Here is a 101764-nt window from a genome sequence, read left to right as displayed (position 1 = left end):
CTGTCATTGATATGTGCTTTGGTTCAGTCTTTGATATGTCCTTTGGTTCAGTCTGTGATATGTGCTTTGGTTCAGTCTTTGATAAGTCCTTTGGTTCTGTCATTGATATGTCCTTTGGTTCAGTCTTTGATATGTCCTTTGCTTCAGTCTTTGATATGTCCTTTGGTTCTGTCATTGATATGTCCTTTGGTTCAGTCTTTGATATGTCCTTTGGTTCAGTCTTTGATAAGTCCTTTGGTTCAGTCTTTGATATGTCCTTTGGTTCAGTCTTTGATATGTGCTTTGGTTCAGTCTTTGATATGTCCTTTGGTTCAGTCTTTGATATGTGCTTTGGTTCAGTCTTTGATATGTGCTTTGGTTCAGTCTTTGATATGTGCTTTGGTTCAGTCTTTGATATGTCCTTTGGTTCAGTCTTTGATATGTCCTTTGGTTCAGTCTTTGATATGTGCTTTGGTTCAGTCTTTGATATGTGCTTTGGTTCTGTCATTGATATGTCCTTTGGTTCAGTCTTTGATATGTCCTTTGGTTCAGTCTGTGATATGTCCTTTGGTTCAGTCTTTGATATGTCCTTTGGTTCAGTCTTTGATATGTCCTTTGCTTCAGTCTTTGATAAGTCCTTTGGTTCAGTCTTTGATATGTCCTTTGGTTCAGTCTTTGATATGTCCTTTGGTTCAGTCTTTGATATGTGCTTTGGTTCAGTCTTTGATATGTGCTTTGGTTCTGTCATTGATATGTCCTTTGGTTCAGTCTTTGATAAGTCCTTTGGTTCTGTCATTGATATGTCCTTTGGTTCAGTCTTTGATATGTGCTTTGGTTCAGTCTTTGATAAGTCCTTTGGTTCTGTCATTGATATGTCCTTTGGTTCAGTCTTTGATATGTCCTTTGCTTCAGTCTTTGATATGTGCTTTGGTTCAGTCTTTGATATGTCCTTTGGTTCAGTCTTTGATATGTCCTTTGGTTCAGTCTGTGATATGTCTTTTGGTTCAGTCTTTGATATGTCCTTTGGTTCAGTCTTTGATATGTCCTTTGGTTCAGTCTATGATAAGTCCTTTGGTTCAGTCTTTGATATGTCCTTTGGTTCAGTCTTTGATATGTCCTTTGGTTCAGTCATTGATATGTCCTTTGGTTCAGTCATTGATATGTCCTTTGGTTCTGTCATTGATATGTCCTTTGGTTCAGTCTTTGATATGTCTTTTGGTTCAGTCTTTGATATGTCCTTTGGTTCAGTCTTTGATATGTCCTTTGGTTCAGTCATTGATATGTCCTTTGGTTCAGTCATTGATATGTCCTTTGGTTCAGTCTTTGATATGTCCTTTGGTTCAGTCTTTGATATGTCCTTTGGTTCAGTGACTACTTGAAAAAAGATGCTTCTTCCTATCAACTTTACCTCAACCTCATCTCATGGATCAGGGAACCATGTTGAGTTTTCTTGGTGAATATCTAAGATAATATAAGCTGTAGGTCTACTATACGGTTTAGTGGGTTATTTATGCAGGGTGTAAATTTTGACTCATTTCACGTATAGAACAAAATTGCCAAAATAAACTCTGCCAATTTAAAAGGTTCGTAAAGAGGTATTGATAAAAGTTTTAAATTTGCCAAAATATTTCGTCTATATTATTAAATGGAAATCGTGAAATTTTACAACTGCGAAAATAACCCACTATACTGTATTTGGTGCATGTAATAATGGTAAGGTGTACATGGCTATAAATTGGCAGGTGTTATTTGAACCTCTTTTTTATCATTAGACAATGTAAGTTTTTGTGGATTGGTTTATTTCTCAGATAATATAAACAATAAGTTAATCATATTTGGAATAAAGAACAATTGTTGGGTGTATATGCATGTCTGTCTGGCAGGGTTCATATGAATTCAACCTTGTTTTCATTCTTCAATGGTCAATGATAAGCTTTTATAATTTTGTCAGTTTATTGGATACTACAAGGTGCACATATCTATCTGGTGGGGTTCATATGACCTCATGTTCATGGTTCATTGGTCAAATTAAAGATTTTGTGGTTTGATCTGTTTCTCTGGTATTATTAGTGATAGGACCACTATATTTGGTGTATGGAATTATTGAAGGTGTACTAATGTCTATCTAACATGAATCATCAGACCTAAACCTCATTTTCATAGAGCATTGATATTGTTAATTGAACGTGATACTGGCAGTTAAACCTTCATATTACAGACTTGATATGAAATCAAGGATAAGTAAACAGGCCTGACATTTCAACATTGGCACTCCTGTTGTGTATTAAGTGTATATTATCAACTGCTCCTCATTGCTAAGAATTATGATATATACAAAGCCACCCTGTCAGTAATTTGTAATATTGTCACAGCCACCCTGTCAGTAATTTTGGAGAGACATGAGGCTTTACAATGTTGACACAGCCACCCATCAGTCATCTTGGTGAGACACATGGCCTTATATATACACAGCCACCCTGTCAGTAGTTTGTAATACATGTACTAGTATTTACACAGCCACCCTGTCAGTAATTTGTGATACTAGTATTTACACAGCCACCCTGTCAGTAATTTGTAATATTTACACAGCCACCCTGTCAGTAATTTGTATTATTTACACAGCCACCCTGTCAGTAATTTGTATTATTTACACAGCCACCCTGTCAGTAATTTGTAATACTAGTATTTACACAGCCACCCTGTCAGTAATTTGTAATACTAGTATTTACACAGCCACCCTGTCAGTAATTTGTAATATTTACACAGCCACCCTGTTGTTAATCTTGGTGAGACATCTGGCTTTATTATATTTACCAGTTATTCTCTATTTAAGATGAATTGTTTCTCATCTAAAGTATTCTTCAAATGCATGGTTTTATGACACAATGGATTGAAGTATATCCTTGTAATTCTAATGCTAGGCTTTGAGCATTCCTGGTGAAATTTTGCTTTTAATAATTTTATACTCTCAATACTACCATATTACTACAGCGTTTAGAATAACTTCAGGTTAAAAATTTTGAGCTCGATGACCCTACAAACTTAAGTCTGGTGTTACAGAATTTTCTGTGAAGTGTTACAATTTGTTTTTCTGGTGTTACAGAATATTCTGTGAAGTGTTACAATTTGTTTTTCTAGTGTTACAGAAAATTCTATGGAGTGTTTCAATTTGTTTTTCTGGTATTACAGAAAATTCTGTGAAGTGTTTCAATTTGTTTTTCTGGTGTAACAAAAATTCTGTGGTCCGTTTCAATTTGTTTTTCAGCTGTTACAAAATAAAATCAGGAGTGTTTCAATTTGTTTTTCCAGTGTTATACATGTTCTTAGAAGTGTTTCAATTTGTTTTTCTTGTGTTGAGAATAATTTTGTAGAGAGTTTCATTTTGAGATGATTATGCATGTTTATCTTGACCACTCAGCCTACATTTTTATTTAGGGGCCAGTTGAGAACTACCTCTGGGTGCGGGATTTTCTCGCTGTGTTAATACCCATTGGTGGCCTTCGGCTGTTGTCTGCTCTTTAGTTGGGTTATTGTCTCTAAGACATATTCCCCATTTCCATTCTCATTTATTCCATTCACATATTTGGTATTTCATCATTTTTAAGTCTGCATCTCGTTTAAGGTATGACAAAGTTTTGGACGATGGAGGTAGCATACATACATGCAGGTTCAAATATAGTAGCAAGACAATTGATTTAAAATTAAAAAAAATATGTAAATGATATTTACTTCAAATTTATCAAAACTAAAGTACATTTTAGTTAACTGATCAGGGTTTTTGGTGTTCCATATTTGGTCCTTTCGATGGTTAATAAAAACTAAAGTACATTTTAGTTAACTGATCAGGGTTTTTGGTGTTCCATATTTGGTCCTTTCCATGGTTAACCGGTTTATATGTTAATCAGTTATCCGTTGTCAACACCAATATTTATTAGCCACCCTGTCTTTAATCTTGCTGAGCTCAACTTGTGTCCTTTTGATATTAACTAACTATGGACAAAAAGTGGTGAAACATCAACATTTATTTCAAAAATAACATAAATTAATTATCACAAAAAATAAAATAACAATTCTATTACAAGAATGTTTAAAATTTAAAATTGTAAAATATACTGGTATTGAATAAAACATTAAGGTAAATAATTCTGTTATCCTTGTATATACAGAATAACATGAATAAGTGTTAAACAAGAGTTAAAAAAAAGAAGCTTTAACTTAGAGCAGAGACAATTAACAATGGCCAGATTGTCAATATTCTCTTAAATTCTGTAAACTCAGAGAATTAGTGCAAACATTTATCAGCGACAGATCCAGAAATTTTCATAAGAGGGGGCCTACTGACTGCCTAAAACTCTAAGGCTAAGAGGGGCCCGCTCCAGTCATGCTTCATTGATTCTCTACATAATCAACAAAATTTTCCCTAAAAGAGGAGGGGGGGCAGGCCCTCTGAAAAACCCTCTATATAGGCCTGTGTATCATTGAGATTTTGTTTGACATGACAAACTAAAAGTAGAGATTAAATATAATGTCAGGAAATGTATCAGATATCAGAATGGGAGTTCTTATTTTTGCAATACTGTGGATTCATTTATTTTCGTGGGTACCAATTTTCCTGGTTTGAGGGAAACTTGCATATTCGTGGGTATTTAATTTCGTGGTTTCCACAAAGAATGCATATATTCCTTTAGAAAATTTGCAATTCGTTGAATATTTAAATTCATGGTTTCCCGGTACCCACGAAATCCACGAAAATTGGTATCCAACGAATAATAATGAATTCACAGTACAGTCCCATTCACATAATTTTTACTAATAATTTCTGAATTGAACATAATAAATCATCTATTGACATATAGAATCCCTTACCCATTATGTATCAAACTAAAGTCATGAAAGTTAAGCGGAATATTTTCCAAAAAATAATAAATATTGTTAATTCAAAACAAAACAATTAAAAATATTGAAAATACAAAATTACAACTGTTAAAATTATAGTTTTTTGAGATATTATCAATGTAATAAGACATAAAAATGTATTTATAGATATTCAGATTTTAATTTGTTCCAATGAATGAAAGCAATTAGCATGTGAGGTGTTAGTCAGTGAGAACTTATCCAAATGACAAAAGACACTACATGTACAAGAGATAAAGGGGAATAATAAAAAAATACTACATAAAGGATGTTTGCTTCTCAGTTATTCACAAGCTTTTAATGATATAAATTGATAGTAACTAATAAATACAAAAAGAACAAGATTTTTAAAAGACTTATATATAATGATGGTACAAAAATAACGGAACTTAAATATCAGAAAAAACAAGCGTTTTATATATGTTATTCAAATTATTGTAAGGTGGAATATGATTAAAGACTGTAATTAATTGGTAGAACATTGTATTAAATAACAAGATTTTTAGAAGACTTAAATATAATGATAGTACACTGTACATTGTACAAAAATAACAGAACTTCATTATCAGAAAAAAGTTTTTTGTTCTGTGTCCTTATTTTTGAGATATTAGCCATTGAACAAATTTGGCGGTAAATTATTTTTTCTTGTAGATTTGATGGTCTGACAGCCATGAAATAACCATGATGTAGCCTTTAATTTACATAATCTTTTAATAATATTTCATACTAATCTTTTAATAATATTCCATACAAATCTTTTAATAATATTCCATACAAATCTTTGAGATTATAATATCAATCAAAACTATATATACCTTGTTTTAGAATTATGATTAAATGTTCCATTTAAAGGAAAGCGAAAATGTCAACTTTAACGATTCATAATCATGATAGATCTACATTAAAACAATTCATAATCATGATAGATCTACATTAAAACAATTCATAATCATGATAGATCTACATTAAAACAATTCATAATCATGATAGATCTACATTAAAACAATTCATAATCATGATAGATCTACATTAAATCAATATTTATAGAAAAATCAGTCTGAGTATTATACAAAGTGTCGGCCATTATTGGTCTATTCATTAACAACAGTAAAGAATAATTAAAATATACATATAGCACATAAAACTTCATTTGCTAAAAAATCGGTGGTGAAGAGTGAATGGCAGTCAAGCATGATATATGATCCTGTAATACTGAAAATTGAGAAATTATTATTTTTAGAAATGGACAAAAATGCAAGATTCATTACTGCAATTAGAGGAAATTCTGCATACATATTTTTGTATAAGATGTAACAATGTTAGTTCTTTTTATTGCCATACTCAACCAGTTCCTTAATTCCCATTAATAAAAACCTCGCAAATATACTGTAAATTCAGAAATTAATGTGAGGTTTTTATTATTGCGAATAATACGACTGAGTTGTAAACGCAATAATTAAAACTCGCATTTTGTAATATTTTAACTGAATTAAGCATGACTTTTCTCAAAATCGTAAAAATTAGAATCGCATTCAAGTGTAAAATGAGAAAATCGCAATAATAAATGCACGCAATAATTTCTGAATTTACAGTACCTGAATTTACAGTACATTGTATATTACTTAAGGAATGACTGTAATATTTTTTCTGTGTAGCGGGTTATTTAACAGTGTGCACCACATTTTTTATTTTATTTCGAATAGACAGAAAAAATATTACAGTCATTTCTTATAATTTAATTCTAAATTCCATTTTAAACCGTAGAAACCCATGAAAAACGTTGATGAAGTCACGGTCACATGACTAAATTATGTCTATGGGCTCATAACAAAATAACGTCAGCCAATCAGAAGACGTGTTACATCTCAAATCAAATTATATATATATAATACATGTATTGTATATTAGGAATAATGATATAGTATTTGAAGAGTAGCCTACTGGGGATTTGACTACTAGAAAAAGCACATAACAGGTGATTTTATATAAAACAAATAGTGGCGTCGTTCATAAGAGTATACGTTTCTCTATTCTATTGATACATTACAATGTTTAACAATTATAAAGGTGATCACAAGGGATTCTAGATTTACATTTCTGTCTGTCTGTTATGTGTTGATTAAGTGCCAGTCTTTGTAAGAATCAGGCAATTTAGGTAAAAATTAAAACATTATTAGAAAAAACCCACTGAGCTAATCATGCTATTTAATACTAATCATCATCTTGAGTTAAAAAGTATTAGTCTTTCGTTTGTGTTTGTCTGGTAATATCAAATAACTTGGTTGGAAAATTGGTTAGAATGATAGCAAATTACAGAGTTATCTCCCCTTATTCGTTAATTTCTAGTGCATTTCAACCAAATTGTATCTTCTATTACCAAAACAGAAAATGGAAATGAATGTTATTTTTGTGCATAACTACATATTATGAACTGAAATCAATGTCAAATAGGATGGGTTTTTTTGGTCATGTTTTCACCACTGCCTGATTCTTAGGCAGACTGGCACTTAAAACTATGTGACAGGTTTGTCATATTTATATATCTTGACTCTTGTGTACGGGAAGATAAAAACTTCGTGACAGTCAAATGGTTCTATCTGACTGTTCTTTGTCGGAGGGTTTTATGATTACAATTTGGTGACAGGTTTGTTGACCCGGATTGATTCTAACTTTACATTGTTATCTGTCTGTTGTTCCTCTGAGGATTTTCTTCCTTTAAATAGATCAGTCAGTGTAAACACCTGCAACATAAATAATAAATGTATATGTGAGCTCGCAGGTCAACATCTCCATAAACAAAAAATTAATACATCTATTACCGACATTTTGGGATATTACCATGATTATAGGTTTTAATACAAGATTTAATATAAATATCCATGTATTGTGACTTGAAACAACTTATTTTTTGCCGATTTTTAAAGAAATTTTAGGTACGGTAACAAAGGTTATAAAGAGATGGGTTTCATTTTGATAGCGATATTTAGACCGATGGCTATTAGAAGGAATATTTTAGAGTAACGGTCGTCAATCTTCGGAATTGTTTGTGCCTTACTCTGAAATAGAATTTTGTATTATCAGGCTTAAATTAAAATATTGTTTGTTTGCCCTTTACCGACCGACCCTATCAATTCGTTCCGCCTGAAAATCTTTTATTTGTATTTACCAGCAAGATTTTATTTTATTTTATTTTTTCGTTCCTACCAAAAATCTTATATTTGTATTTCCCGCTCAAAACTTTTTTTACCAGAATCCTCGGGTTTTATCTTTACGTATAAGGTCCAGTCCGTTTGGTATCACCTGAGCGTTTGACATGAACACTTGCATTTGAAGTTTCAAAGCATTTGTTTGAAATCGATGTTGAACGCTTTCTGAAATCATGATATGAAGTACGTTACTCTGTACCTTTAAACTTAAAGAGCAGGGTTCATTTACAAAAATGTTCGTTTGATACAAAAGTATTTACGTGTGTACAAACTAATTTGTAAACGGACGTTGTATTCTATGTAGGGATGGCCTTTTGTGATCCGCATATCAGAATGATTATGTTAACGATGCCGCTAAATTATTTATATCTGACATGAACCAAAAGTGACAAAACCCTGTAAAGTGGAGAATATCTGGCAGTAAAATCGCCAAGTTTTCCATACAGATCATTTATAAATGTGATGCAAAATACGTGACAATTGAGTTTTAAGTCTTATAGCATTTTTATAGGAAAAAAAGGCACACACGAAATTTGTAACACTCTAGGGACTTTTTCTACTAGTAATATATGTCTGCCCGGACATTATCTTACCAGTACAAAGTTATCTCTTATATATTTTTTTTTCAAAACTAATAGTCCCAGCGGAAAACTTATTTGCAAAAACAAACGGACAAAAAAATGACATTATGCAGATTTTGTATCTGTAAAATAAAATATTTTACCTACCTGCCTACACATGACAAATAATATACCGAGCCAAGTTATTTTTTTGGGGAAAAAAATAAAATATTTTACCTACCTACCTACCCTGTTTCAAAACATAGGGTCGGAAAAGGGCAAACAAACGATATTTTAATTTAGGCCTCACAGGTTTTATTTAAGGTCTTGAACTGGTCAATGATATTGAAAAATGTGTTTTTGGACATTGCTCTGGTTAGACCCAAAATTAAACGGGTATAGATTAATGCGATGGTTTTGTTTTTACTGGATTGATTTTGTTCCCTAGTACTTGGAATTACCAGGTCAAGGTGGGTATACTTATTTTATCTCCAAGGTGGGACCTCACATTCTGGATTGATTGAATAATTTTTAGTTAAAGCCGACTAGTGTACAACTCTTATTAATTTATTAAAAGAACACCTCTAAAATTCCAATATCATATTATTTTATTCAATTAGATAGCACTAAGGCCAAACCCTTCATTGAATTGGTTAACTTTTTATGGGTATTTTTTACTGCCTTGTTTTTTGCTAAATGGGGAAGTTCGAAAATGTATTGAAATTCTAAATAATTTAAATTTTCACATGTAGATATTTATGAATTTATAATGTCTTTGCATATAAGTTATGAAACTGTTTTATGAGTCTTGGTTATCTGTTCTATGAGCAAATACATTGCTTGGCAAAATCATCTTCTCTGGTCATTTTCATGTTTCTTACACCTGTCATTTATCAAAACTTAAAATACAATACAGTTATCTCCTAAATGACACCTATCATGTTTCTTGCTAGTAAATCAATATTACACCCTAAAATGACTTGTACTCACAGTTATAAGTGATACAATGACACCAATAATGTTTCCTGCTAGCACGTCACTCCAATGATGTTTATAATCGTATATCCTGGACAGTCCTGTGTAAAAAGCTAGACAAAACACGATCAACTGAAGTAATGGCCTTAGAAGTAATAGATTCTTCCAGGTTAATCTGGCTTGGTAATAAAACTGAAAGTAAATTAAAAAAAACAGATATTATAAATAAGGCCTTGAAGTCATTAAACTTTCGAGTCAGTTTTTTGTACTCATACCCCAATATCAACCAATCAAATTGCTGGATTTTATATTTCAATCATGATTTTTGTGCTCCGAGCACTGAGCAAAGTTTTATGGCTTAACCCCAAGAACAGTTCATCCTAGTGCTCTAAGGTAAATAAAACAAAAACCACTGATCCTTAGGTTAAGAATTAGAAAAGAGGTAAACATATTAATTTATTAAACAAAACTGTCACATCAATATGATTTTACATAAATGAAAGTAAAAGAAGCATTGTCATTGCTATTTTTTATCTTCAGGCCTTGAACATGTAGAAAAAGCTCAAAACTTGTATACAATGTACTAATCAGCTGACATGTACAAAAGGAATTGTATTGATCATGTGACCTCTACTCCAAGAGAATGTATAAATCATGTGACCTCTACTCCAAGAGAATGTATAAATCATGTGACCTCTACTCCAAGAGAATGTATATATCATGTGACCTCTTCTGCAAGAGAATGTATAAATCATGTGACCTCTACTCCAAGAGAATGTATAAATCATGTGTCCTCTACTCCAAGAGAATGTATAAATCATGTGACCTCTACTCAAAGAGAATGTATAAATCAAGCGACAAATTATTGGTACAATTAATTTTACCGTTCTATTTTTATGCAACAAAAATAAAATACTTGTTCATTTTTAAAAATGATTAAAACTCATTTGCTGACATAATTAATTTAATCTTAGGTCATTCAGAAACAAATATTATGGAATACTTACCACAAGAAATAACATAGAATACATGGAGAAAGATGCATGTCCTGACGGGAATGACACCCTGAAATATAAACATGTATATATAAAGTTGAAGAATTACAGGCTCTAGCCATTGATATTTTTATGTGCTTTTTTTTATATAATTTTGGTTAATTTACAAGTTGTGGAGTTGAGTGTGGAATGATGGGACTAGTAAGCATTGTTATTAAGGAGCACTCTTCAGGTACAAGATTTTCTTGCTGCCTTAAAGACCCAAAGATTGTTTTCTCTGGGCTGTTTTCTGAAATTGTTGAATAAAGAATAAACATTATAAAAGGAACACATCAAATCATAAAATGGCCCTGCAGTAAATTTTCTGTAAGTAATTTATCCTTAACCTACCTTGCATGTTTGATGAGTGCCATGTCTCCCGTGCAGACATCAGCTGTTATATAACCGTCTGTGCAATTAAACTTGGTAACATCTGGTTGACAAACTGCTAGGAAATGTGGCCGAAGTCTTCCAACCGAGTACTTAGCTATATCTGTCACTAACTGCACTACAGCTGCTCCATACAGAAATGGTAACAGAATATTGAATACTATACAGAAGTAAGTCTGTGCAATGTTCTGTCCTGGTTTCTTGTTTGTTCGGCTATTTTTACTGTTTCTTAATAATGCAGCTTCAATTAGAATGAACTGAAATAAAAAGATAATGTTCATGTACATTATCAACATGATTAAGACACTAATGTTTTAACTGTGATATTGAATCAAGATGTAAACTTTTTAATATTTATAAATTGTGAGTTCACATCAGTTTCCTGAAAAACATTGACTTACATTGTGTTAAAAAAGTATTTGAAAAACTTTTAAATTAGTATTTTCAGTCTATTTGTCATACTGTAACCAATTTTATCCTGGTCTTGGTCCAAATCGGGAAAGTTGAGGTACAAAGTGTAATGTGAAAGCAAAATTATTTTTTATTTTAAAAAGATTTATTGACAAGATTAAATAGTGAAATTTAACATATTATTTACCTCGTTGGTAGTGAATTATAAGACGTGTTAGTCCAAAGACAAAGAAACTACTGTAGAATAAATCAAATTTGGTACTCATAGTTTACATTGCTTTATGGATGTACTTACCGATAAAATATTAAGTGTGAAGTCAACTTCATACAGGACAGGGGAAGGAATTGTACTATCATGGTGTGGGTACTTAATACATGTACTTAACGATACAATGTTAAATGAGAAGCCAACGTCATACAGGACAGGGGAAGGAATTGTACTGTCATGGTGTGGGTACTTTATACATGTTCTTACCGATATAATGTTAAATGAGAAGCCAACACCATACAGGACAGGAGAGGGAATCGTACTGTCATGATGTGGGTACTTTATACTATCATCATCACAGAAGAAGCCTCGCTTGAATGGTTCCCATAATCTGTTTATCAATAATATGATCAACCCAACTGAAAAAAAAATAAAGATTCTCAACATTAATTCTATAATAGTTCTAAATGTTTTAAATAAGGACAAATTAAATGCTACAAGCAAGACAAGCATGACAAGAGAGACAAGCATGACAAATGACATTTCATACTCATAAGTACTAACACTGTGCATAAGCTGTTGAGTATTGACCCCCCCCCCCAAAAAAAAAAATGTTTTACCCCCCACTCAACCTATTTATTTAAAAGAAATTTAATTCTAAATTTTTCGGGGAAAAAAAGAGGGTAAGACATGTTATCATGGTTATTGTAAATTAGAAATAAATACATGAAATTAACGGCAATGAAAAATATGTACCCACAAAAACCCACTCTTCAATTATTTCTTAATGAATTTTATTGGCTACAGGATAGATCTATTCATAATTTTCTAAGACAGAATTCACATTTATACTGGCCAAAAAAGAGTATGACCTTATTGTACCTCAAAAGTTTTTAAGAGATTTTATATATATTTTTATATCATTATATAATTTTGGTGTAAACAAGTTTTAGCCTCCCCTTTTTTGTATCTAGACCATTTAACCCATAAAATAAAATACAATTGTGGAATTTAGAATTCCCTTGTTACATGTACCCCACTATTCATTTTATTAGAATAAATAGACCACACGATTTTCTTGGATTAATAAATGTATTTTCAGTAAAAATAATTAACAATAATCATATTCAAATATTGTTTGCGATGCCTGATGACAAGGGGTCTCATTGGGGGGTTCCGATCCCAGATCCCGCTTACAGTTTTGTCAGATTCCCGTATCCCGCTTACACTATATACGTAAGCAATTCTCATTTTTTGTCATTTCCCAGGTCCCGCTAGACCTCACTTCCCGTTTTCACGACACAATTATTTGACTTTCACGTGTCACGCTTACAAAAAATTGGCAATCACGCGTCACGCTTGTTGTCACTTAATAGAAAAACTGCTTCAAATATTTTAGAATATACATCATATGTACATTAATACAGACTATGCGAATGAATTTTATTTTTACAGGACATTCGGTCTGGTAAACATCCTAGCTTTACCAGACCGAATGAAATTTTACCAGACCAATTTTTTTTTACATCTAATTGTATATTATCCGACAAAAAACAACAAACATATGTATGACTTTGTTGTGCCCTACTCCTCCCCGAAATGCAAAAATTAAAACAAAATGATGTAACAAGAGGGGATATTGTTATGAAAGTTGTGCACAATTGCTTGAATGCATTTCAGTGAAGAGTAATGTCCCATTTTATTGGATTTTGACAATGTTTGTGAACTAAACATAATTTAGAGTTTCTGTATAAAATATTATTTCCTGTTTCTTCTTTCTTTTTCATATATCTTTTGGTTTTCAATTCTTGTGGTTATATTTCATAGCTAAATTTTGTGATCTGCTTGGATTTTTATTCATTTATTGTATTTAAATCGGCAAACCCGGAATTATCCTTATCCGTTCCCAGAATCTGATCCGGTTTTATTTACATTTCCGGTTGTGCCAATGATGGCATCCATTGTTGTTTTTGACAGTCAGATATGTTTTTACCCGGATTTACACATTACTGGTTGTCGATGTTCGGCATAAAGCTAGCGGTTGAACAAAACAAACATCGCTGTGGTGAATAATAAAGATGAAAATGAATTTGAGATCGTTTGGCAATTTTGCTAGAATGTTCCATAAAAAAAAACACCGGACATTCGGACCGGAATTCAACAAAATTTTACCAGACCGATCCATTATTCACCGGATTTGTCCGACGGTCCGACGTATTTCGCATAGTCTGTAATATTGTCACTTAATAGAAAAACTGCTTCAAATATTTTAGAATATACATCATATGTACATTAATATTGTCACTTGAAAAAAAGAGCTACCACCCTTATATTTTTGCCAATCAATGCATTCGAATGGGGACATACTGTTAGAACCCCTCTTTCTCCTGTTTCCTATTTCTAGATCTGCCCCTGAATTTACTTATTAACATGATTAAACTCTGTATGCTATTTATAGTAACAGTAGTCAAGTAAACGGAAGAAACACTAGTTTTACAGGAAATAATTTAACATTTAATACATTTGCAGATGTGCAAGTTTAGTTAGATATTTTTTAGTTTGAACAAAATCTTTTATGATGGCTGCCTCCAACATGTCAAATTGCATTATCCATGCAAGATAATGAACGTTATACATAACAGTCTATTATTTGAACTTAGAATTATTTTTAATTATGGAATTTGCATAATTTCTTGTGCTTGAAAGTTTTAATAAATTCCATGCTATTTTGGTATTATAATGTTCTCTGCTGCGTAAAACACTTTCTATTAAGAAGAAGATAGCACATTTTCAATAGAATGCACTGTGCCGCGCACAACACTATCTATACAAAATACATTGTATGGAAAGTGTTATGCACCACTCAAAACATTGTAATATTGAATAAACATGGAATATATCAAAAATTTCAAGCACAAGAAATTATGCAAATTCCATAATTAAAAATAATTCGAAGTTCAAATAATAGCCTGTTACATGTATTAATTCATAAAATAAAAATCTTAAAAGTTGTTAAATCTATTTTTTTAATCCAAATATTTGAACAACAAATAACAATATGCAGTTTTTATTAAACAAAGTTTTACCTTTTAAAAAGTTGTTTAATTAATTTATTAAATTCTTACTTGTAATCCAGAAAATGCAAGAAAGCTATTTTTAGAATTTAAACACCTTTACAAAATTTCAAACACATAATACATGTCCATCATGAAAATCGTAAACAAATACATATCATATTTTGCCAGATGCACATTTATCATTATCTTTATTTATCGCTATTTTGTGCATTTTTCTATTGATCTTTTTTTGTGATAATTTTCATATCATGCTTCTCACTTGAGATGGAAAAATTATAGCTAGAAACTAAGGAGGCCAAGTGACGTTGCTAATGAAATTGACATTGAAATTGACAACGTCGTCATAGGTAAAATAGCGATAAACAGATTATCATTGGTCATCTCAACTCGACTGCTTTTCTCACTTTTGCTGTACCAGCTCAAGTGAGGAAATCAATCTTGTTGAGATGATCAACGATAATCTATAAATATATCATCTATATAGCCGATACACCCAGTACAGTACAACACGGTACAATACATACATGTATCAATTCTTATGGGGTTATTTTATCCAAAATTTCGAAAATTTGTTACTGTATCATTATTTTTAAAGGCATATATAAAACAATTCATAATGGGAATACTAACTGTTATACAACATTATAAAATAATATTATGCATTTATGTGTAAAAATTTCTCTTAATCATGTTAATCATGTTAATCATTGATCATGTTGATTGTAAAACTTATTTTAAGAGAAAATTTCAACTTACGAGAAAATGCAATACAGCTATTTACAACTCCTTTAAAAAAATCAACACACATAATTCTTTTCACTGTTCTGGGAAGAAGAGGGACAAGTTCTATATTAAAATACATCCTGCTGATTTTACCAGATTTGGAGCATTTACAATATCGTACAAGATTCACTGACCTCACAGGAAGTTCCGATGTAATAAAGGGCTTAATCGTAAACAGGATATTTTTAATTTCCTTTGACATACAAAACAAGTGGTGTTGTTATTAAAAATACAAATATTGGATTAATAATTATTTGTGAAAGAACGATCACTTGAATAGATACATACCACAAACTTAAAAGCTTTCCTGTATCATTTCCTTATTCAGAATTAGGCTCATTTGACAGTCATACAAAGTAGGTGGGACATAATAATAATACTTAAACCTGTACCACATATTAATCAACCTTCTAAATAATTAAGTACCAACGTGTTGTCTTTTTTTTATTCCACTTATATATCCAGCTCTGCTGCAGTCATAATTATTTTTTACCGCTCAGCATTAATAAAAACTAAATTTTAATTTTTTTGTTGTTTTTTATTTAAGGAATGACTGTAATTTTGTTTCTGTCTATTCGAAATAACATAAAAAATTTGGTGCACACTGAATAACGCTCATATTTATTTGGAATAGACAGGAAAAAAATATTACAGTCATTTCTTTTAATTTAATTCTAAATTCCATTTTAAATCGTAGAAAACCTTGAAAAAATGTTGATGAGGTCACGGTTACATGACTAAATTATGTCTATGGTCTGATAACAAAATAACGTCAGCCAATCAGAAGATGCATTACATCCAAAATTAAATTATTTAAAGCTTCAATATTAAGAATCCAAAATTTGAGCACTAAAAAAAAAATCATTAATTAAAGATAATTACTGGATTACTTTTTACAGTCAAGGGTCTATTACTTAAATAAGTTATCAAAGAAATATAACATGCATGTGTTATTACAGACACTTTCATGAGTTGTCTACTCTTTTTTCCTTAATCTGTAATAAAATATGTTTTTATCAGTTAAGTTTATCATAAATATTTTATCTTTAATGACCACTTGGAATAAATTCTTAAAACTTTGCGCAGTAGCTTAATATACTACCTTGATAACTTATTTTTCTAATTCCATTAATACAATTTTGATCAACCATGGTAAATCAATGAGACAAGGCTTTAAGGGCAAACTAAGCTGTAATAACAAGGCTTATAATTAGTTATCACAAGCATGAAACTTACGATATGAGAGTAAATGAGACACTTGGAATGTTGCGCAGTGACTGATGACTGTGGTAAAGCTTGATTAAATTTGGCCAATACTTTGAATTCAGAAATTATTGCGAGGTTTTTATTATTGCGAAAAATGCGACAGAGTTGTAAATGCAATTATTTAAACTCGCATTTTGAAATATTTTATATGAAATTAACAGGATTTTGATGAAAATCTTAAAAATCAAAATCGCATTTAAGTCTAAAACATGTAAAATGACAAAATCGCAATAATAAATGCACGCAATAATTTCTGAAACTACAGTTATCATTATGATCATGACACAATGCATGATTATATTAGTTTCAGAGAAGATTTTAAAAAGTAAACAGATGACATCCAGACACAAACTGTAATACTATTTCTACTGGGATGAATATTTTTACAATATTTGTTCCTAACAGAATAAAGGGATCCAACAGATACAGATATTATGACATAGTTTATAACCATAGGCGGATCCAGGGGGGGCCCAGGTCCCCCTTTCGTGGGAAAAATTTGGTTGATTATATAGGGAATCATTGAAGCATGACTGGAGCGGCCCCCCCCTTAAGAAAAGTTCTGGATCCCCCAATGATAACAAAGTTTCCAGAGAAACTTCTGTTATGTGGAATAAATATACGTTGACAGGCCTACATGTATGAACTATGTATTTGAACTTTACATAATAAATTTTAGATCAAATAAAAAATATGAATATCTCCAATAAAAAGAATCAAAGTGCTTGTAAGCACTGAATGGTAAAGATTGCTTCGATTTATCAGTGAGAAGTCGAATTAGATATTGCATTGGTTGTAGTTGATTTATCAGCATTGACTCTAGAAAAAGGAAGATAACACCAATTTTTTTTAAGGATGACTTTATCAATGACATCATTAATATTTTTAGAACAGATATTAGATTCCAGTTGCACCTTGCAAAAGTTATGTAATTTTAGTTTTGTGCCTTGAATATCTGAGCATATAATATATTATATTGTTAAATTTCTGGAAATGTTCATGGATAGAATGTTATGATCAATGCACTATATTTTGTGTATCAAAAAAGTAGTGATAAATAAACCTTGAAAGATTTAGATATCAAGTCAGTCCCATAAGGTTTTGATTGCATTTCATGCAATCTTTACCTAAAAATTGGGACTTACAGACTTTTTTATTCTCCATACAAAAAATATTCTAATTCAGTCAGGGGTACAACTTATTCAAGTAATTGTTATTTACTTGAAGTTCTAAGTAAAAATAAATATACACATTTATGTAAATTTGTGAATTTTATTTACTTGTATAGGTAAAAATAAATTGGCTTAGTTATGTCCCTTAGACATTCAGAATTTTTTTTTCTTTGCTTGAATTCTTAAGATTTATTTGCTGTAATAGAATTTTAAATTGTGTAACCTTCGCAGATGTCTTTACTAATCATTTAAGTGTAATTTCATGGACAATGAAAATCCCATTTGGCTGTTATCTTCTTAACACTGCTCATTTACAAGCCCCAAAGGAGCAATTATATACAAGATCTAAAAAAAATGCTCAATTAGTTTCTTTGTTGAATTATTGAGATGAAACATTGAACTTTAATAAAAATAATTGAGCAAACCTGGGAAAAATCATTAAAGGCATGATTTTACATTCCAAAACTTTGAGGATTTTTGTGGGATTGTAAGAAAAATTTACTTATACAAGTAATTTTTTTAGAAAATTAAGGGGAGATTATTCAAACATATTTATTTACTTATATATGTATATTTATTTTTACTTCTTCAAGTAAATAAAATTAACTTGTACAACATTGTACAAGTAGTACCCCTGACTGTAATTAGTACATGTGACTATTGATGGTCAATTTTGGTAAATCTAGAATTTAACAAAATGTATTTTAATTTTTACATGTAACCATCAATGATCAATTGGTAAATCAAAAATTTTTAAAAATGTGTTCTAATTATTACATGTGACTATCAATGGTCAATATTGGTAAATCCAGAATTTAACACTTTAAACATGCTTAAGACATTTGTAAGATACATTTTGTAACTAATAGTATAACAATGTCATGAATGTAAAATACCATTAAAGCCTCAAAATAACAATGTGACATGTCATTAAAGCCTCAAAGTAACAATGTGACATGTCATTAAAGCCTCAAAGTAACAATGTGACATGTCATTAAAGCCTCAAAGTAACAATGTGACATGTCATTAAAGCCTCAAAGTAACAATGTGACATATCATTAAAGCCTCAAAGTAACAATGTGAAATACCATTAAAGCCTTAAAGTAACAATGTGACATGTCATTAAAGCCTCAAAGTAACAATGTGAAATACCATTAAAGCCTCAAAGTAACAATGTGACATGTCATTAAAGCCTCAAAGTAACAATGTGACATGTCATTAAAGCCTCAAAGTAACAATGTGACATGTCATTAAAGCCTCAAAGTAACAATGTGAAATACCATTAAAGCCTCAAAGTAATGATGTACAGTCATGGGCACCACTTGTACAAGTTAATTTTATTTATTTCAAGAAGTATAATTAGTATCCTAAAAATCTACTAATGTGTGTATATTTTTTTTTACTTCTACAAGTAAATAAAAATTACTTGAATAAGTATTACCCCTGACTGATGGGGTACACTAAAGACCTGAAAGTGGACCTGAAAAGACCTGAAAATATACGACTAAAATTGCAATAACTTTTTTATCATTGGATGGAATTTCTTCAAATTGGAATTTTATTAATTGTAAATATCCCTATTTCATTAAAATTAAAATGTTTTAAATTAAAAACAAGTTTTTGATGCCAAAAGTTGGACTTGAACAGAGAAATGAAAAGACCTGAAGGGACCTGAAAATCTATGGTCGGACTAATTCTAACTTCAATAACTTTTTTAACATTCAGTGGATATCTTTCAACTTTTGATTTTGTGAAACAAAAATTTCAATATGATGATAAAAATTAAAATAAATATATGAAAAATATTGTTGGGGTGTGAAAACTTGAATAATTTTAGTCGTATATTTTCAGGTCTTTTCAGGTCCACTTTCAGGTCTTTAGCGTAACCCTCAACTGATGTATGTAACGATTATATAAAGGAGAAGGTTCACGAAGGGTTAAAATTAGCCCTGATTTTTTTATGTTTTTTAAATCAGGCCAAAAAGTTACAAATTTCACATAGAATAACTTGGGATAATACTGTTAAGACAAAAAAAAAAAATTCTGGCACTTTCCTTTACAATTTATGGAGTTTTGACCCCTTAAATAAACATAATTTGTATTAAAAGGTCAATTTTGGTACTTTTTGGACACAATTTTAATTGTTTATGGCAAAAATTAACATTGGCCGCCATCTACGATCCAAAAAGTTTTTATATTGATGAAATCAATATCAAAATTGGAATCTTTTGGTTACAACACATTTTGAATCGTAGGTTGCGGCCAATGTGTTTCTAAAGCTTTTAGGTCTGAAAAATGTATAAAATCATCATATTTGGACAAAATGTCGAAAATGGACTTACTTTGGAGAATATTATATACTCTTAAAAAAAGAACTGATATATTTAACATTCAGACTTTTGAAATAGACCCATTTACGAACCAAAGTGAGACCTTTGTGATGCTTTATGATAAAGTTGATATTTTAGGCCATAGACGTATTTACAAAATGTACACTTGTATGCAAATTTGTCCGCCATTACATAAAATCACACAGGTTCCCGTAAACTTTGACATCATAATTTAAATTATTTGACGTCATAATTTAAAAGTGATTGTTGCTTGACGTCAAAAGGTGATTCGGAGTAGATCTAAGGTCATTCGGAGGCAAGATTCAGCTAAATACCAAAAGTGTAAATACGTTTATTTTGTGCCATCAGTGAACCTTGTCCTTTTTTTTTACATATGATAATCCTTGTAAATAGCACTATTTCAATTAATTTTAATTATGTATTGGAAAGGGAGTGGTCAATTGTATTATTAAATTAGTACACAATATATCTATAAACTTCATAATTTTGTGTGTAAACACCAGGTAAGGAGTGGTCAGCAGGTCAGTGTCAATGAAAACATGAGTTCCTCTTAACTGGTCTTTTATTTAATAAACACCTCTTATGAAATCGTAAAGATAAGGCTAAAATTGTTATACCTAATGCAATAACAGAGCTATTGATGATAGAATAGACAGTGTCTATTTTGGAACAAGACAACAACGATTCTGTTTTCATTTTACCGGAAGTTGGAATAAATTTCAAGGGTATTTTCGCCACACAAAATATTTCTGTCACTTATTCACACAGGACAAGTTTGCATTCTATAAATTATAATCAGCATTATTTTACATAATTTTGCTTCAGTTTAGTAAATAACTGGCAAAGGAATGTCATTGAAATTTTACAAAGTCCATAAAATTTGAGGTATATTATCTGCAATTTAGGACGACGGGGTATGGGGCGAATTTGTCATCACAACCCATAAACACGAGGAAAACTAAACACGAGAATGAATGTACTTCGTTCACTCACAAGAGTAAGCTATGTTCATGAGTAATTTTATGGCTTTACTACTTTATATGTATACAAAGATTGTCATTTTTCATTAGCTTTCTTCACAGAAGTTGAATCATGAGACCTACAAAACTTTTAAGAATTTGAAGTAAAGCCAAACTAAGGTCACCCCTACATGATATTCATCAGGTTCATGTAGTTATAACATGTATGATTTATGCCTGTTTTAGTTCCCTACCGACATGACCGACCAGTCGAAGCATACTAGGTTTGCACTCCGTCCGTCTGTCTGTCCATCTGTCAGTCCGGCAAATTAGTTTTCCACACTCATGTCATGACACTTTTTATTTGGTATATAGTTGAATCACATGTGACAAGTTAGAGATCTTCTTATTGTCTCCGTATGAGCCTCGTTTTATAAGTAGTTATGGGATATAAAGGAGGAAATGTGGAGCCTGTATCGGTACAGATTAATGTGAGGATTTGCCTACCCAATTCCCCAGCCAGGCTGTGACCGGTCTTAGGGAGCTACCATTTGATTTTTATGGGGGGGCTAGGATGAAAAATTTTGTCCTGCCTTTTTTTTTTAGTTGTAATCTCTGTCCTGCCTTTTTATTTTTCACTCTATTCGGTCCTGCCTTTTTTTTATTAGTTTATCCCGACTTTTTTTACCTAAATTGTCATCCTGCCTTTTTTTTTGCAAAGTGTCTCATCCAGGGGTTTCATTATCTTTCATGTTGACTGGTACTTTCCACATTTCTAGGTGGTACTTTTCAATTTATTCCATGAATATCTTATATATAAATTTCTACATTTAGGCGGTACTTGTCAATAGCATAAAAGGGTAAAAGTACCGGGTACCGCCTCCTAATGAATGGCCTGCTCATCCTGCCTTTTTTTTTTACTCAAAACTCCTGTCCTGCCTATTTTTTTCAAATTTCATCCTAGCCCCCCCATAAAAATCAAATGGTAGCTCCCTTATTACCCAATCTTATTAAAATTTAATCTCTGCATACAGGGACCAAGCAAAAAAAAATGAGTGAGTGTGGAGATTTGATTTTTAATCTAGGTTGCTTATTACCAGAAAATGAACTTAGTCCAGTCAAACTAAGATTTAACCTCTAACTAATTGCAACAGAAAATGTTTTAGCTCTAATATAGCATTATGCTCTTTATATACATAGAAAAAAGTCCCATAAAATCTAACTTGAGGAAAACTCAAAATCAGCAATTTTAATTTCCTATGGAAATTAACATTTGGAAGGGGAGGTAACTCTTGCAAAAATTAGTCTTTTTTAGTCAGTTTTTGGTTGTTTTTCTTGAAATTTATGTAAAGTATGATACTTTGATGGGGTTATAAGTTTGAATTTGACTAAATTATATAATCTTCTGCTCATGAAATGTAGAAAACCGAAGTGTTATGGGTAGTTTTATTTTTTTCATGCATTTTTCATTAAAAAAAATTGCAAATGTGAAGCTTTGTAACCATTTTGAAAAAATAATGTGAAAATTGGGTATTGTTTATATCTGTATATTATATTTTTTCAGCAACTTACTTATCTAAAGAAATTTTAAACCACAAAAAGAAGAATACATGCTTAATTATTTTTATAAAATTTGAGATTCTTTACTTTGACATGTTGAAAAATTCAATAAATGGTCAACTAATGAATTACGAAATCTAGATTATAGCTTGATAAAATATATGAAAACACCTTTAGAGTGTTTGTTATACACTAAAGACCGCTAAAAAATCAAGAATCAGTACATTCTGATGAATAGAAGAGGTAAAGTTATAAATTTGTATCTATTTTTATTGATATATCTGCCTTTTTTGCAAGAGTTATCTCCCTTTTCAATGCAAATCTCCATAGGAATTTTAAATGGTGATTTTTTTAGTCTTCCTCAAGTTAGATTTTATGGGACTTTTTTCTGTGTATATTTGGGGTATGCTAAAGATTAAAACTTCTGTTGAAATTACTTTCGGGTTAGGGTAAAATTTATGCTAGATTGACTGGACTAACTGTATCAAAACATAATACAATGCAATAAAATAAAACATACTAGTTAACTCACACACAAACCTGATTCGCTCAGTCCTCAAAGTATAAAAACATGCTAAACTACATGTATAATCATGATAATACATAAAATCAAACAAGGTCACCCTGGATGTCCCACAAATGCCTTGGCAAAATACATCCATGATGAAAATGCATCAAACAAAATAATTTAGAAAACTAATTTGGATGATGTTAATTAAGGAATGACTGTAATATTTTTTCTGTCTATGAAGAAATAACATAAAAAATTTGGTGCACACTGAATAACGCGCGTAGCAGGTTATTTAACAGTGTGCACCACATTTTTTATGTTATTTCGAATAGACAGAAAAAATATTACAGTCATTTCTTATAATTTAATTTTAAATTCCGTTTTAAACCGCAGAAAACCATGAAAAAACGTTGATGACATCACGGTCACATGACTAAATTATGTCTATGGGCTGATAACAAAATAATGTCAGCCAATCAGAAGACGCATTACATCCAAAATTAAATTATTCACAGGTATTCTCTCTGCAAAAATTTCATGTCCATTCCCATCCACATCCACATCAAGTTCAATTTTTTTCCAGTTTGTTGATTTTGTGCAGAGTAATGGTACTCAGACTTAGAAAATTCAATCTAACACAATATGTCAAATAATCAGTTTTCCCACACACTTTTTTTTTGTTATTCTTGAAATATTGATTTGATAATTGGTAAGGCCATAGTTATTATATTTTTAGTTTTACGAAATTTTCTTACAAAATCAATGGGTAGGAGGACGAAAAAAAAAAAAAAAAAATTCAAGATTTTCTTTTTTTTTTTTTTATTTCGTTTTACGGACACCTATAAAGAAAAGAATGGGTAGGAGGAAGAAAAAAAACCTTCCAAAAACAAACTGCAGAACTTCACAAATGATGACATGCGCTTGTGCTGTGACCATGGATTGATTTAATACTCTTTAATATGTCGGTATCTGATTTAATAATTCAAACAAATTTAATTCAAGTATAAATACTTTTTAAAATTTTTTTTACAATACAACAGACATGGCAGTGACAGTTCAACATGTTCAATGTTCATTTTTTGGACTTTTTAACTTTTTGGCATTCCTGGCCGCCGGTTTCATTCCTCTACCAATGCATCCTTCACATATGGGCAGCACAGTACTGAAGTCTTCCTTCAGCTGAACTATTTTGAATTGTTTGCAATGTCGTCACAGTCCCAGCAAAAAAAGAAAACATCTTTGAAAACCTGTGTGTAGATACCTATTTAAAATAAAAGATGAAAAAAATCTCAGAAATTGCTTCATTCATGCCAGTGATTCAATCATATTATATACCACTTTTCTGCCTTGCACATTTTTAATATATTTATATATATACATATATAAATAGGAATTTTGTTTTAAACTGAAAAATACAATTTAGATTCCAATCATGTTTGTGTATGAGGGTTTTGATTCCCTCCTCTGGCAGACAATTCAAATGATATCCTGGGCAAAGTTGGACAGACTATCCTATTAAGTAACTTAATATTCAGTCAGAGTAGACTGTTTGCTATTGGCTACTAATATGTTTTTTTCACATATAAGAAAAAATTTCAGATAGAAACTACTACAAAATCACAGCTATAAATATTGTTTTCATGCATTTCACCAAGGCAACACACAAATATTGCATACTTTCATATTTAAGAATTGCTTTTCATTTTGATGAAATTCCAATTTAAAACTACATACCTGCATAATAAGTCACGTCCATCAGTTTTCACAGGACAAGGATTCCCTGACGATGACTTTGTCTTGATACACATTTGGCCAATAGATGTATCAGACTCCTCTTCTACAAATTTGTTCTTACCGCAAGATCGAAATCAAAAACAACTATACAGAACCATGAACTCGAACCACCGCGCCATGGTAGCCAAAAACATTCAAGTCCTTTCTAACATCGATCGCTAAGCGTAAATTCCTATTCTTTCAAGCGCTGTAAAGAGTCGGATCGAAAAGTACAACTAAAAACCAAATTATTTTTTTTTAAAAGCAAAGCATCGCGGCGGGCGGAAAAAAAATTAAAAAAAATTTGTTGTTTTCCAATTTTATTTTTTTTCCAATTCGGCAAAAGTCAGGGTCGGCGGATTCGTAAAACTAGAAATAAAATAACTATGGCCTAAATTGTTTTATCATGACAATTTTCAGTTCAAGTTCGAAATTTTGTTCCGATCTGATGATTTTGTGCAGAGTTGTGGTCTTCAAGGTCTTTGGACTTTTAGAAAATTTGATCACAATGACAATCAGAAAAAAATTACATGAATTACTGAATCTGTAAGATTAAACCTTGAATTTTACAGGAATAATACTCCCACTGCAGGGGAAAATCTGTTTAGAAAATATCGTTCACCTTATTTGAAAGAAACAAAAGGTTATTTTTTTTTTCAATTTTACTAAAAATAATCCATATGTACAAAAAATGATGTATATCCTGTATATCATGTATATGTTTAAAATTTGGTAAAACTACAAAATCACAAATTGTGATAAAATTTCAAATTTTCTACTTAAACATGTCATGCATGTCAAATAAGTAATTCCCCTGTCTGAATGATATAAGAGATGTCTGAATTTGACAATTGCCATGCAGTCTAATAGATACTTTGTATTACATGTGTTACCTTCTGTTGAAAGATCTATAAAAAGAATTGTCCTTGCTAGTTGAAGTGCAGATTGAGTCCCAAAAAAGACAGCAAAAAAAATGTAATTATATTATATGTATAATTACCATCATTACAGCCAATTTTTATTTAAATGATCTTAAATATGGAACTCATACTCCTAATTCTTCAGAGTGTCCCCCATCCTTACATTAAATTTAGGATCCACTGTAGTCCAAGCCTATTTTTTGATAATCTGAACTGTATTTACAATTTGTCAAATGTAGTGGCCATTTATAAGATATTTTAATAATCATTTTTCAGATTACACGGCCATGTGCCCAGTTGGCAAGAACAATGTCTGATGAGAGTCCTAGATCAATGGAAAGATGTGAGTTTTTGTTTACAATGAAGTTCATAGGAATTAGTTTGATCAGATTGGTCGTTGTTATATAATCAATGCTGTCTTACTCTCATGACTCTATTGTAATGTGCTGCCAGACAGGAACTGATTGCTCTAGACTGTACAATGTACATTGGAAAAACTAAGACAAGCAATATATATGGATGAGATATTTATAGATTATCATTGGTTATCTCAACGAGATTGATTTTGTCACTTGAGCCGTCCAGATGACCAATGATAATCTGTTTATTGCTATTTTACAAATGTACCTATGACAACATTGTTAATTTCATTGTTATGGTACATGTGTCCTTAGTTTCTAGCCATAATTTTTCATATCGCTTGACTCTGCTGAGAAAGGAAATTATCGGTCAGTCAGATCAACATATGATCAAAGGAAATTCCGTAAAATAGTGATAAATATGGATATAAAATTAAAAGGGAAAAACTTAATAGACAATATACATGTATGTAGGAATAACTTAATAGACAATATACATGTATGAGATGTCAACAGTTACATAGAAATAACTTAATAGACAATATATATACATGTATGAGACGTATGTTTTTTAAGGTATAAACATGATAAATGAAGTAACTCTGATGGGACGAGTAATAAAGTTAACATCCTTATGGTCCCAGAGTTAATACATTGTTTTACATGTTTTTTCAGGTATAAATGAAGTAACTTTGATGGGACGAGTAGGTCGGGATGCTGAATTGAGAGGCAGAGAGGATATGAACCAAGTTGCTGTATTTTCTCTTGCTACAAATTACAGAATTAAAAAAAGAGACACTGGTAACAAATTACGACTATTGATTAAAATCTGAGTTTGATTTTTCTTTTTGTTTACTTTTGATAAAACTAGGAAAACTTAGTATGTTTGTATTTTTTCAGAGTTATTCATAATTGAATTTTAAGGGTATAACCATTTAACTTCAGGGGGGGGGGGGGGGTATGGTGTTTTTTTCTGCGTCATAAATTTCTTTGTGCAGTTTTCCAACGCTTTCATTCAAATTAATTTTTATTACATTTAACACTATAAGGTATGGGGAAAATCTGCATTTAGAATAAATTTTCTATCATCTGCTTGACCAGAATATTTTTTTCGCTCAAAGTTGGAATCAGAATATTTTTCATGTTTTTTAGGAAATTTTTGTTGGAAACATCTGTTATTAATTTTGGGATGGTGGGTTTTCGTCCGCCAAAAAGTGTCCGTTCATTAATATGAAAACACTTGTAGAATTTTTTTTTCAAATTTAGATATGTTGTTTCCTGTGACTAAATGAAGGTCAAGTTCAATTTTCCCGATTTTAGCTTTCTCATTGTTGAGTTGTACAAAGGTAGCCCTTTTCAGTAGGCAATAGTGGTACTTATTATGTGATTGAGTTATTTCCAATTGAACAGAAATGGTTAATTATGTATATAAAGTTTGATTACACTAAGTGATTTAAAATTAATTTTCATCTGTTATCAAATTACAAAGCATATATGGTAAATATCAATCAGTTTTCACAGAATTATAATTGGAGTGACAGATCTATTTTCTGCGTCCTATGTGTTGATGATTATAAGATCTGTAGGACTGTTTAAATATAGACATTTTGAAGATAATTACAGATAAATTTTATAGACATTTCCCCCACACACACTTTTTTTATAAATTGTTTTAACATGCTTAATGAACAAGAACAAAATAAGTCAGCAAGAATAAAATTGTCAATTGACCACTACAGGAATTAATGTCCTCAAAAGTAAATTTTTCATAATTTTTTTTGTTTTCATTGACAACAGCACATGCCCCCTTAGTTTTTAACGCTGAATTTTGATATCACTCTACTGTGCTGAGAAAGGAAAGTAAGATCAAAGGAAATTTTGTTTAAAAAGCGATAATAGTTAATACTATTAACTCAGAATTTATATTCCCTTCCAGGAGAAATTACACAAGATACAGACTGGCACAATATTGTTGTGTTCAACCCATACACACGGGACTTTGTAGCCAGTAAAATAAAAAAAGGGTAAGAGTACTGATAATATTTTATTATACATATAACAGGCAGGAGCCTCAGCGGCAGGGTAGTCTAAGTAGTTACTACTGTAATTACTAGCCACTTGATTTTTAATTGATTAGGATCAACATTTTCCTATCAAAATTCAGGGGTTTTCTCTGGGCACTCTGCCTTCCTCCACAAATAAAAACTGGCCACCACCTAAATAGCCCAGAAGTGGTGTTTAAAAGTGGCTTTAAAACACAGAAAAACAATCAATGACTCTCAATATTACTGAAAATATTGTACACCAAAACCTACTTGGAAAGAATATAACTGAAGACCAACACAAACAACAAATGGTGCAGCTAGCTGAAGTGGTAGATGCATAAAAATTAATGAATTTAAACCACTTGAGCACAAATCCTGATGAATCGGGCATATTTTGGTAAAAAATAGTTAGGCTGAAATTAATGTGATGAGTACTGTGAACAATGGTGAATAGGATCCATCATGTATTTATTTACTCTTCCAGAAAATACTATGTCCCCCCCTTAATAAAAATGCCTTAGGGAACACATTTTTGTTTTAAGGTGGTACCCAACACTTTCACTAAAATTAATTTGGCTCGTTTAATTTTCATTAAATTTTGACAAAGTATTTACTTTGACCCTTTTTACAAAAATATAAAAAAATAAAATAATTTGTACCAAGCGTTTTATCAGAAAAATTACACTGGTTATATAGCAGTTTGACAAACACTAATTTTGATCATTGAGAAGCTTTATATTGCCTTCACAACGCAACTTTGTTAAAACGTTTAGCTGATATTACAGAGTTATCTCCCTGTAGTGTTAGGTACCACCTTAATTTTATGTGGGTGGTTGTAATTGAAATACTAAATTACAAAGGGAGTGTTGTTCTAATTTATTTTTATGCCCCATTTATAGGCATTATGTTTTCTGGTCTGTGCATCCATTTGTCCCTCCATCCATCTGTCCATCTGTCCTGTTTCAGGTTAAAGTCAAAGTTCAGTTTAAAGTTTTTGGCCAAGGTAGTTTTCAGGGTTGGCAAAAACCCGGGTTTTATGAGTATTGCCCAGCCCAGTGGGAAATACTGGGAAAACCCGGGTTTTACTGGGTTTTAGTGGGTAATACTGGGCAATACTGGGTAATATAAAATATTTGTCTGAATTTTAAAGAGGATTCAGTGATAAACACAAATGCAATACATTTAATAAGATATTTATACCCTATTTTGTTTGTTTAGCATTTGTCTAGATTGGCAAACTGTAAAAAGAAAGCAAATAAATATTTTGTTTTTCAAATGAATATAGCTCCTATTAAGAATTAACAATTACATATATTAAAGAAACATCACATTTAAATAATGTATATGTACTGTCACTAATTAATAAGTAATTATTCAGATTAGAACACAGATTTGTTTATGTAACAATAATCAGTCCTTTCAATTTTATAAGTGTTAATGGCATGACCCTGTAGGGTAGCAATATGAATGTATAACAATTAAAATTAACAATTCACTTAAACACTGCAATAAAATGCATTTTTCAAAGTTTGGATTATTGAAACAATACTTGGTAATTAAAAGGTATCTTTAAATTTGCAAATTTTGTTTTGTACAATGTATTCTGCCTACATATAAAATTAATAGAAAAGAGAATGAAATTGAATTTTCTAGAAATGACTGTCAATGGTTATCTGTATAAAAAGTATATATTTAGCTGTTATACTATGAAACTATAACAAGTCTTTCCTATTTTGTGTTAAAATAAGCTTAAAAAATCATATTGCCCAGTAATGCCCACTATTACTCATTTCTGGGAGTATTGCCCAGCCCGGGAAAACCCGGGTGGGTAATACTTTGCCAACCCTGGTAGTTTTTGATGAAGTTGAAGTCCGATCGACTTGAAACTTAGTACACATGTTCCATATGATATGATCTTTTTAATTTTAATGCCAAATTAGAGATTTTACCCCATTTTCACGGTCCACTGAACATAGAAAATGATAATGTGGATGGGGCATCTGTGTACTATGGACACAATCTTGTTATTCTGTGAGTGGTCAAAATGGTGGTGGGAGGTTTAAAAAAAAAAGTGCCATCTTTAGTGGGGGACATAGTATTTTATGGAACAGCCCTCTTACGACCTTAGACCTTGTTAATATCACCAGGAAAATGAGATACTGTGATTGTGAAGTCATCCATATTCTTGGGATATCAATTTTCTTGGACTTATTGGGAACATCATGTATTAGCAAACAAAGAATTTAAATGCTCAATGTGCAATGAAGTACTAATTATCCATAGGCTAAAATGAAAACTTTGGAGGAACCACAAAACAAAACCATCCTCATACTGTGGCTTCATTATTATTTGTGGGATACCAATTTTCGTTGATTTCGTAGGCCATAGAAGAACCACGAAAATAAATGTTCAGCGAATTACAAATTTTCTATAGGCTTGTATGCAGACTTAAGCAAAACCACGAATTTAAGTATCCACGAACATGTAAGTTTTCCTAAATCCACGAAAATTGGTACCCACAAAAATAAATGAATCCACAGTAAACAATGGAAAAACAACTGATTTTACCACACTAATTACACGTTTTTACAAATTATGTCTCTTCAGTGATCCTGGGGTCAAATGTTTGTTGTAATCAAAATCAAAATCCTATTAATTCACATACCCGTAGCCAGGGGGGTTCGTCCCTTGAAATAAATAATGACTGTCAACGTTCTGTTCGAATTGTGACTGTTAAAGTCAATGTTCTGTTCGAATTGTGACTGTTAAAGTCAACGTTCTGTTCGAATTGTGACTGTTAAAGTCAACGTTCTGTTCGAATTGTGACTGTTAAAGTCAACGTTCTGTTCGAATTGTGACTGTTAAAGTCAACGTTCTGTTGAATTGTGACTGTTAAAGTCAACGTTCTGTTGAATTGTGACTGTTAAAGTCAACGTTCTGTTTGAATTGTGACTGTTAAAGTCAACGTTCTGTTCGAATTGTGACTGTTAAAGTCAACGTTCTGTTCGAATTGTGACTGTTAAAGTCAACGTTCTGTTCGAATTGTGACTGTTAAAGTCAACGTTCTGTTCGAATTGTGACTGTTAAAGTCAACGTTCTGTTCGAATTGTGACTGTTAAAGTCAACGTTCTGTTGAATTGTGACTGTTAAAGTCAACGTTCTGTTCGAATTGTGACTGTTAAAGTCAACGTTCTGTTTGAATTGTGACTGTTAAAGTCAACGTTCTGTTCGAATTGTGACTGTTAAAGTCGAGTTTTTGAGGCCAAAAAAAAACCCTTTTGGAAATTCCTGGCTACGGGCCTGATTCATACATCTATGGTCGGGTTGTTGTCTCTTTGACACATTCCCTATTTCCATTCTCAATTTTATCATGTACATGTACAAACACTGTATATGCATTAGAGCTCACACATAAACAAGTCGATTTTTGTTTTTGATTAAAAGAATTCAAAACATGTATTTATCATAAAAATGTGTTTTCAATTTTAGACTTATCTAAATCAGAAAACGACAGACTTGTTAAGTCTATTTATGTTAATGAAAAAACTTAATTTTACTTGGTTGCCAAAGTACACCACCTATGACAGCAAAAACCTGTCTGAGAGTTCACAAGGACTTGAGCTATCTATATTTAATTATCTAATTAAAAATCCTTACTAAACACAGATGTTTTACCTCATTAAGTGTGGCTCCAGGTGGATGCATTGTAAGGTTAATTAACATTATCTCCGATTTTTTAGACTCATTCATATTTTTCTTTAGAAGACAAAGCATTGTCTTTCAATGTTGTCATTATTTGATTTAGATGCACATGATGCATGACCTATTTATAAATATGCGTGGGTCTTGAAGTTAACCAATTTTGATAACTTATCGACTTGTAGGAGTCGATATTTGCAATTTTTTTATTCTGTTCAATTATTTCTTGCTTAACAATATATGACTTATTAAAGTCATATTTTGTCTTGCATTAAAGGGAGACAAATCCTAAAACTTACAAATTTAGACCTCTATGAGTCAAAGCAGATTCAGACTTATTTATGTCTGAGCTCTGACTGATATATAAACCACCAAACAAGTAGAATGTTTTTACAACATTACTAAGAGTCAGCACTATTCACCACAGCCATGCTAGCTGTTCAATTAATTAACAATTTAACAACCAGCCAAATGAATAAGACTATCACAGATATTGAGCATTAAATGTATTAGGTAGTCAGAAGGCACTTTTTATTCTAACACTGCTCTCTCCCTTTGATTATTTTCTGTAAATGTTCATACTTTCCTTTTTAAAATAATCAAATTTAATATAAGTGCCTTCTTACCCCAATTAATCGACCCTTAAACAGACCTTATCAACAACAAAGAAGATCTTTAAGAAGATGTGGTATGAGTGCCAATGAGACAATTCTCTATCAAAGTCACAATTTATAAAAGTAAACCATCAAAGTACTGTCTTCAATGTTACACATTTCCAGTTTGGTTTGCATAGCCATTTAGGAAAATTTTGAAACTTAACAGGTATTACAATGCAAGTTGTGTTAAAATATTACAGAAGTATTTTTTTCGTGTTTGAGTCCTGTTAATGAGATGTGTTTTTTTTTTATATTTTAGAGATCTGCTTTTGATACAAGGACAGTTTGAGTTTTGTTATTGAGATTTTTTTTATATTTTAGAGATCGGCTTTTGGTACAAGGACAGCTGTCAAATAAAAAATATGAAGATCCCACGACTAATGAAAGAAAAATAATTAGTAGAGTAATAGCAAGTATGTATACATCACCTGAATGTGGCCATGTCTAGAAATTGTTAAATCTCACTTTTGTAAGAGCAAAAGTTTAGATTAGAATTATTTTTTTACAGAAATAATTCTGGTTATTCCATTAAAATTGGGTTTCTTAATCGCAAATTTGCACTAATTTTAGATTTAAAATGCTTGATCGATTATAAAATTGTAACTGGAGTAAAGTTTGATAATCTAATAAATGCTATACCTGACTTTCTAACTAACTAATCCTTCCCTGCATGCTCCCCTTAAATCCACTACATGAATACAACTTACAAGACGATTACAACAGATAAGTACACATCACATGAAATAGAGCCTTTATCTGTTCCTAGGGACTTAAATTGATGTTTGGTTACTATTTAAACTTTGTAACTCAATAATGTGGATTATATGTGGATTAAATGCTGACAAAACACATCTATGTATCCACTCTTGTATGTATTTTTATGCCCCACCTACGATAGTAGAGTGGCATTATGTTTTCTGGTCTGTGCCTCCCTTCGTCCGTCCGTCCGTCTGTGCCTCCGTTCGTCTGTCCGGTTAAAGTTTTTGGTCAAGGTAGTTTTTGATGAAGCTGAAGTCCAATCAACTTGAAACTTAATACACATGTTCCCCATGATATGATCTTTCTGATTTTAATGTCAAATTATAGTTTTGACCCCAATTTCATGTTCCACTGAACATAGAAAATGATAGTGCAAAGTTCAGGTTAAAGTTTTTGGTCAAGGTAGTTTTTGATGAAGTTAAAGTTACATCAACTTGAAACTTAGTACACATGTTCCCTATGATATGATCTTTCTAATTTTAATTCCAAATTAAAGTTTTGACCCCAATTTCACGGTCCACTGAACATAGAAAATGATAGTGGGAGTGGGGCATCCGTGTACTATGGACACATTCTTGTTATGTAAGGTTTCTGTTGTTTTTTTCCCAAAAAATATGAATCTGTAATACCATTTGAAACATCATACACTACAGTTTTGGTGGATTCTGTCACTACCGCAGGCTTTCCATGGGCTGTCCAGAGCTCTATAATACACTACAGTTTTGGTGGATTCTGTCACTACCGCAGGCTTTCCATGGGCTGTCCAGAGTTCTATACTCTTATCTAACCTTTGATTAAATATAAAAAAAAGATGAAGACAATTTTCAAAGTAGGGTATTTTGCCTGTATTGATGGATCGTTAATCGATTGTATAAATGTACATGATCAGCAACCATGTTCTCCCCAGGAGCTTTTAGCATAATGGTATTGTGATGCTATAGTTTTGGAATATGATGCTATCTGAATTGGTTTTCCTATAGATTATGTTATGAATGTGATGTTATAAGTTTTAGAAACAAGATTTTATTTCAATGTCCCTTGTTTACCAAGATGCTAACTGGAATATGAGTTTGATCTGAGTGTTTTGTCACATGCATGGTCTTTTTTATTCTTTAGGAAATGTTATAAATCTGACACAGAAATGGAGAAATGAAGAACAATCTCATCAGGGAGAGGAAGAGGAGTATGAAAATCAAGATCAAAGTTCATAGACATTATAATTTGTATTTTTGTTATTGTTTGTTAATGTATTTTTATTTCCATCATTTTGTATCTTATCATTTTACATTGTCATGTGATTGAGTGTTATCATTTAGTTTTCTCTTGACCAAACTTGCCTGGGATCCTGGTCCAATCTCTTCTTTATATCATGTGACCAATTTTTAGTAATATTCAAAACATAAATTTACAGCTCTTCCATATTAACATACATGGTACTTTAAATAAAGAAGGCCCTTTTTGGAACACCGTCTAAAGATGTAATTTAGAATATCACCTTCATTTTCACTGTACTTGACTACCACCAAAAGTTGAGCTTTCATAGAACATGTAGTCCCATGAATGTTTTAATGGAACAGCCCTCCTACTCAAAACAATGGTGCACATGTCAATTATGAAATTATAATTATTTCTTCCAAAGTCATTGACAGGAAATACAAATTTAAGGTTAAAATTGAAATTTGGCATAGATGACAAAAAAGGGAGATAATTGAAATGTGTTTCTCTGATTTACTATTTATTCAGAAAATTGTCAAACTTGGAATAAAATGTAAAAGTTTTGTTGTTAAACTGTCAGTTAATGTGTTGTCACATCACAAGGGATTATACAATATTCTCAATTTCTAGTTTCAAGATTTACCTAGAGTTATATCCCTTTGCATATGTAACTTATTAATTCACAACTTTTTTTTACTATACAGTTGTAGTTGACGTGATTTTTAGGTTTTTTTATGTGATAATGGTAAAATCTTTAACCTAATAATAGAAATTGTTTTTTTTTATGTGAGATAGTTATTCGCAATGATTATATTAATTTAGTCACATCTTAAGAAAAATAAGGGGATGTGTTTATTTATTTCGTAACTAAGCCTTCTGTTCACAAACTGAATAAATTTTTTGTTGTGACTTTTGATAGTGTGATGGTACACATATATTACTGTACATTCAGAAATATTATCTACATTCATTATTTCAATTTTTAAAAAATGCACAAAATTGCAAGATAATTTACTACACTGTAAGATGTAAGGAAAATTTGCACACCCATATATGAGTCAGATATCTAAATGTTAGTTTTTATTATTGCTATACTCTTCCATTCACATAACAGGCATTAAAAAAACTGGCAATAATTTCTGAATTTACAGTACATTTAATGTTGTTTTTATTAACTTGTTACATAAAAAAAATGTACACATGTTTATGATATACTAGTGTTTATGTTGATGGCTGTTCCATTAAAGCATTTGTCAGGTTCTTGTATATAACATTTTTAGGGTAGGTGATTTGTATCAAAGCTTTTCTTTTGAACAGAAGACAAATCCTGATTTTACATCTATTGATGTCTTATACATGCTTGAAATATTTGCCACTGAACAATTAGCAACCCGCCATCAATAAGTCAATTAAATCTGTTGATGGAACAAGGTTGGGAAATAGATATGAAATAAACTACTCAAATGTTGAAAAAAGACATACACACCTATTGACACTTGTCTGAATATTCATTTTTTGTTGACAGGAATAATAAAAAAGTTTACAGCAAAATGGTGGTTGCCTGCCAATTTTTTAGAATTTCTTCTCTTGAAGAGAACTTCTTGGGTTTATTTTTTTTTTAGTAAATTGGTAGTTGCCTGCCTTTCTTTGAGAATTTTTCTTCCTAAAGAATCCTTCCTGATTTCCCTTTTTGATTTAATGGAACAGCTTTTAAAGTGTATTTTGAAAGAGTTGTGAGAGAATATGGTTGATCTGAATGAAAAATAAAAAGTTGAAGAAAATATCCAGCATTTTTAAAAATCTGCCTATTTGTAGAAACTAACTTTTACACGATTCTTAATGTTCAACCAGATGCTATGTCTTTAAAGGTAAAAGTGTTGCATGCCATCTACAGATAACATTACAGAAATGGAAGAGTCCATTTTGTTGTGTGGGGAAACCTCAAAAATTATAAAATATCAGATACATAACTTCATTATAAAATATTGTCCTGTAGAAGAATCTATGTAAGTTTGGTTGATTTCTGTAAAGCTGATTCCAAGGAGAATTTGATAGAAAAATGCAAGACAAGTTGACAGTAGTGTTGCCTGAACTGTCATGTGATACAAGGTGACAGAAGTGTTGCCCAAACTGTCATGTGACACAAGGCGACAGAAGTGTTGCTCAAACTGTCATGTGACACAAGGTGACAGGAGTGTTGCCAAAACTGTCATGTGACATTAGGCGACAGGAGTGTTGCCCAAACTGTCATGTGACACTAGACGACAGGGGTGTTCCTCAAATTGTCATGTGACACAAGGTGACCGGAGTGTTGCCTAAACCTTCATGTGACACAAGCGACAGGAGTATTGCTCAAACTGTCATGTGACACAAGGGGACAGGAGTGTTGCCCAAACTGTCATGTGACACAAGGTGACAGGAGTGTTGCCCAAACTGTCATGTGACACTAGGTGACAGGAGTGTTGTCTAAAATATCATGTGATACAAAAGGTTGCCAATGAGAATAACTATCACACCAAAGGACAAGGATGTATAAAACATCCTCAGGTTAAATTACATCCTTCAACAATGAACAAACGCCATATACCTACTGTAAGCTAAGCTATAAAGACACGGGATAACCAAGATATTTATACACTTACATTATAGTAAATTTCACCTTTGCATCTGCTTAATAGTTTATTTTGCAACAAGTATTTTTAACAGTTTTCTCTGGAGGCAACTGAACAAAAGAAGTTGATGAATTAGGAGATGTTCTTTTGGCACCGCCTTTACTTATTTAATACCCCTATAAATTCAATAACACTTTCTGTTATCTTGATGATAATATAGTTACTTTTGAGCTGAGTCTGGGGTATCACTTTGTCTTGTTTTTATATGACCGCAAAAATTGAAAAATTTTTGGTCGTATATTGGTATCACGTTGGCATTAGCGTTGTTGTCATCGTCGTCCGAATACTTTTGGTTTTCACACTATAACTTTAGTTTAAGTAAATAGAAATGTATGAAATTTAAACACAAGGTTTATGACCACAAAAGGAAGGTTGGGATTGATTTTGGAAGTTTTGGTTCCAACTGTTTAGGAATTAGGGCCAAAAAACGGCCCAAATAAGCATTATTCTTGGTTTTCGCACAATAACTTTAGTATAAGTAAATAGAAATCATTGAAATTTAAACACAAGGTTTATCAACACAAAAGGAAGGTTGAGATTGATTTTGGGAGTTGAGGTCCCAATAGTTTAGGAATTAGGGCCCAAAAAGGGGCCCAAATAAGCATTTTTCTTGGTTTTCGCACCATAACTTTAGTATTAGTGAATAGAAATCTATGAAATTTAAACACAAGGTTTATGGCCATAAAAGGAAGGTTGGGATTGATTTTGGGAGTTTTGGTCCCATCAGTTTAGAAATAAGGGCCCAAAGGGTCCAAAATTGAATAATTGGGGTTCTTTGATATGCCGAATCTAACTGTATGTAGATTCTTAATTTTTGATCCGGTTTTCAAATTGGTCTACATTAAGATCCAAAGGGTCCAAAATTAAAACACAGTTTGATGTTAACAAAATTGAATTCTTGGGCTTCTTTGATATGCTGAATCTAAACAGGTATTTAGATTTTTGATTATGGGCCCGGTTTTAAAGTTGGTCCAAATCAGGATCCAAAATAATTATATTAAGTATTGTGCAATAGCAAGAAATTATCAATTGCACAGTATTCAGCAATAGCAAGAAATCTTCAATTGCACAGTATTGTGCAATAGCAAGAAATCTTCAATTGCACAAAGTATTTTCAATTGCACAGTATACGTATTGCACAATAGCAAGAAATATCTAATTGCACAATATTGCGCAATAGCAAGAAATTTTCAATTGGAGTTTCTTTGTCCAGAATAGTAGTTGAATCAACTTAAATCATTGTTTTACACAATATACAATGTATATTCACTTTTACTACCAACTGATAAATTAAAACAATCTTTTCCATTCAGTGATAACAAGCACTTTTTTTACATTTTAATATTTTATGATGTATTTAAATGAGTAGTTATTGTTGCAAACTCCATTAGATATTTGAATTGAGATCAGTTTTGGAATAAGGGAAAGGGGGATGTGAAAAAAATTGGAGGGGGGATCAATTTTTCTTATTTCAGATTTTATAAATAAAAAGAAAATTTCTTCAAACATTTTTTTGAGAGGATTAATATTCAACAGCATAGTGAATTGCTCAAAGGCAAAAAAAAATTTTTAAGTTCATTAGACCACATTCATTCTATGTCAGAAACCTATGCTGTGTCAACTATTTAATCACAACCACAATTTAGAGCTGAATCCAGCTTGAATGTTGTGTCCATACTTGCCCCAACCGTTCAGGGTTCAACCTCTGCGGTCGTATAAAGCTGCACCCTGCGGAGCATCTGGTTATAACTTGTTGCATGCATTGGCTTTGATGTTTGAACTAGCTGTCAGTGACTGTGAGTAGTCATCAGCAATAGTCAACTCTAAGATCTGTACATAATGTCCTTTTTGTTGTACGGTTTGAAGGATGGATATATAGCCTGCCACTCCTTCATCTGGATTTGTTGTACGGTTTGAAGGATGGATATATAGCCTGCCACTCCTTCATATGGATTTGTTGTACAGTTTGAAGGATGTATATATAGCCTGCCACTCCTTCATATGGATTTGTTGTACGCTTTGAAGGATGGATATATAGCCTGCCACTCCTTCATATGGATTTGTTGTACGCTTTGAAGGATGGATATATAGCCTGCCACTCCTTCATATGAATTTGTTGTACCCTTTGAAGGATGGATATATAGCCTGCCACTCCTTCATATGGATTTGTTGTGCGCTTTGAAGGATGGATATATAGCCTGCCACTCCTTCATATGGATTTGTTGTACGCTTTGAAGGATGGATATATAGCCTGCCACTCCTTCATATGGATTTGTTGTACGGTTTGAAGGATGGATATATAGCCTGCCACTCCTTCATATGGATTTGTTGTACGGTTTGAAGGATGGATATATAGCCTGCCACTCCTTCATATGGATTTGTTGTACGGTTTGAAGGATGGATATATAGCCTGCCACTCCTTCATATGGATTTGTTGTACGGTTTGAAGGATGGATATATAGCCTGCCATTCCTTCATATGGATTTGTTTGACTCTTTGTATCAAGCTGCTGAGATTGGCCTTTTTCAGCTGATTTTGATAGTTTGTTCTTATTCTATGCTGAGGCACCAATATGCCAGGTTATGGGAGGGTGGAGCAAGCACAAACATGTTTAACCCGTCACATTTTGTGTGTGTCTGTTCCATGTCAGGAGCCTGTTGTTCATTGGTTGTTGGTTCAAATCTGTCATATTTTGTTTTTTCGTAAAGGGAGTTGATATAAATTACGTCCTCAGTTTTCTAAATTGTTTTTTTTTCATATTTTTTATATAGGGACCCTTCATAGCTGACTATACCTTATGGGTTTATCTCATTGTTGAAGGTCATAATGTTGCCTATAATTGCTTACATCCTCTTCAATTGAGCTTGGGTGGATAGTTGTCTCAATGTCAATAATACCACATCTCCTTAATTTTATATTGGTAGTGATGTTTTTATGATTTTTTTTCCTACATGATCTGGTAGTCATTTGTTGGAGCTTGGCTAAAAACAAGATGGCTGACAGCCACCCTGACTCATCTAACTGTAAACAATCTATATGTTCTAAAATAAATTCATCATTTCTAAATTATATCTCTTTATTTTTTTCAACAATACATTAATTATAAATAAGTTCATTTCTGAAAACAAATACAAATCAATTTGACATTAAAATTATAAAATAAAAGTTTAGAAAAATAGTAAGTTAATCAAATGGTTTCTGATTTTTTTTTAGCCTTTTTCCCTTTAAAGTTTTCATCTTTTAAAATGACCTGATTCTGAGTCACTCCCCCTCTTTTCTACTTTAAAAGATTCCTGATTTTCACCTTTGACTGCATACAATTGCAACTGAAAAATCTCTACATTTTATTTTTTAGCAAATTTCTGGATTGATATGTTTAGCTCTGATATAAAATTGGTAAATAAATTCTTAGCTTTTCAGGCATACATATATTTTAAAGCAAGTGTGCACCCCCTTGTTTTATAGGATTTTTTCCTTATGTAGTTCTTTTCATTGCTCCTATGCCAAAATGAAATAATTTTACATCATTTGATAAATTTCCTTTGTTTAAAACATTTTAACCAATCACAATGTTTTGGTGTATGCTTTTGAAAATATACCCAGAATGCATCAAATTCTCAAATTGGTAAATATGGTACATGTATGGTATAAAGCCAACATGATGCAGTTAAACAAATAATCCTTAATAAACAACAATATTAACAAATAAGGCATCTATGACAATTAACATTTATTATTATTATTATTTGTCTTTATAGAAATAAAAATACATGTTGTGTAGAAATACAAAAAAAAATAAGTTTTTGCACTTTAATTATAAAAGAAGGTTAAAATAATGAGATGTAAAATTCTCTTATGCTAAAATTATTTCAAAACATTGTAAATACTAAATAAAGCTGACATATATAAATAAAAAATAAACAAATAACAGATAATATATACTAACAATACAGATCTATTGTGTACACTATGTACTTTCTCTAAACCAATTGAACTTTGGTAAACAAGCTCATGTGACAATACAGATCTATTGTGTACACTATGTACTTTCTCTAAACCAATTGAACTTAGGCCAAATAAAAAAGTATGTGTGGTTCCAGTTACATCTGAAAAAAAGTCAGGGTAGGTAGGTAGGGATTTTTTTTTATTTTATGTTTTTTTTTTACATTAAGTCTATGGAAGCATCATTCTGACTTTAACAGTGCTTAATGAAAAATGACAATAAAATCTTTAGGGTAGGCTATTTTTAAGCCGAAAAAGTAGGGACGGTAGGGTTACTAGAACCACACATATATTTTTATTTGGCCTTTGGTAAACAAGCTCATGTGACAATGTATAAATGATAAAACACAAGTCTGTCGCCTCTTTTAAAAATAAAGATATGAAAGTTTGATTTGGCAAATATCAAAAAATATAAATAACAATATTATCTAAGAGATGCTGCTGCCCTAAAACTTCGGTAAAATGAAAGTTTGTTTTTCAATTTCGAGGCTTAATCTTGGAAAAGAGAGACAACTCTTCAATCAGAAATATGTTTTCTAATAGTTGATTCATTATTTCCAAATATGTTGGTGAGTCTCCCAAAGATACTTTAACGGTTGAAACCAATGGTTTTGGCAATACAAAACAATCAAAATTCAGAGTTTTGGTATACAAGGTTTAATTAACACGATTAACTCATTAATTTTGTTTTTTGGTTGTTTTTTTGGGGATTATTTTCTATTTTTCATATAAGGGCACCCAATTATTCTCTAGTTCTTTTATTTTTTTTTAAATAATGGGGGGGGGGGGGGGATTTTCTCTATTCTGTAAAGCACGACCACACCCTTTGTTTATCCTGAATCTCCTTTTCATTAAAATCAGATTTTAACAGCTCTTGAACAAAAATGTATTATACAAATAATTACTCTTAAAAATTCTAAATGAAAGTGACCAATCAATTGGCCTTCAACGCTGTGTTATTTGCTATCATATATAACTGTGTACCTTCAAATTTCACTTAATTTTTTTTGTTTATTATTTTACAAATTTTACAAATATGAGAATGAATGATAAAAAAAAATACATTGCACAGAAATATAAGTAATCACAAGGCTTCCAATGATTTACATTTGACCGATGGAAAAAAATCATTTTGCTTTCAATGAATTAAATTTGACCAATGAAAAAAAAATGTATTTTAATCTGTGGCAGTTTACACAAATAAATCAAACAAAATAGACATCGAAAGTTAAACAGATGTGTCTATTGACTATTGCACACTATAATTCTTTGTTAATAGGTTTCCATGACAGTATTCTATACAATGAACAAGTCTCTGATGATGCTATGATGTCTTAGACAATTAATTACATAATGTTACATGCTGGATTGATATTTGTACAGTACTATGAATTCATTATTACTTGTTCGATACCAATTTTCGTGGGTTTTGTGGATACCGGTGAACCACGAATTTAAATATTCAACTAATATTAAATTTTATATAGGCTCCGGTGCAGAATTTGGCAAAAGCATGAAATCAAATATCATCGAAAACTTAAGATTCCTCAGTCCGCCAAAATAACTGAATCCACAGTATCACACACGGTAAGCCTTCCGTAGAAGGTATCACTTCCAGATCCAGCCAATTTAAAAAAGGGGGGTTCCCAACCCAGGACAAAGGGGAGGTTCCAACTATATGTCCCCATTCAAATGCATTGATCGGCCAAAGAAAAGGTGATTCCAACCCCTAGAACCCCCCCCCCCCCCCCCCCTGGATTCGCCAATGTCCTTTTGTGTCAAATTAGTCCTTATATCAAATGTTTTTCTTACTTTCTATAATTAACATATTAAACATTTATAAGCTTCATTTTAGAATGAAACACTACACCTTTGGTTTTTAACATTATGAATTATGAATGGTAATAAATTCAGTCAAATGGTGAAAATACACAAAGTTGTAACTTCTTCACTTTTACATTTTGAAAAGTATAGAGAAAAGAAATTTCCGAAAAAGAAAGTAAAAAACACAAGAAGTGCTTTGGTGCCAATCTGTACAATGGCACCAACAGATTCATATGCTCTTAAATGTCTTGAATAGTTCATTGAACCAAATTAACTGGGAGATATGCCAAGACTTCACGAATCTTACTTATGACTTTAAATTTGCCTAAAATTGGTGCTACCTCATCAATATATGTAAATAAGGCATGAAATTAAACCAAACAACCCCTGATATTTGCCATTATTGCTATCATACACTTCAAAACATATTTCTTATGACTGAATATTATCAATCCAATAAAAAATCCCGGGGGGGTTATGATCCCGGATCCCGCTTACTGTTTTGTCAGATTCCCGTATCCCGCTTACACTATATACGTAAGCAATTCTCATTTTTTTGTCATTTCCTGGGTCCCGCAAGACCTCATTTCCCGTTTTCACGACACAATAATTTGACTTTCACAATTCACGCTTACGAAAAATCGGCAATCCCGCGTCACACTTAGACCCCAATGAGACCCACTTAAGTCTTATATGAAAAAAATAAATGGGTGATATGGAGCAAAATATTTTACATTGTATTGTATGGAAAAACACCAATGAGTCCGAACATTTGACACTAATTCCAAAACCTCACCTAAGTACATCCTTAAGTCAATAATGATGCCATACAACTTTTCATCTTTTATAAATTTGCAGGTCTAAATAAGACCAAAATTACCTCCTTATATGTTAAGTAAATGATGATGAATTATTAGACAACAGAAAAATATAAAGCAAGAAAATGCCTTTAACAGCACAATAAAAATAAAGCACTAATACAATAATTGTAGATTAACATATCAAATAAAACCATTGAAAAGTTGGAAATTACTCTACAGCAATATCTTAAAGAGTACACAGGCCATTAAGTTTCTTTCATAATAAAAATTGAACTTACAAGACAGTTTATAATGCTATGAAATGAATTTTGAGTAGAACATAAATGGGCTTCCCACAATGCATAGCAGTGGACAGGAGGAAATGACAAAATACATGTCTGCTGTAGTATATTTGCAACCAAACAAAAATCAATGAGCATAAATCTGAATGTTATTAATTAAAGTAAAAGTAGTTTGACAAAAAGTAGTTCTCTTCATTGATTATTTAAAATAACAAACAAATTTTCAAAAATAAAACTTTTATTGAAAGAGCAATATAATTGAACCATTTTGAGTCAAATTTACTTGTTCATGATTTTGCATTAAAAATTCAAGATTAATCTGCTCCATAGAATACTAATTTAAAATCCCCCCCCCCCCCCCAAACCAATGGTTAATTCCTGTAGCAATTTACTTCTGAATGGTGGTGGTTCACTACAAGACTTTTAAAGTAAAGGTAGATGACTTTATTATCACTAAATGTGTAGCATTGTTGACGAAATCAATAATATACACTTATCTTGATAATAAGCATTGATAAACATGATACATGTAAATGCTTCAAATAATTTATTACAATCTGAATCATGACAGATCCTATGTCCAATCTTACAAGGATTTTAAAACGTTTTGTTCTACTTTCTGTTTTAAAGAACATTCAGGATGCCCTGGTTTTGTCAGATTAAAACACACCTTATACAATATGAAGGCTGAAATTCCATTGGCTGATGATTTAAAATCCCCAGAACAGAGATTGTTGTGAGGTCCTTGTGAGCTTAGACACAGGATTGTATTCTAACCAGAATGATTTTTTCCTGTACAATGTAATAAGATAAATTCATACATACATTATAAATATACAACAAGTACTTATTATAGATCAATTCCTGGAATAAACTTCTCAATTTTCTGTATCACAGATAGTGTCCAGCTATTAATAGGCTACCATAGTCTGCTACTGTGACCAGCAGCGGCTATCAATAGGCTACCATAGTCAGCTACTGTGACCAGCAGCGGCTATTAATAGGCTACCATAGTCTGCTACTGTGACCAGCAGCGGCTATTAATAGGCTACCATAGTCTGCTACTGTGACCAGCAGCGGCTATTAATAGGCTACCATAGTCTGCTACTGTGACCAGCAGCGGCTATTAATAGGCTACCATAGTCTGCTACTGTGTCCAGCTATCAATAGGCTACCATAGTCTGCTACTGTACTGTGTTAAGCTATTAATAGGCTACCATAGTCTGCTAATGTGTCCAGTTTCCCTGCATGACCAGTAATCTGAAAGTGTCCAGTCACAACAGACTAAGACAAGCTTGGTACAAAAATAGTTTCGCTATCGCTAGCCGTGTTTTGTTAATATGGCACATACATGTATAATGACTGGATATAGTTAACCCCCCTGCTGCCAGTTGTTCTGTAACATTTGTCTCATCTCTGTCAGCTGTTGTCTTCACTTATTTTTAGAGGTCGAAGGTCACTATCCTCAAGATTCAAAAAGTCTGTAACAGCTGATGCATCAGTTATTTCATCCTAAAATTTAAAGATCATCCTTGAATTAAAAAGATCAGTTGCAAAGTCCATCTTTAAATTTAAAAGGTCAATTGTAAAGTTCATCTTTGAATTTAGAAGATTAAGTTTAAAATTCATCCTTAAATTTAAAAGGTCAGTTGCAAAGTTCATCTTAAAATTCAAAAGGTAAATTTTAAAGTTCACCCTAAAATTTAAAAGGTCAATTGCAAAGTTTATCTTTAAATGTAAAAGATTAATTTTAAAATTCAGCCTAAAATTTAAAAAAGTCAATTGCAAAGTTCATTTTTAAATTTAAAAGGTTTTTTCAAAGATCATCCTATAATTCAAAAGGTCAATTTTAAAGTTCAACCTTAAATTTAAACATGTTAGAGGGTCAATTTCAATTCATCCTTATATTTAATACTCTTCTAAATACTGTAAAATTGATTCTTAATATGGGATGGTTATTTTGGATTTCAGGGTACATATATTTTATATAAAAGTGTCAAACATATTACAGGAACACATCCTGCTGAGGCTGTTTATATTGACCGTGTTAAATATTTTACAGAAACAAATTCTACAAACACATTTGTGTAAACGAGTTGTACTATCTATGTTAAGGTGGTACCTAACACTACAGGGAGATAACTCTGTAAAGTCAGCTAAACGTTTTAATTCTGTTGTGTTGTAAAAGGAATATTAAGCTTCTCAATGATCAAAATTAGTGTTTGTCAAACTGCTATGTAACCAGTGTAATTTTTCTGACAAAATGTTGCCTGGTTCAAAGTTTTTGAAATTTTTATATTTTTGTTATGCCTAAAGGGTCAAAGTAAATACTTTAACAACATTTTTATGAAAATTAAACAAGCCAAATTAATTTTAGTTACATTGTTGGGTACCACCTTAAGTAATCATTTGACTGACATGCATTCAATTCTATATTTAAATGTAAACAGGAAGCTGTGAGCTAATGGAATGCCCACTTTCAGTAATTGGTATTAATAACAGAGCTAATGCTTCGCCCACTTTCAGTATTAGGTAACCAAGAAGCTGTGAGCTAATGATACGCCCACTTTCAGTATTTGGTAAACATGAAGATGAAAAGCCATTAATTTGAAAAAGCGTTTTTACATGAAGTTCTGACTAAAATAAAATGAAATACAATAGGACAGATGAACAAACAGTAGTAAGACAGTACATGTATACTCTCCTCAATCTTAGCAGGGGTAAAAAAAATCCACAGCTTCAAGCGTTGTTAAATTAATCGAAAGTGAGACATAAAAATTTAAATGTGAGAAGGGGAAGAAAAAATGAACATCAACAGTTAACTTTACAAATTGTTATTTGGATGGAGAGTTGTCTCGTTGGCACCACATCTTCCTATATCTATCAAGACTTACAGATTGTTCTGATTTGAAGTCATATCCTTCATCATTTGGTTCTAGTTTTGTTGTAAAGAATCGACCTCCATCTCCTCGACATCTCTGCATTGCATGTTTATGTCTCGACTCGTGTAAATATTTCTGTAAAACACAACATTAAAGCAAAATAGAGCAAAACATGTAGAAAAGAGAATAATTGGTAAAATATGTATAGAGAGAAAAATGACATAAAAAAATAAAATGCAAAAATGAACAACTTCCATCCAGACCATCAATTACAATTGGGAATGTTTTGAATTGTTGATTTTTCAAAGCTTACTGTAGAAAGTTGTTTATAGTACGAACATGTTTACGCCAGTGTTCTGTCATTCATTTCTATATAAGAAAGGGGAGACAATTCATAAAACTAACTTATTAATTATAATTAATTATAACATGTCTCTACTTCGGTATTTTGTCAGCAACCTCTCATCTCTAATAGCCTGTCTACTTGTCAGTGTCCTGTGGTATTTTTATATTAGGAAGGGGAGACAATTCACTAACATAATTCCCAGTCTCTCCTTTGGTATTTTACCTGGAGCCTCTAGTTTAGCTCTAGTCTGTCTACATGTCATTGTCCTGTGATACTTTTATATTAGGAAGGGGAGACAATTCACTAACATAATTAATTCCCAGTCTCTCCTTTGGTATTTTGCCTTGAGCCTCTAGTTTAGCCCTAGCCTGTCTACTTGTCAGTGTCCAATGATATTTTTATATAAGGAAGTGGAGACAATTAATTAACATAATTAATACCCAGTCTCTCCTTTGGTTTTCTGTCTTGAGCCTCTGGTTTATGCCTAGCCTGTCTACTTGTCAGTGTCCTGTGATATTTGTATATAAGAAAGGGGAGACAACTCATTATCATAACTAATTACCCGTCTCTCCTTTGGTATTTTGCCTTGAGCCTCTAGTTTAGCCCTAGCCTGTCTACTTGTCAGTGTCCAATGATATTTTTATATAAGGAAGTGGAGACAATTAATTAACATAATTAATACCCAGTCTCTCCTTTGGTTTTCTGTCTTGAGCCTCTGGTTTATGCCTAGCCTGTCTACTTGTCAGTGTCCTGTGATATTTGTATATAAGAAAAGGGGAGACAACTCATTATCATAACTAATTACCCGTCTCTCCTTTGGTATTTTGCCTTGAGCTTCCAGTTTAGCCCTAGCCTGTCTACATGTCAGAATCCTAGGATATTTTTATATAAGAAAGGGGAGACAAATCACTCCGTAACTAATTACCCGTCTCTCCTTTGGTATTTTGCCTTGAGCTTCTAGTTTAGCCCTAGCCTGTCTACGTTTCAGTATCCGGTGATATTGCTTAGCATTGACATAAAGAGGTTCCTCTTCATTGTTGTCACTTATTGGCATTCTCTGTAGATTGGCTCCATTTAAAACCTGCAATTAAATCCAACATTCAAAGCAGGGGGTTTAAACGAATGAAACTTCAATTTACTCATAGATAAAGTTTAACCAAATTTGTCAGATTAAGATGGGTGTGCCTTTATATGAGTGTTTTTCTGTATTTTTACCACAAATATTGGTTTACTTATGGTATTTTTCTGTATTTTTAACAAGGAGATTGGTCTCTAATGGTATTTTCTGTAGTTTTAACACAGAGATTTTTCTCTCATGGTATTTTTCTGTAGTTTTAACACGGAGATTGGTCTCTCATGGTATTTTTCTGTAACTTTAACATGGAGATTGGTCTCTCATGGTATTTTTCTGTACTTTTAACATTGAGATTGTTCTCTCATGGTATTTTTCTGTAGTTTTAACACGGAGATTGGTCTCTCATAGTATTTTTCTGTAACTTTAACACGGAGATTGGTCTCTCATGGTAGGTCTCTCATGGTATTTTTCTGTAACTTTAACACCGTCACGGAGATTGGTCTCTCATGGTATTTTTCTGTACTTTTAACACATAGATTGGTCTCTCATGGTATTTTTCTGTAGTTTTAACACAGAGATTTTTCTCTCATGGTATTTTTCTGTAGTTTTAACACAGAGATTGGTCTCTCATGGTATTTTTCTGTAACTTTAACATGGAGATTGGTCTCTCATGGTATTTTTCTGTACTTTTAACATTGAGATTGTTCTCTCATGGTATTTTTCTGTAGTTTTAACACAGAGATTGGTCTCTCATAGTATTTTTCTGTAACTTTAACACGGAGATTGGTCTCTCATGGTAGGTCTCTCATGGTATTTTTCTGTAACTTTAACACCGTCACGGAGATTGGTCTCTCATGGTATTTTTCTGTACTTTTAACACATAGATTGGTCTCTCATGGTATTTTTCTGTATTTTTAACACGGAGATTGGTCTCTCATGGTATTTTTCTGTAACTTTAACACGGAGATTGGTCTCTCATGGTATTTTTGTATTTTTCTGTATTTTTAACAAGGAGATTGGTCTCTCATGGTATTTTTCTGTAGTTTTAACACGGAGATTGGTCTCTCATGGTATTTTTCTGTAGTTTTAACACAGAGATTGGTCTCTAATGGTATTTTTCTGTATTTTTAACAAGGACATGAAGGAGATTGTTATGCTATTAGTAAATATAGTATAGTTTTATGATTATGAACCATATCCAGTTTTTTGCTTAAGCTTTGTCAGCAACAGAATAAAATTGAGAATGGAAATGGGGAATGTGCCAAAGAGACAGCAACCCAACCATAGAAAAAAACAACAGCAGAAGGTCACCAACAGGTTTTCAATGTAGCGAGAAATTCCCGCACCCGGAGGCGTCCTTCAACTGGCCCCTAAACAAATATATACTAGTTCAGTGATAATGAACGCCATACTAATTTCCAAATTGTACACAAGAAACTAAAATTAAAATAATACAAGACTAACAAAGGCCAGAGGCTCCTGACTTGGGACAGGCGCAAAAATGCGGCGGACTTTAACATGTTTGTGAGATCTCAACCCTCCCCCTATACCTCTAGCCAATGTAGAAAAGTAAACGCATAACAATACGCACATTAAAATTCAGTTCAAGAGAAGTCCGAGTCTGATGTCAAGATGTAACCAAAGAAAATAAACAAAATGACAATAATACATAAATAACAACAGACTACTAGCAGTTAACTGACATGCCAGCTCCAGACTTCAATTAAACTAACTGAAAGATTATGATTTCATCATATGAACATCAGGCACAATCCTTCCCGTTAGGGGTTTAGTATCATACCATCATAACATATATGAGAAGAACATAACCCGTGTCATGCCAACAACTGGTTTTTGAATAAATGTGTTTAGTTCCGATGCAAAGACCCTATAAGTGAATCAATATTAACGCCAAAATATGCAATCTTTAATGACCTGAAGTCAATTGAATGAATTAAATATTTAATAAAAAATAAACTATTTCTTCTGAACAAGCACTTTTTCTTACATATTAAATTCATTACCATAATTTGTTGTCCACCATTAGAAGACATCTGAATACCTGCTGGCAACTGTCCAAGTTGTATGACCTGAGCTGTTCCCATGGTGTTAGATGTTCCAGTAGGCTGTGTCAGAGATGGTGAAATAAGGTTACCTCCCTGTGTTAACATCCCACTTTGAATTACCTGACCTGACTGAAATACAGATGGCGCCACACCTGTCTGTACAAGCTGTGGCATGGTTCCATTCTGTATAATCTGTGGCATGGTTGACGAGGATGAACTGACTGGAATTACTTGCCCATTTGCCTGAAGGATCTGTGGCATGGTCGAAGAAGATGAGCAGACAGGCATAACTTGCCCGTTTGCCTGAAGAATCTGTGGCATGGTCGAAGAAGATGAGCTGACAGGCATAACTTGCCCATTTGCCTGTAGAATCTGTGGCATGGTCGAAGAAGATGAGCTGGCAGGAATAACTTGCCCATTTGCCTGAAGAATCTGAGGAGTGACAGGTGATGAACTGGCAGACATAACTTGTCCATTGGCTTGTATGATTGGTATCTGTGATAGGTTTACTTGTGACTGTCCTGGTGTTTGATTAACTATTTGTGGATAAGTAATCTGGTTTCCTGAGGACAGAAACTGTGATAGAGTTGACTGTAATGTTTGTTGCTGGTTAAACTGTGAGGTTGTCAGCGGTGAGCCATTATTTTGGTTGATTTCATTGGCTGATTCTTCTGTGGTTACTGGTGTAGCATCTGTAATGTTAGATTATTAAATAGTATTGTTATAAGTGGAGTGGCAACAAGTCTGGCACTAACACTGATGTGGAGTGGCAACAAGTCTGGCACTAATATTTAAGTGGAGTGTCATCAAGTTTGGCACTAACATTTAAATGGAGTGGCATCAAGTCTGGCACTAACATTTAAGTGGAGTGGCATCAAGTCTGGCACTAACATTGATGTGGAACAGGTTTTATCAGACTTTTCAGGGTCTTTTCAGAAAGGTATATTGGGGAAGCAAGAGCAATCTCTCTATTGAACCTTCGATTCACTTTATAGATGTGAAATTTTGTTCAGGGATCAAAGCCTCATTAACATGAAGAACAGCTATAAAAGAAGTTCCATTGCTTTTAATTTCAACATTTTTTTGTATTATTGAGGGTTATTTTGATTCATTTAAAATTCAATCTTAAAGATACTGAGCAAATCAAGAGTGAGGTTTAACAGAATCCCTTGTTATTACTAACCTTGTTCGTCTTGTGACGTGTCCTCCTGTTTTATTTGTAAATCTGGTTGCTGATATATCACAGCTTGTCCATCTTGGTTCTGTACTACTTGGCTTTGACCTTGAAACTGGCTCAAGAACTGGCCTTGGTTAAAGTTGGAGAATGGGACATACTGACCAGATGTCTGATTTTGACCTTGTAAGAAAATCTACAAACATAAAAAAAAACATGTTATCTCAATATTTCTACCGAAATCTATTTTTTAGTTTTCATTTCTTGTTTGAAATATAAACTTACCCAACACATTTGTATCATAATATACATTTCATTGCTATAAAATACAATGTTCAAAAGAATTAATTCTTTATTCAAATAAATTGTGTATGTAAAGATTCACATTATAATAGAGTTATACCTCTTGGTACTGATTTTGTTTCTAAAATTGATTCAAATCTAACTTTGGTTTTATCAGCTATTGAAGGGAACAATAGAAAATCTTCTTAGGATAATGGTTACAAATTAACTTTGAATTTGTTTGAATTCACCAAATAACCTAAATTCATAGGAGTAGATCATTGCTGCATGTTGATTCTATTATTGTCATTTCCAACTACCTACAAGGGACAGACAACTCTTGCCAATTCAAATTAAATCTAAGTTTTGTAAAAATATAGATCATTGCTTTAACAGTTTCTTTTATTCAAATCTTATGAAAGAATGAAAGAAACACAGTGGCATGCCTACATCAAAATTATTCATATGTTTCCCCCACTATTACCAAATCTTGCTGTCGAAATGACACATTTAACTTAGAGCTGAAGTGTAATTTGGTCTAAACCTCTCTAGACTTCCTCAGTCTGCGTCAAAAACTTTTTCATTTACTAGTCTGGACCCTCAATATTAAGAATTGTCCCTTATAGACTATATAAAATTTGAAAATTTTCACTAGTCCAAATCAATATTTATTAGTCTGGGGCATCGGACTAGTGGCTAACAGTGCAGACTGCCTTCCTGGACCTCTAGACTTGTTGAACCTCTCCAAACTCCCTGATGCTCTCTAGACTTCATGTCTATCATGTATATTTCATAATTACCTGTTGAGGTATTTGTGTAGGTTGACCTTGAATCTGAATTGGTTGACCTTGAATCAGCTGACCATTAGGCAACATCTGTAAGAATTGTTGACCTTGAAAAAGGCCATTTTGTCCCAACTGAATCACCTGAATAAATATATGTAAATACATGTATCATGCAAATATCATTAAAATCAATTATCAAGAGGTATAAGACAAAGAATTACAAGATGAAAAGTTCTAATTTTAAAATACATTTTTTCCTCGACCTCCATTTCCATCATCTCTTTAACAATACCACAACATGCAATAGGACCCTCCATTTAGGCATTCACAGTCAAGTCAGTCCAGTAGTAAAATTAGTCTGCCAGACCTTTTTCCTATATGTTGTAGGTAATCAAGTCTGTGACCATAAGTTTACTAGGAATGCAAGTCCCTTGATAAATTTCCCTAGGATAATAAGCCTATCTATACATGCTATAGCTAGTAAAATATGTCTGAAAATGTTTATATATGATTAGGCATACATGTATTCTCATCTTTTTATATGAAACTAGAGGCCAAGGGAAACCATGATACCAGAATTACTACGAATGACAATAAATAACATGTAAAATCTACCTGAGGTTGTCCTTGCTGAAGCTGACCTTGAACTTGAATTTGTCCTTGATGAATAGGAAACTGTCCTTGCTGTATTTGGAATTGACCTTGCTGGATGGGAATTTGACCTTGTTGGAATGGTAAATTACCCTGCTGCATTGGAATTTGATTTTGCTGTAGTGACATTTGACCTTGAAGTAATTGAAGAGGCATTCCTTGCATCACAACTGGTTGTTGAACTTGTGTATCTGTTGCCATAGTAACTTGAGGGAGCTGCTGATACTGTTCTATGTTTGTCATGGTTGATGGTTTAAATGATTAATGGCACCATTTTATCAAAACTTGGTCCAAAGTAACTTCATTGCTGGACTGGGCCCACATTATGAACTCTACCTAAAAAATGAAAAATAGTCATGCATATTTAATAACAGAACATGCACAAACAAGAATGTGTCCATAGTACACAGATGCCCTACTTGCACTATCATTTTCTATGTTTTGAGGACTGTGAAATTGGGGTAAAAACTCTATTTTGGCATTAAAATTAGAAGGATCATACATAGTCAACATGTGTACTAAGTTTCAAGTTAATTGGATGGACTTCAACTTCATTTAAACTATACCTTGACCAAAAACTTTAACCTGAAGCGGGACAGACGGACATACTGTCGTCAAAATGAACAGACGCACAGACCAGAAAACATAATGCCCCTCTACTATCATAGGTGGTGCATAAAAAAATGGATCGAAGAATCAAATGGACAAGGTTCTTTTCTCAACATTCAAACACAATTACAAATTAATGTTACTTGTCATGATAACACTATCATGACTATATATATAATTATATAGATTCCACCACTGCATCGAGTGTGAAATCTTGCTGGGTTGATACATGTATCTTTAGCATTTGATTTTACAAAAATTAAATGAGTAACATCTTCTGGAAACTTTACTGAGAATGTATGTATAATATTAAAAATTTGGAAACTTTCTCCAAAATTGCAATTCCTAACTTAGCATGAATGTCAAACAAAGGGGAGTAACTCCGATTTATATCAACAACAACCAGGAAAAATATCAAGAGGTATGATTGCCAATGAGACAACTATCCCCAATAAATCAAAGGATGCATGATTAAGCAGCTGTAGGTCACCGTAACAGCTTTCAATAATGAGATTTTCCAAACAAATAAAGTTCAAATATAAAATTTAAATATATTGAAACTGCACTTAAAAAAATGATAAAAAAAATATTTTATAAAATTAGAAATCTTTTAAATTTTTAGAAAGAAATTATCTGAAATTTTAAAAAGTCTCATTACAAATTGTTAATGGAAACCAAAGCAACACTTTTTTTTCATCTACAGAATCAAAAAGATTTGACCCTAAGGGTAAACGAGACCAAGCAGTTTATGTGCCTTCCTAATTTAGTGAATAAATAAAAAAACCATTCTATTCTATGTAGTTGAAAGTAAAGAAAATGTGAAAAATTTTAAGAAATTTACTCAGTTAAGAAAACAAGTTACATTATTTTATTTTAATTAATAATGTACAGTAATGCATTAATTGGCTTTATGAAAATAAAGATATATTCAATAAAAGTAGACAACTGACTGTTTGAAATGTTTTACTTCCTACTTTAAAATTTGGGATTGTACAAAAATGGAAAATGTTGATGCTCACTTAATTAGATAAATAAATCAGAAATAAATTCTCATTTTCCCTTTTGAAGATAAATTATTGAGAAATTGTGAAAAATATACATGAATGTAAAAATAAAAAATAAACATGTTTAGATTTATTAAAAAGTGAAAAATGGAGGTTATTGATTTGTATTCAGTCCTCTTTTAAAAAGTGTATTATCATCTTGATTACATTGTATCTTATTTTTTAATTTGAAAAAAAAAGGTCATGAATATGAAAATTGTCCTTGTGAAAAAAATAAAGGAGAAAAACTTAATTCTTAATTAAAAAGATAGTGACAAATTCTAAGTAAATGTCTTGGAAGAAGTTTTTGACTGAATCCAAATCTTGTGACCTAATTGAATATGTACATGTAATTATTTACATGAATGAACATTTTCATACTGGTAAATTAAAATTATCATGACAATTATAAACCTACATACATGTAACCGAAACCATTATTACACAAAATATTTAAATTTTATTAAGGCAATATTTTATCTGAAAAAGCGATTTAAATTATTAATACAGTAACACATAAAAAATTAGGCCATAGAAAATCTGGGCAAATTATGTTAAATTTCATGAATGTAAATTTCATGAAAATGGTTATTAGTTTATAGCTCTCCTATAGTTTATAAAATTTCCTTTTTCAATTATTTTTTCTCTAAAATAGAAATGGCCTTTAAATCTAAGGTGTAAATTTATGAATATTTTTTTTGGAACAAAGCCCATTGTGAAAAGCTGTTAGTGTTAAGGGGATTAGTACTTAATACGATTTACTACAAACAGGTACTAATACACAAAGTCCTATTAGGTTTTATCGTAAGTAGGACTTACTCAAGACCAATTGGTACGCTTTATTTTGATGATTGGCTACAAAAATCAACTTACTATATATGCAACGAATCATGTCTCTAATCCTGGCTAGTGTTAGGACGCCATTGGTTCCGTTAGCAATTCTAGATCATCAACAATTTTTACCATATTTTTTATTCAAAAATGGGTTTCTGTTTCGATACTGGAGACAAAAAATTCTTTATTTCCCTTATTGTCAATTAATTTACTACTTTTATTTCAAATGGGATAATTTCAGGTTTATTTATCAATCAAAATTATCAGATTAAATTATTTTACGGTGGGAGTTTCACCGCTTGATCAGAACAGCTTCACTGGTGTGTGATTGGTCTTTGTAGCCTATCAGGTAATGCTAAGTCACGTGACGTGTGTCAATTTCGCCGAGTTATCAACAACAGAAATGGCTACAGGTGAACCGAGAGCGGTGGGCAGGGCTTTAAATAGCCAACGACTGTTTTCCTGGGTGAGAATGGTTTTCATTCATCAATTCATTCTGCAAATTGTGCATGAATTCTAGAGTTGAGTTGTCGACTGCAAAAAGGGAAATGACATTGTACATTACGAAGAGAAAAGTAAAAAACGAGCACCTGTTCATGAATATAAAAGGGTAAACATTTGCACACAATGTGTATTTCAATGGAAATCCCCGTTACGTCAGAAATCATAAACAGTGACAATAAACCACGTGGTGTGTAACGGTGAATAAAATCATTTTAATAGATAAACAATATCCTCATGTAAACAAACAAATTTAGACCTTTTATTTCAACTAAGACTACTGTTACACACAGGGACTCGGTTAGCAGATTAAAATTTTGTAAATCAATGTTTTTAATTTATTTTTTATTATTTCCTGTCTATTTGCATTACTATATTAACGTATTTAACGTTGCCATCACTATTTCTTTGTTTTCTGGCAATGTGCAGTTTACTATCCATATCCATATACTGAAAAAACCTAAAGGGATCTAAGTCGCCATCTTGAATTGCCTTCCCTACTTTAGATAAAAAATAATTAAAAATATTAATAAATTAATATATACCTTACAACAGCCCTCATTTTCTTCCGAACTTATTCTTCTATCACATGCATATTTTGATTTGTGGATTAACAGAACCCTTACGCAGTTTCAGTTGCATTCGTGTCAGAATATTCAAATTTCCCGGCGAAAGCAACGTATCATTCGGAAACTTCCGGGTTGATGCGTTTACTACAACGATAAGTCCTTATAAACAGACGAGTGCTGTCCCCTAACTTCATACCTACGCCACACCAAGATATCCTTCATATAAATTAAATATCAAACAAAAATGTCTTTGAACAGTTAGTGCATGTATTGTTTCAATATCAGATTATCCTCCTATCCTTCCGCCCATTGAAAATATCAAATGATTGTCCCAAACTATCGGGTTGTATTTCTGAGATCTTCTGACATCGTCCTGATATTTTTCAAATCATGGATTTATGCAGTACAACACTTATATAATCAGAGGAGTATGTATGTATATGGAAAAGGGGCCTACTGATTGAACTTCATACATGCATGTATGATAAGTTAATATACTTTTTCAAAGTATTACTCCAAGTTGACCTACCAACCGGCCCTCCCCCTTTTTTTATATCCGGTACTGTTAGTAAACCTTATAAATCCCATTGAACGTGTCAATATTTTAAGTAACTTCTTCATTTTATTGATGTGTCTACGAAAAAGTCAATGATTTATGTTACCCCGTTTGAAGAAAGGTTCTATTCGTTAACATGCATATATATTGGTTAATAATTTTGCGCTCGATATGTAATAATAAATCAGGGGACAGCACTCGTCTGTTTATAAGGATTTATCGTTGTAGTAAACGCATCAACCTGGAAGTTTCCGAATGATACGTTGCTTTCGCCGGGAAATTTGAATATTCTGACACGAATGCAACTGAAACTGCGTAAGGGTTCTGTTAATCCACAAATCAAAATATGCATGTGATAGAAGAATAATTTCGGAAGAAAATGAGGGCTGTTGTAAGGTATATATTAATTTATTAATATTTTTAATTATTTTTTATCTAAAGTAGGGAAGGCAATTCAAGATGGCGACTTAGATCCCTTTAGGTTTTTTCAGTATATGGATATGGATAGTAAACTGCACATTGCCAGAAAACAAAGAAATAGTGATGGCATCGTTAAATACGTTAATATAGTAATGCAAATAGACAGGAAATAATAAAAAATAAATTAAAAACATTGATTTACAAAATTTTAATCTGCTAACCGAGTCCCTGTGCTGTTACATAGTAGTCGCAGCTTTTAATAAAAGTTAAAAATGAATCAGATGTTATTAAAAAAAAAAGGGGGGGGGATTCAAAATGATCTTCGAAATTTACATTTTTTTTTATTGGATTGAACGTTCAGACTTCTAATATCCTTAATTTGTTTTGTTTTTTATCTGATCATGCTGATGCTTTCCAGGTTTTGAGAGACTGGAAAAATCCCCCCCTCCTTTTTTCCCACTTTTTGTTATGAGTTATAAGACATGACACTTTACAAGGAAGTACAAATGCAACACCTTTACAAATAAAGTACATTGTACTGAAGAACTTTTAAAACAGAAAATTAATTGCAGTGGCGGATCCAGGGGGAGGGTTCTCGGGGTTGGAACCCCCCTTTTTTGGACTATCAATGCATTTTAATTAGGACATATAGTCGAAAACCCCCTCTTTTAATGGCTGGATCCGCCCCTGAATTGATCCTGTTTTCAATTTTTTAGTATTGAAATAGTGTCATCCAGCCAAAATGGTGAGTGCAAGACTATGTATGTGCTTTAAATAGAAAACCTGGAGGCTAACACATTATTAAGTTGATTTGAAAATCTCACTAGAGCTAATATTTATATAGCTAATTTACTAAGGCATGAACCATTTGACTTTTGGGCGGGGGCTGGGTTTTTATAATTAGCCAGATTTTTTTTTTCATGCCAACCAAACAAGAATATATTTTTTTTTTAAATTACCTCATACATGTCATACTTACTATACCCCCCCCCCCCGAAAGTCAAATGGTCCATGCCTTAATAAAATTAGAATCTTGAAAATCACACAACTCTGGCGTCAAAACACAATATTTTATTAAGGAAAGAAGTCCACTGTCATTAATGCCAAACTTTGGACACAAAAAGTTGGATTGAATGATATATAATATTTATATGTTCTTAATTTTTTTTTTTTATATACATGTAGGTAAAAGAACAACCATTTAACTTCAAGGAAAGGGAGGGGGACATGGGGGAGGGGTTATGTTGTTTGTAGAAAAAAAAATTCTGATCCCCAATTTGATGGGAAAAAAATATTCTTGTCAAGCAGATTACAAAAAAAAAAATATAGATTTTCCCCATACCTTATACATGTTATACATGTAGTGTTAAATAAAAAAAAATGATTGATATAGTGTTGATAAGGCCACAATTAAAAATATTTTGGTTTGCCCAAACCCTACCCAAAGGTTGAGACAATGGGTAGGTAGGTAGGCATTTTCTTTTTTTTTTTAAAAAAGAAATTGAAGTATCGGATGTTTATTAGTCTTCGTATTTATCTGAATAAAAAAAACTTCTTCAAATCAGGACAATAAAAGAATTTGAGTAGGCAGCTTTTTTCTGGGTAGGTAGGGTTTGGGCAAACAAACCTATTATTTTTTATGGCCTAAATTAAAAAAAAAAAAAAATTTGGTGGTTTGTGCAATTTTTGTTGTTGTTGACTCAGACAAAAAACATAACCCCCCTCCTGGAAGTTGAATGGCTGTTCCCTAAACAAAAAATGTATTAATCTACACAGGGAGCTAATAGCTATGGACAGCTTGGATTAGGCCATTGTACAGACAAATCAATACCAGAGGAAATAAATCTTTCTGAAGATTTTGGTAATGTTTCATCTGTGAGTGGGGGAGGTGGACATACCCTTGTTCTGACAGGTAATTACTCAAAGAATGCAAAGTAAATATAAACCGTCTTTTGCATCTCCTTTCACTTTAGATTTAAAAACAGACAATGTTAATGTCTTGTGAAATCATGCCCTCCAGATGCCTATTGCTAATGCATGTAATTTCATAAGGATTTAGTATTTTTAATCTGTCCATGAGGGTGTTGATTGGGGTTTACAGAAAAGAAAATAATGGGCAATAAATATCATGAATATGAATATTAGAGAAAATTAGACCAAACAAATAAATCAAGAGAATAATGAGGTGCTAAAATAAAGAGGATAATGGACAAAAAGTATAAAGCAGAGGCAGTGTTAGGTGGGAGGGGACCAAGGCCCAGCTTTTGTTGGAAAAATTTGGTTGATTATACATATATAGGGAATCACTGAAGCATGATTTGAGCGGGGTTCCCACTTACATGTCTTAGACAGTCAGTGGGCCCTCACTTATGAAAATTTCTGGATTCACCACTGAAAACCGAAAAGAGAAAAATGGCCTAATACAGAATTTAAAGACCCTCATCCTGATGACCCTTGTCCACTTTTGGAGTACACATGTCATTTCTTTTCTGATACCACAGAAATCAGAGGCGGATTAAGGGGGGGGGGGCAGGGGGCTTATATAGGGAATCACTGAAGCGTGACTGGAGCGAGCCCCCTCTTAGGTCAGTCAGTGGGCCCCCACTTATGAAAATTTCTGGATCCGCCACTGGTTCGTAATTAGTTTTTCTTGCAGAGTAGTTGTTGTTGAAAACTCCATTAGAAATTTGAAGATCATTTTTGGAATAAGGGAAAGGGGGAGGTGAAAAAAATTGGTGGGGTTCAATTTTTCTTATTTCAGATTTCAGAAATGAAAAGCAAAATTTCTTGAAATATCAAAGGATTAATATTCAACAGCATAGTGATTTGCTCAAAAGCAAAAAAAATATTTAAAGTTCATTAGGCCACATTCATTCTGTGTCAGAAACCTTTGCTGTGTCAACTATTTAATCACAATCCAAATTCAGAGCTGTATCCAGTTTGAATGTTATGTCCATACTAGCCCAACTGTTCAGGGTTTCGACCTCTGCGGTCGTATAAAGCTGTGCCCTGTGGAGCATCTGGTTTTATATATATACACACATTGTATAATAGGGGCCTCCGTGGCCAAGTGGTCTAGTAGTTACTACTGTTATCACTAGCCAGTCAACACTGAGATTATGAGTCCAAACCTCGCTCGTGCAGGTGCATTCGACTCCAATCTTAATTACTAGGATTGTCAGTTTTCCTATCGAAGGTCAGTGGTTTTCTCTGGGCACTCAGGCTTCCTCCACCATTAAAAACTGGCCACCAAGAAATAGCACAAAAGCGGTGCTTAAAAGTGGTGTTAAAACACCAAAATTCAATCAATCACATTGTATAATAAGCAAGTCTAAAAGGGTACAACATCACCAAAAACTGGAGTAAAATTATAAACAAATATTAAATATTTTGGTTAACTAATATATATATATATATCTTTCATCAGTAAGCTGTCAAATGATTCCCATCTTGACATGTGATAGTTATTGTCATGATTGTTAATTAACAATTTGTTAAACTGAAAATTTAAAAAAGAAGATGTGGTATGATTGCCAATGAGACAACTGTCCAAAAGAGACCAAAAAGGACACAAACATTAACAACTATAGGTCATGGTATGGCCTTCAACAATGAGCAAAGCCCATACCGCATTGCATGAAAACTTATGGCCTTATTTATATAAAAAACAAACGAAAAAAAATATGCAACACATAAACAAACGACATCCACTGAATTACAGGCTTCTTACTTTGGACAGGCACATACAAAAACATCGTGGTATACAGGTCTTAATTGAAAACTACGTTCAAACCTATGTTTGCGATGGATAAAAACCTCAATTTTTATACGTGTGCATGTAAAACAAATTTCGTTTTATATATATGTATAAATATACATGTATACAGTATTTATTTTAGATAATGGAAAATTGTTTGTGTGTGGTTCAAATGACAAAGGTCAACTAGGATTAGGATCAACAGAAGACCAAACAGTGCTGACACCTGTTGGATCAATTGAAAGGGAAATAATAACTAAAGTCGTTGGTGGCTGGGACTTTACTATAATGTTAAATGGTAAATCACAAAGCTTATCAGTTAAAAGTACTTGTAACAATAGGTATAGGAAGATGTGGTATGTGTGCCAATGAGACAACTCTCCATCCAAGTAACAATTTATAAAAGTAAAAAAATATAGGTCACACTGAACATGCTTGAATATGATATATTGATGATATGATAGACCATTAAAAAACTATCTATTTAGGTGTAGGAAGTCTTTATTTTGCTCAAATTATTTCACATCAAGTTTTATTGTAAGATTGATTCTAACATGTTCAACAACTAAGAGGAAACAACTAAACTTCCAATGATTTAAGGGTGGGAATTTTGAGGATTACAAGATATGGTAGGTAGGGCATGTAAAACACATTTTTCCCTATTACTTTTATTAACCAGATGACAAAATCCATACCAGTATATAATGCTGAAGGGTAAAATTTTATTTCAGATAAAGGAATAATTTACGTAACAGGATCCAATAAATTTAACCAATTGGGATTACCAGATATCACAGAGAAATATATCACTACTCCAGTAAGTCAACATCCTTATTATGGACATGCATGTTACTATAGTTCTGAGAGTTTACAAATTGACAACTATTAAGAGTTTTAAAAAAAAAAATCAATTATAAAATAAGAAATGACTGGAACATGTTCTGCTGTTGTTTTTTATTTGGTCGGGTTGTTGTCTCTTTGACACATTCCCCATTTCCATTCTAAATTTTATCTCTTGCTTAAAACTACATGTTAATTAAAACCAGGATGAAGTAACAAGGGAAAGCTATCTTGTACATGGTGTGATCAATTAGGTACAACAAGAGTTACCTCCCATTGTATGCCATGGTAAATTTATCTGTCCAAATCCTTTAAAAAAACAATAATATTATGTTTAACAGAAAAAGCTTGGAGATATATATTCCATATAAAATCAAGAATGGAAATGGGGAATGTGTCAAAGAGACAACAACCCATGCAACCATAGAGCAGACACAGCAAAAGGCCACCAATGGGTCTTTAATGCAGCGAGAAACTCCCATAATTTCATTGATATACAGGTGTTAAGAGAGGATAACAGAAGCCAGAAAAGGTACTTTCATTATTAAAATGCGTACATCAAAACATGCTCCATACATATATGTGTGTATATGTAAAAATACACTTTTACCCAGGACTATATTTCTGAATGTTGAAAATCTGAATTTGGAAACAAAGTAAATTTATGAAAAATGAGCTATAAACTTTATGTTGTACACCAGTCATCCAGTCAATCCAGTCAATCTAATTAAAATTAAATCTCTCACGCAGCGACCAAGCATTAAAAAATGAGCGAGTGAGAGATTTAATTTTAATTAGATTGGTCATCCAGTCCAAAGTTAGGGGGAGGTTTTGGCACCAGCAAACATTTTCAAACAGGTCACATTCTGTACATGCCTGTTCAAAGTCAGGAGCCTGTATTTCGGCGGTTGTTTGTTGTTTTGTACACAAATCAGGCTGTTAATTTTATTATTTGAACTGTTTTCCCTTTGTCATTTCAAGGCCTTTTATAGGGGGTCTCATTGGGGGGTTCCGATCCCGGATCCCTCTTACTGTTTTTTCAGATTCCCGTATCCCGCTTACACTATGTACGTAAGCAATTCTCATTTTTTTGTCATTTCCTGGGTCCTGCAAGACCTCATTTCCTGTTTTCACGACACAATAATTTGACTTTCACGTGTCACGCTTACAAAAAATCGACAATCCCGCATCAAGCTTAGACCCCAATGAGACCCACTTTATAGAGCTCGCTTTACTTTTACTATGTGGTATTTGTTTTGCTTATTATTGATGGTTGCCATTAGTTGTTAACCTGAATGTGATTTGAATAGATTTGTCCTATTCGACTCGTACCACATCTTTTTATTCATATTAACAGTTGGGTTAAAAAGTTAATATATTTACAAAATGTACATGTACAATAAATCTTTATTTACAGGTAAGAATGTTTTTACCAGGGAATCCTAAAGTCACTGAAATAGAAGCTGGATTACGTCATGGTATTGCTTTAACAGGTATATAATTAAATTATGAAGCCATTATATTAAAAGCAATAATTATCCCATTTGAAATTGCAAAAACTAAATAAGTAAACAAATTAGCAACGTTTGTTTTTAATCTTCTGGTGGGTTTTACCCCTACTGTAAAATGATCAACGTGACTTCAGTGTCTTGCTGGGGAATTATTATTGGCAAGCCAAATCACCATATCATGAATGTGAGTTTTTACATATAACTGACAAAACAGTGACATAGATTTTACAAGCCAGATTTTTTTTGCCATATAATACCTGCTTGTGTTCCTGTACCACCTATGCATACCAGTAACATAGTGGATATCCAAAAACTACCACCTCACCTGATTTTTGCTTCTTTTCAGGTTTGAAAATTTGATTGGGTTACTTTGGGGGGGGGGGGGGGGAGTCCTGATCCCGCAATCCTGGGCTTAAAAACATGGAATCCTGAAGTCCAAAATTTAAAGAAATTTAAATCCAGACATCACGACATTCGAAAAAGAATTCCTGAATACCGAAATTCCGAGCTTAAAATCATAGATCCCAGAGTCCTAATAAAGGTCCTATCCCCCTTTATTTCCAGTGATGGTAATTATCTTATACACGTATTCAATAAAATGTTGTTAATTTTTTTGTTGTAATATTAGATTGGATAAAACTTTACTCATGCTTAATATCTTTTTATTTGAAATAAGGATACATTCTGCACAATTTTTCAAAAAAAGCCAATGTAATAAAGACTAATAGATGAAATAGAATGGTGGTATTATTCCTACAATAATGAAAAACCTTTCAGTTGAACTTTAGTTGATAGTTGTCTGATCATTGACATTATTTGTTTAAAGGAAGATAACTCCAACTCAAATTCATAAATGTATTTTTAATCCACTTTATTGCAAAATGAAAGCAATCTTTACACTCAGAACTCACAAGCACTTTGATTTATGAATGGAAAATTTTTATGAATTTTATAGTGATGTTACATGTCAGTTTGGTATGGCCAAGAAGTTTTGTAAAGTTAACATACTTTTAAGAGAGTTATCTCTCGTTAACCAGTCTTTGGGTTATTTGTATCGCAGATTGCATTCTGTATTTGTATTATATCTTGATTTATTCTAACCAATCCATGTAGATGTGTTTTGAAGAATATAATTTGATTAACTTGAACATTAGTTTATTATCTAAGCCAGAGTAGAGCATTAAATGGTGGAGGACCCAGATTTTAAGTTAAATCATTCACACACAATACTTAAAACAAAACAACATCTATTAGCAAAATCCTGGGAAGTTATAATCCCCATCATGTAGACAACCACGTGGTCGAGCAATGTGTCAAATTATTTGCAGATACATTGTACTGAACAGGTAACACTCAGAACTCACAAGTGCTTCGATTTATGGATGGAAAATCATGGAATATTTGTATGAATTTTATAGTGAAATCTATCAAATTATTTGCAGATACTGGACAGGTATATATCTGGGGGAGTAGAAAGTCAAGTAAAGACAAAATTGGTGCAGTACCTACCATCGGTAAGCAAAGGTAAAATATACATGTTCTAATCAGATCACATCTTGTTACTTTTTGACATGTATAGACCAATTTATATACTTTGGATTCATTTAATTTTCGTGGGTACCAATTTCGTTGATTGAGGAAAACTTGCATTTTCATGGATATTTAATGGTTTTTGCAAAGTCTGTATATATTCCTTTTAGACATATGTACGTCGTTGAACATTTAAATTTGTGGTTCCCCTGTACCAACGAAGTCCACAAAATTTGGTATCGAACAAACATTAATAAATCCACAGAAATAGGAATTGATTGTTGACTTGTTATTCAATTGTAAGCTGCTTCATCGATAAAGGCAAAAATGATTTTAAAAGTTCAACAAATACAACTTTAATTTTTTTTTTGTGTATGAAATCAAGTATCAACACCATATCATATGATTCTAAACCAAAAAAGAATGTATTAAATTTGAAAGCATTTATCTCTTCTATCACCAATATATAATAGTAAAATCTGTTTGTCAGAATAGTTTTCCAATTCGCCTGTAATGTCAAAGATAAGCTGAACCTGAGTTGTTACTATCTTTTATTTCAGACCTCCAGAGAGGGTAAAAAACTGAAAATATACAAAAATGAATCTAATAAACACAATGTTCACAATCAACAATTTTTCACAAAAAAATTGGACAATTAGTGTAAACAATGTTCTCCATACATTGAAAAATATGTCTATCTTATGAAACAACAAAAAATGATCTAAAAATGCCATAAAATTACATTTTGAATAACAAAATTATAACACGAAAAGCGTTCCATACACATACTGTTTTAAGAAAAAACGTACGCCAAAATATATGGCTCTAATGGCGTTCCATACAAAAACTATTTTGACAAACTGACGGAGTGAAATCAAAAATCGCAAATTAAGAAGCTCAAATTGACTAGGAATTGTGTATAATAAATGTGGGAATAAAAATAATCATCAAATAAACATCGGAATGCTTAATTTAACATGTAAAATACGAAATAAGTGTGACGCGAGATATGACTCCTGAGAATCGTTTGAAATCACAATTTAAATCAAAAGGGCTGACCTTAGACTTTAAATACGTAAATCGGACATACAAATAAAGGTTATAAACTTCAGTTTAACAGAAAACTCACCCTGTGGAGGGTTGAATACCATAAAAAAAAGTTTGTTTGGCTTTGCCGCTGTTGCCGATTGGCAGACATCATAATAAAATTCAACATAATGACGGAACAGATCCGTAAAATTCCGGAGTGTGACATTACACTCCCCCTCTGATTTCAAACAGAAATCACCAGTTTATAAACAAATTTGAAATAACATGAACAAATTATCAATGCAAAATGTTATAACTGTTATTAAATGTTCTGACTATTTGAAGATTCAACAAGTTAAAATTATAATCATTAGTCACATGTGGAACTAAAAGAAAGTGAAATACACTTTCTTTTAGTTCCACATGCTCTACCAACATTACTAGTTCGTTGATTGGTCTAACATAACTAACCGGTTTCCCATCACGCACAACACGAATTTGAACCTTTCTGATTTTCTGATCAGAACTAGGGAATGTCTTTTCAACAATTGCGACTGGCCAATAGTTGCGAGCACATTCATTATCTCTTAAAAGTACTAAATCGCCTTCCTTCATATTACTGTTTCCATGAGTCCATTTTTGTCGAGTTTGTAGACGGTTTAAATATTCGTTACGCCAGCGGTTCCAAAACTCTTCTGCTAGAAACTGAGTGTGCTTCCATTGAGATTTCAACATGTCTTTCTTTTCAAACGTTTGGAAAGAAACATTGTCCTGATTTGTTTTATGTGTTAGAAGCATTGCCGGACAAAGAACGCATGGTGATTCTGGGTCCGTTGACACTGGAACCAAGGGTCTTGCATTCACTATTGCTGTTACCTCCGATAACAAGGTAGTTAGAACTTCATGCGTAAGATTTTTCGAACCTTCCCGTAATAACATTGAATCGAGAATCTTACGTGAAACACCAATCATCCTTTCCCACACTCCTCCCATGTGGGAAGCGTGTGGAGGATTAAATTGCCACAAGACGTCATTTTTTGAGAGAAAACTTTTCACAGTGTCTTTTTCAACAAATTCAGTGATCATATTTAACTCTTTTGAACTGCCAACAAAATTCGTTCCCCTATCTGAACGGAACTGTTTAACTTCACCCCTTAAGGCAATGAAACGTCGCAACGCATTTATAAATGAAGCACTGCTGAGCTCCTCTATGACCTCTATATGAATTGCTCTACTGACGAGGCACGTAAACATAAGTGCCCATCTTTTCTGATTAGCTTGTATTCCACGAGTGCGTCTATAAGCTATGGGCCATGGGCCAAAAGTATCAACACCGACGAATGTAAATGGCGGTGATGGTTTTAATCTGTCCTGAGGCAAATCTGCCATTTGCTGCCAACCAAAACAACCACGAAGCTTACGACATATCACACATTTATGCAGCACTGAAGAAACTAAACGACGACTGCCTAAAATCCAAAAACCTGCTGTACGGATAGCACCATCTGTGAGGCTTCTGCCTTGATGAGCCACTTTTTCATGGAAGTGTCGAACTATAAGTAATGATATATGGTTATGTTTTGGTAAGATAATAGGATGTTTTGAAAGATCTGAACAATCTTTGTAGTTTCGTAAGCGACCAACAACTCTTAAGGTATCATCAACATCAAGTATTGGAGATAGTTGCGAGAGAGAACTGTTGTTATGTAACGATGTTCCATGTTTGATACTGTCTATTTCGTCTCTATAATTTTCCATTTGAACCTCATGAATTATGAATTGTTGAGCTTGTTTCAAAGCATCTGGTTGTTTGTATGCATCTAAATGTTCAGGTTTATCGTTATGATGTGCTCGATTTCTAACACGTTGTTTCAATAAGGAAATTGCTCTGACTAAAGTTCTCCATTCTGAAAACTTTGAAAATCTATGTGTGCCTAATCTATGTACATTATTTTGATCTACAGTTTGTGTTTTAGCTACTTGCACCTCTGGGCGAATCTCCTTGTCACTATCAGCATCAACCAACTGATGTGGACCGTTATCTGTATTTTCAAGGGATATGTCATAAAGAAATGCTGGTCCCTTTATCCATAAACTATTTGATAACTCTGCAGGGTTAATCCCTCGTGTTGCAATATCTGCTGGATTATTTTCAGTTGAAACATGACTCCATCGTTTTGGATCACAAGAGACTCGAATTCGTCGCACTCGGTTTCCAACGTATACATGAAACCTCTTTGACTCATTTGTCAAGTAACCTAACACTATTTTGCTGTCTGAGTAAAAGTACATTTCACTTTGATCTATACCTAAATGCTCTTTGACAAGATCTGATAATTCTGCGGCAAGAATAGAAGCGCACAGTTCTAATCGAGGAATAGTATTCCCATGTGAAGGCGCAACCTTCGCTTTTCCCAATAAAAAACTAACTGTTACATGGTGTGAGTCAATTAATCTCAAATAAGCCACTGCACCTATTGCCTCTTTTGAAGCATCACAAAAGATATGAACTTCTCTGTTCGAAGCTTCTGCATATGAGATGTCACTATACATACGCGGAATACAGCATTGTTCAAGATCAGGTAACGTATTAATCCACTGCTTCCATGGATGTAGGTAAGTATCAGGTAATGGTTCATCCCATTCAGTGTGTCCTAGTGAAGTCATCATATCACGTAAGAGAAGTTTACCACGAACTGAAACAGGGGCTGTGAAGCCAATCGGATCAAACAGTGAATTGATCGTTGATAATACACCACGCTTGCTAAATGGCTTGATGTCATGCGCTACTTGAAAGGTAAAACAGTCATTGTTAATATCCCAAGCCATACCTAGGCTTCTTTGCAAAGGTAAGCAGTCATTTTCAAATTTCAGATCTTTGAGATTTTTAGCCAGATCATCAACGGGAAACTGGCTTAACAAATGTTTGCTATTTGAGGCTATTTTATGTAACCTAAGATTACCACCACTTGACAATGCACTATGTGTTCTCTTAACTAAATCAACAGCTGTCTCAACATTTTGACACGACAACAGACCATCGTCTACGTAAAAGTTGCGATTTACAAAATCCTTCACATCTTGATCAGCAGTCTCAGCAGATTTTCGAAGTCCATAAGTTGCCACTGACGGCGAGGGACTGTTGCCAAATACGTGAACAGTCATACGGTAATCAATCAATGGTTTTTCTATGTCATTATCAGAATGCCAAATGAAACGAAGGTAATTACGATGTTCTTCACTCACTTTGAAATTATAGAACATTTGTTCGACGTCAGCAGTTACTGCTATAGCCTCTTTTCGAAAACGTAGTAAAATCCCTAACAGGCTGTTTGTGAGGTCTGGTCCTTTTAACAGAACGTTATTTAATGAATGACCATTACACACTGCGGACGCATCAAATACCACTCGGATATTGTCAGGTTTTCTGGGGTGATATACCCCAAACATAGGTAAGTACCAACATTCAGACGATATAGACATTGGTGGCGCTATTTCAGCATGACCGTTTTCGATGATTTTCTGCATGAATTGTATGACATGTTCTCGTTTTGTAGAATTAATTTTCAAGCTGTAATCGAAAGATTTTGCTCTCTTCAAAGCTACTTGTTTGTTGTTTTCTAATATTGGCCGATGCTCACGGAAGGGCAATGGAGCAACCCAACAACCATCTGAATTTTTAACAAAACCTGAATTCATGATCTTCAAGAATGTATCGTCTTCGATTGATGCTCCAATTTTTTCATCGTTATCAGTTGTACGGAAAATGTTTGTACCTACTTGTAATTCTCTTTGGCAAGGTTTAAGAAAAGTAGCACGGCCATTACTCAAAATGGTAGTCTTGTTCACATTAACGAAATCTAGAATGCCAGGCGGATGAGTTTTCCCGAGACACACTTCACCAATTATAGCCCAACCTAAAGGCAGCTTTTGTGCATATGGGAGGTTACCTTTGCCAAGACGCTGATCGAGTACATGGTGTACTGATATCAAATCTCTTCCTATCAAAAGATCAATCTGTGCATGCTCATTGATTTCAGGAATGTAAGGAGCAATGTCTACAAGATGAGGATATTGAATAGCCACATTAGGGGACGCTATTTCCTGTCTATTGTTCGGAATGTCATTACATTCTATGATCGTTGGTAAGTCAAACGCACATGACCCATCTAAAGCTTCTATCACGTAGTCCTTTGCTAAACGTCCAGATGTTGTAAATTTTCCAGCACAAGACGACAAAACATATTCAGTTTCTGGTCCATTATCAGAAAACAAATAAAAGAAGTTGGAAGTGGCCAATGACTTGTTGCTTTGATCATCTATTAAAGAATACATCATGTGTGATTGTTCAGGTTGTCCTTTTGGATACACTCTTACTAACATAAGTTTTGAACATGACTTACTGGTGCCAGATACTTGACCACATATTTGTGTGCATGCTGTTTTAACTTCTCCTGATTCATTCTCCCCCTCGTGAGATTCTGGGGGTTCGTTCTTTCTAATATTTCCTATATCGGTATGTAAAGCAGAAGGGTGTTCCCGGCTTTGACAGACTGAACATTTCAAGAACTCTTTGCAGTCTCTTCTAAGATGGCGCTTAGGCCCACAACAGCGAAAACAAATTCCATTCTTTTTTAAGAACTCCCTTCGTTCTGAAATTGGTTTCATGCGAAATCCTCTACATTCATTCAGTATATGACTTGTTCCATGCACAGGACATACCGAATCTGAAATTTTTACTTTCTCAGCGAATGGTTTCAACAATGAGGTTTCAGTACGTGCACAAGATAACTGATTTCTTGTGTTTCCATAACGATTGTTTGTTGTATTTGTAGTTTTCTGTACTTTGACTTCTCGACAATCCTCAAAGAAAAAACTGGGGTCATTTTTCATTTTTGCAATCCTTTGCAAAAACTGGGTAAATACTGTGAATGGTGGATATACCATGTGGTTCTGAGTCTTATATCTGGTGGCCTCTGTTGTCCATTTTTCTTGGATATTATATGGCAGTTTTGCTATAATAATGTTTACACCAGCTGATGAGTCATAAACACTAAAAATACTTCTATACATGTCATTCTCTTTAACTGCTTCTATTTCTGACACTATATCAAAAAGTTCGAATAAACGTTTGTTGTCTTTATTGCCGATTTTGGCAAAGTTATCAAGTTTCTTACGCAAAGCACTTTCTACAATTTCGGGACTTCCAAATCTGTCTTGAAGTCTAGCCCAAATTCTGGCTACACCTTGAGATGCGTTTCCTGCATTAGCTGCTCGAATGCTCAATGCTTGTTTGCAACTTTCGGGTCCCAACCATTTTACCAATAAGTCTATTTCTTCAGACGGAGTAACGTTTAATTCACGCATTACATTTGTAAAACTTGCTTTCCAAGCTAAGAAATAACCAGGTGTGTCATCATATTTACAGAGCCGTGATAACAACAAGTCCTTTTTAACAATGAATTGTGTAAACTCTCTACAGGCGTCTGTCTGAGTAAATGTGGCAGTAGGCATTTGATTTACTACTGCTGGTTTAAATGTAGGTGCATCAACATTTAAATTTTGAGTTTTAGGCGTATTTGCATTTTGATCGGTTTGTTTTAGTATGAATTCTGCAGTACGTCTTTGCACGTCTTCTTTATTTGGCTCTGAAATAGCACAATCTTCATCAAAATTTTCATTCAAGACTCTGAGTTCACATTCTGCTTCCTCTATATCGCGTTTCACACTTAGAAGTTTCATGTCTGCTTGTATGGCTGTTTGTTTACGCATAAGTTCAACTTCTTCTTGTGCAAATTTTGCTCTGGTCTTTGCGACTTCAACTTTGGCTCTTTGTCGAGAAAGATGTGAGCTTCCTCTTGAACATTTAGATTTTCTATCGTCACCAATATTTGACGGTTCTCTAAATGCGTCCGGTGGTTGAATGATTTCTGTTAATTGTTCACTTTTAATTTTATTTAGTTCTTCCATATCAAAGGTTTGCAACATTGCTTCCAGTTTTTCTATTGCTTTAGAGACTTGCTGTTGTAACGAACTAGCAATCAAATTATGTGAAGATCGTTCACGAGAACTTTCATCACATCGTTGAGAAACCAAATAGTCGTCATATTTGCGAGAAATTTCTTCATATTCCTTAAAATGTTTCACTAGTTCTTGTTTATAAGTACAAGCTAATGGTTTAGTCATATGGGTGTGCTCATGTATATCTCCAAAAATCATGTCTATATATCTATGTTGAATTCGTAGTTTTGAAGTAAACTGTCTTACATTCTCCTCGAACATCAATTGTCCTTCTGGAGTAAGTCTTCTTGCCTCACGAAAAGTTCTTTCTGAATCCATGGTTTTTCTTCCCGATACCGAGGTTTTTTTACTGTAATGTCAAAGATAAGCTGAACCTGAGTTGTTACTATCTTTTATTTCAGACCTCCAGAGAGGGTAAAAAACTGAAAATATACAAAAATGAATCTAATAAACACAATGTTCACAATCAACAATTTTTCACAAAAAAATTGGACAATTAGTGTAAACAATGTTCTCCATACATTGAAAAATATGTCTATCTTATGAAACAACAAAAAATGATCTAAAAATGCCATAAAATTACATTTTGAATAACAAAATTATAACACGAAAAGCGTTCCATACACATACTGTTTTAAGAAAAAACGTACGCCAAAATATATGGCTCTAATGGCGTTCCATACAAAAACTATTTTGACAAACTGACGGAGTGAAATCAAAAATCGCAAATTAAGAAGCTCAAATTGACTAGGAATTGTGTATAATAAATGTGGGAATAAAAATAATCATCAAATAAACATCGGAATGCTTAATTTAACATGTAAAATACGAAATAAGTGTGACGCGAGATATGACTCCTGAGAATCGTTTGAAATCACAATTTAAATCAAAAGGGCTGACCTTAGACTTTAAATACGTAAATCGGACATACAAATAAAGGTTATAAACTTCAGTTTAACAGAAAACTCACCCTGTGGAGGGTTGAATACCATAAAAAAAAGTTTGTTTGGCTTTGCCGCTGTTGCCGATTGGCAGACATCATAATAAAATTCAACATAATGACGGAACAGATCCGTAAAATTCCGGAGTGTGACATTACATCGCCCGTTCAGAATTTGAAGAACTATGGGTAATCTGCTTGTTGTTCACCAAAAGGAAATCAATATTACTTCATTGATTGATTTTCCATTGTAATAGCGTTTTCAACCAATCACAACGTTTTGGTTTACCTTTTTGAAAATATCACCCAGAATGCATTAAATTCTGATCAATAGCATCAGTCATTCAACTTTTGAATATTTTTGCTTCCTACCTCTTTCTTAAATGGTCTTTTATATTTGGATGACAACTAACTTAGAGATAAGAGGGGTTTGGAGGTGTGCTGGTCCTGAAATCCCGGGCTAAAAAACATGACATTCTGAGGTCCCAAATTTAAAGAAATTTAAATCCTGACATCCCGAAATTTGAAAAAGATAATTCCTGAAGGATCAATCCCGAAATCCAGAGCTTAAAAAAACCCGATCCTGACATCCAGAAAAATGTCCTTAACCCCCAACCCCCCTCTCCCTCCCCCTCATTGATGGCTTTTCATGGTGCTCCAAGAGCCTCTAGCTCATAGAAAATGTTGATTTCCATCTATAAAAAACAATGATCACCAGCAAGACAATAAATGCTAGATTTCACTGTAGAATATTCTTACATCTCACTAATGAAGAATATTTTGTTTGCCTTTTGATAGTTCACCTACCTGAAGGCACAAAAGGAATGGTTATCAAGATTACAGCAGGGTCATATTTCTTCTCAGCTTTGACAGGTTAGATACTTTTACCAAGGATTTGTATAGTCTAACTACTGTAAACAAACTTATTTTCACGAGCAATTTATTTTTGCGACTTTCATGAGTAGAAATTAAAAAAAAAACATATAAATCGTCATGAATTTGTTAATCTTGGGTCTTTCCTTACTAAACTTTATCAAGTTAATCAAAAAATTGCGAAATTAAATAGCCGCGAAGTGGTTGAGGAAGGGTAAAATGCGAAATAAAGTATCCCCGAAAATAAGTTAGTTAACAGTATACAAAATATGTACTTTGAAAAAAACCTTGAACCACAAACTGAAAAAAATCATTGGATATACATGTACTTTAATTTCAGAAATTATTGCATGCATATATTATTGCAATTTTGTAATTATACCCCCGCTTTAAAAAAGGGGGGGTATACTGTTTTACCTCTGTCTGTCCTTCCATCAGTCCGTCAGTCAGTCCGTCCGTACCATGAATATTTTTCGTCGCATTTTTCTCAGGAACTACAATACAAGGATTTTTGAAATTTGGTTTCAGGGTTTATCTAAGTCAGCTTTACTGTGTGATGGGTTTTCAGATTGATCACTCGACAACTTCCTGTTTACCGAACACTTGTATGATTTTACACATGATAGCCAAGTTGAAAATTTTCGTCGCATTTTTCTCATTAACTACAATACAAGGATTTCTGAAATTTGGTTTCAGGATTTATATAAGTCAGCTATACTGTGTGATGCGTTTTCAGATTCATCACTCGACAACTTCCTGTTTACCGAACACTTGCATATTTTTACACTATTAATATTATCCACTTGCGGCGGGGTATCATCAGTGAGCAGTAGCTCGCAGTTTCACTTGCTTTAGACTACAATGCTATTTTAATTTTTGCCATATTGAGACAAATCCTGTTTGTATTTTAGATCATGGTGAGATTATAAGTTGGGGTGATAACACTTATGGACAACTGTCAACAGATAAGGTCATACAACAGCCATATTTAGTACCGACCACCTTCTTCAAGGGCAAGGTCACAGACATACAGGCTGGATGGACACATATGCTGGCATTAACAGGTACATTAATCTACCCACAGCAAATAAGGTCCCATCAATATAAGAAGATGTTGGGTTTCTTTTAGTGGGACAGCAATCCAACAACAGAGGATCTAAAGTCGTAATAGAAGATAAGGCCACAGCTATTAAACTTTGATTGCTGGATGCCACATTTATTTTATTTTCCACCAACTTTAGTAAACAATAGTAATATCAATTAGATGAACATTCTGATATTTACACTACAGTTAATTTTATCAAACTTTCTAATACCAGTAAGCTTATGAATCCACAGAACGATTTGATATTTTAACAAAATAGTGATGTATATAATTATATTCAGATTGAAAATTCAATTCTGCAAATTGAATACATTTTTGATACCCTTGATTTTTGTGTGAATGTTCCTCTTAAAGGGGCACTAGCTACGAGATATATAAAAAATCTTAAGTTTGATTTTTCCTGTTCAATCAATAATGAAAGTAAAATAGTGAAATAACAATTCGTTTTTTGCATCCAAAAAGGTTCAATTTTGTCAAATTAAGCTAAGAAACAGTGATAATTAGTAATTCACTTGCAAGTGAATGAGTCGACCTCTTTAAATCTGTATTCATGTGAACTTCAATTTAACCCCTAGCTAGAGATTGACAACGCATGCATTGTAAGTGTACCTGTTATTTAAAGAAAATTGTCAACAATAAAAGTGAAACTACGGTAAATCATTTGATTACTAATTGGATTACTTACACGATTAAAAACAATGAGAAACATATATTTTTAATCTATAAAATAAAATCAAACAGACCTATAAAAATCCAATTGCACATGTTGGTTTAATCTATTCATATTTTTATTTATGTTTACATCGCTTATATGGTCATCTGAGGTCAAATCGATACGTAATAAGATGGCGTCTGGACTAAAATACACACGAAACGAACCTAAATATTATCTTCCCCATGCTCTGTAAACTGTTTATTTTAGACTTTTGATAGTTTGGATAAATGTTTTACATTGTTATAAATCAAATAAGAGAATTTGAGTCAAATCAGTGACCATGAATTTGACAGATAGTGTCCCTTTTAATTATGTGACCTTGAAATAGTTTAGTTGTTATGTTAAGTTGCTGTCTCATTGATGCCTACTGACACCATTTTTGACATGCCTGTGATAAACATCTCAGAATAAGAAACAGGTATATTTTCAGAGGTGTGTAGATCATAAGACTTCATACATTGTATAGTGGTGCCTTATGTTATCAAATGTCCATCTGTTATAGGTCTGTTGTCCTTCACCTCATTTTCATGATTCAGGAACTTCATGAGAAAGGGTTTTTTGTAATGTGAATTTTCTCATATTTATAATGGAATAATTATATTTAGTATATGGGTTCCTTGCAAGATTTACATGTTTGTCAGAAAGGGTTCACCTGACCTTCACCTCAGAAATCAGGGTTATAGTGACATGGGTAGGTCTTTCTATGACTCTGTGTAACCATGGGTCAACTTTATTTTATTATTGTGAGGTGTACATGTTTTGCTGGCTTGGTTCATCTGACCATGACCTTTTTTTCATGGATCATTATAATGCTTTTTCTGCATTGCCACACTTGCATGTATATCTGGATCAAAATTCCAGCTGATCAAAACTTTAGATAATATTGAAAATGTGAAATTGGGGACCATTTTTGGGAGGGGACTTGTATGGGGATGTGATGTCTGTTAGCTTTAGATTCGTTCATTGTGTTTCATTGTCCTTATATTTCAGATCAAAAGAAGATTTACAGTTGGGGAAGGGGAAACTATGGACAGCTAGGTAGAGCAGTTGACCTTGACCTGTCACCACAAGTAATTGGTTGCCATGACAACATAAAATGTGTACGGTGTGGATCAGAACACAATCTTGCATTAACAGGTTTCTATCAAGTGTTTAATACAGTTTTTATGTACCATTTATGGACATTATGTTTTCTGGTCTGTGCACTCGTTTGTTTGTCCGTTCATTTGTTCCTTCCCCTCAATTGGTAATTTTAAGAAAATTTTGCAGCTTTTGGTTATTATCTTCAATATTATTATAGATAGATATAAACTTTAAACAGCAATTATGTATTGCAAAGTAAGACCTACAAATAAGTCAACATGACCAAAATGGTCAATAGATCCCTTAAAGAGTTATTGCCCAATATAGTAAATTTTTAACAATTTCATAATTTTGACATGAATCCATCTTTGTCCTTTGTTTAATATGCACATAGACCAAGGTGAGTGACACAGGCTCTTTAGAGCCTCTTGTTTATATGTGTATTGTATAATTTCAGATAAAGGGAGACTACTAACATGGGGATGGAATGAGCATGGATTATGTGGGAATGGAAATGAAGACAATGTGATGACTCCTTCTCTGGTGGACAAATTAAATGGTCACATGATTAAAACTATTGGATGTGGTGCTGGACATTCATTTGTATTAGTTTATCCAACATGATGTAAAATAAAGATGGCTTTTAAATTATTTATGTAGTTGGGTTGCTGACTTATTCATATGTATTGAAACTTCTCTATTCGTTCATTTTCTATTTTGTTTTGTAGTTTTGACACTGATTTTGACTTATTTTTATCCCTTCAACAGTTCGTCCATCTGTCCTGCTTCAGGTTAAGGTTTTTAGTTTCTTAAGGTAGTTTTTGATGTAGTTGAAGTCCAATCAATTTGAAACTCAGTACACATGTTCACTATGATATGATCTTTCTAATTGTAATGCCAAATTAGAGATTTTACCCCAATTTCACAGTCCACTGAACTTAGAAAATGATAGGGTCAGTGGAGCATCTGTGTACATCTGTTAGACACATTCTTGTTTATATACAAATTTGACTTGATTTTTTTTAATATAGTATGTCAACTTTCCAACTTGGCAAGATTTCTGACAAAAATATCATCTCAGTTCATGTACTAGAATGTTTAGGTACTTAAATTAGGCCATTTGGGGTCAAATTCAAATTATGATCACTTAGGTCACAAAACCAAAGGAAATAGTTTAGAATTGCTTTTCCTTTTTATGCCCCACCTACCATAGTAGAGGGGCATTATGAGTCCTGTCCCGTTTCCGGTTAAACTTTTTGGTCAAGGTAGTTTTTGATGAAGTTTAAGTCCAATCAAATTAAAACTTAGCACACATGTTCCCTATGATATGATCTTTCTAACATAAATGCCAAATAAGATTTTTGACCCAATTTTAGTCCACAGAACATAGAATTATATTGTGAGTGGGGCATCAGTGTACTATGGACACATTCTTGTTGATAATCTTTTCTATGGAGATTCATTTAGGTGATAATGTGTCATTAAAACAAGTTCAATAACATGCTCCGCATGGCACATCTGGATACGACCGTAGAGATCAAATCAAAACACAAAGAAAACAATTTCGAAAATATTTACAGCTCTTTTTAAAATATCCAATTATGAACATTACGCTCATCATATCAAAGAACCTCATGCATTCATTTTTGTGGTAAATCAAACAGGTTAACTTTTGACCCAAATTTGAATCAACTTAGAACTGAGCACACAGTTTTAACCAGATGCTCTGCAGGCTGCAGCTTTAAAACACCGCAGAACAGTTGGGACAAGTATGGACACGACATTCAAGTTTGATACAGCTCTGAATTTGGATTGTGATGAAATAGTTGACACAGATTAGGTTTGAATGTGGTCTGAGAATTTAAAAATGGACATTTACCTTTTATGGTCCAAATATCTAAATACATGGTTCGATTCGTCATATCAAAGAACCCCAATAATTCAATTGTTGATGAAATCAAACAGTTTAATTTTGGAGCCTTTTGGCCTCTAATTCCTAAAATGTTGGGACCAAAACCGACAAAATCAATCCCAACCTTCCTTAAGTAGTTATAAACATTGTAATAAAATTTTATTGATTTCTATTTACTTATACTCAAGTTATTATCTGGAAATCATCCCTCTTCGGACCACAGCAACGGTGTGATACCAATATACGACACACAAAAATTGCGGTCGTATAAAAACACTAATAACTTTTGATGGGTATAATGAATTCAAACAAGTTTTATTTTGGACCCAAAGATCTAACTTGAATACTGTTTGCAATCTTGCGCCTGTCCCAAGTCAGGAGCCTCTGGCCTTTGTTAGTCTTGTATGATTTTTAATTTTAGTTTTAATTTTAATTCGGTGTTTAGTATGACGTCCATTATCACTGTTCTAGTATATATATATTTGAAGGACGCCTCCGGGTGCAGGAGTTTCTCGCTACATTGAAGACCAGATGTGGATCTACTCTATGATCGAGTTGCTGTCGCTTTGACACATTCCCCATTTCCTTTCTCAATTTTATGTTTCAAAAAATCAAAAACCTAAATACATGCTTAGATTCAGCATATCAAAGAACCCATATTACAATCAGGTTGTGGCTGCCTTAATTATTTGTGTAAAGCTTCATTTTTCAGAAGGTAGAAGGCCTATACTATTCGAATTCGTATCATGTAAGAAGTTTCTATCTGTCAAATGCTCATTGTCCTTGGCCTCATTTTCATGGTTCAGTGATCAAATTTAAACGATTAGTTACGTTTCTCAGATAATGAAACTAGTGTACATTACATTAAACCAAATGTAAACATGTTTACTGTACACAGCCTAATATATCTACGTCGATTTGGTGCATTGGCGGATCCAGGGGGCGGGTGGGTGTTTTTTCAGCCGATCAATGCATTTGAATGGAAGCATATAGTTGGAACCCCAGTGAAAATGGAGGTTGATATCTCTGTGATCCCTTATTACACCATGTGGTAAGCATGTCTCACGATTAACATTGCTCACAAAAAATAAATAGATCATCCATCGTTGCTTGCCCTCTTAAATCTAATGTACACACGAGCAGAGAAACCAACAAATACCTATTTTTAAGTCTGGTTTGATCAGACATGGGATTGAACCTATGATTGTTTGATATAGGCTAGCATGTTACCATGTGATCATCAAGGTTAGTATACCATAGAACACACAACACAACTGACCTATACAATGTTCATGATGTTGCCGCCTCTACATTTTTAATCTTAAATAAAAAGACAAACAAATTTTTTTAACAAGACTCCCTTTTTTATTGAGTCATTTTGTGATCCATGCCTCAGCAATCACTGTCAGAAACAAGAAATCGCCAAAAGCAGAAAAAAATGAAAAAAAAAAAATTGAAGGAAAGTTTAACGCTTCCTTCGTAGACTGACAGTAGTGTTGCGCTTCCAAGCAGCACGACGGGATCCACCAATTGTTTTGGTAAAGCAATGTCCCTTTCCAAGTCCACGGGAGGATTTTCCTGCTGAAGTTAGTCCTCTCAATTCTCTGTGCTTGTGAACAGGATTGCAAAGCCAGTTAATCTTGGCATCTCTCCTGATGGTCTTGTGGAATGGATCTACCAAAATGATCTCATAATATTTGTAGGAAGAATCTTGAGCCACCCAGTAGGAACTCAATACTCGGAGAGCTCCACATTTACGACCAACACGTTCCTACAAATAAAATTTAAAAGTTTTAGATGAATACAAATTAACTATCAAACTTCTGTGAGTATTGTCTGGCCATTCAGTCCCCTGCCTGTTAAAAACTCATGGTTTTAGAACAAAATGCTTATTTGATATAAAACTTGTCATAGTGTAAACTTTATCAGTCAACGTCTTCAGGCATGAAGAGAAAAAAGTGGATAATGATTATTAGGACTATAATAACAGACTATAGACTTGAGACGGGTACAAGATTTATTTTGGGATAAAAAATGTTCGTGTAATGTCCAATAACCTTAACCTGGAGTGTTTTAACAGCAGAACATAAGAACAAACTGGTAATAAATTGTTTACAACAGATCTACATGTTAAAAAGTTTCACGTCAGCAGTGTTCTCCCCAGCTATTACATTAAGCATCCTGGTATAAAAGAAATTAGAAATACCATCTTGTTTCTCAAAATAACAGCATAACATCCAGAACACATTTTATAAGAAAATCAATTCAGATAGCATTACATTACTGTGATGCTAAAAGGACCTGGGGAGAACCCTGACCTGCACATAATTTGTATATAATAGTAAAATGCACAAACAATTACTTTACAAATTTAATATAATATTTATATAATTTTTATGGAAATTAGTTTTTCAAATGAAAAGCTTAAAGACAGGCCATTCTTTAGGAGGCGGTACCCGGTACTTTTACACTCCTATGCTATTGACAAGTACCGCCTAAATGTAGGAATTTTTATACAAGATGTTAATAGAATAAATTGAAAAGTACCACCTAGAAACGTGGAAAGTACCAGTCAACATGAAAGATAATGAAACCCCCGATAAAGAACAGCATACCAAATATCATTGACCTACCAATAGTGGTTTATGAAATCCATTGTGACAACCCTTCGACAGAAACCAAATGGTGTAGAAGTTAATTGAATAGAAATTCAAGTTTTGTTTAGCAATCCTATTACCAGGTTGGGTAACGGTTCCCCATATGAGTAACAATCCCTCATACGAGTAATCATTTGGTAGTGCTAAAGAACAAAATTTTCTTCTTAAAATGGCACATATCCATGAAAAATGCAGCACATTTTCCAAAAGATGATTATCCTTATTTTGATTGATACCGAAAAAGATACAAGCCTATGAAAAATCAGAAAATTTGACTATTTTCAAGGCTTCAAACTTTTTAAAAACCCATATATATAAAAATGTAGTTCTTTGGGAGTTGTTCCATTTTTCTATAAATTTGTGCCATTTTACCTAAAAAGACCCCATTTTAAAAAATCGTTTTTAGCACTATAAAATGATTACTCAAATAAGGGATCATAACTCATTTGGGGAATAATGTGCCCAACCTGATTACTTGCCAACTTGAAATCTAATTGCCTAATATCAACTTCCAGTTAAAATACATATGTAAATGGTGTTTAGCTCACACATGGCAGGGTTGATTCCATTACATAATTTATAGAGATGACCTGCTGTTGAAAAAATACCTGATGGATGATTTTTTTTAGTGGTTAATGTTAGCTGAAATGTATGTTTTTGTAATACAATGTACAAAATGTAATAGGCCTAGGAACTATAGGTAAGATGATAGACTAGTGTATCATGTTCAATGATATTTATGTAACAACAGTAACCAATCCATAATTATTCAAAATGTTACAACTTACATGAACATCAGTGTACAGGTTAAACTTTATAATATACATTTTCCGCTTTAACAGGAAAATAATGTTATTTCGTCGATTTTATGCTTAAAAAATTCCCAATTTGATGCTCAAGGGACCCATTTGAAAACACCTGGAATCATCCCTGCAACTAGCTATAAAACTGTGCGAAGTCGGGATTAAGACAGTTGTAATACTTTTGTTCGGTGTGTTAGTGTTTTCCATTTCGAGTTGAGAATTTTCTTTGGAATGCGTATATCATATATTTTATTTTTTATACACACCTCAGCAATAGACCTGTGTGATCTTTGGAACTTCAGTTGATTGATTCCATGAGTTTTGGGTTTACCATATGTACATCCTTTGGGTACTGGACGTTTACGACCTCCTCTACGGACACGAACTCTGTATATAACATATCCTGCAATTGAAAACCAAAATTTTACTTTCAGAATTCATATTCACATGTGTTAAAAGTGACAGGAAAAGCTGTCAGGAATTGTTAATATAAACCAAGCTCAAATGACAATTTATTTACAATGTCAATAAATAGGTTAATTTTAAAACATCACGAGTAAATTTCAAACAGCAGATTCACAAGTCTATATATAGACTATTAAAAATTTACATTTTCATGGTTTTTCTGTAAAGGATATTGATTCCCAAATTAATGAAATATTCTGAATCCAGACTTTCCCCAGACCTAATAATGGTGTTTAGTTCTGAACAAATTAATTAAATCGAATTTCTAAATAAAATTGTTTATGTCAAACAAAAACCATACTACACTGCAAAATGTACCTTGAAGTTAAAATGTTGCTCTCTAATCAATGAAGTGTAGGCATACATAATACATTGAATAACTTGTTAATATCTCTTTTTGATTGTATTGAAAAAAAAATTATAATATTTATAAACCTTGTTTAGCTCTGTATCCAAGACGACGTGCCTTGTCTGGACGAGTTGGTCTTGGAGCACGATGGATTGAGGACAGCTGACGATATTGCCAGCATCTTATACGAAGCAAAAATCTCATGACATCACTCTGCTTCTTCCTGTAGATTTCCTGCATGTACTTGTAGGCTCCCATCTTGAGTCTGAAATACATATTATTTTATATATGAAAATGAATACAAACAAATGGTGAAAATGGTAAGAGTTAACCAGTGCAATGACTTATATTTTTACACGTGCATTATCTTTACAATGACAGTCAGGAATGCCCTTTACCGTCAGACATCATTACATTGTAGGTCAATTTCGGCTGCTGTTCGCATCAACTTGATTTCAATTTCGAGAGGATTTGTCAAAATATTCATAAATTGTCAGGCTTTCGAGGAAGCCATGGCCTATCTCTATAGGACAAAATATGTATCCTCTATGAGCAGCTTAATTCTGCAGACTTAAACCTGGAACCCATATGCCACAAGACACCCCCCCCCCCCCCAAAAAAAAAGATTGCCCAACTTTCTAAGCCACGGTCAGTCTTCAAAACAGTGCCCCACGTAACAGTGGAGACAAAGTGACTGCCAAGGAAATGTGTGAGATACCTTCTCGAGCTAAAAATGTACAAACAAATAATTTACCGTCAATATTCCTCATGAAATTGATTTGCGTTTCGTCAAAAGGAAACACCGATAATAAGACTTTGACAAGGTACGTATGTAATGGGAGAAGAGGCAAGTTTGTCTTACGGACAACTTGAATCGTATTCAAGTATTCCTCAACTTTCCTCTATCGCGTAATATTCAACTTAATGTCTTAACAATTCGAAGTCGCTAAATGTATGCAGCACCAGCTTGCATGCATTTATACTATTCAAGAAAGTAAACACATTTTTATAATTGTATCGCCTTATACATGTTATATAGACCACTTCGCATACAGAATCAACTGCCCTAATTAGTGTTAACCATTTAAGTTTTGAAATAAAACTGGCTTTATAAATGATGGCGTTCAGATGGTTGCGATTTCATATGGATATATATTTCGTACCTCTTCTTCTGTTCGTGTCCTGAAATAAAAGGAAGAGACAAGTTGACTTCCGGTTATTAGGAGATACCGTTACATTCGTACCTAGGAAATCTCGTCCTATAATTTGATTATTAAACGTGAGACGAGTTCTTGGTGGGTTTAATGATCTTAAAATTAGTTTAGAATGATGAACAAAAGTGGAGAATAAAGGGCAACACATCAGGAATAAATCTAATAAAACGAATGGAGTAATATTGAGGTGTTAATAGTCCCATCAGAGACATATAATACAAGTATTATATGTCTCTGGTCCCATGATATTATCCGTAGCCAGAGTTCGGGGGGTTCGGACGACCTGTAATTTCAAACCTATGATTCCGTTGGCTAAAACCGCAATTCTTGTATGTGTGCTTGTGACAAATTTCGTTGTAGAGTTGTAGAGGGGTCTTAATATAGTACACACAACATTTTCCAAAAGACCCAAAAGAGTGAAAAAATATATTTTAACAAAACGCATTTGACTAGAACAATTGATGTTCTTAAACCCTGCGGACTGCCATTGTCGATTGCCACAAGGTGTAATCTCTATGTTAGTGTTTATATCTTTCATCGAACTACAAGGGTTGACTAGAGTCCAGAAATATGGTCATCTCTGGACATCTCCAACTATACCTAAAGTGTGATGTTAACACCGGTGTAATATTCTGTACACCCCTGATTACATCAATTATAGATAACTAATATCATTCCATTCGGCTTACCTCGAAAACTTATTTTTTGTTTGTTTAGATTGTCTATCCATTAATATCACGATGCCTATGTCGTATATATAATAAAATTATGTACTAATTTATCAAGATGGAGATATCTCCGGGTTATAAAAAAATATACTACTGTACATACGATTGGATTACATAAGTCGCACGTGCTCATGTTTTATTTCACATACATCAGTTATTCCAATGGCAAAAAAATAGTGCTATATGCTATATATAGTCTTTTGGAAAAGGGAAGTATTCAAATCAATATACAACACGCATAAAAGTACCATTTAAAGTCTTCATAAATGCCTTCATCAACAACATAAAGCGCTGCCAGTATGAAGCGCTAATTAACAACTTCATTTCGTTAAAAAATATTTGAACAATGGACAAACATTCAATATAAATTCAGCTTAATTACTTATTTATTTTACATCATGGTACATTTTACATCACGGTACACATGGTGCAGTTCATATAAAGATAAGGAGCTTACACATCAATTTCAATAAAATGTAAATCCAAACCAAAAAATCCAAACCAAAATAATTGTTGTTCTTTTTTTAAATTTTACCTTTCTAGGAATTTCACGATTCATTGTGTCTCAATGAAACTGACAGTGTTTACGTGAAGTGCGAAAGTAAGTTTGGCAACATTAAGATAAAACTTTTAGCAAGTTAGGCAACATAAAGTTAAACTGTTAACAAGTTAGGCAACAAAAAGATAACACTGTTAACGGACCAATTACATTCAAGTATTGTAGATATGCAAATGACGATACAAGATTTATTTTATACGGTTATTTCAATTCAAAATCCCTACTCGCAAATCAAAAAAGCAGCTGTTGTATTGCTGTCCTTAATCACAACATCAGTCGATCTTGACAATGTGATAACTTATATATAACATCGACTAAGCCAGCAGTCTATTGATGACCAGTGGTTGTCATTTGCTAGTAAATAAGTGTGGTTCATAAGTGTTTCTCCTTTCCCGTTTATATATAGATATTAAGACTCAATGTTTTTTTTTCTGTTTGAATTATTTTACACAAGTCATTGCTAGACCCTTTTTATAGCTTTCTATTTTGTGTGAACAAATGCTATGTGTTATTTATGAAAATATAAATTGCAAGCACTCTTTTAGGGGAGAGTTTTCCATGGCAACCTAGGTGTCATTTATAACATCCCTATCCCTACCATGAAATGCCCTGTTCTGCTGACCCTTGTGGAGTTCTCCCCTGGAATTTGCGGGGCTCATGTTGCTTATTATTTTTCTTTGTGTGTAGTGTTTGTAAGGCATTTAGTTGTCGGTTTGTCTGTTGGTTTTTTTTTTTTTTTTTTTTGTGTTTAGTCGTGCTGTTGTGGATTTTCAAAGGTTTGTATATAGTTTTATAATTTCGATGATTATTTTTTTTGTTATAAAAGACGGGCGAGGAACTGACTTATTCTTCAACATATCATCTTATCCAAAAAAAATATATTTAATCACAAACGATTGTTTGGTCTCCTTTGAATGTTCTACATGACTTTATAATTAAGAAACATATTTTGATTTGCGTGTCATATGACATACATATTATTTTTTTTTATTTTTTATTTGCAGTTACATCTATATTAGTAAATAATAAATTAAGAAAACGGAAGACATGCGACTACCCGCCGAAGGCTTTTTATAAAGAAAAATATATATGAGAAAAAAAAATTATATGTATAAAATGAGCTGACACCCGATGAATTCTAAGTAGCTGTCTACTGCAGAATGATGCGGTCTTTCCAGGTAAGTTTTCTTATTACATTTTATTAGGTCTTTCCACTTTTCTGTGGAAAGACCTATTGTATTTGTTCTGATTATTATTATTATTATTATTATTATTTTTTTATTTTTTTTTTTTTTCTTCCGCCAAATTTTGTTCTTGCGATAAATGTTTGTTTCGCAATATGTCGCTTAGATATTTCTCATATGGTATCGTATAGTTTATGCGCTTTTAAATTTCACCCTGCTAAGGCGAATCATTTTCTTTGTAAGAGTTATCTCCCCTTTCACTGTTTATCATCAGAGTGCATCTCCTCCGTAACCGTAGAAAAATGCGACAAATTTATTTTATAAAATTGCTCGTTATATCCTTCGCATGATTTGTCCTATTTTAACCGAAGCAATATGAACACTCCTTATGAGAGTTATTCCCCCTTTTGCATTTGATATTAGTAATATGCATTTCTAACTGGTAAACCATAGGTAATAGAGACCTAGGGTCTTTTGATTTAAGGTCCTTGGTCCAAAAAAATGAAAATTAGGTCAAGGTCAAAGGTCAAGGTCATATTCTAAATTTTGATTTTGGCTTATTTTCACTCATTTTCATTAACCTTATCAGATATCGACAAATTATTTTTACTAAATTGTTAGTTGCGACATGTCGTAACATAATAATTTTGGTTGAAAGGGTGCGTAGACAATAAATGGGAGTTTTAGCCCCTACCACATCTAAAATTATGCGTAAAGTGATATTACTTATTAACCATACATATTAGAGACCTAGGGTCTTTTGATTTGAGACCCTCAGTTTGTGACCTTGAAATTGAGGTCAAGGTCATAGGTAAATTTGGCGTTTTAGATTATGACCTTTGGTTAAAATTCATATCTATACATCATAAAGCCATAGGAACTGACATTTTAGACTGATTTTTAATATTTTAATATCAAAATAGATATTTACTGGTGGAAAGACCTTCAATTGTTCTCTGAACAATTGGTTTTTAATTTTGTTTATTTTGTGTCATCATGAATGATAAATTTTATGGGCGCACCACGTTTGCGCGCATTTGGGGATTAAAATATTTTACGTTTGCGCGCAGCTTTTGATTACATTTGCGCGCATTCATTTTACAGGTAATCTCAGGTAAAAAAATAATTCGTATATATTAAATTATAAATTACTATACTTTATTGGTATTTTCATAATAGATATGACTATCAATTATTAATTTTGAAAATAGTTTGTTAATTCAAATTATATATTGTTCATATTGAATTCTAAAATCAATTTAAAACCCCGTTATATCTTAAGTTCAAGTTATGATAAATGGGCTATTTCACAGATTTCTTAAACTTTTGTCTACACCTTTGACTTGTTGAATTGTATCTGAAAATCGAAAAAAATATGCGGCTTTATCTCCTTTTTTTCCTGCCTAAGAAGAGACTTAAACTAACGAAAGGGGTACTGATAATTGTAAATAATTGAACAAATTGATAAATAAATAAGTATTATGACCTGTATTTTCCCTAAAATATTATTGATTGAATTCTTTCAAAATAGGTGCCTTAGGAGACTTAGACTAACGGAAGGTTTACTGATACTTGTAAATAAATGAACAAATTAATAAATAATAAAGTATTATGACCTGTATTCTACCCGAGTTTACCTGTCAAAAAAATGCGCGCAAATGTAATGATAATGCGCGCAAACGTAATGCACCGAATTTTATTGTGTAATGAAGTTGATCAAGGAATAACACGAGATTGCAGTGTAGCCAATCAGAATAACGTATTATATATAATGAAACATACATCTAATGTAATTATATGTATATACTGTCTTCTATCAGTAATTTTTTAAAGGTGTTGTTATAGCTAAATTTTCAATGTGAAATAGTTCATATATTTGTAAGCATTAACTATTCATTGAGGGGAAGGGGGTGACATGGTATTTCTGTATGTAGATCCTTTAATTCTTAAGTTCTTGAAATACAAATGTTCTAGAGACATTAAAGAAAAACAATTTTTTCCAGTTAAAAACTTTGTTAATAATGTGAAAATCTCTCCCACAAAAGCTAAATGGTTGGTGGTTTTGATGCAAGATCTAATAAAACAATGACGAGGCATTGGGCATAGCACTTGAAAACAAGGGAATATTTTGTAGCGTCAGAAATTTGTCGCTGTAACAGGCAAATAGAAAATAACATGACACTTCATATATATTTAGTACGTCCGAAAAACATCCAGAGACTACTACACATTGCTGTTCAATCGCTTTTTGTTTAAAGTTACGTTTTCAATACTAGTTTTGTAACAGCAAAAAGGCTTTTTGAAGAATTTAATTTCTATCATTTAAGGTGGTACCTAACACTACAGGGAGATAATTACGTTGTGTTGTTAAGGGAATATTAACTTCTCAATAATCAAAATAAGTGTTTGTCAAACTGCTATATAACCAGTGCATTTTTTCTGATAAAATGGTTGGTTAAATTTTTTTGAAATTTTTATTTTTTTGTCAAATGGTCAAAGTAAATACTTTGTCAAAATTTTATGAAAATTAAACCAGCCAAATTAATTTTAGTGATGGTGTTGGGTACCACATTAAGAACATTTTAACACATGTGGAGCAAGATATTCATAATCTGCCGCAGCACATGAGATCACCCATTCGATTTTTGTGAGTCACGTTATGCTTATTTTTTCGTTTTCCATGTTTTTTTTTATACTGCTGTTGTTCTTTTTGTTTATACAATGACGTTTCAGCTTATTTTCGACTATTGAGTTTGTCACTTGTCTCGTTTAAAAAATTGTATTTGCACTTTATGATACAATTTTCTCACTGAAACGTTAAGATTATCAACATTGGTACTATTATTTTCTTATATTTCATCATAATCACCAGAAACTCGTTTTATAAGATTTTAACTAACTATTAACCAATGAACGCATTTCAATGGCAGTTTTAAACGCAATGTATCAATGAATAACAAGACGGACATGCATATTACTGACGGCAATCGCAATCGGCAACATTCGACAGAATCCGCTACCCTCTAGTTAGATCTGCCTGGGTGTACCGAATGCGACACAAGTTATATATGTTTTTATTTCTTTTCAAAGCACCGACTGATCTTTCTGTCAGTATTACTTGGTATACTCCTTGTAAAGACTTCTTTGGTCAGCGGTTTTGCTCTAGATGACACAGCGCCAGCAACCCAACAAATTTTCCTGTTGAGAGATAACGAAGACACTACGGATGAAGGTAACGTGACACAATTAAGAATCACATCATTTATAACTATGAGATTATTGCTTTTGGGGTGTTAATTTTTTTTATATTCTTGAAATTTGAAGATCATTTTTCTATTTTCTTTCTCTTTTATGCTTACTATTCTCTCAATCTATATTTAAACACTGCATTATTACAGTAAAATTGAAAAGGGAAATGGGGAATATGTCAAAGAGACAACACCCGACCAAAGAGCAGATAACAGCCAAAGTATTTTTTCTAAATTTATCTTTATTCTTCATTTTTTATTTCTTTTGTATATATATATATATATATATATATATATATATATATATATTTTCTTCATTTCCAGTTTTTCTGCTCTTTGTTTAAATTGTTTGCACATCTTGTTGTTTCTTTAAAACACTAACGATAACAAACTTGATTTTCGGTTGGTTTGGCTTATCTTATCATACCACATCATTGTTTCTATTTTTTCACACTTCACATTTACGGAGAACTATCAAGGATGTTTTTAAACGCATTGTTGGAATACACATGTATCTCAAATTTGAACTAAACACAAGTGAACAATCGCCATTCTTCATGTTTTGCGATTGTTAGTTAATATAAATAAAGGCAACGGTAGTATACCGCTGTGTTCGAAAGTCATAACTCGATTGCGAGAAAACAAATCTGAGTTACAATTTAAAACTAAGGGAAACACATCAAATATCAGAGGGAAACAACAGAAACACTAAAGTGCAAAAAAAAAAAAAAAAAAGAAAAAAAAGAAAACCGACAATGGAACATACACAGAAACGAACTATAACATAACACTTGCCATTTTCCTGACTAGGTACATGACGCTTTTAAGAAAGAAAATATGCTTCAAAATATATACGACAGTTAGGAATAATTCCTTCATGTCATACTCTGTTCATTTTAACATTGGTAGGCAATACAGGGGCGGATCCAGCCATTTTAAAAAAGAGGTGGTTCCCAACCCAGGACAAAAGGGGGGGGGGGTATTTCCAACTATATGTCCCCATTCAAATGCATTGATCGTCCAAAAAGAGGGGGTTCCAACCTCTGGACCCCCTTGATCCGCCTCTGTAGGCATTATATTTGTCGAAATATACTGAACGCTAGCAAGGGGTAAACTATGGTCAACTATAATGTCTACCAATGTTAAAATGAGCAAAGGGCATGAAATGAAATAATTATTTTGGTTCTTAGAGACAAATGCAGTATTTTTATAGGTCGCAGCGTAAAAAAAACTTTAGAATGGTTTGGCTATTCCTGTTTCCTACTGATGATTTATGTACATTCATTTTTAATAAACCGGTCTAAAAACTTATACGCATGTGTCAAACATATGTTGTGCTGTTTAGAACATGAGTTTTTTTAATGATTTGAAATTTTAAATAAACAACTAGATCATATATATATATATATATTTATTGTTAACTTAGGTTTACCAGGTTTATCAGGCATTCTTGGACTATTTGTATTACTGTCGATTGTTCCATCGTTGTTAAGGCCTTCTTCACCACGTAAGTACACATGTAGAATTTGATAACACCCTACTTACTGTTCTCATAAATTTTACTTGAAGATGCCCGAGAAATCGTGGTACAATTGGAATAAAAAGTTTTTATATATTTCGCGGGTAATACGTCAACTGAGCATGCACAAAAGCGTATAAGACACCGATCGATAACGTCCCCGAATTTTGATATTTTTAAGAAGATTTGTGGTTTTTTTGTGGACATGAGAATGTTACAAAGTAAAATTTAGTATGTACAAACCACTATATATATATATATATATATATATATATATATATATATATATATATATATATATATATATATATATATATGGTTTCAGAGGAGTTAGGGTCCAATTAATAAACCGTCCATTCCAACTAGTGGCGCCCACTATTGCATACTTTATTTGTACAATTGTTACTGGTATACGTATTGTATACTGATATATATTTTGTATTTGATAGACGGAAATCTGTACTTTGTAAATGTTTTACATAAATACTAACTGTATTAACTTTTTTTTACTTTAATGTTGGAATTCATATCTTTTCATTATACACATTCTGACCCTAATTAATATATTTGAATATCTTTAATATTGTTGTTACTGAATTGATGTGCCTTGACCCTCAAATACCATTTAAAAATTACACAGAATAAAAATAATACAATTGTGTACATACGTTTTCTAAGACTGAAGCCCAAAACACACAAACAAAGAATTCGTTAAAAAGATTTATTATTGAGGCCCCTCATGGGGGTCCTAGTAATCACATAATCACCATTTTTTTGCCAATATAATCACATAATCATTAAATATTTGCTTATCTTTAGTAATCAAATAATCATAAACTAAAAATACAGTCCTAGGTAATCAAATAATCATGAAATATTTGGCTTAATAATCAAATAATCATTAAAAAAACGGCCAAGTAATCACATAATCAAAAACCCCATGAGGGCCCTCATTATTATTAGTTTTGTTTTTTTCCGGATATAGATATCCTTTATAATAAAATATTTCTTACAAACATTTCAAAAAATAAAATCTTGGTCAATATCTTTCTGTTGGTATTCCTGATGAAAAATACAATAAAGCAACGAAACAAAATAATTAATATATCAATGGTATTTTTGAATGGAGAATATTGACATATAATATTTACTTTAGGTACAACAGCTGGAGGTGGTGGTGTAGTTGGAGGTGGAGGCGGAGGAGGAGGTGGTGGTGTAGTTGGAGGTGGAAGCGGAGGAGGAGGTGTAGTTTGTTCAGCAGTCACGTGTCCGGCTGGTTATTCAAAGCTTGACGATCAACAAATCAGTCCCAACTGTTACTTGTTTAGTGGAAAAAACGATGCAAGGAGTTGGCATTCTGCTGATGTATAAGACATTTCTTTGTGTTGATACTTGTTTGGAGGGGGATATTTTTGAGAGGAGTCCGAGGGGACAATGCTCGAATGGTCCACATAGTTCCTTTATGGTGACCATACTGGTTTGGGTGGGGTTAATTTTAGAGGAGAGGACAATGTTCGAGTGGTCCACATAGTTCCTTTACGGTGACCATAATGGTTTGGGTGGGGTTAATTTTAGAGGAGAGGACAATGTTCGAGTGGTCCACATAGTTCCTTTACGGTGATCATACTGGTTTGGTGGGGTTTATTTTAGAGAAGGGGACAATGTTCGAGTGGTCCACATAGTTCCTTTACGGTGATCATACTGGTTTGGATGGGTTTATTTTAGAGAAGGGGACAATGTTCGAGTGGTCCACATAGTTCCTTTACGGTGACCATACTGGTTTGGGTGGGGTTTATTTTAGAGAAGGGTACAATGTTCGAGTGATCCACATAATTCCTTTACGGTGATCATACTGGTTTGGGTGGGGTTTATTTTAGAGAAGGGTACAATGTTCGAGTGGTCCACATAATTCCTTTACGGTGATCATACTGGTTTGGTGGGGTTTATTTTAGAGAAGGGTACAATGTTCGAGTGGTCCACATAGTTCCTTTACGGTGACCATACTGGTTTGGTGGGGTTTATTTTAGAGAAGGGGACAATGTTCGAGTGGTCCACATAGTTCCTTTACGGTGATCATACTGGTTTGGGTGGGGTTAATTTTAGAGAAGGGTACAATGTTCGAGTGGTCCACATAATTCCTTTACGGTGATCATACTGGTTTGGTGGGGTTTATTTTAGAGGAGAGGACAATGTTCGAGTGGTCCACATAGTTCCTTTACGGTGACCATACTGGTTTGGTGGGGTTTATTTTAGAGAAGGGTACAATGTTCGAGTGGTCCACATAGTTCCTTTACAGTGATCATACTGGTTTGGGTGGGGTTTATTTTAGAGAAGGGTACAATGTTCGAGTAGTCCACATAGTTCCTTTACGGTGACCATACTGGTTTGGGTGGGGTTTATTTTAGAGAAGGGTACAATGTTCGAGTGGTCCACATAGTTCCTTTACGGTGATCATACTGGTTTGGTGGGGTTTATTTTAGAGAAGGGTACAATGTTCGAGTGGTCCACATAGTTCCTTAACGGTGACCATACTGGTTTGGTGGGGTTTATTTTAGAGAAGGGGACAATGTTCGAGTGGTCCACATAGTTCCTTTACGGTGACCATACTGGTTTGGGTGGGGTTTATTTTAGAGAAGGGTACAATGTTCGAGTAGTCCACATAGTTCCTTTACGGTGATCATACTGGTTTGGTGGGGTTTATTTTAGAGGAGGGGACAATGTTCGAGTGGTCCACATAGTTCCTTTACGGTGATCATACTGGTTTGGTGGGGTTTATTTTAGAGAAGGGTACAATGTTCGAGTGGTCCACATAGTTCCTTAACGGTGACCATACTGGTTTGGTGGGGTTTATTTTAGAGGAGGGGACAATGTTCGAGTGGTCCACATAGTTCCTTTACGGTGATCATACTGGTTTGGTGGGGTTTATTTTAGAGGAGGGGACAATGTTCGAGTGGTCCACATAGTTCCTTTACGGTGATCATACTGGTTTTGGTGGGGTTAATTCTAGCACTATTGTTCGATTTCGTTGCGGTCAGTTTTTATTAGTAGATGGAGCAGAAGTGCCCTGAGAGAACCATGTGTGGGTTACGAATGCACGACCTGGGTAGTAATACAGTAGTTGGAGCCGAAGTGCCATGAGAGAACCATGTGTGGGTTACGAATGCACGACCTGGGTAGTAATACAGTAGTTGGAGCCGAAGAGCCCCGAGAGAACCATGTGTGGGTTACGAATGCACGAGCTGGGTAGTAATACAGTAGTTGGAGCCGAAGTGCCCTGAGAGAACCATGTATGGGTTACGAATGCACGACCTGGGTAGTAGTACAGTAGATGGAGCCGAAGTGCCCCGAGAGAACCATGTGTGGGTTACGAATGCAAGACCTGGGTAGTAGTACAGTAGTTGGAGCCGAAGTGCTCTGAGAGAACCATGTGTGGGTTACGAATGCACGACCTGGGTAGTAATACAGTAGTATGACCACTTACACCATTCGACCACCGATGCCCCTACAAAATAGCCGTCATAATACTAGTATAATCAAGGTCGTTAAAAGAAGCATTTAACACTGATGATTAATTCAAAACGGTATCTAAAAATACATGCCTTAACTATTTTTATAACTCTCAGGGTAAAAATATGAACTAGACAGTGTATTACAAAAATTGCGTCACGTACACAAACATTCACAAATATTATAACCCTATGTTTTAAAACAATATGTTCCTCACGACGCTGTTGTACTAGTCTTCTATTTACAGTACTTCGTCGTAAAAGAAAGGAATGTAGACTTTCTACCATGCAGATGAAATTATATAAAATAAATTTTGTGTTGATATTTGATTATGAATTGGTTGTTGCTTTCAAATCGACTAGGAATTTCTTGAACCAATAAAGAGGTACTTATATCATGTATATAGAGGATGCATATATTACCAGTGTTGCAACTATATCTACCACACAGAGACCGAATGACGTACACGTTTCCAACTTTATGGTCTTCAACTGAGCAAAACCTATTATGTATAGTTATTAATAAGCTGTCCTGGAATGAGTCCTGATACAACAATGTAAAGTTCTTTTTATAAATATATATATATAACGCCGTTAGCTTTCGCGTTTAAACTGTTTTACATTGTTTTATCAGGGCCTTTTATAGCTGTATGTGGTATGAGCTTTGCTCATTGTTGAAGGCCGTAAGATGACCTATACTTGTTAATATCTGTGTCATTTTGGTTACTTATGGACAGTTGTCTCATTGGCAATCATACCACATCTTCTATTTTATATTTAGTCTGTTACGCTTTTAATGAGTTGAATTGAATTCCTTTTAATTTTCAGGCCGTTTGTACCAGTACTAGTGGAGCTCATCTCTTAGTACCTGATAGTCTAGCAGAGATGGAGGCACTCCGAAAGAAATTTGGCATTGGTAAGTGTGTCTTCGTTTTCTGATAAAAGTCGGGCATTGAGAAAGGGAGGTAAACCTATTAAATCAGTTTAATATTTAAGCTTTAGAACGTTTCGTAAATCCTTTTTGAATAATTTTGACGTTAAGCGATAACCATCTGAGAATGCCCTTTAAAAAAAAGGAGTAACTACCCAAGTAAAAGGGAGGGATTCCAACTACCGGTATATGTCCCTATTCAAATGCATTGATTTGATCGTCCAGATAAGGAGGTAGACTCCCCCCTTTGGATCCACCAATGCACTTACCATTTATCTTTTTGAAAAAATTGAACTCTTCTTTTAAAAAAAATATGCATCACCTCCCTGGTTCAGTCTCTGTAACGATACAATCAGTGGCGAATCCAGAAATTTTCACAAGTGGCCACTGACTGCCTAAGAGGCCATGTTTCAGTGATTCCCTATATAATCAACAAACATTTTCCCAGAAAGGGGGCGGGCACCCTGCCACAGTCGCCCCTCCACCCCTAAAAATCAGCCTCTGACAATGTATTGCCTGTATATAGGAATAAAGATATTATATTATATGTAGCCAAAAAATAATTGCTAAATGCGAAAGGACATATATGTCAAGTGTTACAAACCTGTGCTAAGGACTTATATGTATGTATGAATCCATCGTTACACAAGACCACGACATGTTCAATCAAGCTATGAAATTGTCTATATTTTGTACTTCTCAATGAATTTTTTTTATATCTTCCGCCTTTTATTTCAATGACCTTATGTTTACTTTTCGTTTACAATTAAAGCAACGATAATGTGATTTTCAATGGTCACACGTGTCTCATGAAAATCACAACGGGATCTGGCATAACACAAGGCTCTGGTATTACATAACACGATGCTCTGAAATAACCCGTTACTTAATTGAGTTAATTAAATTTAACGGTAAAATCGACGCTGAGAGTATATAACCCAGATCTATTCAAAACAGGACACAATGGCTATACATATAATCACTAGAAAATTAAGTAGGAAGTTTCATACGATTTCGTAATTTTGATTGGTTGAGGCCTTCCAAATCTATATTTTATTTCCTGATATAATGTCAAATGGCTGACTGCACATGCTCTGCATAACAGTTACACCATTAAAACAAGGCGGCATAACAAACCAAAAGGCTTGATTCAACTAGTAATTTCATGATGATTGTAGCATGCACATGTAAAATCTGCACTTCATATAACAACTTTGAGCACGTTTAACATGTTTAACTCTTTTAGAACCATGTAAAATTACTAAAAGAAGCATCTTTATTTAAATCTTGTAATTTATATTAACTTACACCCAGGTGACAATGATGTGGATGTTTGGACTGGTGCTAACGATTTAAAGAGTTCCGGGAACTTTATGTTTAAAGTAAACAACAAAAAGTTTGATTTCAATGCTCTGCCATTTGGAATAGGTTAGTATGACGACAATTAAACTTTTTGTTACTGCTACGTTTGATGTGTGTATTTGATAATTTTTAACCGACGTCATATACCAGTGATATTGTTGGCTTTTTTCAAAACTACCTCTACCCTTTTTTATTGGGAAAATACGCGTAATTTTCATCAAATTGGGAAATTTAGAATAAACAATGAATTTGACTGAAACTTCAATTTACAGACCCCTTTTCAAGAGCCAAACCCTGCTTTGAAATAAGACTCCTTATTGTCAGTGATGATACATAAATAGACCCTCAAATCTGCACATATAGTTATTTTAGGTATGAAAAATTTATAAATGAGTGTTTTTCAGTTTGAATTCATGAACAATTACTACTGAAACTGCACTGTTTGGAAAAAAAGTTGTCTTTTTGGGAATAATTTTAAGCCTTTTTTTTCAAATTGGGATTTGTCTCCAGGGGGAAAGGCCTTTATTCTCCATTAATTTAAGGCAAACAATATCACTGTATACTGACGGACTATAAAAACGCAACACATATTTTGGTTATTTTTGTCATCAAATCATGACTTATATTCGTTTCAATGCTTATCATGCTTCTCGTACTCATTTATGAATAAAAAATCATCATTACCTGAATTTCCTCAGACTATCAAACATCGTAGAATTTGGACATCGCACGAAATTATTGATTCGAAATAAGGAGCGATTACATGATTTTTCTTCGTTAAACATTTCTTTAAATCCATTGCCAAGTTTTTATTCAGTAAAAGTTATTAACTGCTGTTCTTTTTTGTCATAACTCAGAAATGAAAATTGAAATGAAGTCATTAGAATTCTACAGACAAAATTTAGTGCACGCTAATTTAAAAATAAAACAAAACTTGAAATGAACGAAAGTAACGTTATACCGTTTGAATATATAGGAGAACGTAAAGCTAATATAAAAGATAGAACAATAAAATATTTTACAAAACTTTGCAAGATTGACTAGTAATCTGTTACAGTAGTCATCCGTACAGATAAGTGCACAACAAGATTTTATTCTCTGTTTTGCAATTCGCCGTTTCAGAATCTAATGCATCCTGGGTCATGTTTTCAAAAGTGTTCACCAAAACGTAGTGATTGGTTAAAAATGCCATAAACAATGGAAATTAACCAATGACGTGACGTTATCCTCATTGGGTACGAACAATGAAATTACCCATAATTCTTTGGATTCTTAAAAGGCGAATTCACAGGCAGTCAATAACAAGAGATTTGGAACTAGACCAAACATACCTAAGAATTCAATATCTAATTCAATATCCGATTCAATATCTTTAGACAATATACGTATAGTGTCTTGAAATATGAAATGTATTTGTGAGGCTTAAAAACGGGGGAAATGCGAGGTTCTACCGAGCATTTCCCCTGTTTCGTGCCGAATACCAATAAATTTCATATTTCAAGACACTATACGTATATTGTTTTTATACTGAAATCGATAAAAAATTTTAAAAATTAAAAAAAATATGTTACAAACAGTGTTAAAAAAAAGTGTTTGGAATTTCCCTCTTGGGGTACCATTTTGGGGTATTTCCCTATAAGCGTAGTCCAGGCGGTAAAACATTGACATTTTAAGGAATTAGAAAGGGAAAATTAACTTAATTAATAACATTTAATAAACATGGTATATAAATTACCAATTTGAAGACATAACAAGTTAAATTCATTAAAGTTTGACCTTTGTTACTACACGTTGTCATGGTTGTGACGTGACGTTGTTGCTGAAATACAGTAGTTCCGGTAAGTAGGCGGGGCTTATAGGTTAGTTGGGGTCATTGACGTATAAAGCTAACGTTTATACGTATAGCTTTATCTGTATAGTAAAGCAGCTGATTGCAGTATAAAATTCAATATCTGATTCAATATCTAATTCAATATCTGATTCAACTTATCTGATTCAATGTCCGATTTTCGTGTTTTGTAAAACATCAGCTGTATGACATAATACTTGTAATATGAATAATTTTACCTCAAAATTTCAACTCCAATCATCTTTACTATTTTATTTCTATTTTTTAGAAAATGAAGTGGGCATGCGTGGCAGAACTAGCTGTGTAGAAATAGAACTTAACAGTGATGGTATTTGGGGTTGGGACGCTGATGATTGTGATGAGCAAGAAAACTATATTTGCGAGCTACCAGTAGTAAGTAAAATTGTAGCATTGAACATGTTGAAAGTTAACTTCTATGTATTGTTCTCTTAGTTTCAACTTAGATTGACCAAACTTAAATTCACCACTTTAAAGCCTCTTTTCATCAAAACGATATGTCGATGGATATATATAGCTATCGCTTGGAATCATACAATTATAACAAATCAATTCAGTGGCGGAACCCCCCCCTTTTTTTTTTGGCTGATCAATGCATTTGAATGGGGACATATAGTTGGAACCCCCCCTTTTGTCCTGGGTTGGGACCCCCCTTTTTAAAATGGCTGGATCCGCCACTGTAATTATTACATCATGTAGAGGTAGGGCCATTTTCAAAATTTCCATTTAAAAAAAAGTGGGTTGTATTCAATATCGTAGCGGCTTTGTTCTATTGCTACGTAGATTTATTACTATTGAACGTGTATTTAGCCTAGCTCCTATTATGTATATATAGATATTGATAGCAGGTAGCCGCAGGTAGCCGCTACGATATTAAACACGACCTTGTTTAAAATTTTATTTTTGACATTTGTTAAAAACTGGTTTAAATTTCATTTTTAACATTCTGAATCATCTCAGTAAATCCCTTATAATCACCTTTCAATAGCATTTTACAAAGTAGTGTAAATTATTATTGGTCTTAATTTACTTATTATGCATTGATATATGTTTTCAGAAATGCAATGGTGGTTAGGAGCTTATTTCGATTCTTGTTTAGTCAACTTGGAAGGATTGTTTTCAGGAAGACAGAGGTGTGAAATAAATTACCCAACGACTGTAAATAAAAATATATATAAAAAAATGTAATTTCTTCTTTAGTTGCTCTTTGTTATCTAGTGAAAGCCCATCATAGTCACAGGTGCTTTGAGGACAGGATCCTGTATGAGCCCCATATAGTCCCTCCCCCTTATTATCATAAATCTCAGATTTTTCGATATATATCACTTATTTGTACAGTCGAGATTCACGTTGATAGTAAACATGCATATTTAGAGTATAAATATGGTATATTAGTATATATATGGTACAAATAAGTGATATATATCGAAAAATCTGAGATTTATGATAATAAGGGGGAGGGACTATATGGGGCTCATACAGGATCCTGTCCTCAAAGCACCTGTGGTCATAGTACTAGTAGACATAAAAAAATGTGGTATGATTGCCAAAGAGACAACTCTTAACAAGAGACCAAAATGACACAATTAACAACTTTAAGTCACCGTAAGGCCTTCAACAATGAGCAAAGCCTATACCGCATAGTCAGGTAGTACGTTTCACCATAAAAAATATATAGTATCAAATTGATTTGAATAACAAAAGGTAATTAATGAAGATTCAATGAGACAACCCCTCGACTAAAATAACCGAAAACATCCCAAGTGAAACAGTCGTGGTTTATGTGAGAATATGACAATATTTCATTAACAAATTATTCGATAAAAACATTGAATTCGAATGATATGAAACTCCAATATATCTTATATGATAGGACTAAAT

General features: G+C 33.0%; 6 protein-coding genes and 1 long non-coding RNA gene across 9 annotated transcripts; 3 read left to right on the top strand and 4 right to left on the bottom strand.

The window, feature by feature from the left end:
* Positions 1-7381: 7381 nt before the first annotated feature.
* Positions 7382-21051, bottom strand: LOC143084024 (phospholipid phosphatase 1-like). Of its 2 annotated transcripts, none has more exons than XM_076260436.1 (6): positions 20944-21051; positions 11945-12096; positions 11020-11315; positions 10642-10699; positions 9650-9826; positions 7382-7634 (listed from the first exon to the last, which is right to left on the bottom strand). In XM_076260436.1, the coding sequence occupies exons 1-6, from the start codon at positions 21020-21022 to the stop codon at positions 7521-7523; spliced, it is 876 nt and encodes a 291-aa protein (XP_076116551.1). In that variant the 5' UTR covers positions 21023-21051; the 3' UTR covers positions 7382-7520. The 2 variants fall into 2 exon arrangements, with proteins under 2 accessions (XP_076116551.1, XP_076116549.1); XM_076260434.1 differs by lacking the exon at positions 20944-21051 and adding an exon at positions 15511-15664.
* A 169-nt stretch (positions 21052-21220) lies between these two features.
* On the top strand, positions 21221-34839 carry LOC143084025 (single-stranded DNA-binding protein, mitochondrial-like). The gene is made up of 6 exons (XM_076260437.1): positions 21221-21323; positions 26326-26392; positions 27084-27209; positions 28345-28432; positions 33130-33221; positions 34684-34839. Exons 1-6 carry the CDS (start codon positions 21297-21299, stop codon positions 34776-34778), a joined length of 495 nt encoding a protein of 164 aa, XP_076116552.1. The 5' UTR covers positions 21221-21296; the 3' UTR covers positions 34779-34839.
* A 10343-nt stretch (positions 34840-45182) lies between these two features.
* Positions 45183-56303, bottom strand: LOC143084020 (uncharacterized). The gene is made up of 8 exons (XM_076260431.1): positions 56169-56303; positions 53608-53979; positions 53008-53133; positions 51935-52121; positions 50710-51443; positions 48536-48691; positions 47277-47399; positions 45183-45894 (listed from the first exon to the last, which is right to left on the bottom strand). The coding sequence occupies exons 2-8, from the start codon at positions 53884-53886 to the stop codon at positions 45802-45804; spliced, it is 1698 nt and encodes a 565-aa protein (XP_076116546.1). The 5' UTR covers positions 53887-53979; positions 56169-56303; the 3' UTR covers positions 45183-45801.
* Positions 56304-56453: 150 nt separating this feature from the next.
* On the top strand, positions 56454-78230 carry LOC143084022 (secretion-regulating guanine nucleotide exchange factor-like). Of its 2 annotated transcripts, none has more exons than XM_076260432.1 (10): positions 56454-56595; positions 59952-60087; positions 62075-62230; positions 62664-62749; positions 64190-64265; positions 65726-65797; positions 74602-74676; positions 75588-75740; positions 77487-77633; positions 78037-78230. In XM_076260432.1, the coding sequence occupies exons 1-10, from the start codon at positions 56482-56484 to the stop codon at positions 78201-78203; spliced, it is 1182 nt and encodes a 393-aa protein (XP_076116547.1). In that variant the 5' UTR covers positions 56454-56481; the 3' UTR covers positions 78204-78230. The 2 variants fall into 2 exon arrangements, with proteins under 2 accessions (XP_076116547.1, XP_076116548.1); XM_076260433.1 differs by lacking the exon at positions 56454-56595 and adding an exon at positions 58902-58920.
* LOC143084023 (uncharacterized) lies at positions 66619-73951 on the bottom strand. The gene is made up of 2 exons (XR_012980988.1): positions 73834-73951; positions 66619-73285 (listed from the first exon to the last, which is right to left on the bottom strand). It is a non-coding gene; the product is annotated as an uncharacterized LOC143084023 (long non-coding RNA).
* A 2603-nt stretch (positions 78231-80833) lies between the features above and the next one.
* LOC143084019 (large ribosomal subunit protein eL15-like) lies at positions 80834-85056 on the bottom strand. The gene is made up of 4 exons (XM_076260430.1): positions 84929-85056; positions 83852-84030; positions 83218-83354; positions 80834-81262 (listed from the first exon to the last, which is right to left on the bottom strand). Exons 2-4 carry the CDS (start codon positions 84021-84023, stop codon positions 80957-80959), a joined length of 615 nt encoding a protein of 204 aa, XP_076116545.1. The 5' UTR covers positions 84024-84030; positions 84929-85056; the 3' UTR covers positions 80834-80956.
* A 2299-nt stretch (positions 85057-87355) lies between these two features.
* On the top strand, positions 87356-101058 carry LOC143084018 (uncharacterized). The gene is made up of 9 exons (XM_076260429.1): positions 87356-87444; positions 90541-90682; positions 92125-92205; positions 93374-93406; positions 93443-93582; positions 96552-96639; positions 97969-98082; positions 100134-100258; positions 100941-101058. Exons 1-9 carry the CDS (start codon positions 87427-87429, stop codon positions 100956-100958), a joined length of 759 nt encoding a protein of 252 aa, XP_076116544.1. The 5' UTR covers positions 87356-87426; the 3' UTR covers positions 100959-101058.
* Positions 101059-101764: the final 706 nt, after the last annotated feature.

Source organism: Mytilus galloprovincialis, chromosome 7, assembly GCF_965363235.1.
Source record: "Mytilus galloprovincialis chromosome 7, xbMytGall1.hap1.1, whole genome shotgun sequence".
NCBI lineage: Eukaryota > Metazoa > Mollusca > Bivalvia > Mytilida > Mytilidae > Mytilus > Mytilus galloprovincialis.
Note: the sequence above shows the minus strand (reverse complement) of the source record. Positions and strands in the feature narration are given on the sequence as shown.

Coding starts and splice junctions, on each gene's coding strand:
- LOC143084025 (XM_076260437.1), top strand. CDS start 21,297: ATGAATGTACTTCGTTCACTCACAAGA. Junction 26,393..27,083: donor TCCTAGATCAATGGAAAGAT/GTGAGTTTTTGT, acceptor ATGTTTTTTCAG/GTATAAATGAAGTAACTTTG. Junction 27,210..28,344: donor AATTAAAAAAAGAGACACTG/GTAACAAATTAC, acceptor ATTCCCTTCCAG/GAGAAATTACACAAGATACA.
- LOC143084024 (XM_076260434.1), bottom strand. CDS start 15,616: ATGTATTTTAATATAGAACTTGTCCCTCTTCTTCCCAGAACAGTGAAA. Junction 10,700..11,019: donor GCACTCATCAAACATGCAAG/GTAGGTTAAGGA, acceptor TTTATATTTCAG/GGTGTCATTCCCGTCAGGAC. Junction 7,635..9,649: donor TCATTGTATCACTTATAACT/GTGAGTACAAGT, acceptor TTTATGTTGCAG/GTGTTTACACTGACTGATCT.
- LOC143084020 (XM_076260431.1), bottom strand. CDS start 53,886: ATGACAAACATAGAACAGTATCAGCAGCTCCCTCAAGTTACTATGGCA. Junction 52,122..53,007: donor CTACACAAATACCTCAACAG/GTAATTATGAAA, acceptor TTATGTTTGTAG/ATTTTCTTACAAGGTCAAAA. Junction 48,692..50,709: donor ATGGTGGACAACAAATTATG/GTAATGAATTTA, acceptor ATTTAATTGCAG/GTTTTAAATGGAGCCAATCT.
- LOC143084019 (XM_076260430.1), bottom strand. CDS start 84,023: ATGGGAGCCTACAAGTACATGCAGGAAATCTACAGGAAGAAGCAGAGT. Junction 83,355..83,851: donor TGGATACAGAGCTAAACAAG/GTTTATAAATAT, acceptor TTTCAATTGCAG/GATATGTTATATACAGAGTT. Junction 81,263..83,217: donor CACACAGGTCTATTGCTGAG/GTGTGTATAAAA, acceptor TTTTATTTGTAG/GAACGTGTTGGTCGTAAATG.
- LOC143084022 (XM_076260432.1), top strand. CDS start 56,482: ATGCTAAGTCACGTGACGTGTGTCAATTTCGCCGAGTTATCAACAACA. Junction 62,231..62,663: donor CTTTACTATAATGTTAAATG/GTAAATCACAAA, acceptor ATTTTATTTCAG/ATAAAGGAATAATTTACGTA. Junction 75,741..77,486: donor ACATATGCTGGCATTAACAG/GTACATTAATCT, acceptor CTTATATTTCAG/ATCAAAAGAAGATTTACAGT.
- LOC143084018 (XM_076260429.1), top strand. Junction 92,206..93,373: donor GTTAAGGCCTTCTTCACCAC/GTAAGTACACAT, acceptor TATTTACTTTAG/GTACAACAGCTGGAGGTGGT. Junction 93,583..96,551: donor GGAGTTGGCATTCTGCTGAT/GTATAAGACATT, acceptor TTTAATTTTCAG/GCCGTTTGTACCAGTACTAG.